The sequence below is a fragment of the Tiliqua scincoides genome, chromosome 4 (assembly GCF_035046505.1).
Source record: "Tiliqua scincoides isolate rTilSci1 chromosome 4, rTilSci1.hap2, whole genome shotgun sequence".
NCBI classification, from domain to species: Eukaryota; Metazoa; Chordata; class Lepidosauria; order Squamata; family Scincidae; genus Tiliqua; species Tiliqua scincoides.
In genome coordinates, this window is record NC_089824.1 from 38,841,328 (window position 1) to 38,985,506 (window position 144,179).

Here is a 144,179-nt window from a genome sequence, read left to right on the forward strand (position 1 = left end):
TAGTTCAGGAGAAAATAGATATCATTTCTCCACTATAAAATAATGAACCTTCTTTACTCTGACAAATGCTGTCCTGGTGCTAGTACTACTGAATTAATTGTCTCTCTAGCATGATAAATATTTCAGATAGTTTGAAATAACTGCATGTGCTTACCTTCTGAAATTCTTACCAAGTGCACATAGTTGTTGGCAGGTGGATGTACTCCTGCTTCACATGTTGGTTGCTTGCCTGAAGTAGTACAAAATTTAAACCAGTATATAAGCAAGATGTTACAAACCTCCTTATCCTAGAAGAGCTCAGTGGTTGTGAACTAATGAATTGCAATCTGTATGGCCTTGGGGTCCCTTCTGTAGAAGGGTTGTAACTGTGGAAATGCGTTGGGATGCAGTTCTGCTAAGCAAATGCTACAAAGTGCAGTTTCTAGGGTTGTGTGGTACCTGTTGACTGGACACAAGCATATATGGGCATGTAGATTTCTTCTAGGTGTGTCCTCATGCACCATTTGGTCAGGTAATGCTGGTTGAATGTGGTGACCCTCTGTAGATACAGACCACAGCTTTGAGTTGTAAACATTAAAAGGTAAATACTCTCTTATTCTTGCAGAAGAGAACAGATGTATGCTTGAGTCAGCATACTGGAGACACGATATACTTTTGTGTGAGAGGAAAACAAAATTGTAGGGGTGAAGGAAACAAATATTAAGAAATATGCAATTTTGAATCACTGCTACCTTATTTTTTTTACTGGTGTCCTGTTTCACACTCCCACTGAAACAAAGTACCTTTTCATAGATTTCTATGAAAGTGTGGTACACTGTGTATCGTTTTCAAAATACAATGCCTGAAGGAAAAAGAATTATAGTATTACAGTAAGGGCATGCTAGGAATAAATCGTGTTGAGAGTGTGGAAAGAGATGGTGTTTTATCTGTTGTGCCTGCATTAACAAAAATGCTGATTTGATGGATTTGTTTGGCATACAGGAGGTACCTTTAGGGAAAATTTTTACTGACACTTGTTTCTCAGTGGAACAAAAAACAATTTTTTAAAGAACTTGTGTTGAAGATCATGTAAAATACAACTGTATGCACAAGATTTGCTGTAAACATCTGTTTGCAAGTAAACCCTTGAAATACTTGATATTTTGAAATAAAAATGGTTTCTCCAGTGTCGTCTTTTGTAGCAAAAAAAATAATTCTCGGGGGGGGGGGCACATCCCTACTACTGTATATTGCATAAAAATTGAACAAGTTAATACAGAGCGTATTGATAGTAGTTTTGCTATTCGTGGGATTGAATGCAGTAAGTGATGTTACATTGCCATCCAGTGGCTAACCTTTGTATGCCATGTGTGTGAAAAGCAACTTCTGCTTGACATTTTGAAGCTTTAAGACTTTGGACATCATTGTTTACTTGGCTATTCTTGCATATTTTCAGTGTACTCACTATGACCCACTGTCCACAGTGGGAACAGATTTTACTACCTCTACAACTAGCTATTTTCATTGCTGCGTTCATCGAATGTTCCACTGATTCATCCTTTCCTGCAACCAAAATTCTTTGGGAAAGTACTTGAAACCCTGCCTTTTGCACACAGCTTAAATCTTACAGAATGAGAAAATACATGCCATTTTGCCTTCAGAATTATTTAATCATGGAAGCAAAATTTTTGGCATGGATGCAACACTGTATCCTTACACTCAGGTGAAATAGCAGATATTGTGTACAATGAAGCTTCATAGTGTGAGGATTTTTATGGTTATCCCTCCCTATACATTCACTCAACCAGTGAATGTTTACCCCAAAGTGAAACTCATTGTGTTCCACTGGGGCTTACGCCCAGGAAAGTAGGCATAGAGTTGCAGCGAATAGTAGTTCTAATCTGGCCTCCCATCCACGTGATGAACAAAATCACCATACTCTTAGCATCAGTATTACTACCACACTAGATGCCATTAGCCTATTTGGTTCAATGTAGACTTTACATATAAATTAATTACCTTAAAGCTGAAATATCAGGTAGCATAATCCAGAACTTGGCTTAATTTATTGCAGCAGGTAATGTCAGGTTTACTTTGTTTCTTTAAAGCAGTAGCCCCTTTTAACTGGAAGTTTAAAGTTGTCCCGCCTCCAAACACTTTCTCCCCCAAAGCTACAAAGTTTTCCATAATTGAGCAAATGGCTTTAGAAGTAGGAGGCCAGTTTGGGGAAATAACAAAGGGATAACTCTCAACTTTGCCAGCAGTGCAGTCTTAATACGAATTGCTGCCCATTTTGGATGATTGTGAGTGGAAAGCAACAGGAAACTCAGTTTAGCACAGTGCTTTTCAACAGTGATAACCTACTGCTTCACAGGTGGTACTTGGGCTGGGATGGTGATGGACCAGCGTGCAAGACAAATCTGTGCACCTGCCTGATCCATCACAATACATGGTTTGAGAAAGGGTCAAGAAAACCCCCCCCCCCAGGCCAGGCAAGCTACACACAGCTGCCATTTTCTGATCAAAGTGGCAGCGTGCTCACTGTAACGCAAGGATGAGGAGCTCTGGTTTAGGTCTCAGTTTTTTTGATGCCACTAGGATTTTTTTATCCCAGTTCTTCAAGTGAACTAAACTTTGAATTACTCAATAGTTCAAGTGAACTAATCTTCGAATTACTCAATAGTTTTGGCATGGATAGTAGTAACTGAGCAGCCACAAGCTTTGCACTTTCAGCTGCTTTCAGTTATAACCACACTTCAAATTTCATCCACATGCTTTCCTTTCATCCAAATTGCATGTGTTAAATAGTTCGTTATTTACATTTTTCACTGGTCAAAACAAATTTGCAAGCTAAATACGGCTATGCCAGAGCTTCCCAATCTTACCTGGCTGGCTACACTTCCATCAAGCTGCAGACCCAGAAGCAAGTGCCGATGATGAGCTGATGTGATTACATCAGCAACACTTTCTTCTGGGTCATGCCAAAAAAGCCTTTTAAAAATAGCGCAAAATGGACAGTGGGTGAGCCGTTGTGAAGCTCCACAGATAGTTCAGCCCACCACTCTATCTCCATGTAGCACACCTACATGTCACGCTTGTATTTCCAAGCAGCTGGGCCAGCAACACCCATAGGACACCCTGGGGCATTGCAGTGACCCAGAACCTCTGGGCTATGCTTGAACATTCATTCATTTTTGACTTTCTTCCCTGGTCCAGTCCCTAACCAGACAAAAGTACTTATGTAAACACTCTTAGAACACTTCTTACTATAGTATCAGAAACATTTGTTTTCATTTCATGTAATTGCTTCAGAATTTTTCCTGTATCAATTATAAATTTTTTATTTTAATTAGAATTTTTCCTATGAAAATCTTGCAGATTTCTGTGAAACACATACAGTCATTCTTTATTTCAAGAAATATTGCTTCTAGACTTTCCTGAAGTCAGAATTGTTCTATAAAAAGTATTGCAGAATATTTTACAAGAACAGTTTATAACCTAATATTGTAAAATCTATATACAAACAGCATCAATCGTGCTCATAAATAAGGTTGTTCTGTCATTCAGTCCATGACACATACATGATTAAAACCTAGTTAATTTTAACAAAACGTTTACAGAGTCCATCTCAAGCTTTTCCTGAAAATTTTAAAAAACCTACAGAGAACATGGAACAAACTGGTTATGTTTTAAACTGCATTGTTTAAACACTTTTTTTGAAACATGCCATCTGTAGCATGCATGTCCTGTACTTATCTATTACTCAGATACTAGAGAAATAGTATTTTGAGATTATTCAATTCACTGTATTTTACTCTGATGCTGAAATTTAAAAAAAACACCCTAAAACACATTCTGCAAAGATGAGCAACCCACTTTGAAAGACATCCTACTAAAACAGAATGCTTTGTAACACTGACTACTTTTTGTATTGCAAACGTAAATTTTATGCAATCTTGCCATCCCCCCACCAACTGCTCTGTTCCCAAAGTATTCCAGTATACCAGCTGGTACAAACTTCAGTGATTTGGAAGGTATGAAAGGCTTTCCTCTGCTGAAATGAGTGGAGATGCCCTTGGGCACAAAGAAGCTCTGTGCATACCTTGGAAAACTCCAGGTGTGCATGGAGTCTCTTCATTGAAATGCATGTACAAGCCACTATTCCATATAACCAGTATTAAGAAACACAGCTATAAGTCTTGCACTAAACTGTGTTTAATTTATCTCATCAACGCACAACTTTTCAGAAAATGATTTGGCATGTATATCTATAATTATACTTAGGAATGGTGGTCATATTTTAAATATTTCTTGGGTTTAATACTGATCTGAGTATTTTCTGAGCACCTCAAAGCTATCCCTTAACTAATGGTAATTAAATTTCCTTTTCATCCTGAAGGATTAAAAAAATGTAGCGCCTCAACTATTTATACCTTTGGACACTGAAATCTGAAGTCAATTACCTCATTTACTATCAGTCTTTCATTAGTTATAATTTTCTGAGAAAAAAAAATTTTCCATAAATCAATCTGAAAATAAAGTCTAACTTTAAAAAATGACTTTCTACTCATTGTTTGGATAATTGTTTATCACAATTTCCCTGCTCTATACCACTCTTCTGCTGACCTATTTTATTATTCAGCAATTACACACCATTATGAAGAAAAATATGTGAAGTACCAGGTTAATAAAGGGTATGGCACACTGATTATAAAAGTGCAATATAACTTTACTTTGACAGTAAGAAATTTCAGTGGTTAAAGTTATCAAAAATGAATTATTCGAAAAGCTTAGGTGGACAGAAACATTCTTTTGTAATGAGCCATTTTGTGAACAGAGAAAAACAAATGACTTCAGACTCATTTGAGGAAAGCTTTATAGTAGCTTGAAAAACAAGGGGTACTGCAAAAATGAATTAATGTGTTCTTTTTTAAACACTGGGAAACTCATTCTTTCAGATACATAAATGAACTCTGTCATACCAAATGTGGCATACACACTGAAGGACTCATTATTTTGCTATAACAATGTATCAATAATAAATTTGGAATGTCAGTTGTCAGGGCTACTTCTATTTGTCAACTAATCAATAAGAAAAATGTTTGTGGTTTATATGACCTAATCAGAGGAGTGAAGATGAGGCACTGCCTTCTGTACTTAGAAGCTGTGAAGATTCTTCCAGAAAATGTTCCCTTTTTTTCAACACCATTTCAGTTTTGTGTTCCACAACAACTGTGTTTAAAGCACGATGAATTTTTAGTTCAGCTGAGTTCATTGGAAGATAGATCTGCTTCTCAAAAATATCTTCTACAGAGTCACTGTCTAGGACAGAACCTTTCTGAAGAATGTTAACTGGCTGTAAGATGAAGTTATGTCTGGACTCCAGCTCCGTCAAATCATTCCCACTGAAATTGGTTTCAAAACCAACTGTTTCTTCAGCATCCAGATATGCTTCAGCTTGGTGATTATTCCAGTGTGTGGGATTCAAATTCCCTTTTTCAGGAATATCATTGCTTAATTCAAGTTTGCTCTCCTGGTTTAACATAACTGGGCTTAAAGCCAGGGTCCCAAAATCTGTTGGCATGATAGGCTGTGCCTCTTGGGCTGTCAACCCACTCGAACCTTCATCTGATTCAGCAGAGCTCATTTCCAGCAAGGCAAATGGTGTGGATGATTCATCCAAGTACCCATCAGGTTGAACAGGCTGGGCCTTTGTTCTTCCATTTTGCTCAGAGTAACTGATCAGCAGTGCAAAGATTCTATCTATATCCTTCAAGTAATCTGTCCAGTCATCAGGACTAAGTCTGTAGTCACTTCTGGGTTCATATAAACTTTCATTCACGCTGTACAACTCTTCCAGGCCTTGCCAGTTGACATTTTCAGTGAAGTTCGACAACTTAGCCTTCCCATCCATGCCATAACTGTCCTCTGTTTAAAAAGGAGAGCAAGAAAAACAAAAGCTGTAGGTAGTCAATAGTTCACTTTTAATCATCTTTGTGAAAATAACTTTGTCTCAATTCAGTAGCTAAGAGTTAACAGAACTCCTAACATGTTGAAACTCCTTTTCACAACCCAGTGTACTTACTTGTTATGAAAAAAAAACCTGTATTTGTTATGTTAACTATTTTTTTTTTATGGAAAAAAGAGATTAAGAGAAAAATGTGTGTGTGTTTTTTTTGAGGAACATGTGTGATGACCAACCACAATGAAACAGACTGCATGTGTGATTTGATTGCAGATGGAAACACACCCACACAAATTACAGTTCAGTCTTTTACCCTGACCTTTTTTCCCCTTCAAAGTAGCCTTGGAAGGATGCAGCCCAAGGTAGATGTGCACTGATACATCAGAAAAAGTAAAACACAACTGTTCCTTTCTCCCATTTTCTCACCAGCACTGATTTTCTTCTGTCAAGACGGATAAGTAGTGGTAGAGCTAAAAGGAATGGAAGATCACTTGAGATCCTTGTGATGGCACAATCACATAGGAGCCAATGGAAGAAGTCACACTGCTTCCCTGCCAGGCACTTTTCCCATCAGGAAATAGGAGGTCATTTGCTATGGGCAAGCTAGCTGCAAAAGATGGGAGTAAAATCTAGAGCAGCGGTTCAAACTGTGGGTCTGGAACCCAACAGTGGGTCATGACCCAGTTTTTGGTGGTTTGTGAAACTGATAGGGCAGGCTGTGTGCACCAAGGGTTAAACAAGCTGCTACTTGAGGGAAGCACTGCTGCCCAATCACCATGACAGCCACACTGCTTGGCATGTATAAATCAGACAGCAGTCTCTAGAGCAGCAATTTCCAACCTTTTTCATCTCAGAGCACACTGACAAGGTGCTAAACTTAGGTGAAGGCACACCATCAGCTTTTTTGACAACTGACAAGACGCAATGTGCTGTTGCTGTGTGGCTTAATATCTCTCAATGGCGCTACTAATAAATGGCTTCCACCAAACTCCCGTGGCACACCTATGGACCATTTGCAGCACACCAATGTGCCACAGCACACTGGTTGAAAATCACTGCTCTACGGTCTCTAAAGTTTGGGAACCACTGACTTAGAGTATTTGCTTACTGTGAAAGTGCATTGTAACCACTGAAACAGTTTTTTCTTAGACAGCAGGGGCAACAGAATCCGTGGTAATACGATTATGCATAATAGCTAAAGACTGCTTTTCCTAACATGAAATATGTAAACATTGAAGAAAAAGTGCGAGATCCATCCTAGAAGGGTCCCAGCAAAAGTTTCTATGGAAGGATCCAACACTAGAGAAAGCATTCAGAACACAGTTCAAGCTTATGAGATGTGCCAAGCACAAAAATCTTTGTGTCTCACCAATTTTCAAGAAAGACCTGTAATTCCAGGTGCATGATTTGTCCGATTACCAAGTGTAATGGAAAAGTGCTCCACGCAACATTAAGATGCACTATTCTTTTATTACTTAGATACTCCTCCGAGTGGCAATTCTGATGCTCAATGGGAAAATAGAGAGGGAAGTTTTGGCCATGTTCATATTCTTGTATGGATTTAAATGCATACATATAATCAGAACTCAGGTTCCTGCGCAGAACTGTAGTCAGTTTTACAGCTTTATGGATTTGAGTCAACAAGGTCCACATTCTTACTTCAGATTTTTATGGTTATTTCTCTCTGTAAATTCCCTCAAATGGCAGTAGTATTTGGAGGTGACCTATCCAGGCAAAGATCAGGTCCCACCATCCACTTAGCTTCAACTTTACAACTGCATTGGGCACAGCTCAGACCATTCTGCTCAATGTAAACATTTTTTTTGAATTACTGCTACCCCTAGTGGGTTTTGAGCTTTTCCACTGTTGTGTCCCTTCTGCACAGGACAGGTGTAAATGCTGGCAGACTTACTGCAGGACCCGCAATTCAGGGAACCTGGCAGAGTTCAGCCCAACCGCCATGCTAGCATTTTCATAATTGGTGGCCTCTGTTCTGATGGCTCCCCTGAACTTGAACAATATGATTGAAAGTTTGCCAAGAGCCATGAGCACCTTTCCAATGGTCTTGATGAGCTGAGAAAGTCTTCCCAAGCTACCTACCTTTAAGTGATGAGAAAGTACTGACCACTATTACAATCTGAGCTAGAGTCTGGATAGTTATATGTCTGACCAGTTCACTCCTCTTTGAATCATAACTCAGGCTTAGTCTTCATCTTTGTCCACCCAAGTTTTCCCTTTTACCCCCTTCTCAGATAACTTTCTTGACTCTTTTAAAGGACCACAGAGAATCACTTCATCTTCCTGAACCTGCCTTTCTCCCTTTTGCTAAGCTTTCTGCAACTGTGAAGGCTCTGCCACTTGTTGGATCACTAAAAGCATATCACTGACAGACCTTCAAGTCTTTGTCCCTTCCTTCTACTGGGAGAGAATGGGGCTCTGAAGAGAACACTGAGGTTTTCCTTGTAAACTTGTTTGGTCCAAAAGGACCTGGAAGTTTAGCTTAGGCTTGCCCAGGAAATGGAAGCCTAGGCTTTCTAGGTGCTGAGGCAGTTAGCAATTGTATAAAATCTGGAAAAAGACAGCACAATGGCTGAAGACTGTTGGCCCAAGGAAACTTGCTTTCCTGCACGTCAGGAACTGCCAGCTAAGTAGCAACATCCTGACTCTGGCAGTACTGTACAGGTGTACACATGCCAGGAAATCACATGCCAGGGAAAACACAGATGGAGCTGCCCACCAGTAACACATCCTGCATTATGCAAGATTCCTCCCAGCCAGGGACCAGTATCCAGGGCAATGGGGGATGTCAAATTCAGGTACACAGAGAGGAGGAAATAATCACAGGTCTGTGGAGCCTGCAGCACTGGGTTTAAAAACCTCAGACAGAGTTCCAGTGAAGAGAGGAGTGGATGCAAACCTGGGGGCCCTGCTGGTCAGTGGACTACCTCAGATCCAGGGAAACTGCAAGGAGAGGAGACAGAGGATACTGCTGTATACATTTCAACCCCTTTCCCTCCTTCCAACATATCTGAGGTATGGGGGGGGGGGGGAAGAGAAGAGGCAACAGACCAGAGACTTATGCTGTGCTACATCCCTTTAGGACAGGGGTCTCTGAACTTTTTGGCCGAAGGGCCACATCAAATATCTGGCACGGTGTCGAGGGCCGGAAAAAAAATTAAATATAAAATTTAAATAAATACATTAGAGATGGAACTTAGATGAAAGACTGAAATGAATGAATGAATGAATGAATGAATGAATGAATGAATGGGCTAAAATGTCCAGGATTTCTCCAAGTACCAACACAGCCCAAGAAATAAAGCACACACACTTAAATGGACCCCCATTTCCCCACCCCACAAGCACAACTCTGATTGTGTTTGGTCAACTGGGACATAGGCTCTCAGGGGATCAGAGGCTGGTCGAGAAGCTCTCCGCAGGCTGCATCTGGCCCCCGGGCCTGGGTTTGGAGACCCCTGCTTTAGGTCTCCAGCCCAGACCTGAAATGATTTCCCTCACTTTTATAACTAGGTGATAAAACCAAAGCAGATTGTGAAGAGTTCCAAAACACCTCTGCAAACAGGATCAAAGGGTAACCCAGTGGCAAATACAGTTAAATGTCAATACATGTCAAATGATGTCCATTGGGGCCAAAAAATCCCAATTTTACAAATGGGATCTGATGGGATCAGAGCGATAGATGCAGAAGACGACAACCAAAGTGATCAGAGGGCTGGAGCACCTTCATCATGAGTCCAGGTTATAAGATTTTGAGCTTTTGGGAACAACATGACTGAGACTTATAAAATTATGCAGGCAAAATTATATTAAAAAAGCAGGGTTAGCCCATCCACAAGGCTGACTGCAGTGGTTGTCTCAGGCAGAAGACTGTCCACTTCACTGCTGCTCCTTCTCCACCCACTCCAAAGAGAGTCCAGAAATGTTATAGTCCTCCATTCTCATTTCCTCCATACTTTCTCTTCCACTATATTCCCCTGCCAAAGGCCCACCTAGCCCAGCATCCCATTTCCCAGTGGCCCACCAGCTGCCTTTGGAAAGCCCTCAAGCAGGAGGGCTTTATTTCTTTGCAGCTGGTATTCCAGGCCATGCTTCCTTTTTGAATCAAGGGAATAGAGAAGAACCTCAGTTCTGGTGCATTGCTAGGTAAAGGGGAAGGGCAGCATTTGCCATATCACCTCAGGCACCAAGAAGCCTTAGGTTGGCCCTGATCGAGAGACAGGCCAGACAGAAGTTTTCTTTCTCTCTCACAATATTAGGACAAGGGTCATCCAATTGAAAGGATGGGATGGGAGATTTAGGAGAGACTAAAAGAAGTTTACTTCTTTAAGCGGCATATAATTAGTCTGTGGAATTCAGATAAAACAAGATTATGGTGACGTCAGCTGGGATAACTTAAAAGGGGTTTATATACATTTACGGAAACCTGCTGACAGACCTCGCAAAATCACAGTGAGAGGGTATGGATGGATAACATCTTGATAACTGAAGAAGGGTGAACTGTGCTGCTGTGAGAGCTTGAACAGTGCAGAGCACAGCCAGGATGACTGCTGCACTTGGATGGAAACATCAGGTTTGTTGAGGGTTCTGTGAATTCTCACAAAAAAAAAAAATACTTGTAAAAACACCATTTAAAAGAAAATGGAGTTTATGAATAGCCTGCCTGTGTAAACCACATTGAGTTCCATATAGAAGCAGAGAAAGGCAGTATATAAATACTGAATTAAGTAAAATTTATGGCGGTCAGGTCTATCAGTGGTTATTTGTCAAGATGGCTATATGCTACCTCCAGGTTCAATGACAGTATGCCCCTGCCTATCAGATGTAGGGGAGCAATCAAGAGAGACAGCCTCTCCTTTCTGATCATGAGCTTCCCAGAGGCAGTTGGTGGGCCACTGCAGGAGACAGGATGCTAGACTAAACCAGCATTTGGCCTGATTCAGATGGACTTTTCTTATGTTCATAACAGGGATAGTCCCCTCAAAGGTCACCCTGAGCTTCACTTTTCTATTTCCTAGTTTCAAGCCTAGCCTCAGTCAAGCATTCCCCTTCTGGAAAACGATATGCTGTACATATGTGCCACCATCTCTCTTTCACTTTCCCTTGACCTCTTCCACACCCCACTGGTTCCCCCCCCCCCCGCAATTCCCCCATTGAACTGTCAATATTTCTGCACTGAAGCCAACCAGACTGGCTGAACTGTGTAACTCTTCCACCACCATGGCCATCCATACACCCAATACCAATTGTCTGTGTATATAAATTCTCGTGTCATTTTCCTCTCACCCTTACCACAAGTATTATTGCCCTCAAAAATCTCTTCCTTGTTCAGTACTTTGAACATGAAGCCTTTTACCAGCCCTCTTCTCTTTCCTGGTGCCAGTCTGTAGAACGCTTGCACCAAAAAAAAAAAAAAAAATGCATGTTGGGGAGAGTACCTGTATACCTGTGTTCCCCAGAGCATGTGTCCCCAGTTAAGAGATGCAGAAAATGTAGAACATGTTGAATATGTCATTATTATTATTAATTAACAGTATTTATATACCGCTTTTCAACTAAAAGTTCACATATTATTACATTATTACACATGGAAATGGTCCTAAAAATGTCCAAATATCCTGTGTCAGGTTCACTTCTTGCAATTCAAGGATCTGTACAAATCACAATTTTAAACACCAACTCATACAGGATGTCAACTGTTATGCAGTGGGTTGTATGAGAGATGACATGCAGTGCTAAAGTATATTTTTCACTGCCCTATCAGTTAGATTAGTTGCCACCGACTATAGCAACATGGTATTTTTGCGAGCACACTTGTAATGCAAGATATTGGAAATAATCTGCAAGACTGACCAACCAACAAAAACAGCCTTCTACCTTTGTAGGCATGAACATTTTAAGGAGGCAGTCACAAAAGCCACCTATGTTTCAGAAGAGTGTACCATGCCTTCCCATCCCACTCCTCCCCCACCCAGCAGATGGTGAATGAAATGCCTAAAGCAGGACTAATGTAAAATGAGCCACATGAGGTCTCCATGTGGGCAAAGTTAAATGCAAAGTAGCAAATGCAAAGACCAGTGGCCAGATGAAGAGCACTGTTACGCTTGCATGCAGCAAAAGCGAGGCAATGTGCAATAGGCAGGACACAGACATTAGTCAAAATGGGCTGGTTCATGCAATTATTTGGAGAGAAGCTGCTGAGGAGAATAATAAAGTGTGGATACCTGTGTGGATCATAGCCTCCGCCATCTTTATTTCCTGATATAGGAAAATACAAGAGTAACTTTTGTTAGTGTTTAGATTTGGTAAAATCATTCACAATGTAGCTTTCCATGCACAGCATCTAATTCCTAAAAAGAAATTTATTGGGTTATAATTAGGGTAAAGCAGCAGTCCCAACAAAGAAACCCAGTAAACAGTAAAGTGCTAAATTACAAAAGAGAAGAATGTTTATTGATTCACTGCTGCAAAAGTGGAAAGAGGGATTTTCCAGGCAACACCACCCACAACATACATACTGGATTTCTATAATCTACTGAAATTAAATTTGACATGCTTCAGTCCACAGATAATCATCAGTCCACAGGGGAGGAGGGAGAGGGCAGAAAGATGAGAGCTAAATATGGATTCATAATAATATTCAAATAAGCCCTTCTGTGGGATGGAGCCCATAACCAGGGCAAGTTCTCCATTTCTCCTATAGGCAAAGCAGGCCTCTATTTCTCACACATACACAAAAGAAGATGGCCTCAGCCTTGTCCAGCCTTGAAGGGCATTTACACCATGCAAATGAACAGGAAGAATTAACAGAACATTAAGGTCTCACAGCTGGGTCTCCTAACAATTTCTAAAATGAGAAGAACCTGAGCTCAAGCCTGCGTAGAAGTCACATACTCTTATTCCAATTTCCAGATGCATTCTGGGAAGCAAACGGAGTTATTCAATGCTGGGGAAGTGTACTTTGCATGGTTCAAAAGCAAACTCTTTGCCTCTTTTTCCAGTGCAACAAGCATATGAACCAACAACACACTACGCTCTGTTGAAGTCTAGTTCAAACGAAGCCTGACAGAAAGTGAAAAATTGAGTTGTATCTTGTTCTTCTGCTCATGCACATGGGGAAGGGGGCAATCTCCAACCCCACTTTTCTGCTGCAGCCCCCAATGCCATTCTAATCTAGATGGTCTCCCCAACCCTCAGGAGCCACTTTTCATGGAGCACTAGATGGAAGGGGGGCAGGGATTATCGAAAATCCCTAGCTGGTACGATGGAAGTGCCATTTGCTGAACAACTTAGGATACAAACTCCTGTACATATGAAGCAAGGGCACAAAGTCAAACTCATCTATGTCACAATTACAAAAGCAAACAGATCCTTGAACAGCAAGCAACATGTCTTCTATATTCACTGGGTGCCAAACAGCACATGCTGGTTAAGCTTGCAGCACAATTTTTTATCCTAGAAATAATAAGGGAGGGGAGAGAATAACTTTCAAGAAACTAAAAAATAATGCTTTTTGTTACCTGTGTGAAATCCTTTAGCTCTTGGATTGCATTGCTTATAACCTTGACAACTTCGCAACTCCATTAGCTGTACATGTAACCAATTCAAAATGCCTCGTTCAACTGTGTGCACTGTATTTGTAAGCTGGGCACAGAAAGAAAGAAAAGATGTTCTACAAGCTCACATGTGACAACTCTTAGTTGTTGCTGGCTACAGAACATGTTGTAGCAATGGCAATTTCCTTTCAAAATATGTAAAACAAGGATAGAAGCATAGGATATTGTCTTCTACCGAGTCAGTTGCCTTACACTCTTGGTCCATCTAGCTCAAAATTGATTACTGTGACAGTGGCTCTCCTGGGTCTTATAATCTCTGGATAGGACTCATATGAGTGTTAAACTGTGGACCTTCTACACGCAAATCAAGTTATCCGTTACTGAGCTACAGCTTCACCACCAATCCTACAAAGCACACATTACAATTTAAAATGGGCAAGTTAATTTATTCATGCATGCAGTCTTCCAAGCTGATACAAGCTCTCGTATACTTTGTACTTGGTCATAAGAATCAAAGTATAAAATGTCACATGGTCAAGAGATCAAATAATGGCACCTGATCTCATGTGCAAGTGCAATCACTCAACTTGCAGATGGTACCCCATTCTGAAGAGTTTTCACAACAGATTTACCTGGTAGGGATCAGTGTTCATGTCAAAATATTCCAAGAATCCTGTAGCAAACTCACAGAAGAGGAAATTGTGTGTTTCGTTTACTGTTCGCAAACACCAGTAAGTGTTGTTGTTTGAACTTGTACAAGCACAGAACGACCCCACTGTTGAGAGGAAGGGGGGAAAAAGATAATCTTAACCAAGCAGTAGTAGAATATATATGTTGTCCCTAGTCCAGAAAAGGCAATTCATGTATAACACTGGTTCCCAACCTATGATCCGTGGATCACAGGGGGTTCACACGACCCTGAGAAGGCATCTAGGAGATCTCAGGAACAAAAATAGCCGTTGATCACTTCTAGCATCTTGCTTAGTGAGCACTCTCTCACAGACCACCAGAGAGGGTGAAGAATGGACTACCCGCAGCCGGCATTGAAGTGTTGGCTGTGGCTGGTCCATTTTCCTTCCACTCTGGTATTTTGCAGAAAGCACAAAGCTTGGAAGATGCTTCCCCACGGGCGAAAAGAGAGGAGGATGGACCACCCACAGTTGGCAACAAAAGCAGCAACCAACCAACATCTATTAAAAAATCCTAATAAATCTCTAATACATCTCTATTACAAATTTAATTGCATTTGCAGGTGGTGGGGGGTTGCATGTGGTCCATGACAATGCCAATTTTTGTATTACTGTTCCACAGGCTCCTAAAGTTTGGGAACCACTGATATATGCTTCCATATGTAAACTGTTCTGCCTTAGGTCTCTCATGCATTAAATGATGCATTTTAAGGAAAAACATTTTTGCACATCCAGTACCTGGAAGTGCACAGTGTGCTTCTTTCTACATCTCATCTGAATAGATGGTGGGTACTGTTAAGGTTGACAGTGCTGTTTCCACCTGGGATTCTAGGCATCTTTACCCCTCCCCTAAAGTGATGATCAGCACATTTTAACCTGATGGCACCAACAGGAGATATCTTTGCATGCAGTCCAATGTTTCTGAACAGAAGATTTTTCCGTCAGTACCATTAATTTTAATCAGTTTTCACAGCTCTCTATGAAAAAGTATACAAAACTAGTATATAAAACTATACTACATATCCTTACGTACAATGTGGTGGATTTTATGCTTGTTTTTTTTTGAGACAAAATAAGTTAAAAATGAGATTGGATCTTTATTTAAATGTTTCTTTATAGTCCACTAGGAACACTATCCAGCAATTAGAGCAGAAGTTCCCGAACATTCCCTGTTCACAGTGCCCCTACAGTTCCCAGTAATTTTTTCACTGCACCCTTCCTTTGCTGTGTTTTCCTTTAAAATCTAAATAACCCACTGCGCTCCTGTGAGTTCACTGTAGCATTCTGGGGCACCACGGCATAGAAACTGGGAACCACAGGTCTTTCCTGTAGACAACCAAATGCATAAACCTTTCCCATTAAAATCAATGGAGTTTAAAGTGCTTAGCTTTCCCTGGATCAAGTATTTCCCCTGTTTATCTAGATTCTGTCTGGGGTAGGCAAACACAACAGAAGAATATCCTCCATGGTCTACTGTGTCATTACTACTGTTGACAAGCTAGTGTCAGTGTAGGTTTTAACACAACTGCATTAAATTTTAGTCTCATGTTATGAAATTAACAGCTTCTTAAAAACTTAAATTCAAATTTGATTTTAAAAAACACCACTGATTTTGATACGATGCAAACCATATTTAGTGGCCTGTACGTTTTCCAGCCCAAATATGGTCCAAAACAAATTAGACAAATGCTTTCCAGCCCAATATATGAGCATAGCTCCTCCTACTCCCATGAACATGTCATCTGCTACAAATGGTTCTCACAATTCCAGAATGGTGCAGTCTGCCAGTGATTGTTATCATGGGTAAAGCAGGTGAGTCCAGGAAGGCTGCATTCATCTCCTTTCTTCTGGCGCTTTTTCCCTTTCCTTTCTTTCTTCCTCCTGCGGTTCTCTTTGAAGAGCTGAACCTTACCATCCACCTCTTGGGCTGCTTCCCTAGTTAAAAAGGCAAGAATATTTAATAAGCCAGGGCATAACCATAACTATTTCCATCTAGTCCCCAAATAAACTCCTGCTACCAGCAAATCTACATGCTGCTGGAGGCACAGGAGAACTGATTTTTTTCAGGGCTGAACTAGACCCATCTGTGCTCGCTGCTGGAATCAGGCTCTATAATGCTGGAATGTGAAGACTCTATACCTGCGCTTCCCAAACTTAACGCTGTTATGACATCCTCCGTTCTGCAAATGAAACACTCGGAACCCAAAAGTAAGTGGCAGTGACAAGATGACATCATCGCCAGTCAGAGACCACTGAGTGACCCTGACAACAGCAGTAAGAAGCTCAGGGCAGACAGGAGGGCCCTTCCAGCAGTGAAAAACCTATGCACAGAGCATGCCACACCAACCTTCTGTGGTCTTTCAGGTCACAGCGTAGTTGTGCTGCCAGACAGTGAGCAGCCCATGACACCCCTGTGCACTCGTCGAGATACCCCAGGGCATAACCACACACACTTTGGAAACCTTGCCTCTATATCTTCAGATACACTTACTGTGAATATCAGGGTAAGTGTCACTTTCTGCAGTGTAGATCGCCAGAAGGGATAAGATTGGCTTTCAAGGTTTTGTGTAGGCTAGAAGGGAAAGCCACAACTTTCCAACTGAAAACACTAATTTCAATTACAGAGTTTGAAACATTGGAGTAAAGACTCTGCGGCTATAAGACCATCAGGGGGCATATACACCAGGATAGCAGCGAACACAGAGTGAGTCTGCTTGGGTTGTCCTCAATCTCTTCTAATTAAGATGAGTTTTCAAGAGGAAAAAGTCAAGATGACCTGCTATTTTCCCATTGCAATGTGTTCCTGTGAGCACATTATAGACTTATATTTAACTTTAAACTGAGAATTGAATAGAATTTTTCTTCAGGAAGGAGTGGATTTTCACAAAGTGTTATTGATCAAAACTTGGATGAACATGATTTATCAGCTGATGGGAGGAGCCGAGAGCCCACAAATCCCAGTGAAGCATAAGACATAATAAGTTGCCTTAGGTGGAATGAGACCATTGGTCTATCTAGCTCAGTATTGTCTATGCTGACTGGCAACGGCCTTTGCCAGCCCTACTTGAAGATGCCAGGGGGCTGAACCTGGAACCTTCTACATGCAAAGCAGATGCTTTGCCACTGAACTATGGTCCTTCCTCCTAAGTAGTACGGAATTTGGGGATATTAGCACAAGAGAGCCCATACAGGCTCTGAACCCATACTGAACATAAACCACAACATTTCATTCTAGAAATAGATTCCACATCATTAAATGAAAGTTTTGTGGTTAACAACCATCAGCATGAGTGCCATCCAGGCTGTCTGTAGTGGTCATGGGGTTTATGCCGGGATGGGGACATGTTGCAATGAGGTGAAAGAACTACAGGGCTTACTTGAATGGATGAAGGTGACTCGTCTTGAGCTTTTCTGCAGCCTTCACCCCTTTTTCTTTGCTGTAATAGCTGCAAATAAATGTTGTGACAAAATAAGCTTTTCATAAACTCACCACTTAAAATAGAAACGTGGCTTTCACTTTTAATTCCTGAAATTGTATCACTATTCTCATAAGAAACAGATACATCTCTATACCAAATATGAAGGAATTCAGGGTGAACAAATCAATGGTTAAATTACACAGGCCAACACACATGTTGCTTCCTTAAACATTACACCAATTCCTGGGTATATTTGGGGTGCCGATTCCAAAAATGGCATCTGTTTTTCCCTATCGTGTCTAGTTTTGGAGACATGGCATAGTCTCTTTAGCGAATGGTTCAAGCAGCTACCTCATGAGGAAGCCTACACCATTGCTTCCTCATGAGGAAGCTGCTTGAACCATTCACTAATGAGGCTATACTATATCTCCAAAACTAGACGTGATAGGGCAAAACGGATGCCATTTTTTGAATCGGCACCCCAAATTCATATCAAACCACTATAAAGTTTGGGAAAAACTTTTCTAACTCTCAATTTTGTAGGCCTGTGTTATCACATACAGCAAGGTGAAATACACACGGTCCGGGATTCTGTTTCCCACCCCCTTCCAATCCCACATTCTACCTACAGCTATCAGGATCACTTTTTTCAAGTTTACTAAGAAACATATTACTATTGCATGCAGAATTCTAAACAGCAGCAACCTAATAGAAAAAGGAAGTAGAACAAAAGTATACTTCAAGTTTGGTAAAAGTTATAACTTCTGTTTTTAAGCCACACAGTCACTTTCAATCAAGAAACTAGACTTATAAATATTATTGATTGGGAGTACTTATTGAGGTAACCACAAACACTTTCCAGTGGGACATATGAATATATGAAGATGCTCTTACAGTAAGTCAGACCATTGGTCTACCAAGCTGAGCATTGGCGAGACTGGCTGGAAGTAGCATCTCAAATATTTCAGAGGAGTCTTCTCCAGCCCTATGTAGAGATGCCTGGGATTGAACCTGGTACCCTCTACATGCAAAGCATATGTTCAACAACTCAGCTACACACACTACCCAAACTTGAACTCCAGGTTCACATTTGTCACAGCTTTAGCAATGGTTGAAGGATCATTGGTTTGTTGAGCTTCGGAGGCCTAATTTTTGACACTGCTTATGGGTTGGCAGCTCTGCTGTTTCTGAGAATTACATTAATCTAGTTGCTGCTGTTGCTGTGGGAACTTTGATTGCTGCCATTTCTCACTGATTTTTTGAGTTGTTTTGAGTTGTTAAAAAAAAGACAAAATATGTTAGCTGCCTTGAGTGCCTTCCTATCAGGAGTGGAAAGATGGGATATAAATATTTTAAGAGATCTTTGGGCCCAATCCTATGGGCTGGAGCGCCAGCAGTACTCATGCATCACCAGCTCTGGGTGTTGCATACATGTTTTAAAGCACATTTGCTGCACCTGGGGAGCAGGCACCAGGCCTCAGCGCCATGGGGACGATGCAGGGAATGACCAGTGGTAAGCTTCATCTTCAGTGAACAGTGTAGCTTTTTGGGATGGGGGAGGGCAAACTGAGCGGGGAGGGGAGTGGAGCAGCAACAGACTCCTGTGCATCTTCCCTGGCTGGGAACCCCAACATGAGCCTCCTTGAGTCTGCATCTGCTTAAAAGTGGGAGTGGATCTGGGGAGATCCATTGCCGCCAGCTGCATTCTACCCGGGGTATAATGCAGCTGGGTAAGAGTGCAAACTCTCCCTTACCCCAAGGAGACTCCAGCAGCTGCCTTTGTGTCCATAGGATACAGTGGCAGTCATTGTGGTGCCACTGTTCCTCTGGGCATTGAGGCCCCTTAGGATGGGCTGTTAGTAAATTTAAAAGATAATTTTCTTTACCTCTTTTTGCTACAGTCACATTCATCAGGTTTTCTTCTTTTTAGATGTCCCCTCACTTCTCTTAGATTCTTAATTTTATCTTGGAGAGCCTCAATCTGCAAAAAGTGACAAAAAGCAAGTTTAATAATGTTCTTTCATACTTTTAAAAGCAATTTGTTTTTGTACATTGCAACAAATCTTGTGGTCATTTCCTTGATTCAACAATATATATTAATGCCTTATAGATGACCAACTGAGATCAAGAGATAATTATTTGTCCAAGACTACTAGTGCATTTAAGGCTAAAAAGGAATTTCAACCAAGGTCTTCTGAGTCCTGTTACCCACTGATAACAGTCACTAGGTTACAGGAAGATATTAGTACAAATTCTTCATGAAGGACAACATCTTCTCACCTCTTTGTCTATGTAGGCTTTGTGGTCTTTCCAGGCTCTGGCTGACTGGTATAATTCTCTCTCACAATGAATGGAGTCATTTGGAAGAATAAAACACCTATGGGACAATACAAGGATCAGAAACTAAGGATGAAATGCCTGAAATATCTTGAATAGATGAGTCATTACAGCTGGTCCCTATCAAATTAATAAGGGTAAATACACCTTATTAGATGCCGAAATTGAAGCAATAACACAACCAACTGGGGCAAGACCTATTCTAAAACTCTTAACTTCAGAGAAAAGAAAAGCAATATTGATATATGGGGTTATTGCCTATTAGGCACTTTTTAAAGTGGTGCCTTTTAAAAGAATACCAGAGATCCGAGAGAGGTATCAGACTGGCTCTCAGCATGAGGGCAATTGTTCAACCACTTGCATGATCTGTGGGACGTGGGCTCCCTCCACTGCTTGCTGTTTCATAGCTGTGATGTGACAGTGAAGGAAAGGTTGGCTTTGCTTTGTGCAAGGCCTTTTATAGGCTTTGAGCTATTGCAAGACCTTCATTCATTCATATAAGTTCCATCCTTAATATATTCATTTATGTAAATTTATGTAAATTTATTCAAATTTGAAATGTGAATTAGTTTTTTCCCAGCCCCCAACACAGTGTCAGAAAGATGATGTGGCCCTCCTGCCCAAAAGTTTGGACACCCCTGCATTAGATCATTGATTCAGTCAAGTTTATTTGGGAGGGCTGAACAATGCAAAAGTACTGATTTCCAATGGTAGAGCATCACTGCTTGCAAACAGACTATTTTAAATAATTCACCTCTCCTGTTGTTCAGATCATGCAATGCCCTTTCTAAAATCACTGCACTGGCCTCCTATCACCTTTCCACATCCAGCACAAAATCACCTTGAACATTTTCAATGGGTATGTCGCCTTTTCTGCTCTTATACCCCAATATACTCCTGCCACAATACTTTGGTCCGCCAACTCTACTCTCAGCTGCCAGAAGTTGTCCCTTAAACCACTTGATTCATTTTCCCTCATACCAAGAACTTCCTTGTGAAAATGCAGACACTGCACTGCACCACTTTTTCTGCTCTTGAAACCACGACCCAAAAATACTTCATGATTTCTCTGGCTCCACCCCTAAAGTAGCATCCTTAACCAAGACAAAGTTCAAGCATCTGCAACCTTATTTGCTCACATTCATCCCACTGTTTTCGGTCCTCCCTCTCCTTTCTGCCTGCTGTCACTATCAAAGTTTATACTGCAACATAAAGGCAGGGACCTTGTATTTGCTTATGTGTCTCTGTGAAGTACCATATACATAGATGGTGCCACATTAAGTAGCAGCAGCAGCAAAAGCATTCCTACTTGTGTGTCACTCTGACAGAGTCAGACTGCCCAACAGTGTTGGCTCCATCAGCTAGCATTTCTTCAGCATCCTCTGAAGGCTCCTCTTCTTCACTGTAGCTTCCATGTCGCTTGACAACACTTTTGGGCTGCAGAACATGCAGTTCTTCCTCTTCCAGGTTTATATCATATATTTCCCCTTCAAATTCCACAGACAAGGAACGAGTCTGGCGAGTGTGAACAAACCGGGGTTTGTATTCTACATTGTAAAAAAAACCACACAGCCACATAATTAGATGACTGAATAATATAGTAGTTCAAGAGACAAGAACCCAGGACCTAGGCCTAACACAGCATGATACCTGGTAGTAGTCATGCTGATTTCGCTACAAGCCCTCTGAATCAGATCAGACAGAAGACCTTATCCTCTCCAGTCCTGCACTGATCATTTCTCTGACCCCTAAAAGCTAGCACATATGAACAGGACTTTTGAAAGTTGCTCCAAACTGGTCTACACATGCAGCAGAATGATTTGGTATAGAGATTTTAGGTGAGGGATGCAGTTTTTCCTATATCCCCCCCATGTTAAAAATTCCTTGCAAGTAAAAAAAAACCAAAGCAGGGAGGGAAAAGTTAGCCAGACAGAGAGGGGAGGGGACAGAAACGTGAATGTGGCAATCTGATTTGGCACCACTCATTTTACTACCCTAGATTTCTACCATCTCATTTTAATGCATACATAGACCAGACCACAGCCAATGATGAGTTTCCAAACGGAAAGAGTTCTTTAGCTGTGTAGAAGATCATGGAAATGTCTCTGTATTACTCTGTGACTGCACAGCAAATCTGTACTTCAGAAGCATTCACATAGGGGAGTTGCAAGCATGAACTGGTCCTGTGATGCCCTGCCGAGAGAGGATAATTTTACCACTCTTCTGCTTTCCTGGATTTTTCATCAAGTGTTGATGCACTGTAAAAATCCCCCTGCCCGGCAGGAAATTACAGGCTCTCTCAGTAGTTTCATGCACACCATTATAAGCTGCCATTTGATAAATAGTAGTCTGCATTTCACCCTCTGACTCTCTAATACTAGAAGTATATGCTTTTCTTCAGTTTGAGAATTGGTTCATGACAGAATCAACCTGAGGGCACCACAGAAATACATTTCTATCAACTACCCTAGTAGAAATTTCCCTGAGACAGAATTCACTGTGACATGTTAAGATGCAACAAGGCAAAGAATGTCCTTGCATACAGCTGAACAACAATTTAAGCTGTATTTAGAGCCTGAAAGCAATGTGGGCCAGAAGTCTGTCATAGCCATGCTGATTTAAGTAGTTTACTCTGCAGATTTTATGTCCACTCTGCATTACCAGCAGCCAATGACCATTAATGCAAGAACTGGCCAATACAAATATGGCTCCTTACCCTGTTATAAATTTATAAAGCAGCAGGTACTTGGCATTACAGATACATTCATTAAATATAAGTATCCTAATATAAAATAACTATTGTGTAGGAAAAGAACACAGAGCAAAATAATTAGATATTTATCATTAGATCAACAAGCCTGTTCACACACACCAGAAATAAGCTTTTGAGGAACACAAACATCTTTATGTATAAGTGTTCAACAGTGATGCGAACCCGGCTGGGCTCAGCATTCTCTAAAACAGAAGAACCCCCAGAAGCATATTACTCTTTTAACTATGAGCAGGCAGGGTGCACAGCCATGCCACAGTGCAAAGTCAACCTTAACACCAATATCTCAGGAGCCCCCGTCCATCCCCCTGCCATTACAGTCTGACTTCTCACATTGTTACCATTCTGCCAATGCTGGATAAAGCTTATAACGTATCATTTGATTAACTGATCACTAACATATCAATTCATTTGATGAATTTACTAGAATTCACATCATATTTGCATAATTCGTATTGTTATAACTGTTGCTGCTCAAAGTGAACTTGCAGAATTTGCCTTTCCAGACTGCAGAGTTTTGGTATTTAAATTTGAAGCAGATCATGGTCCAAAAGTCTCTGATCTACTGTCACCTACTTTGCACACTGGGGTTTCTTATATAGGGTCTTTGATTTTTTCTTTGAGTCCTACTGCTCCGATAATCAGCCTCTCCACAGTCACAATCATTTTCTTTACTGCTGTATCCCTGGGAATGTACGCTTCGTGTTCTCTTTCTGATGGCGAGAATGTCACTAGATCCTTTACACTTGTGAATGCGAAGTTTTCCAGATGCATCTTCAATACACTGCCACTTCTACAAAAAAAATCAAAATGAACTGTTCAAATCCACCTTCAGTCTAACTAAATCAAATTCTTTTGGGGAAGAAAATATAGCACAGGATTCCTTCCTAGAGAGAAACTCAAATTCTTCAAATGTTCTTTTCATTCTAGAATATACTTTCATTCTAACTACACTAAAATTTGTATGAAATAGGATTAAAACTTTTATGTTGCCTTTCTGTCCAAAGCAGGTAATCAAGAGGGCTTACACTAAAACAGAGTTCTCTAAATTATGGTCCATGGGCCAGATCCAACGTTTGGAGATAGTCCTCCCTCCCCATGTGAGCAGCACTTAAGGTTCCACCACACTTCTCCACTGCTCCTGGTCCCCAATCTTGACAGAGGGACACTCTGGGCAGTTGCATCTACCCAGACATCCTGTCGCAAAGCCTGCTGGGTTGATGGGCAACAGATGCAACTACCTAGAGTGTCCCTATGTCAAGATAGAGTGCCAGGAGCATTTTTCCCTTTCACTCATTTACTCTTGCTATGCGCCAATGTAATCACACAGCCCAAACTGCTCAAGCTGAAATCTTAATTTTAGTTAATTCAATGAAAAGTGTTTTTTAAATCTTCCATGATGTGTACCTGAATTACCTAGAATAGCTGTTTTTACCTGAGAAGTTTGGCACTGCACTGTTCTCCTGTCACCAAAAGGGGGCTGCAGAGCTTTGGCAACAACATAATACCCTGAAACATATTCCCACTTCTCTCTTCTGGCTCCAAGCAAGGTGCTCCTTACAAGCACTGGTAAAAAGAAAATTCAGTCCCTACAGGGGCTAGCTGCCACTATAATGTTTATACTCACTAGGAAGCAATCTGTCCATGAAATACAGTTAATTATTACATTACTCAGCCACAGAGTTGGTCCACCTATTAGGTTCAAAACATCAAAACCAGTGAATTAAGCCTGCAACGTTGCCTGTCTTGTAAAACACTGTGAACATAAGAACAGCCCCACTGGATCAGGCCATAGGCCCATCTAGTCCAGCTTCCTGTATCTCACAGCGGCCTCACCAAATGCCCAGGGAGCACACCTGATAACAAGAGACCTGCATCCTGGTGCCCTCCCTTGCATCTGACATAGCCCATTTCTAAAATCAGAAGGTTGCACATACACATCATGGCTTGTAACCCGTAATGGATTTTTCCTCCAGAAATCTGTCCAAGCCCCTTTTAAAGGCATCCAGGCCAGATACCGTCACCACATCCTGTGGCAAGGAGTTCCACAGACCCACCACATGCTGAGTAAAGAAATATTTTCTTTTCTCTGTCCTAACTCTCCCAACACTCAATTTTAGTGGATGTCCCCTGGTTCTGGTGTTATGTGAGAGTGTAAAGAGCATCTCTCTATCCACTTTATCCTTCCCATGCAGAATTTTGTATGTCTCAATCATGCTCCGCCTCAGACGTCTCTTTTCTAGGCTGAAGAGGCCCAAACACCATAGCCTTTCTTCTCATAAGGAAGGTGCCCCAGCCCAGCAATCATCTTAGTTGCTCTCTTTTGCACCTTTTCCATTTCCACTATATCCTTTTTGAGATGTGGCAACCAGAACTGGACACAATACACCAGGTGTGGCCTTACCATCAATTTGTACAACGGCATTATAATATTAGCTGTTTTGTTCTCAATACCTTTTCTAATGATCCCAAGCATAGAATTGGCCTTCTTTACTGCCGCCGCACATTGAGTCGACGCTTTCATCGACTTGTCCACCACCACCCCAAGATCTCTCTCCTGATCTGTCACAGACAGCTCAGAACCCATTAGCCTACATATGAAGTTTTGATTTTTTGCCCCAATGTGCATGACTTTACACTTACTGACATTGAAACGCATCTGCCATTTTGCTGCCCATTCTGCCAGTCTGGAGAGATCCTTCTGGAGCTCCTCACAATCACTTCTGGTCTTCACCACTCGGAAAAGTTTGGTGTCGTCTGCAAACCTAGCCACCTCACTGCTCAACCCTGTTTCCAGGTCGTTTATGAAGAGGTTGAAGAGCACCGGTCCCAGGACAGATCCTTGGGGCACACTCCTTTTCACCTCTCTCCATTGTGAAAATTGCCCATTGACACCCACTCTGTGTTTCCTGGTCTTCAACCAGGTCTCAGTCTAGGAGAGGACCTGTCCTCTAATTCCCTGACTGTGGAGTTTTTTCAGTAGCCTTTGGTGAGGGACCGTGTCGAATGCCTTCTGAAAGTCCAGATATATAATGTCCACGGGTTCTCCCACATCCATGTGCCTGCTGATCTTTTCAAAGAATTCTATAAGGTTCGTGAGGCAAGACTTACCCTTACAGAAGCCATGCTGATTCTCCCTCAGCAAGGCTTCTTCGTCTATGTGTTTTGAGACTCTATCTTTGATGAGGCATTCCACCATCTTACCCGGTATAGATGTTAGACTGACCGGCCTAGAGTTTCATGGGTCCGCCCCTCTTTCCCTTTTTAAAGATCAGCGTGACATTTGCTATCCTCCAATCCTCTGGCAGTGTGGCCATTTCGAGGGACAAGTTGCATATTTTAGTCAAGAGATCAGCAACTTCATTCTTCAATTCCTTAATAACTCTTGGGTGGATGCCATCAGGGCCTGGTGACTTACTGATCTTTAATTTATCAATGAGGTCTGAAACATCTTCTCTTTTAACCTCTATCTGACTTAATTCCTTGGTCAGGAGGGGCCATTCAGGCAGCGGTATCTGCCCAAGGTCTTCTGCCGTGAAGACAGATGCAAAGAACTCATTTAATTTCTCTGCCATCTCTAAGTCTCCTTTTATCTCCCCTTTCCCTCCCTCACCATCCAGACGGCCAACTGCTTCTCTGGCGGGTTTCCTGCTTCTAACATATTTGAAGAAGCTTTTATTATTCCCCTTAATGCTGCTGGCCATGCGTTCCTCATAGTCTCTCTTGGCCTCCCATATCACCTTCTTGCATTTCTTTTGCCACAATTTAAGTTCCTTTTTATTCTCCTCATTAAGGGAAGACTTCCAGTCCCATGATTGTCATGAAGTCCTTAGTTACCCCTAATTCTGAGACCAGTTCAGACAGGAAAGCTGCAAGACCCTGCAAGCAGAAAGTAATCTTTCTGTGCTAAACACTCTCAGCTAAACACTCTCAGCAATCCAGTTAAAGTAGGAACGCTTAAACACAACTGTTTGTTTGGTATGCCGATCACGCAATGTAAGCAGGGACTTTGTTCGGCCCACCCAGGAACACAAGAGTATTCTCTCCTGAAAGGGGATTGGAGGGGGGCTGGGAGTTGGGCAGGCCCAGAGGGTTCTTAAGGCATCAGCACCGAGCCCTCTTTCTCCTTTGCACGTGGGATAAGCTGCACCGCCTGTAATGGGGCCAGGCTTGGAGTTGGGTGCACGCCCAGCCCAGGGGACAGATACAATTCTGGCGCCTTCCGGGGGTCCAGACTCCGCATCACAGGTGCTTCGCTGCCACAGCATCTGCAGGTCTCTCTGCCTCTTTTCTGTATTATCTTACTTGTTAAACAAGTGGCCCTTTCTCCCAACTCAGTTATCTCGAATGTTCATTGGGGGGTGCACAAACAAACTATAATTATTTGCTATTAAGACAAAAAAAAAAAAGACTTGAGCAAATGCACAGAATATTCTGAAAGAATATGACTGATTCATCACGAGTTCTACATCACAAACAATTTCCTCTTATTTTACTCAGAAGTAAGCCCATTGTGTTCAGTAAGAGGCTGTAATCCTATCTTACTGCAAACAAAGACTTCTACTTGTAGTTTCTGCTAAGGCTTCATGTAATACTGGAAACACGGCACTCCATCAGTAACCCATCTCTTAACAAATAGGAGTACAACTACATGCTGCCTCTGGCTTCTGTAGTCAGCGCACCTCTGAATAGCGGTTGCAAGGAAGCAATAGCAGGAGTGGGGTGTACCCTCATCTCCTCCTTTTGGGGTTCCTAGGGAGATCTGGTTGGCCACTGTGGAAAACAGGACTAGAGAAGCAGGATGTTGAACAGATGGGCCTTTGGCCTGATTCAGTAGATTATTTTTCTGTTTAGACTTAGGACCTCCCAGACCCAGTAACTGTTCCCATCCTCATACAACATTTCAGGCTGCATTGTGTGAAATTATTTACACAAATCTAGCAAATGAACTCAAATAGTCATCCAAGACAGACATAGTATCCTGCAAAGACTTGCAAATAAATCTTGAGAGGTAGAATATTACAAAACCACTATGTGGTCAGAGTATTAATACAACTTTACATTCAAAGTAATTAAAGAGCAATAAAGGTCCCATTTTAGCATTTAAAATGAACACCGTTTACTTAATATGTTGTGACAGCTTCAGGCGACTGCCAAAGTCTTTCATGTAATGAGGAACTTAATTACACAGTTTACGAAAGATGCCTCGACAGTAGGTATGCTCAGAGGTTACAAAATCCCTGGTAGCTGACAATTTAAGTTTTAAATGTGTTGACAAAGCTGCCAAGGCATAAAAAGTGCATCCATGAGTTAACAACTCATTCATTTGAGTTCAGTGAGATTTAGGATTGCTCAGCTTTCGCAGTGTGGTTCTCAATGACTTGAAAAACTCAACAACTAATGCAGCAGTGGCTCTCAGGAGTGCCATTCCAGATATTAAAATCTTGAGGAACTTTGAGAAGGGGACTGTGACCCCTGTAGATTAGAAGAACACATGCTTTACACACAGAAGGCCCAGCCCCTGGCATATCTAGGAAGGGTGGGGCAGATCCTCATTTGGCACTCTAGAGAGAACTGCCAGTCACTGTAGACAATACTGACCCCATACAGGGTATCTTATATGAAGATGCATCTCTGGACATCTTCAGGGGAAGCTTTAGTTCTGATTTCTCAACATTTGAATTTAGTCCAAAGACTAATGGTCTTTCCTAGATGCTTCATCAAAGCTCTACAGCGATTCCCAAACTTTTTTGATTTGTGGCTCCCTGGTCCTACTGGACCATTGGCCATGCTTTCCCATTAGGGCTACAATCCTATACTATACATTGTATAGGGCAGCGGATTCTTTGCAAGGATTCCATGGCTCCCCTGGCTAGTTTCCGTGGCTCCCTGTGAAGCCATGGCTCACGGTTTGGGAACCATTGCTCTACATTATAAGTTTCTTAAAACCTGTATGTTCAAACTTACATTTCTGTAAGTTAGTAGGAAGAAATATTAACATTTCAAGAAACCCTTTAAACCTTTATCATTTTATGAATTTTTGGGAGGGGGAGGAAAAGCAGATTAGAAAATAACCCAATAATAATGCTGGTTGAATGTTGCAGCAAGAAGCAAAACCTTCATGGCCATCCCTTCAAAGCCTCTCAAAAAGGTTCACACTGTTTCATCTTTACTGCCTTTGTCAAAAGGCTTATGATTGCTGAATCTTAACAAGGACATTGCAGTTGCTGCAAACCGCCCTGAAAAGACATACAGGAGACAGAGCATCCTGTTACGTTTCACGGATCTCCATTTCTAATTGTGGGTTTTGGTTTTCATTATCACTGTGAGCCACCGCAAACCACAGAAAAAAACATTTCGAAACAAACAAGCAAACAAACCATGCAGGGAGGTGCTGACTACATTCAGTCAGCTTGCCATGTGGAGGTGGGCCAATGGAGGTTGCCACCTACGCAGCTGGCTGCAGCAGGGGTGAATCAAACTTTAGTCTGATCTCCAAACAAGTGTGAGCAGAAAAGGAGGAAAGGCTTTCCCACCCTGGGGCTTCACAGAAGAAAACCTAAGTTTAGCATAACAAATGTTGACCTTCATCTCAGTATTGGAACACTGTTAGTGCTCTTCAAACAAGTAGTTGGCATTTTGTTTGATTTACAAGGAGGGAGCTTAAGTCACTGGAATGCTGTCCTCTGAAAAGATGGGCTATGTCATCACATCATCTCTTAAAGCGGGACATTTTGCAAGTGCACAAGGAGAAATGGTAATCACCTGCAACTTACCTGTCCTGCCTGCTCACAAGCTGTCTGGTACCTTGCTTGTTGACACAACTCTTTCACTCTCTCATATTTCGGCAAGTGATTAGACTGCTGCACATTTTTGCTAGGTTCTTCCTTCTTGCGCAGAAATTTACTTTATTAAAAAAACAAGAGGAAGAAGCCATGCTTTGAGTCTTTTGTAGACAGTACATGTGAACAAAACAGAAAAGCTCTCCTTGCTGCAGGGGGACGTCACAGAAATCCTTCCCCCCCCCCCCCGTGGTCAGTTAATGGATAACTCAACACCCTTCAAAGTTCAAGTTGGATAATCTTTGTCAAACTAAAACCTGGGGTGGGGGGAGTTCAAATATCAGTCTTTACAGCACTGATCTTCACCTTGTCAAGAGCTGGGACCCACTTTCAAGAGACCAGTGGATTAGAGGGTTGGATTAACTAAAAACCGCAGCTGCTGTTCTTTTCCCACCCAGTGGTGACCCATCATCACGTACTGCTATAAGCATGTAACCCTGCTCCTTCTTTCAGGCCAATTGGAAGGAGGAGGAGGAGGAATAGGGAGCGGCATGGCAACAGTATGAACTCAATTTTGAAAAGAAGAGAGAGAGAGAAAAGGAAGGGAGGTGATGCAAGGCATGGAAAAGAAATGTCATGAAGAGATCAGGTAGATTAGTAAGAAACTGTTGGTGACTTTCTGAAGATTAGGAGACAGGGCCAAAGCAATTCCTCCAAACCCAACTACTCCATCGGGATTTACGCTAATCTACAGCTCCTAACCCTGGATTCTATTGAAATTGTGCAGACCCAATTCTAAGAACTGAATGGCGGCAACAGCACTGCTGCAACCCACCTTTCAGTCCTGAGTTACCTGGGGAATTATAGGATTTAACTATTACAGCCAAATTAGTACTAGATCCTTAATTACTAAGGAAAGTCTGATTAAACACACACACACACACACACACACACACACACACACTCTATTCTTAGAACTCTGCCAATGGTGACTCATTACTAATGGGAAAGTTCTCTGCACATGCTCAGAGGCACACACATCTTCATTATTATTGCTTCAGATATTTCGAAATTGAGCTCTGGCAACAAGAACAGATTCTGTGCCTGAACCCTGGCCATATATTAAACCACAAGTTAGAGACCACTGCAGAACTAAGGACTCGGCGACATTCTGAAGTCTGCCACATGGTTAAGCACAGTGATTAAATGACAAGCTGAAAAACAGGAAAGCAACAGGTCTAGAAAATTGCTGAGAAGCTATCTGAGGCAAGAAATGAGCCTCACAGCTTGCACTGTTAGTGGCAGTGAACAAATTGGCCACTTTACGAAAGAGAAGGAAAGAAGCTGGCTCTGTGAGTCTGCACAAAATTTATTGCTTTGCTGTCCATTCAAACACAAACACATGCAGTTGACCACTAGGCAGTTTTCCCAGAACTCTCTCACTCCAATATTTACCCTCTTTCCACTAGAAATGTATCACGCCAAACTTTGGTTTTCTTGTTTGTTCGAAACCTGAAATCAAAACAATAATATTTAGTGTTGGCATCCCTGACTAAGTTTGCCTAGGCAATTAACAGGTGAACAATTTATTTTCCCTTCTTGCCCATTATCTGCTCATGCATTCCCACAGCTTTACAAGTATGCCATTTAAAAAATTCTTTTTTAATTTTAGGCTCTGGGAAGAGGAGGCCTCTTGTTTTTCAACAGCTCATTTTTGTCTGCTTATTGATTTGCTCAGACATTTGCCAACTTTCCAGAAAGAGCCTTAACTTACCTGTTTCCTGGTTTCTCAAGGTCCAGGAGTTTTAGAATAGATTTGCCATCCATGTCTGGAGGCGTGTCAAGTCCTGCAATATCCAGAACAGTTGGAGCAAGGTCAATATTCAGCACTAGCTGAGATATTCTGCAAATTAACGGAAAAGGTCAGAATTGTATTAGGAGCATGAGACATCACCTTTCACATGCTTGCAGAATTTGAACGGTCATTTATACGGCTGTGGTACTTGGCTGCAAAAATCTATAATATCATAGTGACTAATCCAGCTCCCCTTGCATGATTGTGTGGTTATGAAAAATATGCTACTATTGTTTCTTTAAGAGAAACTAAGTAAAGCAGGGCGGAAAGGCATCCATGCTTCTCTCACTAGCAGACTTACAAGATTATATTTATCTACACTGTGAAATCACAATGAGTAAAAAATATCCTCACATGACCCCATTAACTCTTTCAACTAACAATATGTACACATACACACACACTTTTGTTCTAAGCCATTGCTTTGCAATAATCATGATGAAAGAAAACCAGCCATTTAGAATGACAATCAAATGTGCTTACAAATATTTTACATTAGGTACAACAGCTGTGCTGCAGACATAGGAGAACGTACACTGATCCCGGCTCTACACTTGGACCACGAATAAAGAAAGGAACGCGGATATCAAAATCATATGGCATTGACTTCCCCTTGACCAGTCCAAACTGCCCAATATGGTATCCGTGGTCAGCAGTATAAATAACGTAGGTATTCTCCAGTTCTCCAGTCTCCACGAGCATCTGATATAACTGAAAAACAGTATAGGGGGGAAATGCTATTAAAAAACAAACACACACACACACAAACTGTGCAGGCACTCACATTAATCAATCCCACAGTTCGAAATTTCTCTCGTCACACTACTAAAGCCAGTAGTCACATAAAGAGTTTGACTAAATGCAGCTCAGTAGCATGACAACAACTTTTCATAATTTATGGAAAGTTTATGAAAACTACTCAATAACATATTCAAACTGAAATATGCTATGCACTAAGGAATCATATTCCAGAGTTTGAAAGTTGGTGGACTCTGAAAAAACAAAATACTATCAAAATAGTAAAAAGGGTAACTATAAGTCACCATTGAGGAGATGGGCAGAACAGCCATTACATTTTTTTGGCTCCTGAGAGGTCTTTGCTGTCTACAGTTATGGACCCACATGGGCATCAGGAACTGTTTTATACAGAATCAAGTAGCAAAGAGCTATTTTCTCATAGACCAGGGGTGCCCAAACCCTGGCTGGGGGGCCGCTTGCGGCCCTCAGTGTCTCCCAATCAAGCCTTTGGGGAGCCCTCAGTCTCCAATGAGATTCTGGCCTTCCAGAGACTTGCTGGAGCCCATGCTGGTCTGATGCAACTGCTTTCAGTGTGAGGACAAGTGTTCGACCTTTCACGTGAGCTGTGGGATGAGGGCTCCCTCCACTACTTGCTGTTTCACGTCTGTGATGCAGCAGTGGCAGTGAAGGAATGGCTGGCCTTGCTTTGTGTAAGGCCTTTGATAGGCCTTGAGCCATTGCAAGACCTTCATTCATTCCTATAAGTTCCATCTCTTATATATTAATTTATGCAATTTTATGTAAATTTATTCAAATTTGAAAAGTAAATTAATTCTCTTTTTTTCCTGGCCCCCGACACAGAGTCAGAGAGATAATGTGGCCCTCCTGCCGAAAAGTTTGGACACCCCTGTCATAGACTGTTAAACAGAGACTAGGAATTGAACCTGGGACCTTTTATATGGAAGGCATGTGTTCTTCAACAACAGCAACAAGCAGAGTGTGTGTACCACACAAATAGTGTCTAGAACAGGGGTGTCAAACATAACGCCTGGGGGCCAGATGCGGCCCGCAGAAGCTTTTTATCCAGCCCTCAGGCTCTCAGCTGCTGAGCAGTGCTGAAGTGTTACTGCTGAAAGGGCAGCCCACACAAAAATTGGGCTCTCCCATATCTTGAAATATGATAAAGATTTATGTATTTTCTCTTCTGTCATTTGCAGCTAATGAATTCTTAAGTGAGAAAAAGTGCTTATTTTTGGTTGTGAGTTATTTAATGACAATACTTTCTGCCTAACGACATCACTTCCCGCCCTCAGCAGGCATCATGAACACCATTCGGCCCTCAGTATGAAACGAGTTTGACACCCCTGGTCTAGAACTTAAGGAAGGCCTTGTCCAGCAAGGTTAAAGGCCCATCTAGTCCAGCTTCCTGTATCTTACACTGGCCCATCAGATACCTTTGAGAGAACACAAGACAAAAGGATACTTGTATTCTGTTGCCGCTCCCTTGCACCTGGCATTCAGAAATAGGCAGGCTATCACTAAAACCCTGAGGTCACATACAGTCATCATGACTTGTAACATGTGATGAACTTTTTCCTCCATAAACTTCTCCAATCCCCTTTTAAAGGCGTCTAGGTCAGGTGCTACCACCATATCCTGTGGTAAAGTGTTCCACAGATTAATTATGCTCTGGGTAAAGAAATACTTCCTTTTGTCTGTTGTAACTCTCCTGCCAATTTTAGTTGACGTCCCTTTGTCCTGGTGTTGTGCAAAAGGGCCCACTGTACTACATGACTTTATAGCCTCTGTTACCTAAACTGACATCTAATATTTTCAACAGGAACATGGAATTGCTTTGCGCCCTACGCAACAGCCTTCTCTTGCAATAGTTACAGAGGACCCATAATTCAAATATTTATTTAAGGCGCTTGGGCTAGCAACTAATTCTGTATTCAAAGACTTCTCACTATTTAGAAGCTGTAAATCAGGAGCATTTCTACTCAAGACAAGTTTCTCACCACAAGAAGAAACAAATTTACAGAACGCATATTAGAATGTGGTGTAAACCTAGCAAATTGTGGGTAGATTTTCCTGGATCCTGTTGCTTTTTTGGTATTTTGCGTTGGTGTTAGGCAGAATACCACGACGTGTCCTCATACAAAGGGCATTAGGTCTCTGATGATGGGAGATGGCAGTACACCTCTTATTCCACTGGACCATACAGATCATCCCAGTGTTACCAGTTCTGACTGGCAACAGCTCCCCTCAAGGCTTCAGTCAGAAAACTTTCCCAGCTTTACTGATATTTAATACATGTGCACATTTTCTACAACAGTGTTTCCCAACTGGTGGCACTCAAGGTGGTGTCTGGTGGCACTCACAGGACCTCCAGACCCCTGCCAGTGAGACCAGCGACACAACCTGACAAGTAGCAGTAGGAGGCTTGGCTCCCGTGTGCATTTTTCGCGTATTCAAAAATTCCCTCCCATCTGCCTTGAGCCTTTTACTGGTGTTTGTCACATCACGTCTAGCCTCCCAATCTGTAAGTAACTGGTGATGACATCATTACCAGTTACTTCCGATGGTACTTCCAATCGGCGGACCATGCATGGTGGTATGGCAGGGGACAAACTTTGAGAAATGCTGTCCTACATGACAGGAAAACAGTATCCCTTGGGCGAGAGGAAAAAAATGACCAGCACAAAGCTATGGATCTCTCTAGGACCAGCATTTGTGGTAAATATAGGAAAACTCTGGGACAAGTAACCCTTCTCCTACTAACAGAAATTAAGGGGTCAGGCAGTCGAAATAAACAGAATGGAAAGTTATGCTAAAGAATTGTTTTCAGCATTTTGATTGGCTCACCCTTTCCATGGAATCATCAACTGACAGCAGTGTCTGAAGTCTTTTGCGTTGCAAAACATTTGTAAATTCCATGTGAATAGGAAGCATTGGGCCTGTGTACTGCATTATCCAATGCTTGTCCATATTCGGTGCATAGTTATAGCTGGGAGTTCTGTGGGGAAGAAAGATCAACATTTCAAAAGCTTGCATCTTCAGTGTCACTCTAGTTATCATCTGCACCATTCAAAATGAAAGTGGTTCAGTTCCGATAATCAGGAGTTAAGCAACAGCAAATAAGTAAAACCAGGCTGTGTATCTAATGCAAATCTTATGACTTCAGTTCTTGTTATGCTAAATCCCACTGAGGTGTTCTTAAGTCCTGAATAGCAATAATGTTTCGTCTAGGATAAGTCACACATGGTGGTATAGTTAAGGAGGGGCAGTGGGGACATTACCCTGGGTACCATGCCTTGAGGGGGTGCGAACCCCACCTGTGGAACTGAGATGAAAAAAAACAGTCTTCTGAGGCTTGGATTGGCCACATGTGGCCTCCACATGCCTCAGATCACCTCCTGGTCATGCCATGGGGGGGGGGGTTAAATTTTTTTGTGTTAAAATGTTTTGTGCCCCCAGGTGCCAGATGACTTAGCTACACCACTGGTCACACATGCTGTCTGCTCTCTTTTAATCCAAAAACACTGTCTTAAAAAATACATAGTTGTGCCTCCTACAGTGTTATTATGTCTGAATTTTTTCTGTAAACAAAACTGCATATATATATAAGCGGAGCAGCAAAGTTACAGAACACTCCCATGCCGACACTGCACAATGCTCACAAACTCCAAAGATATTGCACTAATGCCCACAAAATGGTCCTCGTACTGTCATAGTATGGTCCTCATCTGTACATAGGCAGATGTTATTTGGTCTCTCTTGTGGTCCTAGGAAATATATGGTAGTATTCAAGAGGAGGAGGGGAGGTTTTGGCATAGCACTGCATATCAACAAATGGTTGTATCATAAAAGGGACTACTACAGCTCCATGTATGAATTGTGAGTTCTGGACAATTGGCCTATGAGGTTCAGGTCTTAGCTGTGAACCAGAAGAGTGTGAGCATGTGCAAGAAAATAACCAAGTAGCATATTTTATCACTACTGCTGTCATAGCTTTTCCAACCTTTATTATACTGAATTGCTTTCACCTCATCTCTTATACTAAAACTTAAACTCATGATCAGAAAATTTTAGGGGCACACTCAAAGGCCTGAATGCATCTTGTAGGACTTAGACATATTTTCTTTGTCATGTAGCATGAAGTGGGGGTTGGTCTACTGTTCAAAACTACATTTTGAACGTATTCTTGACATTTCTCTCAATTTCAAAAGGATTTTGTCACAGTTATTGTTGGTGGGGGAGCACCATTCAAGGGTCATTTCAAGTCTGTCCTCTTGTAACAAAACTACCAAACCAGTATTTCCTTTAACTAGCACATTTCGTTGGCAACCTTCAGTCTCGAAAGACTCTGGTATCGCGCTCTGAAAGGTGGTTCTGGCACAGCGTCTAGTGTGGCTGAAAAGGCCGATTCGGGAGTGACAATCCCCTCCACACCGGGAGCAAGTGCAGTCTGTCCCTGGTCTGTCTCCCTGGCTATGGGCCTTCCTTCTTTCCCTCTTAGCCTCAGACTGTTGGCCAAGTGTCTCTTCAAACTGGGAAAGGCCATGCTGCACAGCCTGCCTCCAAGCGGGCCGCTCAGAGGCCAGGGTTTCCCACTTGTTGAGGTCCACTCCTAAGGCCTTCAGGGAACAACGACAGCCACTCTTTATAGCACATTTCCAGGACTGTGAAATATCAAGCTGAATTCAGTAATAATAAAAATGTCTAACAGTTTTCATCGGCAACACAAATTGAAGTGATTATAAAACACTGTGTGTGGGGGAGGCATTTCCCATTGGAAAAAAACAACAGCACAATGGCCTAGTTCCAATGGAATGACAAGCCACCGTATGCAATTATTTAACATACTGCTTTGTTTTAACTAACTACAGTTTCCCAAGTTCAGCTATAACAGGAAACTGTGTCTAGTTTAAAAATGAAAGTTATCAGACTTTTTCTCTTACACATGTAGGGGGGATGGGAAATATATTAGCCTGAGGATCATCCTCTTAATGATAAAATATGGGCTGCAACTGTCTGTTCTCTGTTTTTTTTTATTGTTTAAACTTATCTTTAACATTTGTTTTATTAATATTTTATTATTTTATTATTGTCATGTTTTTAACCATCGTAAACTGCCTTTTGTACGCTTTCTGGGAGAAAAGTGGGGTATAAATACATTAAATAAAGCAAACAGCTTTATTTAATGAACTAGCTTGAAATATGGCTGGCTTGATACATTTATATTTAAATGGCCACCTTCCATTTCGTATTAATTTTCACAAACAATTCATTCTACATTAAGAAACACTCCTAGTGTCAGTAATAAAATCAACCTAATGAGAGTCTGTTGGGATCACGAAAAGCAGTTAATTGTACAATTTCACAGAGTTCCCAAAAACACCAAGGGACTGAGATTGAAAGTAATTACTCTAAGAGGTTTCCATTACTGCATGTGAACATTTAAAAATTCCCTAAGAGACACAAAAAATGGGAAAACAAGCGTTTTCCCTTTCTGATTAAGTCCTTTCAAATAATATTAAGCTAGATATTAAAAGTTGCCTCAAACCAATAATAGTCTATCCAGCCCAATCCCCTGTCTACCAATAAGAAGCAAAGGATCTCCAGAGTCTCATGCAGAGGTCTTTTCCAGACCTCACCAGAGATCTTTTAATTTACAAGATGAAAGAGTAAACCTAGGACTGCATATCTGCAAAGTAGATTATCAAACTACTCTTTTCACTGACCAGCCATAAGCCACCCCAAATCACAGAAAGGGCAATAATTCTCATTGTTACCTAATTTGATTTTTTTTTAAAATGCAAAACCAGGGGTGCTCACACTTTTTTGGCTCGAGAGCTACTTTGAAACCCAGCAAGGCCCGGAGATCTACCAGAGTTTTTTTTACAATGTTCGCGCCATCATAACATATAACATTTATGTGTACAATGTATGTTGGTGTACCTTGAGCCCCACTGAGTATAACAGGACTTACTCCTGAGTAGACATGCCTAGGATTAGGCTGTGAGGCTGCAATCCTAGCCACACTTACCTGGGAGTAAGCCCCATTGAGTACAATGGGCCTTACTCCCGGCATTTCCTCCCAGAGGCACCTGAAAGGGGGGGGTCGGAACTCCGCGATCTACTCATTTTGCCTCGCGATCTACCAGTAGATCACGATCCACCTATTGAGCACCCCTGTGCAAAACAAATCCAAAAGTACAATTTGGCAGTCAATTGCAATTTTCAAAATAAGTTGTAGCCTAGACTTGAACTTGCTTTCTGAAGGGAATTTATAGGTCTGGGATGCAATGAGGAGATCCAAGAGCACTTGTTCTGGCAGGTCTCACTGCTTTCAACAGAACTAAGTCAACAAACACTCCACTTGGGACTGCAGCCAGAATGCACATTATGTTAGTGAATTCTTTTCTGGTCTCTCTCTCTCTCTCTCATACTTGCACTCGCATCTATTTCATGGTGCACATTTTCACTTCGTTATCTTCGAAACATTACCTCAGTATAACAAAAAAAGAACAAAAAAAATGGTTGGCTAAAAAGAATCCTGAACCAAATATAACCAGATGCATTTTTCACGTTACAAACATTGACAGAATCGGGTGATACTTTTATTAGTCTAAATGCGCATTGAAACTATTGCTCACATTTCATACACAGAAAATTTCTAAGCTGACACACGTACACCTGAAATAGTGGAAGAAAGAGCACCAGGTTTTATCCCCACAAAAACTGAAAGCACACTCAATAAATCAAGCAGCTATTTTTGGCAACAGGCAAATTGCACAGATAAAGATCAAAAGTAATGAACCACACTCCCTTCCATCAGTAAGCTGTTCAAGATGCTGTGACAATAACTATTTTTCTTTTCAGGCACAGAAAGGATTTTTGACACTGAAACAACATTTGCCATTTGGTATTTGATAAGATATATGGAAGCATATATATTTGTTCTCAAAATAAGTAACTTATTGTACATTTACTGTGACATCCCAATGGGGCTGGGTGGGTTAAAAGCTTACAACACAATAACAGCGGTTCCTAAAGTCTCTTCAGACGGTGGAAACATGCTAAATGTTGACAGGGGCAGGGCCTGGGGCTAGGGGTGTGTGTCCCGATAGCACTGCAGTGATCATGGTGCTGCAGAGACCCAGAGGTTTTCCCCCTTACCTGGAAGGTCACCCTGCCACTGGGAAGGGTCTGGGAAGCCTGCAGCCCCCTCTGATGCTTGAAGTCACTCCAATCAGCAATCAAAATGTACTTTCGGTTTTCATGCGGAAACCTGAAGTGTGCTCTGATCACTGACTGGAGTTATTTCAAACACTGGGGAGGCCTGCAGAGTAGGCTGCAGGCCTCCCAGACTCTCCCCAAGGCCAGTGCAACCCTCCAGGTAAAACCCCTGGGTTCCCACAGTGCTGTGATCGCCGTGGTGCCGTTGGGACACCCATTACTGGGCCACTCCCCTTAAGGGGGAATGGCCTACTTCCTGTTCCCATAGTGGGTCACAATGTAGGCTTGGTGTAGGCTTCCTCATGAGGAAGCTGCTTGAACAAGTCACTAAAGAGGCTATGCCGTGTCTCCAAAACTAGACGCGATAGGGCAAAACAGATGCCATTTTTGGAATCAGTACCCCAAATATACCCAGGAATTGGTGTAACATTTAAGGAAGCAAAATGTGTGTTGGCCTGTGTTATCAAAAAAACAGATTGTGTGCCTTGACAATTTTAATGCCTAGTCAGTGTGCTGTGAGATGAAAAAGATGGAAATCGTTGCATTAGTCCAGTGATTTTCAACCTTTTTCATCACTGACAAGGCGCTAAAATTGTCAAGGCACACCATCAGGTTTTTGATAATTGCCAAGGCATACCATGCTACCAGTGGGGGGCTCACATCCCCATTGGCCCTACTAATAAATGTCCTTCTCCCAAATTCCTGTGGCACACCTGTGGACCACTCGTGGCACACCGATGTGCCACGGCACAGTGGTTGAAAAAGGCTGCATTAGTCACTTATTTCTGACTTTATCCTGCTCTATTTTTATGGGTGAATCTATATAAAAATGGAACAAAAAAATCTCCATAACCAAAATATAAAGTATGATTCTAGGTTATCCTACACTTATCTCCAGTAATTAAAAGCCAGAATAGAGCATTCTTGAAAATAAAAAACCTTCTGTCACTTTTCAAACACATACCAGCTTAAATAGGCTTTGTTTTACTGTAAAGAAGCCCCACAGATCTAGGGTAACCATCAAGCATAGCTCAATGCACACTTATTTTGAATTTAGCAGACAGATGGTACAACATATTTGCTTTCTATCTGTGGTACTTTCTATTCAATTTCTTCCCTTCGCTGCAACAAGGAGTAACCTTTGTTGTTTCTATTAAGTTATTGGAAAAGTGAAGGAAATTTAAAACAAAAAGAGGAACAGACTTTACATTTTGCATTTGTTGCATTTTGCAAATACGAACTCAAAATAATCCATTTTTTAAAAGAAGGATTTAAATGCACTTGGATTAAGAGGCAAATTTGGACTCTCACTAGAATGTTATAATTTAGAGACACATTCAGGGTAATGCTTAATTAAAAGGAACTCTGCTTACAAGTGGCTAATAGAAGATCCTAATTCCTCAATAGTAGTCATAACCTTACACATGCATTTACAAAGCCAATAAACAGCTTTTACCCTAATTTTCTTTCATTGTTGGAGGTAAATGCTACAGTTACATGATATCACAACTTGTGCATTTTTGAAAACAAAACCCAAAAGGTCAGATAGCTCTAACCCAACTTTAGAAAAAAAAAACTGATCCAAATGATACTTGACCACCAAGGGAGAAAACCCAAGAGTTAAACGTTCAAATTACACCACCTCTCACAGGAGGGATTAGGTTGCTGCCTGCCCTGTTTTCAAGGGGTGTGCCAAAAATTTTCATGAGACATTGGGTTTCTTTTCATCCTCTGGTCATGACAAGCTGGCAATGTTTCTTGCTATAGAAACCAGCCCTTTAGCAACTTCATTCACCCAGGCTGGCAGCTTGTCTTCGATTTGTCTCGCTCCTTCCAACTGATGCTTTCCACGGTACAGCTTTCCAGAGTCAACACAAAATAAGCCACGTAGGGCCATCTCTTGCAGTAGCCACTGAAGAAATGCTTCATCACAAGACACCAAGAACAAAAGACAACTAGGCAAGTATTTTCCTACATCCCAAATATTCAGTTTAAAGGCAAGCTGCCCAAAGTTTCATGTTTGTCTGAAAACACAAACCCTCTTCATGTGTTCTTTCTCTGTGAAGAGGAAATGTGTGGTGTTCTTACCCCATGGAGAAGAAATGTGTGCATAGCAGGATCACACTGAAAAACCCCACCCTCACCACCACAGTCAAATGTCCCACTTCTCCACTTACCAAACTTACAGCAATTGTGTACACACTAGTGCTGTAGTTGGGGAGAGATCTTTCCTTTTATTAGGGATGCTGAACTTCACACTAGAAAGCTGCAGGGGGGCTCCCGTATCCACAGAATCATTTATCCACAGATGCAGGAGGCCCCCTCCCATGCTCCACCCCTTGGAACAGTGATTTTCAACCTTTTTCATCTCGTGGCACACTGATGTCACTAAAATTGTCAAAGCACACCATCAGGTTTTTGGCAACTGTCAAGGCACACCCTACTGCCAGTGGGGGGCTCACATCCCCATTGGCCCTACTAATAAATGATCTTCCCCCAAATTCCTGTGGCACACCTGTGGACCACAGCCACAGCACAGTGGTTGGAAATGGCTGCTCTGGAGGCAAGGGATGGTAAGCTCTCCTTGCTTCCAGAGGCTCTTCTAAGCCCAGCAGAGGCTGCAACCATTTGCCCGCGGCCTCTGCTGAGCTTAGAACAACTGAATGTAGCAAAAACCGCTACTTCCAGTTTTCCATGAAAACCAAAAGTGACATTTTTAATGCTTTATAAGGCATTGGGAGGCCTGGGGAAGTCCCGGATAGTGGGGGGGTGCCCCCTGTATCAGTGGATTCATGTATCCACGCGGGAGGGGTTCCCAAACGGAGCCTCCATGGATATGGGGGCACGTCTGTATTTGTCTACAGCAGGTGCCTCAGGTAATATTCCAAATGACTAACACAAATGAGCTAGTCAGAACATAAGGAAATTTAAGGTCCATTATTTTCAGTAGTAGCACGTGCTTAATTCTTCCCATTGAAAACATATGAGCAGAAGTGCTCAGTTTTGGTTAACTTTTACTGAAATGGTTAATCCAACCATGCTAACATAAGCCTCAACCACACAAGGAGCCACACATTATTCCAGGCCAGATCTCTTGATCAAGCACCTCCACATTCACACCTATGGAAATCAGTGTTAGAAGACACTTTCTTCCCCAACACTGAATTATAACAAAATTTGAGTGTTATACTTCTCCGTTTCAAGCTAAACACACTTTCTTATGGAGAATTACATCCTTTTGTGTTCAGAGCTAGATCAAGTGGCTCACAGATGCATTCTAAGAGTTGCTAGAACTGTAAGCTTTTGAATAAGTTTTTGAGTACATAATGAAATAGTTTCAACATGCAGCCCACCAAGATGCAAGTCCTATGCAATAGCCCCATGAATGTTAGCAATGAAATTTCATGAAAACTGTTTGAAGACTTTAAAAAAAAAAATAGCAGATGTACTCAAACTTCTAACTCCCTGAAACATCAGGCCTCAACATAGCATTGTTCAATATCTAATAAATTAAGACAGGGATATACTGGTGGTTAACACACTTTAATCATTATATGGATTACTACCTGACCACATCCCACATTACTACACTTTGTTGAAGGCTCACATTATCCTGCTAGGCAAATTTATTCTGCAATATCCTGTCCTGCACAGATTTTAAAACCAAGATGGCATGTGGTTCATTTGGTTACATTTCTTGTAGAAAAACAAAATTCCCTTTAACAGGTTATCAATAGTCCAAAATGCACCTCCACAACTGCAGTGGAGATGGCAGGTCATACATTTCCACACTTATAAGGAGAGGCAGCGGAACTCTGAAGAATGACTACTCTAGCACCTCAACTAACACAACATTAACACGGCATCTCCCAAAGGCAAAATGTAGGGAGTGTAATTGACGAGCATAAGAAATAAAAGGTGTGTCAGTGGGTAAGTAAATGGGGATAATATTGTCCCCATAATCTTGAATACCTCAAGACAGCTTTCATTTATAGTCAGAAGGATACATTAGAATTACTTTATCCAAAAGATGAACCCTCTATAAAGATGATCTCTAAAGAAAGATTCATATGATGTTAATGCTAAGTTAGGCAGCAGAAGATAACTTTGAGAGAGAAAAAATTCAGTCTAAGTAACAATGTCAGGTTCTATGCAGGACTGATTCAAGAAGCAGCACAAAGCATCGCCACAGTCATAATGCAAAATTAAACTTACATGTGCTGGGAAGCATTTGGATAGAATTCCGAGAACTGTGGTGCTGAGTCTTCAGGCCCATGGGGGGCAGCGTGGCTGATCACCATCATTACAGGTCTATGGGGATATATCCTCTTAGACATTTTGAAATAATTAATGCTGTCATTAGTGATTAAGTCTGTGAAATAATCCTGAAACAAACATTCAACACAAAACAAAATTTGCCATACGCATCACATACCAACAGAATCCTACTACTTTATTCTGCTAAAGTAAGTCATGAACAAAGGCAGTGTCTATCAGGCCTTGGTTTCAGGGTTTGGGCTGCAGAGTAGGCAGTTACAGGTATAGTTCAGAATTGTGACCCTCTTCCAAATCAAGTCTTTGCCCAGAGGAATAGCAGTGTTCTGAGAAGAACGGGCCAGAACAGGACAGCAAGGCAAAAGAAAAACAAGGGGCATTAAGGTAGAGCAAAACCAAAAGTAGGTAAGAACAAACGGACATGAATCATTACAACAACCTTGTGGGCACTATGATTCCCACTGAGAAACAGTCTGAGAAAATAGAATTTCCAAGAGTAGTAGAAGTCAGGGTTGAAGAGAAATTTGAACACAAGTCTTTTGATTCTAGCTCAATTTCATATTTAGTTCATCAAATCATAACATACAATAAACCTTCAAGGTTAATTTTTGACCCTGAAAAACATGGTTTACTGAAAAAAGAAAACATATAGCCAACCCCTGATTCAATATGGTTTGTCCAAAAAACATAACTCTATTTGTGTGTTTAGTACAGATAAAATCTGATGGTGTATCTGAGAGGGTTGTGGCAGAACACTCTAGAGCAGTGGTTCCCAACTTAGGGTACGAGTACCCCCAGCAGTACTTGCCAGGACCTTTAGGGGTACTTGAAAAAGAAATGAATAATGGTGGAAAAAGGCAGGTCTGTATTAGAATGCCTTGTGGGGCTAATATGAGGGGTACAATTTATGAAAATGGGCTGCCAAGGGCTGCAAGTCAAAAAATGTTGGGAACCACTGCTCTAGAGCACTGTTTCTCACATGTGGGTTGGGACCCACTAGGCGGGTTGTGAGCCAGTTTCATGTGGGTCTGCATTCATTTCAATATCTATTTTTAATATATTAGACTTGATGCTACTATGGTATGTGACTGCATTTGGGGAAAAGTTACAGTTCTGTACTTCTTACAGGATACTATCTATACGCTTTTAACATTGATAGTAATGGGGCTTACTCCTGGGTAAGTGTGGATAGGATTACAGCCTTTGGGATATTTAGGGAATTTTTAAAAAACAGATTCACAACTGTTTGGGCGGGTTAGAAGGGTTTTTCTTTATTTTAAATAAATTTTTAAACTTGTAAACTTTTATTTTACTAACTTGATTTGATTTTGTTGTATGGGGGTGCTAAAAGTTTTCCGGCTTGATGATGTCACTTCTGGCCATGACATCACTTCCAGGTTGGGCCCTTACATTCTAAAAAGTGGGTACTGGTGCTAAAATGTTTGAGAACCACTGCTTTAGAGAAAATTGAACATCCAATGCATCCAAACATCACAGTCAGTACTTTTTTTGAACTGCATAGTTTAAAACACTGCAGCTGCTTATGACAAAGTGGTGTCCTGCCAATAAACTGGCTTAATGTAGAGCCACGGTAGTAAACTGAAGTTTGCAAAGAGATTAGAGGAAAATTTCTTTCCTGAAAGAGGAAAAAAAGAGATGAAAATGCAAGATTAAACCACCTGCCACCTCTAAGCATTTGTTTTTGGTCCCAAGAACTGGTGTGAACGCCACTGAAGAGTTCCAAGACAATCTGTGCCATTTCCAAACACTTCAGGGCATGACTAATCAATCACATAAGGCAGATACTCGGCCCTAAACAGCTGCAAAAGCAATGCTGAAAAGGAGGTAGGGTTGGTTTTGCACATCAGAGTTTGGCTTGTTCTAACTGTGACCCATCCTTCCACCTCATCCGAAAAACCCTGTTGATTTTCTGTCCCCACTGAATGTCCAACACTATTCTTCAAACTCTCTTAATTGTAAAAGCAGTCTGAGAATGGTTATAAGGAATTCAAGAAGATTTCATGTTGATTGTGCCCCAGCCTTATCCCTAGGTCTCGCTTTACACTTTTCTAACACTAAATCTTCAGAATTGCTTTTTGAACTCAGTGGAAACTGATATTTGGTTGGGGGTTCCCTAGAGGAACTCTAGGCACATGCATGGCATGAGTCCTTCTGATGGTCCGCAGCTTACTACACTATAAATTTGGTCTGTAGCATATTAGAAACATACTGCAAACCAAAGAGTCACAAATCCTATAGACAACCTGAAGTTTTTGCCACGTCTTTCAAGAAAAAATTAAACCTAACTACTTCTCATATGCACACCTAATTTTCAGGCCAAGCTAGACAACTGGCCCATCGAGTAGCAAAATAAAATGAGACAAGCCACCAAACTTGAAACAATTCAGGCAAGAACAAACCAAGAGAAAAACCCACAAGGACATTAGCAAAATTATGTCAGGGAGAGTAGAGTGACGATTAGCAAAATTAAGTCAGGGAGAGTAGAGTGACGATTCCGATGGTTCACTGTAGTAAATATTTGTGGGGCACTTTGAGGTGTTCCAGTTAATTAGCAACAAAGCTTAACATTATTATGTTGCTGGATTACTGCCTACTCCCTTGAATATAGGCATACAATGCTTACATTTTCTCCAGCATTTGCTATTGAACTGTGTTTTATAAACATGACTTGTTTCAACTTATGGAAAGCCTTTGAGACAAGATTCTCTGCTTTTTACAGCATGTATACAAGAAACTAGAGAATCACAATCTTTGTCGGCACAGAAGTGTTAACATTACTTGTACACTATATTAAAATATAATGGTTTGCAAACCAGCAAAATTGTATAATTTTAACAGTTAGGGGGAAAGCATGAACTATTGCAAGCTGCCTGTTACACATTACTTGGGACAAAATCTCCAGCTGTAACACGTATAGCATGATTAATATAAGGAGGGTTCAAACACCACCTAAAGTGGTTTGGAAGGCTCAGGATTTGAAACACTAGAGCAGGGGTGCTCACACTTTTTTTGGCTCGAGAGCTACTTTGAAACCCAGCAAGGCCCGGAGATCTACCAGAGTTTTTTTTACAATGTTTGCGCCATCATAACATATAACATTTATGTGTACAATGTATGTTGGTGTACCTTGAGCCCCACTGAGTATAACAGGACTTACTCCTGACTAGACATGCCTAGGATTAGGCTGTGAGGCTGCAATCCTAGCCACACTTACCTGGGAGTAAGCCCCATTGAGTACAATGGGCCTTACTCCCGGCATAAGAACATAAGAACATAAGAACAGCCCCACTGGATCAGGCCATAGGCCCATCTAGTCCAGCTTCCTGTATCTCACAGCGGCCCACCAAATGCCCCAGGGAGCACACCAGATAACAAGAGACCTCGTCCTGGTGCTCTCCCCTACATCTGGCATTCTGACTTAACCCATTCCTAAAATCAGGAGGTTGCGCATACTCATCATGGCTTGTACCCCATAATGGATTTTTCCTCCAGAAACTCGTCCAATCCCCTTTTAAAGGCGTCTAGGCTAGACGCCAGCACCACATCCTGTGGCAAGGAGTTCCACAGACTGACCACGCGCTGAGTAAAGAAATATTTTCTTTTGTCTGTCCTAACCCGCCCAACACTCAATTTTAGTGGATGTCCCCTGGTTCTGGTATTATGTGAGAGTGTAAAGAGCATCTCCCTATCCACTCTGTCCATCCCCTGCATAATTTTGTATGTCTCAATCATGTCCCCCCTCAAGCGTCTCTTTTCTAGGCTGAAGAGGCCCAAACGCCGTAGCCTTTCCTCATAAGGAAGGTGCCCCAGCCCCGTAATCAGCTTAGTCGCTCTCTTTTGCACCTTTTCCATTTCCACTATGTCTTTTTTGAGATGCGGCGACCAGAACTGGACACAATACTCCAGGTGTGGCCTTACCATCGATTTGTACAACGGCATTATAATATTAGCCGTTTTGTTCTCAATACCCTTCCTAATGATCCCAAGCATAGAATTGGCCTTCTTCACTGCCGCCGCACATTGGGTCGACACTTTCATCGACCTGTCCACCACCACCCCAAGATCTCTCTCCTGATCTGTCACAGACAGCTCAGAACCCGTCAGCCTATATCTAAAGTTTTGATTTTTTGCCCCAATGTGCATGACTTTACACTTACTGACATTGAAGCGCATCTGCCATTTTGCTGCCCATTCTGCCAGTCTGGAGAGATCCTTCTGGAGCTCCTCACAATCACTTCTGGTCTTTACCACTCGGAAAAGTTTGGTGTCGTCTGCAAACTTAGCCACTTCACTGCTCAACCCTGTCTCCAGGTCATTTATGAAGAGGTTGAAAAGCACCGGTCCCAGGACAGATCCTTGGGGCACACCGCTTTTCACCTCTCTCCATTGTGAAAATTGCCCATTGACACCCACTCTCTGCTTCCTGGCCTCCAACCAGTTCTCAATCCACGAGAGGACCTGTCCTCTAATTCCCTGACTGTGGAGTTTTTTCAGTAGCCTTTGGTGAGGGACCGTGTCAAATGCCTTCTGAAAGTCCAGATATATAATGTCCACGGGTTCTCCCGCATCCACATGCCTGTTGACCTTTTCAAAGAATTCTATAAGGTTCGTGAGGCAAGACTTACCCTTACAGAAGCCATGCTGACTCTCCCTCAGCAAGGCCTGTTCGTCTATGTGTTTTGAGATCCTATCTTTGATGAGGCATTCCACCATCTTACCCGGTATGGATGTTAGGCTGACCGGCCTATAGTTTCCCGGGTCCCCCCTCTTTCCCTTTTTAAAAATAGGCGTGACATTTGCTATCCTCCAATCTTCTGGTACCGTGGCCGTTTTGAGGGACAAGTTGCATACGCGTGTGGCCTCTGGGAACCAAGTGCCTCTGGGAACTAAGTGCCAGGTAAGGCACAAGAGTTTAGCATCTGGGCGAGGAGAAGGCAAGGAGACCTCTGAGTTTTGGAGAAGGAGAGGAGGAGGAGCAGGAGGAGGAGGTAAGTGTACTCATTCTAACGCTTTGTCTTTCTAACTCCCTGTCTTCTAACCTTAATCTTACCTTTAAAGCAACCTTAAATCAAAATTGAAAGTTAGCACCTAAGGGAGGTACATAGGGCTACTCGTGAGCAGGAGCAGAGTCCTACTCGTGAGTAGGAGCTGAGTCCTACTCGTGAGTAAGAGCCCAAGGGTCAGGCATTTAAATCAAAGTTGAAAGTTAGCTGCACCTAAGGTAGCACTTAATCGAAGGAAGGGAGGAGGATAAAGTGGAAAGCAGGTTTTTCTACTTGTTTAAATTAAACCTATACTTAACCCAGGTTAAACCTAATCTAAGTTAGAACATAACCTAAACAGGTCAGTAAATTGGGACACAGGATCTAGAGAGCAATAAATAATTAAACAAACCCAAATAAAAACTAGCTTGAGGTTACAAAAACAGTCCAGCCTAAGAGAACAGAACTAGGAGGGCGTTTCCTCCCAGAGGCACCTGAAGGGGGGGTCGGCACTCCGCGATCTACTCATTTTGCCTCGCGATCTACCGGTAGATCGCGATCCACCTATTGAGCACCCCTGCACTAGAGACTACTATGGGCATGTCTCTTGGGTTATATGCCACACTGTGGCCAGAGGGCCACTAAATTCTGATAATTCCATACAAAAGGGTTGGAATGCATTTATTTGTCTTCCCAGTTCCAAGGTCTGACACTCCAGATATAATATGATATGATATATGCCATGACAAGTAATAACAGAAGATAGCACTTGCTAAAATGCTTAAACTTTCAACTACATCACATTTGATAAGGTATGAACTACACATTGTATGCAAATGTGTACTTTAGAGCCCTAAGCTCCCCTCCTTTTTTTAAAAGCAACATCGGCTTCAGAGGGGATTGTTGAGAAGAAAAGCAATGCTTACTTCCTTTACGCATCCATCGTTCTCCCCCCTCCCCATGTACACATGGCATCCCTGCTTACATGGCTTCTCCACTCTCAACTGTCACCTTCAAAAATTCTTTTCTTAAGAAGCAATTTTGCAGAATGACAAAAATGTGCAAATCTGCAAGTGAGGTATAATTTAGCCCCTAGAAACAGGGATAGTGTCAGGGACCAGACAGACCAAGTACTGACCAATGGCCCACACCCATCAGGTGCTCCAGCCACTTGGACCTCTGAACTCTTAAGTACCAGTTGCCGTGGTAGAGTCCAACACACCATCAGAGGCAGACAGGGCACATCTTAGGGAGCCCAGCACAGGACTCCCAGCAACTCAGTGCTGACACTACCTAAAAGGGACTGCTTACATCATTATTAAGAGTATTTATATACCATTTTACAACAAAAAAGTTCACAAAACAGTTTACAGAAAAAAAAAAATCAAATAAATGATGTTTAGTTAATATTAAAAAAATCAAATAACTAAATTTAAAGCTAAATGTAGACGGCAAGAAAGCCAACTGTGACTAATTCAGAAAAATTAAAAAATACACACAGTTAAAAAAAAAGCAATTCCTAATGGTGGTAGGGAAATTTCTGACGTTTACAGACTAAACCAAACCAGAGGAAGGAAAGTAGATAGAACTAGAAGTGTCAGCAGGTCCATCCAGGAGATACGGAAGATTTAGGAGCCTGGAGAGGAGAGGCAGCAGTGAAATTTCTGAGGAGAGGTGTTGGGAATGGAGAAGCAGCGACAAGTGTGGTTAGAGGAGCTCTTCTGCAGAGACTGTTTTTGGTGTTAATACCCTGGCTTAAGTTTTTGTTCACTTTGGTTTCATAAGTAGTGATCCGACAGCATTAATTACAAATTTGCCTTTTCTGCACAAACCCACTTTTCCCCCAAAACTTTATTTGCAAATATTTATACTCAGTTTCCCCCTCCAACAGGAGGTGTTGAAGGCAATTTACAACAAACTTCCAATCAGTTCTAAATGTACAAACCAAAACACAAGATTTAATGTCCTAGCTAAAGCGAAATGAACTTATACTGATTTCGCTAATTCTGATGAAGTACAGATTGAATGAGTTTTACATATTGTATCCCAACATCAAAGAAATGTACCTTTGAGTATTCAAATCCATGTTTTTCTTTGAGACCATTTCGACAAACAGTGTAATTATAGAAACGGGAGTTCTTGATTAAGCCAACCCATTCTCGCCAACCAGGAGGGATGTAGCTGCCATTGTATTCGTTGAGGTATTTTCCAAAAAAAGCTGTGTAAAGGAAAAGGGCAAAAGCTTAGGTTGTTATGTTCTTTGTTCCAGAACTGTTCTTTGCTTTCTATGCATTCAGACATGTAGTTGCTGAGGGGTGAAGGACAAAATGGACACTAAGAAACAGATTCAACAGGTCACAACAATGAAGGAACACAACATACAAGAATCAGCTAAGATTCATGTGAAGGGGTATTTCCAGCCCTTCCTTACGAAGGTGTTATAGAAGACTGGCATGGATAGCTAATAGTAATGTCTTCTGTGCATACTGTCCGAGCTATACCAAATGGATTGTAACCCATTCCCCTTGCAGGAAGAGGAAGTTGTGGAAGTAACAGCCCAATTCTATCAAAATCCCCTCCTGCTGATGCAACTGTGCCACCAGAGCATGCGCTGCATCCTGTGAGGGGCGGGCAGATCAGAGGTCTCCTCCAGGTAAACCTCCACTGCCCAAATGTGTCTACTCAGACCTGTGCCAGTGATTTTTGCTGGTGCAAATCTGAATGTACCTGGGTAGGTTAATCAAGCCTGGGAAGTGTGATGGGATATCAGCAGAGCTGCTGCCACTGCTAATCACCCCCTTCCCATCCTTGACACCCACCCATTCCCACCGCCAGTCCCCACCCTGTTCCGCCCATTTCCAGCCCCAACTTACCAGTGCCAGGGCTCCCGCAAAGGCTGCTGTCACCTGCCTCACCATTTGTGGCCAGAACTGCACTCTATGATGTGTCATGTTTTGCGACAGCCATAAAGTATGCTGTGCTGCCAGAATGCACATTCTGGATTGGGCGGTAAGGACTGGGCTCATCTCTGTGGTGAGGAGTCCCTCAGGTGCTGCCAGCATTGTTTAGCTTACAGCTTGAACAGAAAGCAGGGTTTTAATACATGGTGTTCCCGCCTCTCTTCACTCTTGGACTTCACTCAAAGACCTGGACTTCACTCAAAGACTTGAGTGTAATGATGGAAGAAAGGTCGAATACAGTCAGGAAAGAAAGACTGGCTCAATAGCCAACGGAAAGATAGAGAAGTTAGACCCATCTCTAATCCAGAGCCCCCATGTGTACCTGGAGTTACACAAGTGTGGATAACCATTTGTCTTAACAGGTACAGATGACCCTTGAGAGCAGCAATGTGCATCTTCATCCAGATGAATAAATGCAGTTGTGGTATGCTTTCAACTCCATATAAAAACCCATATTTTGCACTGCTGCTTTTTAACCTTATTTAGTTTAGCCTTTTTGTTGCAACTTTATTGTATTGGATGTTTTATGGTTGTTTTGATTTATGTCACCTTTGGGATCCACATATGTGGAGTAAAGGCAAAGTAAAAATAACAAACTTAACTGAGGAGGAAGCCTCTGGATCATGTTTATGAGAGAGAGAGAGCACATGCATGCTATTTTTCTGAGCAAGTTCAAAGCCTCTTGGTGCTTACCAGTCCATCAATTCCTTAACTTACTGATGAGAAATAATATGAGACACAGACACACTATCAAACCAATGCTGCAAAGACAGTCAGGCTTCTACTTTGATAGCCAAGTGGTCAACCACTTTTTCTACTTGGCAACCTAAGAACTACTGGAAGACTGGAAAACAAATCATCTCAAAGCTCAAACATACAGGGCTGGCTTCTTGCCAAGAAGAGTCATGCCAAAAATGCTGTTACACATGTGGGGTGAGCTTGTACTTCAATCTTGTACTTCAGGGAAATAGGATATAGGGCAGTATCCAGTGTCTTTCGTGCAGCAAAATAATGCATGCAGTTTAGGTGGTCTAACTAACATCCTTTGCACATTTTCCCAAGTTCTATAATCCAATTGTTTATCTCCAGTTCTTCCTTATTTTGCTCATATAATTGATCTACATGTTCCTACTGGAAGCAATTGTAAAGTTCTATTCACAATGGCCCCAGGCAATGTACATATTCAGGAACAGAAGCAAGGAGAATTAGCAAGTCATTCCTGTTTGTATAATTAATAAAATATCAAGTACAGCTGAACAGATAAAAAATCTCATTAAAAAGTAATACCATTTTAGGGAACATCTTTTCATTATTGTATTGAATGGTGCCCACAGGGATAATGGCAAAGATAAATGTAGATTTCTGTGTCTTAATGAGACAGATTTTATCTGCATTCTGGCAGTTTTGCTAACTGTCCCCAGGACACCAAGCCATTGTTTAACCACATGCAGCATACTTTTGCTTCATCAAACTAATGGCAGCCTCTGAATATGCCCAATTAAGCTTGAGTAAACAACAGTATTTAGCAAGGTGAATAGTCATTCACTTGATATCCACAAAATTAGAAAGCATTTCATGACAAACAAGAAGGCAGGCAGGGAAGAAATACACTGCACTCCCTTGAAACAGCAATTGGTTTTACTTGGATTTTCTAAATAGCTGACAGAGGAGACTCATACCACAGAATAAATAAGGTGGCATAACACAGTAACATAACATCCCTTCCAACATTTCAATGAAGAAGAACACGACATGCTTGTAACACCCATTCTATTCCCAAGGACACTCCCCAAGCTGCATCCCAGTATTACACTGCAGAAGGCTTCACTTTGCCTTCTATACATTTTGTTCATCGAAATACCAACAGCATCTATCTGCCTCCCAATAGTTTAAAAAGCCTAAATGGCCATTTTCTTTTTTTACTGATACTGGAAAACATTATCGGCCCAATCCTATGCAGTACAGCAGTGTTATTCAAACTGTGAGGTGTGGCTCCTTAGGGAGGCGCCAGGAACTCAAAGGGGAGGTGTGGGGTGTCCTCTCCCAGCGATACAATCACACCCCTGGGCAAAATACGAGCCTGTCTTCTGTGCTTTTTTTAAAAGCAGAAGAAATGGGAGTTGCTCAGCTGCTCCCTCCGAGAGGGACTTCGAGAGCGGCTGCTGCTACCCCGCCCTCTTCTCCCTCCACTCCAAGGCTGCCGCCTTCTGTGTTTGCTGCATGTTGTTTCCAAAGCTCTTCAACTCCAAGCCCCATCTGGCAAGTACCAAGCATGCTCATTTTGCAGTCCTTGCCCTTGCTGACAGTCAAAAAGAAACGCTCCTTGATCCTTGTCTGGTTGGTTCTTAGTTCCCAGCCTGGGATCGCTTCTCATCAAAGTGAAATCTCTCTTTTCAACCCCCTCCCTCTTCCACTCTCCCCTTTCAATCTCCAAACCTTCCCGCTTTCCTCCCCTCCCCAAATAAAACACTTCCTATTTTACCAGTCACCAGGGCGCTTAAAGTTGTTTCCATGCAGTTGGCAAAGGGGCGGGGGGGAGAGAAGCACACACTTTACTTGGCCAGGAGCAGAAAAAGGGTTCTGTTTTTGAAGTGATTTATTAATCTTGTTGTTTGATTGAAGAGGAGAGGCTGTATTTTTAAAGTGATGAATCTTGCTATTTGAAGGGAATACTTATCAGCAGGGCTTTTTTTCTAATGGAACGCGGGGGGACGGAGTTCCGGCACCTTTTTGCAGGGGCCCCTCCCCTTCAGAGGCATTCCAGGAGGGGGGGGAGCAAAACAGAGGCAGAGTAGACAGGCACAGGATTGGACTCTAAGGCTGCCATCCTATCCACAGTAAGCCCCATTCACTAAAGTGGACTTCTGAGTAGACATGCATAGGATTGGGCTCTTAGGCTGCAATCCTAGGCACTTTCCTGGGAGTAAGCTCCATTGACTAGAACAAGACTTACTTCAGAGTAGATATACCTAGAATTGGGCTCTTAATCCTGGCAGAGATATATATCTGCACCCGTTTTCACATGCTAAGGGCAGGTGAAAAGGAATTCTACGTGTGTACAACATGCTGTCCAGCCTTGCCAGAGGTCCTCCTCATCCTTCCCCCACAAGCATGCCCTCCGCCAGCCAGAGTTTGCAGCTCCTCTCCAGCAATGCACAGCAGCTGCTCAGGGCAGCAGAGAACATACAATTGCATGCCAAGCGCCTTCCCAAAGATACAGAGTATTCTGATACCTGAATTAAACCATATTTAATTGCTTGTTTGCAAAAGTAGCTGTTTCTATGTGCACCTAAGGACTCCTCTCGTGTAAGAATTTCTTTTTTGTTCTTACTCCCACAGTTACTTAGAGTAATTTTACTACATGGAACTCATGTAAGCCATTTTTCAGAATCCATTCACTGCTTCCTCTCCTCGAAGTAGTGCCACACTACCTACTACACGCTACAAGTGCACCTGTATAGTATTTTTCCCCATGTGTAGAAAAAATAGTTAGGGGGAAGGGGATGTGGAGATTGACAGCCCAATCCTATGCATGTCTACTCAGAAGTAAGTTCATCTTTAGGGGGAAGCACATAAAAAATATTTTATTTCTCCAATAAAAAATGTTTCAGAAATAAATAAATAAATAAATAAAAGATTAACAAGTTTGAGTTCTTGCACCTTTTTTTCCACAAAAAAAGCACTGCTTATCAGCCATTGATGAAGTGATTGCCAGCCCAATCCTATCCACACTTTCCTGAGAGTAAGCCCAATTGACTCTAATGGGACTTACTTCTGAGTAGGCATGCGTAGGATTGGGCTGTGCATCTCCTAGTCAGCTTCCTAACCAAACCCTTATCAGCTCTGATATATTTTCATGGTCTATTTTTCTTTTCCCCACCAGCTGCTGGAAAAAATTTAATTTAATTAATAAAGGGTTCAATCCTATCCAAGGAGAATGGAAGAGATGACTAGTTGGATTGGGGTCCACAGGGGTGGGTGTGTGTCATGTTGGTCGGACTGGTTGTTCACAAAGTTCATTTGATAAAACAATTCTATTGGTATGCTTACAAAGTTAAAAAAATGAGTCCTCCTGGACCAGACAAAATCTACCTACTCCAGCATCCTGTCTCCAACAGTGATCAGCAGCTGATCATTTATAAAGCATGTATATTGCTGTGTATTAATAATATATTTTTAAGATCTGCATTTAATTAATGATATGACTAATATAATTAATATTAATATACTTAATATTTCTGGGCACTTCCTGTTTAATGATGTCACTTCTAACCCTCAGGAACATGATGGGGAGTCATGGCCAACAGCCACGGGGGGGGGGGTTCAAGGGAGCCACTGGCCGGAAAAGTCTGAGTACCACTGCAGTACAGGATCAACAGCTCCAAACGGCTCCTGGCCTGGATCCAAGCAGGCTGGTGGTCTCCTCTGGGGAAGGGGACATTCATTCACCTACCCCAAGCACAGCCACAGCCACAGCCTGCTTCTTGAGTCTGTGCCGGGTAAGAGGAGAGGCTCCCTGCTGGCTTTCAAGCCTGACACAGAGTGGATCGGATTCAGAGGAGGTGGTCTGTGTGGGTACCACTCCCCTCCAGGGCCTGTCTCTCCCCCTGTTCCACCCTCTCTCTGACCTTCCCAAACCAAAATGCCTCCCCCCACAATCCCGCCACGCTCCCCACACCCGCATGCTGCTTGATGCTTATCTGGGCTCCATGCTTATACTGGAGGCTGGGGCTCCCACTGTGGCGTTGACAGGGCAGTGCAGGCCTCCTGGGTGATGCCAGCAAAAGTAAAAAGCAAATTCTTCAGCAAAACTGGAAGTCGTTTTTTTTTTCCTTCCTTTTAACAGGTGACGCACATGGGGGGTGACCCCACTACTGGCCAAAATTTTTAAAACCTTGGAATTTTTGAATATACCATCCATCATGTTATATATCAATTGATGTGTAATTTCATGCAGAATGCAATGAAACAAACCGCACTGAAATCTCTATTCTATCAAAAGTCATAACCAAAAAACCAGTGGGGGTGGGGCAATGGTGCCCAGGGTGCTGCCCGTCCACTGCATGGGAGGAGGTCCATCACAGGGGTGACATGCTAGCCTCCCACACCAGGTGACACAAATCCTAGTGATGCCACTGTTAGTGGGTACTTTTCACACAGGACAGAGTTTGTGTGGAAGAGCTCTCACAGGACTTAGAACAAATTTTGACCACACAAGCAATCGTTATCCAAGAAAAGACGGTTCTTTTAGCATGCTCAAAACCAGACTGAATAATTAAGTAGCTATTAATTTGGAAATAGCTTCCCAGATTGAAAGCTTCTGGATGATTTGGTTTCTCAGTGGCAGTCTAATTATCAATATAGTACAGGGTGAGCCTACTTATCCATGGATTTTTGATCCGCAGATTTGGTTGAACACAAGTCCTCTGGACCTCCACTGAGCCACATTCGTCCCAACCAGAAGCCTCCGGAGGCTTTTCTGAGGGCTGTAGAGTTGCACGCAGCCTCCATGGGCCTCAGAAAGGCTCCTCAAAAGCATCAGATGGCAAAACCAGAAGTCGCTTTCCAACGCTTTGGGGGTCCTCAGAACAGCTCCAGCTTTGTTCGGAGCAAGGCTCTGGTCGCATTCAGAGCTCAGTGGACCCTGAAATCTGTGTAATTTGATATCACGCAGAATTTGGTATCCATGAGGGCTCCAGGAACGAAACCCCCACAGATAACAAGGGTCTACCTTTATGCTAAACAGGCCTCCACTACAATCGTTTGTCCAACATTACAGCTTTTATGAAATACTGGAATGCTCCCATATAGTCACAAATTTGAGCATCAAGCAAGAAAGAATGAAACTGACTCGGAAGAAGATATAAATATTCAATCCCATGCCACAAAAGAGGAAAGCAAAGCAAATGATAGTCAAAAAGGAACTTATCAAATTCATTCAGGACATGTATATTTCAGCTTATACAGGAGTCTTCATAGAATAAGGATAGCTTCAAAATTGTGGTATTAGGGCTTTTTCCATTCCCACAATTTAGCCACTGACAGAAATTCCAATACTCTGACAAAGCAGTGAGTAAACTAGGTCCTTCTGACCTATACTAGTTACAAGGACAATGCTGTTTTAGTCATAATACAGCAGACAAGTGATGGTGACAGTGTGGTCGAGACATGGAACAGTTTAAAACCATGAATCAGCCACAAGGGTATGAAGAAAAAACAAAAAAGGATAAATGTTGTCTGACCTTTTCACATTTTGGAAATGCTGATTGTAATTGCATTTTTGTTCTCTGTCTGTGAGAGCACAAGAGGACCCTTGACAGATCAGAGCTAAAGCATTCTGATTCTGAAAAGTGGCTATCCAGATCCCTCTAGCATGTTTATGAACAAGTGCATGAATCCCAAGCCTTCCCACTGCATTTGAGACAGTGCTGAGCCACAGCACCTATCCATCCCCCACCCTACAGATTTTCCTCCCCAACAGCTCTTCCCCCACAGTACTCTCCCCTCTCATTCCCACCCTTCTTCTTGTACCACTGTCATTGATTCTCTACTTTTTTCTAGACTAGACAGAGCCTGAGAGACTCTCTAGGCCACCACTCTTCTGTTATTTTTAAAATGAAAAGTAGAAAGCGGAGAAGGAAGAGGGGGGCAGCAAATATTGACACAGGGTAACACAGGTGGTGGGGCAAGTAGGTGCATGAGACCTGCTGCCTCCTGTCAATTTGCTGCTTGAAGCAGCTGCTTCACCCATCCTCATCAACAGGCCAGCCCTCAGTAGTACTCCCTGTTGTATAAATCTGTTACCCAAAGAAAACCTGCTTCTGAATATGGACATTCTATCTAGCTGTCATGGCTGATGTCTACTGATAGATTTGTCCCCTTAAGACAGTGGTTCCCAAACCTTCTCAACTGGTGGCTGTGCCTCCCCTTTAGGACTACAATCCAATACACTGTATACGGTGATAGGCTTTCTGTGAGGATTGTGAGGCTCTCCAGGGAGCCACAGCTCAGGAACCACTTCCTTAAGAGTTTGTCTAATCTTTCTTTTTAAAACCAGTGCTTCTTATCCTTTCTTGAGTCATTGACCCCTTTGAGAATCTGATGAAAGCTATGGATTCAATCCCTGGAAAAATGAATAAAAACACACTTTTTTACACGATTCACATGCCTCTTGAAGCTCATCCATGGACCCCCAGGTAAACCAACCCACTTTTAGATTGTAATTGTTCGCTTTCTATTACACCAGTCTCCAACGCAATACAAAGAAGGGCATCAGAAGATTTACACACACACAGCTTCTCATCAGAGTTAAAAGACAGGTATGATCTTACCAGTCCTATACCCAGTGTTGTTCAGATACACTGCAAAGGTACGTGGTTCATGTGTTGCCTGCCAGGAAGGAGAAGAGCAATTCTCATTGTTGGTGTAGACATTGTGGTTGTGAACGTATTTTCCTGTTAACATTGAGGAACGAGATGGACAGCACATAGGGGTGGTTACAAAAGCATTGATGAAAGTAGCTCCTCCAGTCTCCATTATCCTCCTGGTTTTGTTCATGACTTGCAAAGAACCTGAAATCAAACAACAGCTGTATTGATAATTAACGAACGTCAACAAAGCCAGACAGAACTCACTGTATGCCAAGTCTACATGTAGCATACCTTTAATGAGAGTATATAGCTATGTGGATCTCTTGTCTGTTATTTAAAAGATCTGTTTTAAAATTTAGAACAATCAGCTATTTGTTTTCCAATTTTTAAAATGTAGATCAAACAGAAATGGCAATTTAAAATCAACTCAGATATAGTTCTGCCATCTCCTGAAAAATGAAAATACTTTTCTGCTCAATATTTGCTTTCAACTATAGAACTGGGACTACGAGATGCCATACTGTGGTACTTGCAAGGCAACTCTTACAGTAATGAATAAAGTATTAGGTTCAGGCTTTTTGAACCTTGCAATCAGTAGCTACTTAATTACATATATGCCAAGTACTAGGCAAAGCATGAAGTTAATTTTTTAAAAGTGCATGCACAACAGCTTGAAGACAAGATAGTCTAGCACACTGGATCATCTTGGGTGACTCACACTTGGGTCCTATGGTCAAAAATCAGCCTTAACATACCACAGGTCTGATACAACCAAATAAAAGTTCACAGCCCCATTGTTAGGTGGCACTTAGCACCAACTGTGTTACCTACTCTCCACAGTAAAACAAGTACACAGCTATACATAGTTCAAAGGCAACAGCCAGAGCACCTTTGAAGTTGAAAACCAAAATTAAATTTACAGCTTTAAAAAACCCCAGCAACGAGTTTTAAGACAGTAGAAAAGACAGTAGTGTCTAATCTGCACCAACTTTCAGGTGAACTTTTAACATTTGAGTTATGTGCTGCAAGTACTTTCCAACCTCCAAAACAACTTTTCCAAGGAGGAGTTATCCAACAAACCAGCACTCTGCAGTCACAGATCACGTTTATGAATGCCTGAACGTTTATGAATGCCATGTCAAGTTTTAAAGGGATTTTAGAATTTAAGCAACTTTGTGTAATAAGTTATATACTGTCTAATATTATATACACACATTCAATTTAATACTTGCATGTATGTTATTTCTCAGAGCAAGAATGTCAGCTCAAAATTATGAAATATACAGTTGTAAGACCACAGACTTAGCACAGTGCCCAGCACAAACGCAAAAGTATTGTTTGCTATTTTTGAAAATTATCAGGACTTTAAGATGACAATTTGTTTCTGATTTGCTGAGTTGCACAGAGATTAGAAATGTCACAGTAAATCCTCAATACCAGCATGTTCTTGAGTAGCAGAGTTTTGTAATCTTTTTTAACCAGGAGAACAAAGCAGCGCCACAAAGCATGTCCCCTACAGGGAAGCTGCTGGAAACAGTCTTTGCACAGTGGCTGCAATAAGAAGAGCAGCTTACTAGGTGCCATCCTGTGGTGCCATTTCCACCCACTGCCAGATGTCTCTGAGGACTGCTGGCAGGAGGAGATTCTTCATGCAGTGACACCCACACATTGTGTTAAGTAGCTGTACACATTACAGCTACTATGCACAAGCTTCCACAGTCTTCACATCACATGGTAATGTGAAGGCTAGCCCTGAAATACACCGGTTTAAGAATTCTGCCCCTTCTTAGCAACAATTGCATTTTTCACCAGGGTATGCTAGTGCGGTATAGTGCTGTTGGGAAAATGAAAACTGTTAATATGGTTATTAATATTGATATAACGACTAACTTATGAGACTATACAGGGGGGATATCTGCAGATCCCATGAAGTCCTCAGTGGCTTCCCCGGAGCTCACAATGCCTTTTAATAAAAATGTCACTTTGATTCTTCAGCAAAACCGGAAGTCATATTTTTTTCCTTTTAACAGTCATTCTGAGCCCCGCAGAGGCTGCTGGTGGGTGTCCACATGCCTCTGCGAGGCTCAGAAGAGCCTCCACAGGCAAGGGGAGCTGTTCTCCCCTCACCTCCAGAGGGTCCAGGGCCCAGAGGGGCGTCTGTGGTTTCCAGTATCCGCGGGCAGTTCCGGAATGGATACCATGGATACCAGAGTACCCATGTATAAAACAGGACAGAACAGTAAACAGAAATCTGAATACCCAAGAGAATATACGCCAGCTGTTTCAAAAGTTCAAAAGTATAGAAAAATGGGCCACTATTAGCAAAATTAACTGCTGTCAACAGGTAGCTTCCAGCTTTTCACAACAGGTCTTGCCTGCCCGCATTTAAAAAAAACAAAACAACTTCATTTAATCAGTAGCTGTACAGTAACATATATCGATTTTGCAGTGTAACCAAATGAGAATCCATTAAGGCATATCAACAGCAGCAAGAAAATGGCTGTGAGTTCTTCTTCCCCAACCCCCCACCCCTGAACAGGATTTCCAAATCTGTCAAGTACACATAATAATGTACAGGAAAGGCAAGCTTGCTAAGGATCATTTACAGAGCAGAAAGTAATGTTAAGAAAGCAACAACAATTGAGTGAAATTATGCTGCAAATCATTATAATGACTCACCTAGCTCCACATCTTGGTCATCTGTGAGTACAAGTATAATGTTTGGTCTAATGTTCTTTCGCTCCTGCTGCACACGTCCTCTGAACCTTGGAGATTTGATAGTAGTGCTGAGACTCCTTAGCAATTCAGTGCCAAGAACAATCCACATAAGTGCAATGCAATAATGATTCATTGTATCCTTCCAATACCGCTGTTAAACCCTTGTGCAAATGTTTCTGTGCTTTAATTTTTAAGCTCTGTAGGAAGGAAAGCAAAAGAAATCTAGTTTAAAAACTCAATGCTTAGCCAAAGTAGCTGTGCATCTGCAAGAAAAAAAAAAAACACAAATGGAAAAAAGAATATGTAAATTCAGGTCCAATATGGCAAAGGCTCTTAGGTCTAGGTTTACTTAATTAGCAGTAAGTCCTATTGAACCCAGTGGGATTTATATGTATATTATTTTTACTTAAATAATAGCAAGGTACTCCGCAATCTGAAGTTATCATTTTAAAATAAAATGGACATTCTTCCACTACAATGCTTTTACTTTTTCCTACCCAAGTTTTAGCACCAGCTGTGTTTCATATTTGGTCTTTAACTGGCTCCAGGAGATACTTTAGCTTTGTTTACAGCACAAGTTTTTACTTATTCACATACACACACTCACACAAAGAGAGAGAGAGATTTTGACAGAATAAATTAGTTGTTCTGCTGAAATGGTATTTTAAACCTCTTTAGAATAAAACCTCTAACAGGGTGAGCAAGCTTTAACCTCTCAGCTTTCCTTACGTTAAAAAAAAAAGCCTTTTGTGCAGAACACTGAAAATCCTTTCCTCTGGCAGTATTGAAAGAGAGAAGTCAATTAAAACTTGCTCTACTTATTTACTGAATTTAACTGAGCACATGGTCTCATTGTTGGCAAGACTAAGATTTTCCTAAGAAATCACCAAAGTTTATTTGCTATTCTCACTTTCAAAAGTGTGAGCCTACTTCTACAAACCTTTAAAAAGAATGAGTGCCTATTTGCACCTGCCAACAGCAAAGCTCTTTTAGGTAAACTCACCTGTGCTTCTTCTGAATCAGAAAGGATAGCACAGCTGTCAGTTGTAATCAGCACTGTAACATTTGCTGCTACTCTCTTTCTATTTTGCAACTTAACAGAGAGCTCATATTAAGTGACAGTTCAGATGATCTTACCCAACACTCTCTGAAAGCCCATATACCTATTCCTCATCAATCAGCAGTGGGACAGAGCACATCATTTATAATGCACAGCAACTCTAAGCAAGTCCTTGTCCCCAATTCTCCATTTCCAGATTCGGCTCACTGAGCTTATGAGAACCCATTTCTCAGCGCTTGTCAGTCAAACAGCCTTCCTATTGTAAGCCCTAATGCAACCTCAGGAGGGGTCTCCAAGCTGTGGCAGGCTTAAACCCACAACAGAAAGTGATCGATTGGCCTTGTGACACAAAAGGTTAGCCACTTGCACTTCAGCATTTTTTACTCTGTTAATGGAAAACATGCAATGATGCCAACTTAAAATTTAGAGCTTAAACAGCTGTATCTTTTTTTTTTTAAGTGGGTCATAGACCAAATTACAGGAGGTTCATTTCTTGGGAAAGTGCTTTGAAAAGGACTTGACAGCAACTTTAATGAGAATGGAACACGACTCATCAGACAATCTATACTCCCACACCTGAGACTTCATATTTAGACATGCAACATTAACTAAGAGGAGATAAATCAGAACTAATTAAATGGAATCATAACAGAGAAAAAGGGGGGTAGGTCCCATCACTCATCTACAAAATACAACAGAGGAGGGGCTGCAATTCCTGGAAGAGAAACTTGATGTGGACCACCAGGATCACAGACAAATTTTAAGACACAAAGATTCTGCATTTTTTTCCACCCACCCACTGCTTTATGCCTCATAATATATCCTAGCATATTTTCCTGCCCCTCACTCTTCAGGCGATAGCTGCACCAGGAAATCTCAAAGACATTTTAAAACAAAAACCCAAGAGTCTGTAAGCAAAGAAATCTCAGCTCCATTGTCTGTGCACAAACATTCCAACCTTTGATTGACACTGTGGCAATCTAAACGCAGAATGCCAGAGGAATCAGCATTTTAAGTTAAATGCCATTGCCCCAACTACATGACATTCAGATAAGAAGACTGGAAGCCAGCAATTAGTCGGAGTTGACTTTTCTTTTTACTTCTTAAGACATCTTTGGTTTACAGCCATTTGCTCTAGAATAGATCATGTAACATAGATGACAGTCGAGAACACAATTATTGATCAAATAAGTATTTTCTGTCAGAAGCAGTCTCACCACCACCACCTGGAAGGAAAAAAAAAAGCTAAACAGAAATTTCTTCCAGGGCTTCTCTTTAAACAAACCCCTTACTCGGAAGTCAGAAAAAAGGGCATGTGGATGATTGGGCATTTCCTGAAAAGCGTTTCAGGGAAGAAGAAAAAGTGATTCTAAATACAAATACACTGGCACCACATACACTGGCACCACCACAGTTGAACAATCTCTTCCCAGTACGAATGGCTACTTAAGGCATTCCTAATTAAGGGATTAGGAATTTTCTGCACCAGGGTATTTACTGTGCTAAAAAAGTGATTTTGAAACAGTTCAGACAATTTAGCATCTCTCTTATTGAGGGAGTTTTAGCAGGACAGAATACCTCATCTGGAGAGGAACTGAATCTTCCTAGCACTCAGTTAAATGTGAAATTCCTTTTCCTGCTAGCACAGCCACTGTAATTGTGAGTACAGTGGTTCCCTCTTATCCACAGCCTTGGCATCTGTAGATCTCAATATCCATGGATGCTGAGCCCGCAGCCGGAGGACCTTGGAGGACCTCTCAGATGCAACCATAAGTGCTTTCCAGTCACATCTGGGAGGCTTCTGAAGAGGCCAGGAGGCCACCTAGCCAAGTGTGATCTCTAGAGGGCTAGGCAGGGCCACTAGGTAAGAAATTGCAACAGTGAGCAGGCAACATGCAGATTTCATTATCTGCAGAATTCGGTGTCCACAGAGGTTCCTGAAACAGTTCCCCCACGAATATCAAGGGCCCATTGTGCTGTGATTTGCAGGTCACAGGCCCCTAAGGGATGGTGATGCAATTGGTGATCAGATACAGATTCTTTTCCCACAGCCTTACCCATCCTTTCTGAAATCTTTCTACTCTAGAAAGATTCCATGCATAAGTTATGTCTTGTTAAGCTGGAGGCACACCAAGGCAGCTTCCCTTCCAGAAGATAGGCAAAAAAACAAAACTTCACATCTAGGCTAATGGGTTCTGAGCTGTCTGTGATGGATCAGGAGAGGGATGTTGGAATGCTAGCAGACACTCGACGAAAGTGTCGACTCAATGCCGAGCAGCAGTGAAGAAAGCAAATTCTATGCTTGGAATCATTAGAAAAGATATTGAGAATATAATGGCTAATATTATAATGCCATTGTACAAATCAATGGTAAGGCCCCACCTAGAGTATTGCGTCCACTTCTGGTTGCCACATCTCAAAAAGGATATAGTGGAAATGGAAAAGGTGCAGAAGAGAGCGAGCAAAATGATTCCTGGGCTGGGGCACCTCCCTTATGAGGAAAGACTACAGTGTTTGGGGCTCTTCAGTCTAGAAAAGAGGTGCCTGAAGGGGAACACGATTGAGACATACAAAATTATGCAGGGGATGGACAGAGTGGATAGTGAGATGCTCTTTACATTCTCACATAACACCAGAACCAGGGGACAGCCGCTAAAACTGAGTGTTAGGAGAGTTAGGACAGACAAAAGAAAATATTTCTTTACTCAGCATGTAGTTAGTGTGTGGAACTCCTTGCCACAGGAGGAGGTGATGGCATAGATGCCTAGATGCCTTTAAAAGGAGCTGTGGGCAAATTTCTGGAGGAAAAGTCCACTGTGGGTTACAAGCCATTATGTGCAACCTCTGGATTGTAGGTTACCTCAGAATGCCAGATGCAAGGAATAGCACCAGGATGCTGGTCTCTTGTTGACTTGTGTGCTCCCTGAGGCATTTGGTGGGACACTGAGAGATACAGGAAGCTGAACTCAGTGGGCCTATAGCATGATCCAGTGGGGCTGTTCTTATGTTCTTAAGGTACTGTATAGCTACTATGAGGACAGAGAGATTTTTGTTGGGACCACAGCACAAAGGGAAAGAGATAAACCATCTCTCCCCATCTCATTGGGGTCCCTCCAGCTGCTATTACACCACATGGAAGGGCAAACAATATGCTTAAAGTCACACCTACTTTGGCCCATGCTGCATTTTTTAAATTAAAAAACACAATACGGAATGCTTACACATATTCACTACACAGGTAATTGGCCCTGGTAGTTAACAGAAGTTAATCCTGTTCACCTCATTTCTGAAGAGCCCCTCAGAAACTACCATTATTTACACCAGTGGTCTCCAACAATTCTAGCTAGTCTCTATTGAGACTTTTTCAAAATTCTTTCTTATAAGGTCTCCCTCTGTCAAGCAGCAAAAGATCTGTGCCTCCCCCAAGGGAAAAGAGAGGCAAAACAATGACAATTCGACCCAAGCATGAGGCTAAGCTAATTAATGGAAATGGAATGGAGAACAATGTGCTTTCAAGCTGCCAAGAAAGAATTCAAACCGAAATCCTGGCCCGCCCTCCCAAAAAGAGGGAATGAATTTTGTATTGGTCCCAAGCACATCAATCAAAGCAGTAATTAAGAGGCAAACTGCTGATTACAACATTGAGAGAGGGCGGAGTAGGGATCAGGAGCCTCAGACTTCTGACATAATCAACTCAAACCCTGGGGTTGAGGTGGATCAAAAGAGGTCTCTCCTAGCAACCACTTCTATCATGCTTTGAGAATCTAGGCTGCATCTTGTCCCATGGGAGTTTGGAGGTCTCCTCTGCCTTCAAAATGGCTAATTGTTTCAATTTCATTTATTTGAAGAAAAATCAAAATTGAGTTTCAACGCGTAAATTCCCTTCTCTTGTTGAGGGGAACAATGTGCTGGATCTCAAAGCCCAGGAGGCAGGCAACTGCTTTAAAGATAAGGAGATGGAACTTCAGCTTCCTATGGTGTACTCACTTATTTCCTGTTTCATTGACACTTCTGATCAAAACATTGCTTCATTCTCACCTCCCTGCCATGCATAGGACTGAACATCTGCAGTGCTGAGGGGACAGGATTATACTTGCTGATCCAAGCCCCCACCCTAATAAGTACATGGCAGACAGCAAGAATAGAGCTCTAGGCACACACAATCATCTATGCAATTGGGAATCCAGCCCAATCACAGTTCATAATTGCACAGCTATATGCATAGAGAGCCCCCAGCTGCATTCCCTCCTCTATGCGTTCAGGCACTGCATGGAAGGAAGCTGAGAAAAGGGTTACTGAAGCAGCACAAAAGGCAACACAATCTATCTACCAGAAGTAAAAGTGAATGAGCATGTCACAAACACAGCCACCATCTTGGAATGTTCACACGAAGGGACCAGCCTCTAGGTGGGAAATTCTTAGCCTCTCATTGTTCTTGAAGTTTGCCCTTCTGCAGTAAAGGCCAATTGGTCAAGAGTTGGCAATTTTAGCTAAAGAAAACAGATGAGGGAAATAGGAAAGGACAAATATATTTGGTCTATATTCCTTCTAACAAGTATTGCTATAAAGCTTAAACTCATTTCACTGAATTCTCACCCGTTTGAATAAAACCATTAAAAAAAATTTCACACTTAGCCCCTGTTTTCCCTTATTATTATAACCTTGGTGGGAGGGAAGTGAAGAGTGGGAGAGGAATAGGGCACAGTGAGATTTTGGTTTTTTATGAACTTTTTTCAATGAACATTTTCTAAGCTACCTTGGGCATTTGCTTTGGTGAGGGAAAGGTGGAATAAATTCTTTAAATAATAAATTCTTATCTCTGCTTAAATTCTCCCTGCACCCCACTTCTTGGTAACACCATCAGGTAGGATGCAGTTGGATGTAATGGGGGGTAATCCTATACTGTAACTAAAAGTGAGAATTATAATCACATTTGTTACAGAGTGTGTGTCCTGTTCAGTACTTATTTTACTTAATTTTGAGACTGCTTTTCCAAGACACCCAAGCAGTTCGCAAAACACTGATGAGAACAATCATAAACAAATCAAAAACAAAAGAATAACTGCAAAGTTAGGAAGACTTTGCCACATAAAAACAGATTTAGCTTCTTCCTAAAAACCTGAATTGCAGAACCCATATGGGTCTCTTTGGAAAGGGTGTTACAATAGCAGGGCTACCAATGAAGTCACCTAGGCTTCCATGACTGCCAACTAGATCTCTGTCCAAGGCATAGCAGAGAACAAGGTCTCTGATGAAGATCTCAGGGACTGGGCAGGCTGATATGAGAGCATGTAGTCCTTCAGGTACCTGAAGTAGCAATCTCACTTTAGACAAACCTTACAATGGGTCCAGACTGTAAATGAACAAGTTTCATTTTAAAAGCCTTTATTTCAAGATTAGACCTCACACAGTCTGACTATTCCAGCAACTCAGTCCACCGACATGCTATGTCCCTTTTGCAAGGGTGTCTTTATTTCCAAGTGACCTTTCAAAAACCAGTCACTCTTACACAGCCTGGCCTCTAACTCCTGAAGGAAATGAAGCAAAGAAGAATCCCAGCAAAAACGGAGGGCTTTATAAGGGAGACAAGAAGGTACTGTAGTGTTTGTGTTGGCTTTTTTGCACCAGTCTTCAGGTGTCCTCAGAGACATTGCAATTTGTCTTGAGAAACTGTCAAAAGTAGAAAAATTAAAGAAAGCCCTTTTTCTTCATACACGGCAAGAAAACGTAAGGCATTGTGAAGCATCCAGGAATCAGGAGGATACTATAAGTCGCTTTTCTTCCCTACAGTAAATGAAAACACACAAGTACCACTGAAAAATATGTTATGTGGAAAATAAATACTTTTTGGTATAGGCATGTACATGTCAGTAGCTCTCCTATGGCATCCAAGCAGATGAATTTTGAAGCATTCAGCCAAGAACTACCCCTTTTCCATCTTCAAGAAATTGGCTTTGAAGCAAAGAAGTTGATTTCAACACACTGACTTGCAAGTAAATGTATCCAACTCTAAAAGCCAAATAAATTCATTTTTGTTACAGAAAAATGTCAAGAGAGTTCGGCCTGCTCCATTTCATGATCTGTTGCAGTCTGCCCCCATCCTGAAAAGGCAGCATCTCACTCAAGAGGCAGAAACACGTGGACATGCTTGGTCTAGGTCAGGGGTATCCAAAGTTTTTAGCAGGAAGGCCACATCATCTCTCTGACACTGTGTTGGGGGCCAGGGGAAAAAATTAATTTACATTTAAAATTTGAATAAATTTACATAAGTTTACATAAATGAATATATTAAAGATGAACTTAAATGAATGAATGAAGGTCTTGCAATAGTTCAAGGCCTATAAAAGGCCTTGCAAAAAGCAAGGCTGGCCTTTCCTTTGCTGCTGCTACTGCATCACAGATGTGAAATAGCAAGCAGTGGAGGAGGTCAGCTCATGACAGCTCATGCGAGAGGTCAAACAGTCACCCTCACACTGAGAGCAGTTGCGTCAGGCCAGTGTGGGCTCCAACAAATCTCCGGAAGGCCAGAGGCTCATTTTAGACTAGGGGCTCCCTGAGGGCCTCATTGAGAGGCCTTGAGGGCTGGGGTTTGGGCAACCCTGGTCTAGGTCAATGATGCCTGATCCCCTAAGCAGGAGGTGAGTGTTCCAGAAATGTTGCCCTATAACATCATTGTAACCTCTAGAAGCTTGATCAGGGAAGATCCATCCTGTCACCAGCTAAAGAATTTGGCAGGCACATCTCCCAAAACACTATCATGTGGTGTATCTCGTAGAAACATCTGGAACACTTTGCATAACAATGCATGTCAAAATTGGAAACTGGCTACATGGTGCCTCCTGTATTTTGGCCTAGAAAGGCAACTCCCCAAATGACTTTGCTTTGGAAGCACCACTGCCAACCCAGAAATTCTACACTGGTTAATCCATAAGGGAAGATCACAGAGAAATGTGTGCTTTATTACCATCTGTTGATATGGGTAACTCCAAGCACGTACTTCAAAAGACCCTCATACAAGTGATCAAAACATTCACATGGGTTGCAACCCCAACATAAGAGAACAAAAATTCCACATGGAGCAAAGTAAGGGAATTTTTGTACATTGGCATAGCTGCATTGGCTATGGAAAGTTGGACAGGATTGGACTGTCAGTCAGAGCAGATTCAAGCAACCTAATACAGGCATTCCACCATATCCACAGTCCCCGTAACTGCAGCTTCATTTACCTGTGGTTCTCAAATCCTCCAGTGGCACTAATGTCTCTCTTTGCTTACACACCCTGTGCAAAAAGCGGCATTTTCTCCCTTTTGCTTTGGGATAGAAAGCAAACAGCGAGAACCTAAACTCATACACTGCATAGCTGCAATTGCTATAGGGAGCAATTGTAAGAATGCGGGCAGAAAGTGAATTTCTTGTTGGCTTTCTCACAATCACCCCCTGTAGCAAACTGAGTTTATGTAGTGTATGAGACTAGGTCATTGGTGTCCAAAGCGGAGACCACTGCGCCACTGGTATAGGCATCCCCAGCATGGACGGAGCTTGCCGTTCCGCCCAGGGGCTGTCTTTTTGCACTGCAGATTGCCCCCAACCTTCATGCTGGCCGGCTGCTTCTGGGGTCTGCCACCCCAGGAAGCTTTGCACCCGGATTTCCAGGCACACGCAGCTGGCCGACATGAAGATTGGGAGCGATCTGCAGCCAAAATGGAAGCCCCTAGGTGGAACAGTATGCTCCGTTTACCTGGGGAAAGGATAGTGGCGGGCGTTGGATCCGGCGCACTGCTTGGCATCTGCTGGTCTAGGTTCTCGCTGTTTGCTTCCTATACCAAAGTGAAAGGGAGAAAATGCTGTCTTTTGCACAGGGTTTGCAAGCAAAGAGAAGCGAGTTATTAGGGGGGATTTGAGTAGGGTTTGCTATTTTCCATGGTTTCAGGTAACCATGGTAACAGCAGGAACTTATCCCCTGCAGATATGGGAGGAAGCCTGTACGTGCAATTGTAGTCCACTGTGACATCACAAGATAATGCATAATCCTGAATTTCAAAAGTACAGCCATGCTCTCAGGTAGAATGCGCAAGAGGGGAACTGGTTCCTTTAATCTGAAGTCTGCTTCACATATCACAAGAAGGAATATAAAAAGATTTGGAGCGCATGTGCCTTTTGATTTCTACTGCTCCTCTGAATGCAAAAAAGGCAGCATCTTTCATGCAAGGAAACCACCTGACCTCAGCCCACACATCTCCCAAGTTCTCTTTTCACAGATTGGCAATTGCAGAAAGCAGATGTGCAAGAACTTTTCAGTGCTTCTATAAGTGTGCCAAATGGCCCTAAATCTTTAACCCCGCTTGTTATAGGGGTATCCAAACCTTTTGGTAGGAGGCCACATCATCTCTCTGACACTGTGTCGGCAGCTGGGAAAAAAGAATTTATGTTTCAAATTTGAATAAATTTACATAAAAGAGTATATTAGAGATGGAACTTATATGAATGAATGAAGGTCTCACAATGGCGCAAGGTCTATAAAAGGCCTTGGGCAAAGCAAGACCGGCCTTTTCTTTGCTGCCACTGCTGCTTCACAGGCATGAAACAGCAAGCAGTGGAGGGAGCCCTTGGCCCGTGCAAGAGGTCAAATAGTCGGCTCACGCACTGAGAGTAGTCGCATCAGGCCAGCACAGGCTCCAGCAAGTCTCCGAGAGGTAGAGGCTCATTGAAGACTGGGGGCTCTCCATGGGCCAAACTGGGGGTCCCTAAGGGCCATAAATGGCCCCTGGGCTGGGTTTTGGACACTCCTGGACTACAGCAAACCATCATAATCATATGTAGATCATAGGATTTTATGGTAATATACCAAAATTAGAGTTGAAACTGCCTTCAAAGCAAATTAAAAAACATGCTGCTTATGGGTGAGAATTTTGACTTGTTATGCTGGATTGTGTCTAATGGGTAAAATATCGATTTTGCCAAGTTTTCACATAGGCAATGGTCACTTTGCCCAGGTTAAACAGTCTAGTAGTCATTTATTTGTGACCTTCTGTGGGTGACGGTGACTGTTTCAGACATTCTCAAACAGGCTGCCAATTCTTTTAAGTGAAGTTCTCCAGATCCTTCATCACCTTTGCAGCTAAAGAAAGATTAGCAAGCCTTGAACTTGTCAATTAGTACAATGGTAATTTAGAAAGCCATAAAAATGTCAGCTTGACCAAAGCTTAAAGTGAAAGGAAACGACTGACAGGTATTTAGATGTCCTTTCCTGTCAAATTTTATGGCTGATGACCTGCCTTCGGAGGTCAGTCTATCTGAATCATTCATTTCCATTCTAACACAAGACTAGTGAGAATTTCACAAAGATCTGGTCACTACATTTTTTATCTTTTGTAGTATTGATCCTTTAAGGCTAAAATACTCACTTTATAATTATTAGGATCAAGTGATCAATCATCTGTATTTTAACCAATCAACTAAATTTAGCAAGTTAGATGACCCAGATAGGGATCACGTTAAGATACAGGTTGAGCACCCCTGATCCAGAATTCCAAAACATGAAACTTTTTTGAGTACCAACATGACTTCTTTTTTTTTACTTTTTTGCCTAAGGCTGTATTTCTCAAACTGTGGGTCGGGACCCACTAAGTGGGTCCCCATTCATTTTAATCTTTTATTTTAATATACTAGACCTGATGTTACCATATGTGACTGCACTGGAGGAAATGTCACAGACCTGTACTCTTAACAAGCTAACTATGTAAATTCTTCTAGCAATGATAGTCAATGGAACTTACTCCTGGTTAAGTCTGGGCAGGATGGCAGCCTAGGATTGTTAAAAATTTTCCTGCATGATGATGTCACTTCCAGTCATGAAATCACTTCCGGTGGGTTCTGGTATTAAATGTGTAAGAACCACCGGCCTAAAGAAACAGAATCACAACTGTGTTTCATGCACAAATCTTGTTTCATGAACAAAAGTACTAAAAATATTGTATAAAATTACCTTCAGGCTATAAGGGATATATGAATTTTATTTTTAGAATTGGGCCTCATTCCTAAGATCTCATTAGGTATATGAAAGTATTCCAAAATATGGAAAAAATCAGATAACCAAAATGCTTCTGATCCCAAGCACTTCACTTCAATCACTTCAGTAATGTTTGACATGTACAGAACAAAAGAGGCACGATAGCTTACAATGGCATACATAATATGGCACTCTTCAGTTTTTCCTTTGGGAACAAAAATAACCTAATATGCAAGAAATGTGGATTTAACTCACATCTCCACTGATTTATGGATGGAAGCCAATTTGAAGTTTCCTAAATCTTTGACTAATGTACAGATTAAAGTCTAATAATTATCATATCCAGTTAAGTGTGTATAAAAAGGATTTTGAAATTCCTTGTACTGAATAGATAACTGATGGAAGACCCTTAGTGACTTACACATTCTAAAGATTTTGGACAAATGTGGGGGGAGGCTGAAGGAAAATCTAATTTTCTTGCTCAGCTCACATGCATAGTTTTCACTGATTTAAAAAAAATGCATCAAGGAGAATTGAAACTCCATGTTATTTGAACAGGTGCACTCTTAGGGAGTTGGGCTAGCAATTAGCAACCCAGAAAGCAGATGATTACATAATAATCACATTTTTTTCTACTGAAATTTTGGACATATCAAAGGCCAAGTTCAGTGTTTTGTTTTTGAAACACATTGCAGTTTTGCTCAGCCAGAAAAGAAACACTAATATGTCAGAGTTGTCTTAGAACACCTGAAAAAAAAACAGAATGAAAAAGCAACAACACTTTTCCAATCTTGCACTTGCATTGTATCTTTAGAAAGCAAGCATAAAACCTACTTAAGGTTGACAGGAATAACTGGGTAAAATTGCAGTTCAATTTCCTGTGGGATATCTAGCTCCTTGCCGTGGAAAATGCATTTATAGTACAGCAAATCAAGGAACAGCAGGATATACTGCCTCTTCTTAAAGGTTAATCCATTAATCTTGGTTGTAAAGCACTGGATTTATACCAAACACAAAAAAATCTAGGCCTAGCATTTATCTGTCTGATCTACAACATATTAACCAGTCAATCAGAATTATTTGTTCACTTCCAAAATATAATCTGCCTGCAATTATGATGTTTAACCCATGCCTGGGGATACATTAATATACCCACCATCTATAATTTAGTTTGACTGCAGGCACAGAGATTTGTAACCTCATAATAAGTACATCGTAATTTCACAAACAACTACAAACAGAGAATTGCCACAAACTCTTCTGAAAATAAAAATTCCTGCGCAGACATGAATGTGTTTTGATCCACCACAAGAATAGGATACATGCTCAAGAGCATCCTTACAAGGCAAAAACGTTAAAGCTGTTTTCCCTCAGCAGCCAAGATGTTTGACACACTTTCTATAAACTTTGGGCTGGTTCAGAACATTTTGCTTGCATACTCAGCCCAAGCTATTCTCAGGACACATTCACATGAACAAATGGAAGTATCAACATGTAGAGCATGAAGGTGCTGGGCCTGGATACATCAAACAATCCCATGATTCACAGCTGTACTTTTGCTTGTAACTGTTCACCTGGAATTTCCTGTAAATATATCTATGGTGTGCAGGGTTCATGCATTACTTTGTCCTGGGGCATGCACACCAATGAACAAATTAGAACTGCCTATTTGGCACTACAGGTGCAGCCTTTTTATCTGCGGATTTGGGACCCATGGATTCAACTCACTGCGGGTTCCAAACCCATGGTGGAGGGCCAGCCTGAGCTCCTAGATGTGACCAAAAGTGTTCTCCACATGTGTCCGAAAGCCTTTTCCAGTCTGGAGGGGTCCAGGAACGGATCCCCCATGGATACCAAAGTCCAATTGCATATATAAACACTCCTTGAGAATCCAGCCGTAAGCACAGCAGTAAGTCCAGAACAAAAAACATTTCATTGTGTATATAGCACACATAGTAATATAGACCAACATTTCATATTAAACAGGGTCATAGTTAAAATTGGAAAACTACAGCATTGGCAAATGGTATGAAAGGTGACATGAAAATTATGAGTGGGTTCAGAACCACAAACAATTTTATGTCACAATTAGTCAGAAGTGGTGTTGCACTTCTCCTTTGTCTCTCTCCTGTAACAGGTTTTTAAAAAAAATACATTTGTAAAGCGCTACACATATAATATGCTTCTCATTATAGTAACTGTGATGCAAGTGAATGTTATTTTCTCAATATTGTAGCCCGGGGAGGGGGGAGGCATTGAGAGGAAGTTGCTTGTCCAAGGTCACCTAAGAGTTCGTGAGAGAGGTGAGATTCAAATCAGGGATCTGAATTTCAGATTTCACTACTGCACAACACCTCTTCTTTCTTTTACACTCTTACCCAGTGTGGCAGGTGATTCCAGCTGCCTATGAGTTTTTGCCTCTTTTCTTTCCTTTGGTTGTGTGGGCAGCCTCTTTATAGTTATTTCATTAGCTTTATTTTTTTTAAAAAAATGCTGATAAATCCCTTAGGGCAGTGGTTCTCACACATTTAGCACTGGGACCCACTTATTAGAATGAGAATCTGTCAGGACCCACTGGAAGTCATGTCATGACTGGAAGTAACATCATCAAGCAGGAAAATTTTTAACAATCCTATACTGCAATCCTACCCACACTTACCCAGGAGTAAGTCCCATTTACTATCATTGTTAAAAGAATATACATAGTAGCTTGTTAAAAGTACAGATCTGTAACATTCCCAAAAATGCAGCACATACCATGATAGCATCAAGCCTAAAATATTAAAAATAAAAGATGGGGACCCACCTGAAATTGGCTCGCAACCCACCTAATGGGTCCCAACCCACAGTTTGAGAAACACTGCCTTAGAAAGAGATGTTGTTGAAAGTTATTCTATTTTTTTAAACTTTTATTAAAAGGGTAAGAATGTTCTACAATTTCTAAACACTCTTGTCAAAATCTCACTGAGAAATCAAATCTATACAGAGTCACACATCAGAGCAAATAAATGCTCAATGGTTATGTTGGGAAGAAAAATGATCCTCTGTAGCAGTTAGCTACAAATCTATCAAAAGTTAAATATATATCTAGCTTTAGATTTGGACTAACCCTATGCCACAAGAAACAATCCAAGACAAGCTATGTATATAATGTCTTTCAGCAGAAAAGGAGAGCTTCTACAAACAACTGTGGCCTGTGCTTTTAACACTCTCTCAACTTTGTTTTGTCACTGTCTAATTTGCTTTGTTTTGAAGCATCATATTTCAACTCACTTAGAATTGCACTTGTCACACAAAGGGATGTTGATATAATTAAGCCAGAAGACGAAACTCACAAGTAAAACCAACCATTCATGAAAGCTAGTCACCAGAGGCCATTTCAAACAATGCATATTTCAGGGTAATCTAAAGTAATCCCTTCTCTCCGCTGATTTGGTTTCCAGGCAATCTTAAGCACATGTGTGCAGCAAACAGGAGGCTTATTAAAACCTGATGTTATATTGGAGATTATAAGGCAGCGGGCTCATGATTGAGTTCAGCTTCTAAGACTCTTCAAAGCAAAATATGGGTTATAGATATGCTTATTAAACGAAGACCTGTCATGATACCCCCACCAAAATTTGCCAGCTCATTAGGAAAATTAGCTGAGTATTCCGTCTTTGAACTTCTTGAAAAGTTTATCATAACCCGATTTTAGCAGCGACAAGGAAATATGTGACAAAACTTTCCAGATCTTTTTCAGCCATAAACAATGACCCTTGTGTTTACAGGAATTTAGGCTATTGTAACATTCTCTTTATAAAGCATACATCTTTCCTGTTCTTCTGCTGTGCTCAGCAGTGTAAAGCAATGACTATTAAAACTCTGTAGAATTACCTACCTAGGATTTAGTGAGGCGGTAAAAACAGTCAGGATATCAAAGCGTCACAGTTTTTATATTTATACAGAATTTTAGAAATTGTGGAAGAAATTATAAAGATGGCCTGAGAAGATTTTATAGACTTTTAAAAATCATAAGCATTTTATGAAGATTCTCTTTTAAAAATCAAATTAGTTCATTTTTTCACTCCAATGGACTTCATTCCCACTGTGCTGAATTTCATTATAAAGTTTTACAGTACAAACTTGATGGACAAATAAAAATAATGTATAATTTATAAACCATGTGAGATAAAATAGAATCCAAGGAATGTGGGTCACAATTTACATTATTTTAAACATCTGTAATGGATCTTATGTAACACCCAAGGCAAGTTTTCATCTTATCGCATTAGGAGGGACTTTCACAATTTGCCTTGTAACTATCGCACATGTGTCCCGAAATAGTGATTTTCTAAATTTTTCAGGATGTGCTGTTGCAGTTTCACTACACAAGGGACTATTCATAAAAATTGCATGGAGTACACAGTGGGAATGGATTCATGTCATGGCAGCTCTCTCACCTAAAAAAAAAATGGGAGTGAAAATTGGTCCCAAGAGGGAAATGATTGCTCCCTCATCCCTGATTGGTTGGCTCTAAAAAGTCAACACAGATACGCCTCTCCTCCTCATCGGTTTCTGGAGATCTCAGAAGGTCACTGCCAATATCCTAGGCTTGGAAAGTCAAGGACTGTATACTTGCAATATTGAAACTATCTTCTACCACTTGGAGATCCAGAGAGGGTAATGCTAAATTTCAAGATACTTTAAAGACATTTTAAGAATTGGATTCTCCCCTTTTAAAAGCTGAAATGTAAATTCATATTTGAATTATTTGCATATGTATGCTAATATTTCAAGATATTGATCACTAACTTCCAAATCTCCAATTCTGCCACACCTGTCACTTGCCGTTAAATTTATATATGAAACTGATGTAGATATTTGAAAGAATTATGGACAGGCACAGAAAGACATAAGTAATAAGATTTAGGTGATAAGTAGTTGCCTTGGGCCAGCCCACAACCCGTGTGTTTCTTTTAAAGATTGGGAGAAAGGAATATACCAAGTCCAAGTCAAGTGCAGAGATTTTTTTTTTATTCCCAGTGTGCAAAGTAAATAGGCATAAAGTACACAAATAAAATAGACAAAGTAAATTGAAACTTACAGATTTTGAGAAATGGCATGGGGGCATGCAGAAGGTTGAGGGTCGAGCCAATGTTGGGAGGTTATATTGGGGGTGTGGAGTGCTAACTGGCCAAGTCATTCACTAATGGAGGAGCACTCCTGGGCTGTTGCTGAAGTTCATAGCTGGTGGTAATCAGGCTGGGAGAGAAATACTTTCTCCACTAATGATCACTGCAGAGGCTGCATAATTGGGGTGGCAGAAGATAGGCCTAGTCTTTGTGTAATCTTGTGTCCAAGTTCTTGCTGTGGAGGGCAAGTGCTGGCCTTGATCGTTACAGTAGTCATGCCAGACAACACCCTATTTTTAGTATAGGGACATGATCATGCTGTCAATGTTTGGAACTTGGTAACAGTAGTCACCATAGTTATAAGAGAGCCAGGGTGTTGTAGTGGTTTGGGAGGTAGACTTAGACCTGGATGATCCAGGTTCAAATCCCCCCTCAGCCACAAAGCTTCCAGGGTGACCTTGGGCCAGTCACTTTCTCTCAGCCTCACCTACCTCACAAGGTTGTTGTGAGGACAAGAAAGAGGGGAAGAGCAGCTGTGTAAACCGCCCTAAGCTCTTTGGGAGACGGGCGGTATAAAAATGTGAAAAAAATAAAATAATAAAAAGATAGAAGACTCACTTTTTAAAAGCTGAAGCCATTAAAACAGTTTGGCCATTTACATAAAATAAAAGAGGATATCTAGAGAAAATGTCTGATGATCACAACAAAGGCTTTCCCTACTCTTTCTTGCAGGAGTTGCTAAACTCACGAAGCCTGTGGGCACTTCTGAAATTCGCAGAAGGAATGGTGAGCTCCTCTGCAAAATGGTCACTAAGGGGGTGGAGGCCATTCACAAATTATGTGATGTACATTACTTATGCACTGCACACAAGTTTTGATCAAAGTTAAACAAGCAGCATATTTAGCAGAGGAGGAAAAGACGGGGCTATTTAGTTATTGGTCATGATGCCTAAATAGAAACTCCACTGCAGAGGCAGTGGTGTAGCTAGCTGGGGGTGGGGGGCGGTCCGCCCTGGGTACCACCCTTGGGGGGTGACATCACAAATGCCCTAACATCACTAACATCGTGAAGGTTACAAGTAACCCCATCATGTTATATATTGTTGGATGAGGAAGTTCCAGCAGAATGCAATGCAAGAAACCAGATTGAAATATCTCCTTTCCATCAAAAGTTATGGCCAAAAAAACGGAATCAAAAAAATGCATGGAACTCTATGGAAAATGAAACAGCCATATCACATGTTTACTCGTGAGTAGGCAAACATGCCATAGTTTGTCGGAAAGGGCAGGCTGAGAGGAATCCAATGACACTGGATTGGTTCCTATCCAATGAAAGCAGCCCCCAAAAAACACCCATGAATGAAGTCCCTCCCACCACACAGACGAATGTATTCAGCCCTATGGAAAGTGAAAGTAAGCCACACAGTCGCGTTTACTCGCAAGTAAGCAAATGTGCCTTGGTTCCTGGTCAAGTCAGGCAAAGGGGAGCTCAACAAATGCTCCAGAAGGCAGCTCCCCCAAAGGATAAACCAGAGGCTTGAGCTGGTAAGGTGGACACTGGGGAGGGCTGAAAATCTCACTGATTTTTGTGTGTGTGTGTGTGTGTGGGGGTGTTATTGCAGGCAGGCTACAGAGAAAATTCACTTGGTGAAACAGGGTTGGCTTCCCTTTATCTGTTTTTCTTTAATTTAATTCTTTATAATTATTTTATTTTGCTTGATGATGTCACTTCTAGCCATGACATCACTTCGCGTGGGTCGTGCACAGATTGTCATTCTAAAAAGTGGGTCCCAGTGTTAAAAGTTTGAGAACCACTGCCTTAATTTAGGCCAATGAGACATCTGGGGGGGGTGACACCCTAGTAACCAAAATTCTGGAAATTGTGGCTTTTGGGAATAATTCCATCATGTTATATACCATTTGATGCAGAATTTCATCCATTGGTTGTGGGGAAATATCTACTGCATTTATTTTCTGGCCATTATTATTATTAATTTCACGTCATGACTATTACTATCTCTCTCTCACCTACCTCACAGGGTTGTTGTGAGGACAAAATAAGGGAAGGAACCATGTACACCACCCTGAGCTGCTTAGAGGAAGGGTGGTATAAAAAGTTAATTAATTATGTCGTATGGGGTGACAAAAATTTATGGGTCCTGGGTGTCAAATGACCCAGCTACACCTCTGTGCAGAGGCAGTATACCCATGAATAGAATGAGGGAGGGCTGCTGACTGGTAACACTGTTGATCAAAGTTAAATATGTATGTATCCTTTAATATAAGTGCATAGTTTTGTACACAGGGGTGGAATTTTCAGAAATACCTCTTGTCAATTTCCACTGACCATTTTATAAGAACTGTCTAAATCTCCACATAATTGGTATAGAAGGTTGTAATCCTAAGCAAACCCCATGTGGGATAAAGCCCCCTCTGAAAAATCTAGGACTTACTTCCAAGTAAACATACTTAGGATTACACTATAAGATGTTTGAAATTAAAAATTGGTATGTCTTCAGGAAGACACACATTTGTGAAACCATTTAGACAATCACTTGAGAACAGAGACCCCATTCTTCAAAATCTCTCATGCACCCAGTCATAATAATTAGATGTATTATTAAGCATGTCCAAGGCTTTTTAGAAAATGTTTTAGGGAGAAAAGTTAAGCAAGAACTTTAATCAAATACGCTGAAATATACTGAGCTTTAATCTGTATTAAATCAACCACGGTAGGTAGGCAAGTATTAGATTTTTTTTCACTAACATATGCACTGTACATTTTCTTAGTTTAGAAATACATTCCACATAATTAAACCCTGTGTCATCAAATGAAATCTTTGCATACATTAGGGATGTGGACACCCCTCCCAAAAAATTCACTTAGGGAAAAGAGATGTTCCAATATCCTATTCCATAAGTGATTTTAACTTGAGGAACAATAGTCAGTTGTGTTCCCTTGTTTGGTAAACACTTTCTTTCTTGTTGTCCATACAATAGTGTTTTTATCCCACCCTTCCCAGTCAGCACCCAATCAGTAAACACCCAAAGCAGCTTGCAGTCCATTTAAAGTCATTTCTGCCCAATGTTGCATATATGCAACAGGGACCAAATGTGTACACCTGTGAGTCGGACAAAAATCGGTTAAGCAGAAGGCTAGATTAAAAAAATACAAAACGCAGTAGTCCCCAATTTTAAAAAGATTATAGCTGCTTAGTGAATATAGATAGTCGTCCTCCCCCCAAAAAACCTGTACTTAACTAGAATTAATACACACACCCCTACCTCAAAAGAAACTAAGCCCCAAACACAACCTTAAAAAAGTGGATTTTCAGCTGGCATCAGAATGACAGAACACAGAGAGAGAGAGAGAGAGAGAGAGAGCCATCCTGATAATCACTGATAGGAAGTTCCAAAATTCAAAATGACACTACAAAGGCAGACTTCTCCCTTTTCACCACTAGCCAAACTTACACTGGTGGTGAAATGCAGAGGAGAGGCTGTCCAGCACACTTCAAGGGATGGGCAATTTCACATGGGAGATATAGAACTTTAGGATATGTTGGCCCTAAGATGCCTAGGGCTGTAAATGGTAATGATCAGCACCTTGAACTACACCCAAAAACAAACCAGCAGCCAGTGTAATTGATGCAACAGTAGAGTGACATGAACATATTGCTTGGCACCAGTCAGAATCATGTAGCAGTGGTGTTGTTCATACAGTAGTCACAAATCAAATGTCACTCCCAGCTTTATTCATCCTCACAATATTCCACTTCCCGCCCATCACCAAAACAATATTCCCATTATCTTATTACACTATTATAAAAGGTGTTTTTTTTAAACACACACACACCACTTACCATTTTATGGACATAACAGTCCATCAAATGCTTGGGAGGAGACTTCTAGTGACCTGTAATTGACCTGCTACAATGAAACCAAGAATGCTGTCTCCACAATACTTATGGTCCAGTGCCAGAAGAAATAGCAGCATTCCAGAATCTGCATACCAGAATAATCATACCAGGTGAAAAAACAGCTTGTCCATTATTTAAAATGCCCCCTAAGATACAGCTGATAAATACAGGTACCTTAAAACCAGATACCTTACCTTACATCTGGGACCCAATTCTGCTAGAATGTGGACAAAATAGTCACCTGCAAGTGCTGCCCATTCCAAAGAGATGGAAGCTGTTTCAACGTGAGCAGTTTGTCATTGATTGCAACTATTTAATCCCAAGACTCTGAGGCAGGAAACGAATAGTTAGGTTGAAAGTTATGCCACACCAGCGTAAACTGGTTTTGCCATTGTGTTACTAGCACACATATTTGGAGTTGCATAATTTTATTACTTGGGGATCATACACCAACTATAGCCCTTTTTATGCGCTTGCTTCCCTGTGAAGATGAATGCATAGTTGGGGGGGATGGACAGTGATGGCACACCAGTACAGCCTGCCATTGCACTAAAACACTCCTGAAGTCCCACTCAAATATACAGTATGTGTGTATACACAGGTAAGCACTGTAGTTACTTCAGAAAAAGGCTTGCTTATGACAAGGGGGGGGGGCGTTCTGGGAACCACATTGGTGCAGACACTCCCTCACTGCTCCCTTCAATTATTAGTTTGGATTGAACCTAGAACCTTCTGCACAAAATGCACGTGCTCTACTTGTCTCTGGTCCTCCCCCTTGTGATATTTATTCACTACAGCATAAAACATCAGTACTGGAGGTGTTGTCTACAAAATATGTTCTATTCTGCATATAAGAAACCCTAAGCAGGGATGGCAAAAGTCAAGAGCTCACACCTATTAGAGGGCTCATTTTGCCAGCTGATTCCTGAACCTTCAGTACCAGTACACCTGGTGCACAATCCAAGAGGAGACAGGGCACCACAGGGCTTTGCCCCAGGACCACAAGCATCCAGGCACTGGCACTGCTTCTATTAAATGGATTAGAAGACTGGTTTAGAAGACACAAGGAAAACTCCTTTCCCCAGCAGATATTTTTCAGGGTTTCAAGTAACATTCTTGTCTACATATACTATAAAATGGATACAGAAAGAAAGAGAAATATTGCGTGATTTATATACAAACAAGAAATGAGGCACTTTTTGGATATGTACCATTGTCTGAATCATGATCGAAATTTCTACAGTAACACTGTACTTGGGTAGAAAAAGCGTAAGAGTTGCACTTTTTTTCTGGTTCAGTCTCTCAGACCCCCCACCTCCCCAATAAAGAATCTTGAGTATCAGAAATGGCAAAAACCTCTGCTGAAATGCCATAACCCATCAGGACAGCAAGTACTGACTTGAACAGGATAACTATTGGACAACTTTTATATCTTTTCCTACCTATGCTCAGCTCATTGAAGTTCTAACTAAGACTTGGGGCACAATCCTAACCCACTTTCCAACACCACCATAAGGGCAATGCAGCTCCTAGGTAAGGAAACAAACATTCCCTTACTTTGAGGAGGACTCAGAGAGTGCCCCCCAACTGCAGGATGCAGTCCACGTTCCATTGGCACAGCTATGTCAATGCTGGAAAGTGGGTTAGGATTTAGGCCTTACAGTATTACATGTTCCTAGTAACATTTATTTCTGCAAGAAATACATTCCCCATGACATGCCAAGAAAGCTCACATATGCCATGCCAAGGGTAGTCATGGCTCTTTGCTTCCTTCAAATTCATTTACTTTATTTCTCTTAAATTCATTACACAGATTGGCTAATACGCTGCAAGAACGTTTTCATTCACATAGTAACATTTGCACTATTGCAGACTTTCTAAAACTATATATTTTATGAAATGACCATGAACTTGGGATCTAAGAGAAACCAAGCATCTTGCCAATTGGCAATCTAGGGTATTTACTTTTATGCTCTATGAACTATTTTAATGTGAGTGATGATAGAACAATGTGGACTGTGGCATGCTACACTGCTTGCCAATTATGCATGACATCAGTTGTAGCAAGTACAGCACACTGACCTCCAAAGAACTGTAGAATTAGTACAATTGCATTTGCATATCAGATTGCTGAAGCTGCATTTGGTTCTATTACTACCCTGGCTTTTTGTTTGCAAGGCTTCTAAAGGGAAAAAGTCATCATGGATAAAAGGACTCTTCAGGGCTCCAAAACAGGACTCGGTTGGTTGGCACAGAAAAGCTCTACCAGCATTTCCCACCTGTCAAGTCACTGATACAGAACAGATGCATGCAAAAGCTAAAGGCAGTGGACAAGAAGAAGGCTGATTTGGTGAGTAGTTATAGGATGCTTTTTGCCCAACACATGTTTTCAGAAAACTTTTTGAATGTGGCACATGGATGAGGAACAGCCATTTTAATTCAAACAATAATCCGATCATTTGAATGCCATGAGAATGTCTTAAGACACATGCATTTTCTCCTGCTTGCATTATGTACTCACTATTCTATTTTAGAGCATTATCAGCACTGTTTCTTCTTTACCACAGAGAAGTGCACCATCTGACCCATTGTCCTCCTGGACTGTGGTTTCTTCATGCTCGAAAATGGTCAGTGCAATATTTCCACAAGTTGAAAAGATTAACGTTTCAACATCCATAATGCAAATCAGTGAGGTGCCATTGCACAGACGTAATTGATTATGACCTCCATATATAGATCTACAAATGCCTTCGAATACCGGTTATACCAGGGGTGTCAAACTCGTTTCATGCAGAAGGCCGAAGTTAGCATTAATGGTGCCTGCTGGGGGCCAGAAGTGATATCATTAAGCAGAAAGTGACATAATTAAGCAGATGATGGCCAGAAATAAGCACTTTTTTCTACTGAGAAACTCATTGGCTGTAAGTGACAGAAGAGAAAATGTGCAAATCTTGTTCATATTTTTAAGATATGAGAGATCCCTATTATCAGACTGGAAGAGCCCAATTATAACAGGGGCCAGATGTATTGCTTCTGGGGGCCAAAGTAAGCCCAAGGGCCTTATGTTTAACATCCCTGGGTTATACTGTGCCCATTTCCTTACATATATACTGTCCTCCAGCTGGTCAAGTCAAATGCCCTGCCTGCATGAAAGAAAGAAAAGAGGGGTCTTACATGAGAGGGGTCCTTAGGTGCACATAGAAACAGCTACGTTTGCAAACAAGCGATTAAATATGGTTTAATTCAGGTATCAGAATACTCTGAGTCTTTGGGAAGGCGCTTGGCATGCAGTTGTATGTTCTCTGCTGCCCTGAGCAGCTGCTGTGCATTGCTGGAGAGGAGCTGCAAACGCTGGCTGGCGGAGGGCATGCTTGTGGGGGAAGGACGAGGAGGATCTCTGGCAAGGCTGGACAGCACGTTGTACACATGTAGAATCCCTTTTCACCTGCCCTTAGCATGTGAAAACGGGTGCAGATATGTATCTCTGCCAGGTCTCATTCAAGTCAATGGAGCTTACTCCCACGAAAGTGCCTAGGATTGCAGCCTAAGACCCCAATCCTATGCATGTCTACTCATAAGTCCACTTTAGTGAACGGGGCTTACTGTGGATAGGATGGCAGCCTCAGAGTCAAAGCCCTACTGTCTACTCAGAAGTCAGTCCCAGTAGAGGCAGTGGGGCTTCCTCCCAGGAAAGTGTGGACAGGACTGCAGCCTCAGAGCCCCTCCTGTGCCTGTCTACTCAGGCTGCAAGGCTATGACACTTTCCCAGGAGTAAGCCCCATTGAACACAATGGAACTTACTTCTGAGTAGACATGCATAGGCTTGGGCTCTCAGGCTGCAAGGCTAAGCACCCTTTCCCAGGAGTAAGCCCCATTGAGCACAATGAGACTTACTTCTGAGTAGACATGCCTAGGCTTGTGCTGCAGATTGGCACAGGGGCTGCACCAGCCAGCTTCCTTCCCCCCCTCCTCCACCAAGCCAGTACCTGGGTGTTCTGTGGGTGCCTCAGCCTGTCTCCCTGGCTGGCTGGCTGTCCGTCCATCCTCCTCCTCGGCGTCAGTGTGTGTCCCCCGTGCCCTCCACCGGCTTAGAAGCTGCATGGGGAAGCAGAGCGTGGGGGGAGGGGAGGCGGGCTGGGCTCAGGCAAGAGCTTGGAGATGGGGCAGGAGGGGGTTGTTGTGCGGCCAGGCACCCGCCCACCCTGCACCCCCCAGCATCCACCCAGCGAATGCCTCTGTTTTGCTCCCCCCCTCCTGGAATGCCTCCAAAGGGGAGGGGCCCCTGCAAAAAGGTGCCGGAACGCCGTTCCCCCGCGTTCCATTAGAAAAAAGCCCTGGTTAAATGTTTCTATGCATATGAACAATGCTAAACACACTATTGTACATCACTATCACTAGTCAGAAGACATTGACAAAAAGTGTATGTTGCAGAACCTCACTGTAATGTTTCTAAAGCCCTCTCCAGTCCAAGGGCATAATGAGCCTATAGAATTTGTTGCCACAAGATGTGGTGGTGGCCACTAGTCTGGATGGCTTTAAAAGGGGACTGGACAGATTCACGGAAGACAGGTCAATCAATGGCTACTAGTCATAATGCTACACATTGTTTCAAGGGTTTAATGGCAGGCTACCAGTTGCAGGGGAGCAATGGCAGGAGAGAAGTACAGATAATCCTGAGTTATGGGCATTCAATTTAAGGATGTCTCAACTATTGCTATGCTGATACAGTCAGTCTGGCCTTGTGCTTTCATGCCTGCACAATAGTGCTGCTCCAGCTTCTATCTGTTCCAATTTCCAGACAAATGTCTGGAATGGAAACTAGACATAAGCCAGGGACTACATGTACATCTTTCCCTGATGCTTGTAGGCTTCCTTATGGTAGCTTGTGGGCTACTGTGAGAGACAGGATGCTGAACTAGATGGGTCCTTGGCTTGGTCCAGCAGAGCTTTTCTTTACATTCACACATTATGAAAGACTATAGGTCCTACTGACAGGCTCACAGTCATAAAGCAAAGGACCTAAACCACCCAAAGCCTGTAATGCTCCATCGCTGCCCTCGTCCTCCCTATCCGTTATGATTCTTTGTAATGTATTTACAGAAAGTCTACAGAATCCTGTCATTGTCCCCTTCAGCTCTAAGAAACTTAAAACTCTTCCAACATTAATCATTTGTTATGGATGCTACTTTTGAAATGGATCCTACTTAAAACTTGGACAGCTAGTGGTTTTATAAATATAAAAATACCTTATTTGCATCACTCACAAGAGCTTTCTGAAGTCAGCCATTTTTATGTGATGCTTGGCAATAAGACATTTAATGCCACCTGCTTCCTTCCCCTAACAAAAGCACATCACACCAGCAAATTCACAGCCTTCCTCAATAAGAAGTGTGTTTTAACAACTGAAAGTCCGTGGCGGTGTTCTATCTGCTTATGAACTCTACTGCTAAGGCAATAAGGAGGGCAGCTTCTTAGATGTGAAATTGCTTTCCTTTGTCCCTTATTGCTGATGTAGTAAAAATAATTGTAGGATTAGGAAGGAAGCAATCTAGCTGTCCACTGATTTTCAGTCTTCATGTAATGTCTTTGAAGTTTAACCTCCTGCAGTAAGAAGGTGGCTTTGATAGACAATTAGTCGCATTCTGACTCTGATAAAAGCAGCTACACCTGAATTCTATCCCTACTTTTTGCTTCCACCACCATTTATTTAGTTATATCAACTGTGTGCAACAGATTCTCAGCGCACCTATTACATATCACCTATACTGTTATGGCAAAATGAAGCATTCTCCTTGCTGTAAATTAAAGGAATTGTCCTCTGGAAAAAAGATCTCCTTCAGAGAGAGATTCACCCAGTAGCTTTAACCCATTTCTGCCCAGCCCACAGGTGTACACATTTAATCCATTACGTATATGTAACGATGGGTAGAAATGGCTTGTCATAAAATAAATTTTATTTTATACACATATAACATAACATATAACATAATAGCTTATAATTCTAATGAGTTATAATTCTAATGAGTTCCTTCATTTGTGCAGTGCCCGTAAATCAAATCAGAAGTCCTGCTGTTCTGGGTTTGGAAGAAACTGTATGAGAAGCATGCTAAGGAGGCTGGTAATCTATCTTCAACCTGATTTTTGTGGGTCAAAAGCGTTGAAGACATCCTGAGTCTGCCATCCTCTCACCCTCCTGTAATCCATGCTGATGCAAGCTGCATCACCTTGCACAACGGATCATCCCCACTGCTAATCCACTGGCATAGCAGACCCCTCTGGTACCCAGGGGCAGTGACTCTTGATGTCACCCCTGGGCATGGTCAGCAGCTCAGAGCAGTGTGTAACCACTGTGAGTGCCTGTTGGGGGGGGGTGGCTTGACACCCCCTGAACTGTAGTAACTGGGGCCCTGTACGTTCTGGCACCACCTTAGCTATGCCACTGGTCTAATCAGAGCATTGATCGTCTGATCCAGGAGATAGAGCAAGTGGCTTTACTTTACTAGGTATTTATATACCGCCTTTCTGGTCATCAGATTACTCCTCTGACTTTATTCAAGGCAGTTTACATAGGCAGGCATTTCTAAATCCCTCAAAGGAATTTTTACAATCATAGAGGTTCTCTCTTTCAAGAACCAACATTTCAGAATGGATCTTCCTGGTTTGGTCTCACTTCTGGCCTCCAGTTCTCCAGTTCTTATTGGCTTGTGCCAATGTCATCATAGCACTTATCCAAGACAGGTTTTTTCCTTGATACACTGTCTGTTGCAATACCTTTAAAGGTTACTATAATGTACTAAGCATTTTTGTGATAGTGCTGGTTTAATGATCATTGCTCTGACAGATGACACCTATGCCATCCTGCACGTTTTCCACCATGTATATTCTTCACCAAATTCTATGCTCCACAACAGCTTTGCAAGCTCTGCAACACATTAACTGGCAATGGTGATAGTGAAAGTCAAACACCAGCATAACACTTCCTAACATCCATCATAGCATCTAAATAGTTATTTGTCAGAACAAATGAATGTGTAATTTCACAGTATGCCTGCAACATATTTAACACATATTAATTATTATTATTTATATACCGCTTTTCAACAAAAGTTCACAAAGCGGTTAACAGAAAAAAATCAACTAATGGCTCCCTGTCCCAAAAGGGTTCACAATCTAAAAGATGCAAAACACCAGCAGACAGCCACTAGAAAAGACACTGCTGGGGTGAGGAGGGCCAGTTACTCTCCCCCTGCTAAATAAAAGAGGAGCAGCCACTTGAAAAAGTGCCTCTTAACCAATTAGCAAGGGTCATATTACAACTGAACGACTGTTATCTTATTAATCCCCCAACCCACTTCAGTCAACTTAATAATAACAACTTTATTTTTACCCCGCCTTTCTCCCCAAAGGGACTCAAGGCAGCTTACAACAGGTTAAAACAGATTAAAAACATAATTTAAAACAAATAAAAACATATTAACACATGTCATAAAAACAGCAGTCAGATAAAAAATAGTCCGGTAAAAGAGCATAGAGCAGCAGCAAATCATAAAAGAATCAGGCCTGTAAAAAATATAAAAGATGTTAAAAAGATGTTAAAAAGGCCAAGAACTCAGAAGGCTTGTTTAAACAGAAGGGTTTTCAGGCCTTGCCGAAAAGTCTCAAGAGAGGGAACCTTAAGTCAAGGGGAAGGGAGTTCCATAGCATTGGTGCCACTACTGAGAAGGCCCTATTTCTTGCTGCCGCCCCATGCCTCCCTAGGTGGCAGCACTTGTAAAAAGGCCTTCTCTGATGATCTAAGAGGACGAGCCGGATTGTATGGGAGTAGGCGATCTCTAAGATACCCTGGCCCAGAGAAGTATAGGGCTTTAAAGGTCAAAACCAGCACCTTGAATTGGGCCCGGAAACGAATGGGCAGCCAATGCAGCCGCTGGAGAAGCAGACTGACAGGGTCGAACCGCCTACCTCCGGTAACCACAAGGGCCGCCGCATTCTGCACTAGTTGCAGTTTCCGAACCATCTTCAAGGGCAGCCCCACATAGAGCGCGTTACAGTAATCTAACCTCGATGTCACCGAGGCATGGATCACCATGGCCAGGTCTGCACGATCCAAGTATGGCTGCAGCTGGCACACCAGCCAAAGCTGAGTGAAGGCCCCCCTAGCCACAGCCGCCACCTGGGAATCCAGGAGCAGCTGCGAGTCCAGGTGGACCCCCAAGCTATGGACCTGCTCCTTCAGGGGGAGTGCAACCCCATTCAGCGCAAGCCGATAGTCCAGCACCTGCATTGAGGATTTCCGAACCAGGAGAGCCTCTGTCTTATCCGGATTTAATTTCAGCTTGTTAGACCCCATCCAGATCCTGACTGCCTCCAGACAGCGCTCCAGGCCCTCAACCGCCATCCTGGAGTCTGGAGGAAAGGAGAGATAGAGCTGGGTGTCATCGGCATATTGATGGCACCCCACTCCAAACCCCTGGATGACCTGTCCCAGCAGTTTCATGTAGATGTTAAATAGCATGGGGGACAGAATTGAGCCCTGTGGCACCCCGCACCTCAAGGGCCAGGGTGTCGAACAGGCATCCCCCAGCACCACCATCTGGGACCGATCCTCCAAGTAGGAGTGGAACCACCGCAAAACAGTGCCTCCAACTCCCAACTCGGCCTATCAGCCCAGAAGGATACCATGGTCGATGGTATCAAAAGCAGCTGAGAGGTCCAGCAGGACCAACAGGGACACACTACCCCTGTCCAGTCCCTTGATAACTTGTGTTATCTGACCACAAATTTTTGCGGCCTAAATGCTTAAGCATGTCAATTTTAATATGCATCCAACTGTAGAAATGATGAAATCAAGCACTGAAAACATATTAGATAATGATTTCCATATTTATTGGACCTAGAAGCAACTACTCTTGATAAAGTATAGCTAAGATTGCACATTAGCAGTATTAACATCTTAGAAAAATTCCCAACTGAGGGGCACTTTAACACTCCCAAGCCAGAGTGGAGTACAGTCTGTCCAAACCCAATGCGAGCCATGCTAGAAACCAACTCACGTCCAACAAGAATCTTTTTGTATGTGGAAAGCATACACTATTTGCTTCTTAGTAACTGTTCTGTTAACCATAAAAGTGGACAATCATTACTAGAGATGTTCGTTGAATAGAGTGAGTAAGACAGGATTACAGCCTAAGTCTTATTGAACACAATGAGCTTACTTCTGAGTAAATAACACAATTTTCAAACACCTCTAATTAATACACATTCATGGAAATGTGTTAGAATACATACTGTGAAAATAAGGTAACATGGCACAGAATCTTTATACACATACTGTACAGAGAAGAATGCTTATATTTTTGTGTTTCCATGAACCAACACCGCACTGGGAAAGTTAGCCACTTAACTTCCAGAGCATCTGTATGAAGAAATTTATACATATTCCTACTCCTACCCAATGCCTAGCACTTCATATGCAAACTTCTCTTTCAGAATCCTGGGAAAAAATAAATCAGTAATTGTCTTCTCAAAGGTTTATTGGCCACTGAAATGGCAGTCCTCAGTCCACCACTGGCAGCTTCAAACTTTGCCAAATCAGGCCAACAATTTTCTTTCCTTCCTATGACGCTTGTTGGTTTTATTTAATCAGCTTAGGAGACCTACCCCAGTTTCCCTGTGATGAAATACACTACACTAAACATCAAAAAAAGCTTCTCTACCGCTGTTTTGTTTATAAAGGGGAAATAAAAGAATAGCCGTTTAATCATGCTGTGCAATAGCTCCAGTTTGAGAGTCTTAAGAGCCATAATCCCTTTCCCCTCAACGTTCCCAGAAGAATGCTTTAAATTATAAACACATGAGCCCCATTCCGCCCCATTGAAACTAGCAGGGAAACGCTGATTGTTTTCAACAGGAACCTTAAAGAATTACAGTAATCACAGCAAATACAAGTCTTGGATTTTTATGGTTCTGAAATAACAAAGCTCAGGGAACTCAAAAGAGTGAGAATGTTTAAGCATTTCCTTAACACAACCTGACCCACAGGCAGAATTGTCATCACAGGACCAACTTCAATTACTTATATCACAAAACTAAAAAATTGGTTTAAAGTCTGACAACTGTATAATTAGTCATTCATATAGACCGCAGTTCTAAGCTATGCTTGTAAGCAGGTCCCATCAATGTCAACGGAACACATTTCCCTACAAGTATACATAGGATTACAGTCCTAGGATTTCACTTTAGTAGTTAATTGTGAGCACCTTACTTCCCCGCCCCCCACTACACACTTCTGAGTAAAAGCTAGAGATCATGAACCCTACAGAACAAAGTATTAATTTAGGAATTTCAAAATGAAATTGTTGCAGGTTTTAAGATATTTGACCATTTCTCAGTTTTATTTTTTCCAAAAGCTGGAAAAAGAGTTAACCTACATAAATACATATTTTTATACAGCCAACTGCTTCAAGCTTCATGTTGCAATATCCACAGTGCTCGCCTCTGAGCAGTAACTCTATTTTGTTTGGTGAAGATTGCTTCTTTCAGCAAGAGCTGGTCCACACTTCCTACTGCAGGCTAGAGTGGCCTTCTTAAACTAACGCCACAGCTGTCAGTCAACAACTTCATCCTCTGAGCCCTAGAGGCAAGTGCTAGAAGTCAAGCCAAGACACACAGAAATACAGTCAAAATGGCTGTTCTGTTTGTACCTCTATAATCCTCTGAGACCTGCTCTGGCCAAAAGAGTTCAGAGCAATGTATTCCTAGACAACTTACACCCCACATTTTGAAGGCTACCTGGTCCATATCAAATCTGTTTTAAATTAGGTAAATGTATGCAGCTGCTAGGAAGGGGAGGTCTTGCACCTTGGTAGAGATGGAAGGGGACTTCTGTTCCCAGAACGACTTTGCTAACTGTTTCTGTTAGTCAAGACTGTCATCAAAAAGACATCCTACAAATACATGTAGGATGAAGTAGCAAGCTGGTTCTCTTTGCAGAAGTGTGATAGTAGGAAAAGCATCTTCATTTATTACAAACAGTTCAAGTGCAGGGGTGCCAGCAAATCAACAAAGTCCAGTATCTGGTGCTAATATGAATATACAACTTCAACATTTCATTCAGCACACCAAAATCTTTAGCGGCCAGTCCTGCACACATTTTACAGGAAATCCAAAGAGTCCCGATTCACTTTTCTGCAAAAGATATCTCTCATTTTATTTTATGACCAGTAAGAAGCCAAATACTTAGGCAGTTAAAATAAGCTCAAAAATTCCTCACTGTCTAGCTAAAAGGCACATAAATTCCTTCGGGGGTTCAAGCTAAATGAAGCTATAGATTGCAGTCTAGTATAGGTTTTGCAATTCCCTCAGCTGCCTACTCACAGGCACACAGTCTGTCCTTTCAGGCAGACGCTCGGGCATGCCAGCTTCATTGAATGCACACTTAAAGACCCTGACCCACTCAGACACAGAAATGACTTGTCCTTACTTGCACTCGCTATATCTAAAAACATGCAACCTTTGCTGCTGATGAACAAAACCATCTAGCCCAAAGGTATGTCAAATTAGCCTCCTTCAGATTGGTTGTTTAACCCTAACATTCATCTGTGGCTTGTTAATTAGCCAACATAACCATTTCCTACTAACCCCACACATTCAAATTTTTTAATAAAGGAAGAAAATCCTCAGCCACTTAGATACTGATCCAACTCATTAATCCCATCTTGATCCCATCCCATGTTCCCTCTGTAGTTTGGATCAGGGCACATTATGCTGAACTTCATGAAACTTCCTTGCAACTTTATTAGCAGTAGAGAAAATGAGGAATTGTAAAGGCCAATAATGGGTGGGTGAAAAATTTGCTCAGAGCATTCAGTCTGTATACCACTTCAGACCACTTCCAGTGACTCAAAGAACTATGGAAAGTTCACACATAAACAGCATCCCTGTTGCATAAATATGACTTGAGTTTAGTGGATGCCAAACTCCAACTAGTAAGTAAGTTGCTATAATTATTTGTGTCACCTCCACTAAGAACAATAAAAGGCAGCTCTTAAGACGTTTTGCGGGTGTTAACTTTATTGCAGCAATCCTAAGTGTAAGGTCGACCTTCCTAGGATGTCATGGACAGCTTGCAGGAGGCCACAAATTCCATTGTGTCATTGTGCCCTGTCCCATTTTCCTGAATAGGCCACAGTACAGTATGGGTGTTCCTTTGTATACTAAAAGATATTAGAAAAACCCACTGAAGAAATAATCTTGCTTACTTCACCCAGTGGCGTAGCTAGTGGGGGGCAGGGGCGGTCCACCCTGGGTACCACCCTTGGGGGGCTGACAACACAAATGCCCCAACATCACTAACATCGTGAAGGTTCGGAATAACCCCATCATGGTATATACAGTTGGATGTGGAATTTCCAGCAGAGTGCAATGCAAAACACCAGATTGAAATATCTCCTTTCCATCAAAAGTTATGGCCAAAAAACCAGAAACAAAAAATCTATGGAACCAAATGGAAATGCATGGAACTATGAAAAAATGCATAGAACTATGGAAAATGAAACCAAGCAATATTGTGCATGTACTCATGAGTAGGCGAACGTGCCATAGTTCTTCGGAAAGGGCAGGCTGAGAGGAATTCAACGACACCAGAATGGCTCCTATCCAATGAAAGCAGCCCCCAAAAAACACCCAAGCAGGAAGTCCCTCCCTCCAAGCAGACAAATGTATTGAGATCTATGGAAAGCGAAAGTCAGTCACACAGTCTGCTCGCTAGTAAGCAAACGTGCCTTGGCTCCTGGTCGAGTCAGGCAAAGGGGAATGCAAGGCTAGTTGCATGGTCCCAATCTGATGAAAGCGGAGCTCAACAAATGCTCCAGAAGGCAGCATCCCCCAAAGAATAAAACAGAGGCTTCAGCTGGTAAGGTCCATTTTTATTTGTTTTTAGACTTGTAAAGCCAGGTGGGTCCTGATAGTGCTATGCTTGAAATATAAGAATTTACACTGAACTGGGCACTGGGGAAGGCTGAAAATCTCAGATATTTGTGTGTGTGTGTGTGGGGGGGGTGTTCTTGCAAGCAGGCTGCAGAGAAAAATTCACTTGGTGGAACAGGGCTGGCTTCCCCTTATTTAATTGTTTTTCTTTAATTTAATTATTTATAATTATTTTGCTGTGCTTGATGATGTTACTTCCAGCCATGACATCACTTCTGGTGGGTTTAAAAGTGTTAAAAATTTGAGAACCACTGCTTAACTCAAAACAGGTCAATTAGACATTCTTGGGGGGGGGGGTGACACCCTAGTGGCCAAAATTCTGGAAACCATTCCTTTTAGGAATAATACTATCATGTTATATACCATTTGATGCAGAATTTCATCCATTGCTTTGGGGAAATATTCACTGCATTTATTCTCTGGCCATTATTATTATTCATTTCAAATCCTGAGCTGCTTAGAGGAAGGGCAGTATAAAAATGTGAATGAATTCATAATTAAATAATTGATTATGTTATATGGGGTGACAAAAATTTATGGGCCCCGGATGTCAAATGACCTAGCTACGCCACTGACTTCACCAACATCTAGCAAAGCACTTCCAAGTTCCTCCTTCTAGAACAGGGGTGTTCAAAGTTTTTGGCAGGAGGGCCACATCATCTCTTTGACACTGTGTTGGGAGCCAGGGGGAAAATTAATTTACATTTAAAATTTGAATAAATTTACATAAGTTTACATAAATGAATATATTAAAGATGAACTTATATGAATGAATAAAGGTCTTGCAATAGCTCAAGGCCTATAAAAGGGCCTTGTACAAAGCAAGACTGGCCTTTCCTTTGCTGCTGCTACTGCATCACAGATGTGAAACAGCAAACAGTGGAGGAAGCCCTCATCCCACAGCTCATGCGAGAGGTCAAACAGTTGCCATGCTGAGATCAGTTGCATCGGGCCAGTGCGAGCGCCAACAAATCTCTGGAGGGCCAGAGGCTCATTGGAGACTGGGGGCTCCCTGAGGGCCACACTGAGAGGCCTTGAGAGCCGCAAGTGGGGTTTGGGCACCCCTATTCTAGAGTGCACTTTGGTTTGTTTTTAGTTCAGCATAAACCTTGTGACAGACTAGCTTCCTGAGTCAAGGTTCATTGGAACACTGGTTAGAAATAGAACTAGGTCAGAAATAGAAATGTTTGAAAACTGTTATTTATTTTACTCAAAAGTCAGTAAAACTTAGGCTGTAATCCTATCTTACTCACCAGAAACGAACACTTCTAGAAATAGATCCAGCATAAACACTACCAATAAGTCCTCTCTGACTTTCATATTGGGAAAATTTTGATTTTCCTCCTTATTATCAAATCCATTTTGATTCTCCTCCTTTGTTTCTCTGGAGCTTCTCTGTCTGGGTTGATATGGCCCATTTCCTTTGATCCACGAAGGATGAAGTGACAAGCATATACAATGGGAGTAGCTGCTTGCACTCACTATTTCTAACTCAACTTTATTATTATTTTATCAACTTTGAAAATCTCACCATGACAATCTGAAAATCCCTTACTTTACAGAGCCTAAAAAAAAAAATGGAATTTAGGGGCTCAATAATCAAAGCTTTGCTCCCACAAATATATCATAGACATGCCAGTTTCCTTATAGTTGCAGATGTTATTTTTGCAGATCCAAACAGTTTCCTAGATGCATACTATCATAGTTCCCTCCCAACACTTTTCAGGTATTCAAGAGTTTCAGACGTCCTTTAATGCTGCCAGCATCTGCTCAGCTGCATAGCCCTTCCCCATAGGGCACAAATGGGTTTGCAATGGTCCACATCTTGATTGACTGAGAATGACTGCTGCAGAATTGCTCAGACTATGCAGATTTCACATCTGGACTCCTGCTGTCAGACAGGGTCTGCAAGAAACAAATAGGTACCTATTTGCCTTATATTTTTTGCTTTTCCAGATCACCAAACAGTGAGATCACCGTGGAACTCCTTACCACAGAATGTGGGGATGGCACCCGACCTAAATGCCTTTAAAAGTAGATTGGACAGGTTTATGGAGTTAAAGTTACAAGCCATGATGGCTTTATGCAACCTCCAGTGGTAGCATATCTCTGAATGCTAGATGCAGGGGAATGGTAACAGGATGTGGGTATCTTGTTGCCTTACATCCTTCTAAGGGCATCTGGTGGGCCACTATGACATACAGGAAGCTGGACTAAATGGACTGATCTAGCAAGGCACTTCTTACGTTCTTAACAAAGAATCTAGATAGCTGCTAGGAGATGAAGTGCATCTTTCAATCCAGAAATTGGCTGCCCAGTCCTGTGATTTTTCAACAATTCAGGCCTGATTCAAATGTTAATAGAAAAATACAGATCTCACATATCTAAATTCCTAAGGTCCTCTCTGCCTTTGAAGATGAGATGGGTGTTGATGACAGAAATGGCATGTACCCATGTATGTGTGAAAATGGGGAGGGGCAGAATTTGGGCACTACTATAGCTCAGGCCTGGCCTGGCTGCACAGAATGCTATGGGTCAAAAGCAGGCCTTTATCTTCTACATTTACATGCTCTGTCCCTTGCCCTGGCAGTGAGCCCCTTTTCAGGACTTTCTGCATATGTATTGCTCTAACATCCCCCCACTCATCTGACATACTGTCTTCTCCATTAACATTGAGATAGGGTTGTAGCTCAGTGCTAGAGCATAGGCTTTATGCTGAGAAGATCCTGGATGGAACCCCTTGTACTTGGGATAGGAAAAGACCCTTGTTTGAAATCCCAGAGAGGCAATTCCAGTCAGTGCAGATAATACTGGATTTGTGATTGGTGAACATGCAAGACTGCTTTATACGTTCAAACACAATTATTCCCAAACATTATTTAAAAAAAAAACCTGAAATAGTGCAGCTGAAGCCAGTTCGGACAACTAAGTATATTTCTGATCATGATCCTGCATTATTCTTTCACAGAGAATATGAATGGGTTTTTCTCACTGCAGATTTTTAATGCAATCACTCTCATGGTGGTTGAAAAAACTTGCAAGGAGACTAAGCATATAAATCAATCCATTCAGGAAGGAGTTATCACCACCAATATCAGCAGGACACAAGTCCTAAGCCTTTACCTGCTTGATTATGCAATAGCCTGAAATGGAGCCGCATTCCAAACAATGTAGTCCGCACAGAAATGTTAGTGTATAGCCATTTAATCCTTTCCATCCCATTCACAATAATGAACATTACTTGCATTCTGAACCCTTAAATCCCAGCATCACTAGTTTGCCAATGTAGGAGCTGCATTGTTTGGTTTGATAACTATGTGGTTGATTATTTTAATTCTGGGTTTAAGCCAGGAAAGGGATTTCATTCTTAGGATTTTTTCCATGCCCTGAATACATAGCTATAATCCTAATGATGCTATAGGGTTCCCTCCATATTAGACTGCTTGAAATACAATAGTCCACACTGCGATCAGGTTACTGCTAGTAGGAGCATGCGGTTGACCAAAATACATTCTTGATCATGGCTTCAGGTGTTTCAGGAGATAAAAACCATGTGATCATCTTGCAAAATACCATGTTTTAAGGAGCAATCTGGAAAAACAAATGTTTGAAAAGGTCTGCATCTGATGATTAGGTAACCCTAACAATTCACTTTTAAAGCACAATGAGACAGCTGATACAGGCTGGTCAGAAAGGTACTCTGCTAATGTGAAAATAGCAGTCTGAATACAGGAAAAGATTTTTGAAATGCTTCCAAAGATCCAATTTGTAGACACATTTGCCTTGAGGCAGTGAGAAAGTTCTTCAATATGGTCAGAAGTTCCATCAATCAGTGTATTACTATCTCATAGGCTCACATCACCTATCCACTACTGTTACACTCCAGTCCAGGGAAATTCAATTATTAACACTATTTATACACTATAACACTTTTCAGAAGGAGTAGTTCACAAAGCAGTTTTATATAGCAAGTCAATAAATGAAATCACAACAGTTCAGAGGCCTAGACTCATTCAAGGTTCTAAATCTGCCTTGAGTTTGCTTTTTCCCTACTTTTCCCAGAGTTCCACTTGGTTTCTCTTAAGGGGCAAAAACATATTAACAATTAATAAACAGCAAAGTTTAGAGCAAGCTCTCAACTAACAGAAGATTAAGGTAGACCAATAACATGTCACACTACCAGCTGAATTCTGCTAATGTGCAAGGGGAGTGAGGGGGAAAAAGGTTACATTGCTGGCCTCTGCAAATGTGGCAAAGAGGAGGCACTTTTAACAGGTAGTTCTCTAATATTCTTTTACAGCTGCATCCCAAATGGGAAGGGAAAGGTGAGATATTACTATTTTAAAATAAAAAATATTTAACAAATCGAGGCCAACACAATAACAAAAGTTTAATCTGTTTCACTGTTTTTTCCTTCAACATCCCCCTCTTTAAAAGTTTGTTGGGGATCCCATTATCTACTTTCCTCATTACTTCCCCCAGAGCAAGAGAGATTGGCTACCAACCTCTGCAAGAGGCAAGGGTGATTATTTCCCTGAAATCATTTAGGTAATTTAGCTAATTGTATAAACATTTACTGGTCCATCAGCAGGTTTCTCAGTTGGATGTGGAGAACTTAAATTTTTGACAGGATGGAAATAGTCTCAAGAAGATTTACTACTGCTTAATTATTGATCCAGTTCTTATTCAAGTAATGTGTGTCATGCCAATTGCATATTTGGTCTAAATTAATTACCCAACCTAATGCTTCGGTGCCTTTGAAGTGGTTCTACAGCTAGCATGTCTCTGCTAATTTTCACAGCAGTGGGAGAAGTCAACATGTCCAGTGGGAATGCTATACACAAAAGGGAAGGAGAAAGAATAGGCGTTACTGTTTTATAACAGTTACATTTGCAGTTCTATACCCTTACACCAACACCCAGCCCTAGATATATGATAAAAAAAATTGTTTTTCCATGCAGCTAGTTATATAAGAATTTGGAACAAATTTTAACCGCATCCTACTGAAAGCAAAGCAGTGCAGATATACATCTGTATTTTGTATACAACATTGTAAATTGGATATGCATTGGGATATACACTTGCGGTTCCAAATTCAGCAAGCTAGAAGGGCATGGAAGCAGGTTTATAGGTATACTACTCCTTTGCCATACTGGAGTACTGAAGTAATAAACTCCTTCAATTATCAAGCCCCCCCCCGCCCCCCCAAATCATCTAGACACCTATAATAGCACACAGATTTTAAAATGCAGAAAAGGCTCAGAGTAATGCCAAGTTGGTGTGTAGTGGTTGAGAAATTGTACTTACTCAGATGATGCAGGTTCAAATCCCCATTCAGCCATGAAGCTTTCTGGGTGAACTTAGGCCAACCACTCTCTCTCAGCCTAACCTACCTTACAGGGTTGTTGTGAGGACAAAAGGAGGGAAGGAACTAAATATACAACCCTGAGTTCCTTGGAGGAAGGGCGATATAAAAATCTGTAAATAAATAACTCTCTTCAGGTTTTACATGGAGTTGTCTGCACATCCCTGGTATAAATGGGTCTGCCTACAATGCTAGCATAAATCAGTTTTGCAATGCAGCCCCCAACTCTGCTTGTGTGTCTCTGGTAAGAAATATTATTCTAACAAGCTGCTTGGTTGTTTTCCTTGGATAAAGACTTTATTTCTGCAAATATAAAATGGCACAATTATAACAGTGCTTACTGCCGGCACACACTGTTGCAAATGTGCTGTAAGGCCCGTTTGCGGGCCCTACCGCCAAGCGAGCGCCGGTCCTAGCCCAGTGCTGGGCTGACTGGGCTAGTGCCAGGCAGTCACCAGAGCACCGCCACTCGTTGGTCATGCAGGCTGCTGAGCAGCGGAGAGGTAAGTGGGAGCGTGGGGGATGAGGGAGGCAGGCGGAGGGCAGGGAGAAGGTGGGCAGGAGATGTTCAGGGAAGGGGAGAGGCGGGGAGGAGGGAGTAGGGAGGAAGGGGGGTTGGACCCGTGGAGCAAAGCTGTACTGGATCCAGAGCCTCCGTGACAGGCTTACTGCCCGACATGGAGGCTCTTGATTATCTGCCGACCTTTGGGTTGGCAAGTTTACTCAGGGGAAGGGGACGAAAGTCCCTTCTCCTAAGGAGCTGCCGGTGGCTGCCTGGAGTGCACAGGATGTGGCAGCAGCTAATGTCGGTGCCACTGCAGCCCCGCGCATCTCAGGATTGGGCTGTGAGAAACATCTTAGTCATGAGGTGCAATTAAATATTCCATGCATAAAGAAAATCAAAAAAGGGAGGCAGACAGAAGTCATTACCATTACTTTAGGTAATTGTACAAATCCCTTTTTTCATGAGGCTTCTCTCACTAGTTCTGCCCTTTAGACTTTAATAAGCATCTAAGGCAGCCAATGCTCAATTTCCCTGACCATATAACTCAGGGCTTTTCCTACTGGGACCTCGCGGTGCCCCAGCCTGTGGGCCCTGGACTCTGCCCCCTTAAGGGGTTGGGGCAGCCAGGAGGCAGCAGCGCGATCCCCAGGAACACGCTGCTCAGGAGACTGCAGGGGCTTGGGTGCACTTACTAGAGCCTCCTGCAGCCTCCTGGCGGTGCAGAAAGCCCTGCGAGACCTTCTGCAGGGCTCCCCGCAACTTTGAATGTGAAACTGGAGCAGTTTTGCGGCGGTAGAGCGCTATCACTCCACTTTCACTTTCGAAGTGGCGGGGAGCCCTGCAGAAGGTCACGCAGGGCTTCCCACACCCCCGGAAGGCTGCAAGAGGCTCTGGTAAGTGCACCCAAGCCCCTGCAGTCTCCTGAGCGGCAAGATCCTGAGGATCACCTTGCTGCCTTCTCCCAGCCCCTGCTGCCTCCCCCCACCCCTGCAAGGACTTAGAGCATTTTTCAAACTCCTGGAGAGTTTGAAAACCGCTGGACTACAGTAACAAGCTGTTCAAGGCCATTAACTACAGGACTGAGTCATGAGAACCAAAATGGTTAAGAGCACATTATGTGTGTACCAAATCTGACGGTAGGGTATGGTACATTGATATTTGGGCAGAGTTCCTTCAGTATGGAACACTGGGAAGAAAAGATGTTTGGGAAGACGTGGTTTTATTTGTGATTTTAGTTGCACAAAAACATTTATCATGCAAGCAGACCCATTAATTCTACAAAGCTAACATGGCCAAGCATTGACTGCAGTATAAGAATATCCCTGTGCCCGTAAAAGACTGAAGTCCTTGGGGCAGTTCTTATTACAGGCGTGCATCACTTAACAACATTCTACTTAATGATAGTGGTCAAAGCACAACAGAGGCTCTTAATGAGGCAGTCAGGTCTCCCACAGCCTGCAACAGTGTCTGTTTATACAACAAAGAAGCTCTTAATGCAAATAAGAGGCAATCAGCCTCAGCCAGAGAGTGTCCGGCAGGCAGTGTTTGTTTACACAACAAAGGCACTAGATTGGACTGAATGTTCACTTAATGACCTAATCAAATAACAACAGGGATTGCATAATGTGCCCCAGTTAAGTGATGCATAACTGTACTCCAATTTTTAGAAGCAATTCTATTTTTACCCTATGAATACACTCAGAAATTACTCCTTGCAAACTCAAGTCATACAGACATTTGTATTGTAGTTTTTAAATGTCTTTGCTCTGTAAATGTGGGCAAATGATGTCACAATTTGCATTTCAAGGGAGATATGTTACACTACTGTGGATCCACCACCATCCAATTTAAAAGCATGAAGTTAAGTTTTAACATGCAAAATGAGACACACAGCAAAGGAGTGGTGTCACCTTGAGGCATGATTTGATAGCGGCTAATGAGCCCAAAAATGTGTTTATGTGTGCTAAAACATCAGCATTTTTCTCAGTTGCCGTCTTGTGTTTCTGGCAGATTTGTTTTTTTCCCCCCCCCAGCAGACAATTAGCCTTCATCTTACAAAATGACACTAACTAGAAGCAATGACACTTCTACAAGTTTACTTTCTAATATTTCAGCATAAACTTAAAAAAAGTTAAAATTAAGGGATTTGCCAATTAGCTACTTTATATTCACACCTGCCTTCCAAACAAAATCTTAATTCACAGTCATTTTAAAAATTAGTATTTCAAAGAGTATAACAAGGAACAGTGCATAAGCAATATAAAATCTATAACTGACAGGAACACAATCGAAAGGCTAACTTGCCTATCAAATTGAGGAGGAGACCTTATGACCTATATTAGAAATCTCTTGTAATGATATTTACATGCAAGGTAAAAAATGAGTATTCTATTTTCTGTGGGACTAAAGAAAATGGGACTCACGAGAAGTCACCCCAAATCACACATTTTCATGACTCAAGTCTGAATTACTGTCTTGAGTTCCCAACCCTGGGAGAACCTATTTCAGCGGTCACCAGAAGTGGCACATGGATAGTTTGTTGAGAACTATGCCCCCACCCCTTGATTACTGAAGATAGTTCAAGTATATATTTTGCACTTTATTTAATAACTTCTATACTGCTTTTCTAAATAAAATTTACAATGTGTATGTATGTTCAGCGAAGGACCTAGTATACAGCTTATACTTGTCTGGGGACCATACAGACAATTGGTATAAATGTGTAGGTCAGGGGGTAGCACTTTTCACCATAATCCAATTCCCTCCCCTGTTCACTGTACACATGATGATCGTGTGGATTGTTACAGACAATTCAGTGAAAGTAAGAGATAAATTTCTCCCTAATGATTTGTTTCAGATTGCACATTAAAAGCAACTGTAAACATCCCTGTTTTACATAATGAGTTTTCAAAGTTTCTTCTGAAATTGAAAACATGTTAGAAACTAACTTCCTTCATTCAATTATTTAGATTAGTTAAGACTGCTGCTTTTATGCCAACACAATTCAGTGGACTGTCTGCAGTGTATTTCTTGAGGTCTAAACACTAGAATTCATGTGCGGATGGTGGAGGCCTCAAGCAAATGTCTTAATAACCAGTTGTTATTTAGTACAGAATAAGGAGCTTAAGATGGTAATTAGATACATGTTTTAGAGACTTAATTTAATGAATTGCACCACAAATATTTCCTTAAATCCCAAACATGGGCTTTTTTCCAGCGTAGTTTAAACTCTTACAGACACTGGAAGCTAAATGAGGAAGAGGAATCGAATACATCAGAATTCAGAGATGGGACACATTGTGCATCCAAGTTACAACATGACAGCATTCCAGCAGCATCCCACAAATATCAAGTGCCACCGTTTTACCAGGGAAGGTTTCGCCTCACCAGAGGAGAGGAATTCCCTAAAAAAAAGTTATGTGTCTTCTTAGGTCACCCAAGATTAAGGGTGCTGAAATTTTGTTCCTTACCTTATTACAGCACAATAGCCAAAGCACCTCTCATATTAACAGAAACCTCTTCTCCCAAAACATGCTCAATCACAGCTACTCCCAACTACTGAAGAGTAGCATGATTCACTAAATATGCTGCTCAAGGATTTTGAAACCATATCCTTTTCCTATTTTATCTACAGCAATTTCTTAAACTCTGAAGGCTAGTGAATTTGCAGTTTTTTAAATATTGTTGATTCTGATTAAGTTATAGCTGGACAATAAGGAAAACATTTCTCCTATCCCCACTGGTCTATACTAGTAGTTCCCAAGCTTACTGCACTAAGGGCACCCTGCAGTCACAGAGCCCTGTCATGGCAATGCTCTTGTCTGGATCTCCTGGGTGCCACCATCTTGAATCGTACAAGATGTTGTGCAATTCAGGATGGTGGCACCTAGGACAGCCAGTAAGAACAGGCAGCCTAGGACATCCTGCAGTACTCTTGTAAGCCATGATGCCCTTGGGCACCACAATGCACAGTTTGGGAACTACTGAAAGCTGTGGGAGTTACTTAGCTCCAAAGAGTACTAAAGGAATGGCCAAAAAATAAAGCTGGTTTCACAATGCATCACTTCATCCAAATCCAGGTTGCCTCCGATTGTCATCTTGATAAGAGGCAAATCGTTTATTTTGTCAAGTCTAAAAGAAATGTCAGAAATGTTTCCTGCAGCACATGGACAGCTCTTGGGAGAAGTGGGCCACCCAATCCTAACTTGCACTGGAAACAGGCAGGCTGATGCGCCTGTGCTGTATCCAGTGCAAGTTTGGGGCCAAAAGCAGTGCAGCTCAAGGCAAGAGGAATCACTTCCCCTTACCCCGTGTTGCGCTGCAGTGGCCCCAATGGGTCTATACGGATCTGCGCCACCTTAGGAGGTGGTGCAGATCCAAGCAGAACAGAGCAGCCAGAAGCTGCTCTGAGCCACCCAGAAATGGGGGTCAGGATCTGGCATAACCGCTGGGCCCTGGCCCTGCCTCCCACTCCCCACCTGCCCTTCCCCCGCCCTGGAACACCTCCCACCCGCCTCCTCCCCATCCTTCCCATGATCCCCCCAGATGCCCTGCACCGGCCACAAGGAGGCTGAAGTGCAAGGTGCACTTCAGAGTGGCGCAAAAGTGCTTTACAGCACCTTCTGCAACACTCTTGGGCCAGTGCAAGGCACTTGCACTGGCCCAACTCCCCCACAGGATTGCGCCCAAATTGCCCAATGAGTAAATGATTCTGTATTTTTTTAAATACATTTGTTTCCATTCAGAACACTTTTTAAGGTTTATAAGAAGACAGCACAGGCATAGCTGAAATTTAAGAGACTATGTCAAAGGCTGAATTTCAATATGGGACATCAGGATCAATTTCAGCCTCGTGCATGAACTTGTAAGAAAGCTACAGGCAATTAGCTTCATCTGAGTCTCGGCATCTATCTGAGCTACCATGCGAGTCAATTTAAAGAGCTGTTTAGACAGTGGAATAAAGAATCAGATTACATAAATGGCAAACTTGGAGCCCACAAGCTTCATTTAGCACCAGATCCTTGCAAGCACTGAGATCTGGAGTATCTTCCCTCACACCTACTCCCAGGATTGATGGGGGCCAGGTGTCTAGCCATATGCACAGAGCTGGGGCTGGGCACATCTCAAACGAACTCTAAGCAGGCAACATTTCAGCAGCCACACATACACACACTAGGACCCTTTAAGCATGCAGTCCTCTAGGCTGCAATATCAAGTTGAGCATGGTCACCTGAGACCTTGGCGCAATGAGGATGCATTAGCACCTATAAAAACCTCTTGTAATCTGGTCTCTTGTTATCTTGTGTGCTCCCTGGGGCATTTGGTGAGCCACTGTGAGAAGCTGTGAAGCTGGACTAGTCCGGGAAGCTGGACTAGATGGGCCGATGGCCTGATCCAGCGGGGCTGTTCTTATGTTCTTGTTTCCAGGTCAGTCCATTGATTTGAGCAATCCGAGTAGCAACATAGCAAAACCTTGACTACCGTAGTACAGGTCCACAAGTTCAGCTCTAACTGCATCTTCTATCTCTGGCCCCTCTACTCTGTATGCATCATTCAACCCTGTCCCATCCCTGACCACGCCTCCTGTCTCTATTTCTCATTGCCTTGATGTGGTATTCAGCTTGGCTCATCCATGCCAGGACCTCCTGACCTTCATGCTTCACTCACCCATACTCAAACTCAATCACTCCACTGCAGCCTGCCTAGCACTTTGCCAAGGCATTACATGCTATTACTTCATACAGACTGCCCAAAGAGTTGACAATGAAGCTACTCATAGGTAAGATACTGGTTCACATTCACTGGGCATACCCATGCAAAGCAAAAAAAGATGAATCTAGAGATTTTGGCAGTCCTACCAAGACCTATCTACCTACCACTTTGTCTTTTTATGCGTGGTACCCACTAAACAGGATGCAGTACTCTGCTTGGAACTTGCAATGGGTGAGGTACCACTTACAACTCAGCAAATGTACCAACAATTTTACTCAACAGATTCTTCCTGGCAACAGTGGCTTCATGGCTGAGGTCTCAAGCAATTTGGCTAGGGAAGTTCTGTTCCCCCGCCAATATTAGATAAGTTGACCTAGTCAGGCCTTTATGTGTACTATACTGTTTTCTCTAGTCAACAGATTTACCTTTTTAAAATTAAATGTAGATAAGATTATTAGTGAGTAGTAATAGTGAGCAATAATTAAAACAGGGATTAAACATGTTGACATGTTCTCAAAATTGCTGTGCCTCACCAGACCCTGGAGCTACCTGCCATCATATGACAAGTGTCAGATATACAAAAAAAGGCGAGCCCCAGTATCTGTGGGGGTTCCATCCGGCCCCACCCCCCTCCCAGATATGGAAACAGCAGATATGGGGGGACACCTGCATAGATAGTGCCCCCCATGTGTACCCCGTCACGCCTATCTTTGTTTTACTGTAGAAGCGCTTGCAGCCCAGGTGCTTTTGTTTAACAATCTTGCTTAACTGAAGAGCCAACTGATGTAGGCAGCTAGCCTGCACACTACTACAGAAAGGCTAACAGGAAAAGGAACTCCTGCTTTATTCAAAACCTGAATGGAATCCCACTTGGTGGAAATGAGACTTTCACAAGTAAGGATAATGGAAATGACCAGGCTGTACACAATTTCTTTATGTTTTGTACTTACCAAGGAATAAACTAAAGCCTCCCAGATCATTCCCCTTGATTTATAATTTCGAGCAAAGGTTACAGGTGGGGACCCATTACAAAGTGTTGCAGCGTATCCCAAACCCCTAATACTACAGTGGTTTTCAACCATTTTCATCTCATGGCACACTGACAACGCACCAAAATTGTCAAGGCACACCAGTAGCAGAGCCAAAAGGAGGCCCGTAATATGTCCCTGTTTGGGGGCAAAAGCAATGCTGAGGAGATGCCTCTGCACTGCTTTCACTCCTCAGAATGGCCCTGAGAGCGAGGGGTAGGGACAGCTTACTTGGGGAGTTTTGGAGCCATGCAGGACAGCTCTGCCCCCTGGCTCCACTACTAAGGCATTCCATCAGTTTTTCTGAGAATTGACAATACACACTGCACTGCTGGCAGGGGGAAGGGGGCTCAGGTCTGCCAATGACCCTACTAATATGACTCTTCCCCAAATTCCCGAGGCACATCTGCAGACCATTCATGGCATACCAGTGCGCAGCAGCACAATGCTTAAAATCACTGCCCTAATAATGCTCCTGTTCATGGCTCTAGTCCATCTAGCCCATTTCATCCCAACTCTTGGAACTGGTTCCAATTAACACAAATTGAAAAATAGAATTAAAACACATCCAGATAAATACAGAAGGTATATTAGAGTGCTAGTCTACATACACTTACTCAGAAGTTAGTCTTACCCTGTTCAGGAAGACTCGTTCCCTGGGCACATGAGAGGGCAGGGGTTAAATTGTACCCAGACCTAGAGTCAATAAGGGAGCCAGGAGCCAAAGGAGGGGAACGCTGGTCTCAGGTGATTCTCAGTTTACCTCCTATTGAGCCTGATGCTTCTCCTTGGCTGAAGTCTGGTGGCTGAGCTGTCGCCTTGCGTGAAAAAGCTAAACAGGATCAGCTCGGGTCTTGCCTTGGATGGGTGACAAGAAGCCACTGGCTAGAGACAAAGGAACATGCGAAGTGTGGCAGAGTTAATTGGCAATAAATGGATAATATCCCAAGAACCTGTGGAAGGATGGCTGCCTCTGAACATGGATACCCTATTCAGCTTTCAGGCTATAATTAGTACCATCTGCCAGGAGTCTGACAAACTACCTTTTAAAGCCAAGTAAGCCAGTATCTGCATCTCATAGCAGTGATGGCCATTTCAGAGTGCTCTTTTGGACATGGAAAAATCACTAGGACAGTTCCCCTATGTTTTTCATGCAGAATGTATGTGTTAAACCAAGAGTGTCACACATAAGGCCCCACAGGCCAAATGTGACTCCCAGAAGCAATTTTTCTGCCCCCCACCATTATAATTGGACTCTCTCACATCCTGAAATTATTAAGAAAATTTGCACATTTTCTCTTCTATCATATGCAGCTAATGAGTTTCTATGTGAGAACAAAGTGCTTATTTGTGGCCATCATTTGCTTAATGATGTCAATTCCGGCCCTCAGCAGGCACAATGAATGCTAACTTCAGCCCTCTGTATGAAATGAGTTTGACATCCCTGTGCTAGACTATGCCTTGAGGACCACAGAAATTGTACTGGAAAGACTATAAGCAGCAAGTGAAGACCCTGGTGCATGTCCATGATGTCTTCCTCATTCCCCAGTCCTGTCAGAAGGGAAGTTGACATGTATATAAGTTACAGTTCCCAAGAGTTTTTCTTGGGTTCATGCAAAACTTGCTATAGCCATCATGCCTTAACTACCACACTTTCATAAACTTCCAGTCAAAGAGCTGCAAGGTTCTGGGAGGAAAGTCAGAACTTACTCAGCATCTGAAGGTGGTGAAAATAACTCAAAGGGACACCTTTAAACTTGACTTTCCTGGCATTATATTGGAGCACCCCAGAGCTCAAAACCAAGTCAAATAAGGAAGCTCTCACTCTGTAATAAGATACAGTATATACTGAATGGGGTGGGACAAAAGAGACATCAACAGAGTACCCTGAAATCATATACTCTGTAACTTCAAACATAAGCTGGATCACAGCTATCAGAAACCTCTTCATTCTTCTGCAAACTTTTTACCAGAAGGTTTTCTCCACTATAATGCTTTCTGAAGTAAATTGCAAACCATTACATCAAAAGTTTCCTAAGTGAGGATAATTGTCCAAATTTATCAACCACATGGATTTTCCAAGAAAGATTCATGAACAGGAATCTGGTGTCTTGTGCATTATTCTTGTCTCCTGAAAAACCTACACAGAAGTTCTTTTAATGCTAAGCTCTTGCTAAATGATCAACACATGCCATAAGGCTACATGCTTATCTTACTCTGCTCATACATGGACCCTGTATGAGCTCTTTAGCTGGTGTAAGTCCAGGTAGAGACATGGGGGCACTTTGGGGGCAAAATGGAGCAAAGGATATCACTGGAGCCATTGCTATTATATCCACCCTCTGCATCTGCCACTCTCCACCCCAACTGAGGCCCCATTCCCTGCCCTGTTCTGCCACCTTCTTGAATTCTCTATTAATTCAATGCAATGCCACCTCCTTGGTCAGCTGTTCATTTATGGAGTAGCAAATCAGAACTCTGGTAGTGTTTCACCTTGGAACAGCCTTAAATATGCAACAGTCAACTTAGGTAACATACACAAGGTCAATGGCCACTGATCAGTCATACCTGGGCACACTGATTATTTGTTTCTACTTTCAGGGTTGGAAAAATGTACTCTCTCTTAGTTTCAATTAATATTCATTTGGTAAAATGAGGATTCTGATCTGTGTTGGAAAGTAGGAGTACTGTATTGTTGGCATCCTTCAGTCTTGGAAGACTATGGTGTCAAGCTCTGAATGGTGGTTCTGGAACAGAGTGTCCTCTCCAGTGCGCGAAGCCTGGGTAAAGTAGGTATGGAGGATAGGCTGTTACCCATGCAGCAAATCCCCCCTCTCCACGTCGCTGAAATGGTCCAATGGAAAGGCAAAGGCCAATACGGTTGGTTCCAGCGGCGTCGCAGGAGTTGCCAGAACGTGACTGTGTTCAGCCATGAACTGCCTCAGGGACTCCGGCTCCAGATTTTGCCTTGAGGTGGACTCCTGAAGCCTTTTCCATAACTGGATGTAGCCACAAGGCAGTGGAGGTTTGGGATCAGAGTTTTCCTTCTCTCAGATGAGCTGCCTTCCCAAGCTGACGAGTCCCATCTACCAGGTGGCTGTTTAGTCGCCTCTTACGACAAGTACAGCCAAACTGAGGGCCTATTCTTATCCCCAGCCCCCAGGGGAAGTACTGGAGTACTGTATATAGAATCACATAATCGTTATTCACAGAATGGTTATTCACAGAATCATAATTGCAATTACTCTAGTGTGTAAAAACAGTGTGCTCATACATTAACATTACAATCCTTTGTACTCTTACCTGGAAGTAGGCCTTACTTCTGAGCAGACATAGGATTGCACATCATGTTAGGCAAGTCACTGTGTGCTTTCTGGCACTGAGTGCAAAATATAATGACACTAAGGGCCCAATGCTATCCAATTTTCCAGTGCTGATGCAGGCATGCCAAGAGGGTGTGTGCTCCATCCTGCTGAGGGAGGGGCAGTCACTGAGGCCTCCTCAAGATAAGGGAATTTTTGTTTCCTTATCTTGTGGCTGTATTGTAGCTGCATCAGCACTGAAAAATTGGATAAGATTTGGCCCCCAGACAAGCTAATGCACTCTGGTATACCATCCTTGGGTAACAAATCTGATTTACAATTGGGAATTAGTTACCTATAACACAACTTCAACAGCCCTTTCATCTCATTAAAAAATGTTAAGGATAAGAAAAGAATAGGTAAACAAAAGTTATCATTCATGTTTTGAAGATTAGATTTGAAGCAACCTACATATACTGCATTGGGAAAGAAAGTCATTTCCTCCCTGGAGAGGAAAAGTTAACACCCTTGAAAAGCAAAAAATAATGCCTGGATTCAGACCTGTGTAGTGAAATAAATAGGGAATAGAAGAAAAAAGTCATGAGAAAAATCTATCACTTGGTAAGCTTATCAGGCCCATCTACAGCTCTTTTCAAAAATTAAGGTTATAAACCACATGCACAATTGTGCTGACTTAAATCCAACACAAATCGATTGAATTTTGATTATGAAAGCATTTTACAATTACTGCAATTTCTCCTTCTCCATGCAAACTCTTTATAGTTATGTGGGTACACAGAGTTTCAATAAAAAGAGAAAATATGATACAGAGAAGTGATGGTATCTGCAGCAGTATTAACCACCACTGGACATTCACACCATGTCACTGAGGCTCCCTCTGAGCAAGATTATGTAACAATTCAATTAACATAACACAAGCCACTCTACATTAGTGCCTCACTCTTTGCCTTTATTGATGGCTATAGATTTGGAGATAATGGAATCAGCTCTGAACCTTTACATAAAGTCTCTCTTTTGGTTTTTGTCTGAAAGGTATGGCAACACAAGACCCTCCTTGCTGTTAGGGTTGTGCAACTCTCTAGGCATACAGTGAGGTTTGCAAGGCTGCTAGCAATAAATCCATCCATCTCCACATGTACAAATACCTGGATGTCAAAAAGTCATTTTTATATTTTCAAAGCCTTGAAAAAAATCACAACCAAGAGTCTAGATTCATATGGTTGTAATAAGCCCTGTCAATACATAGAAACACTGCAAAAAGAGTCTGATATGCCTAGACAGCAATACGATTCAGTTACTGTGTTCAGCTCCAAACCTTGACAATAAACCCTCCAAACTCCTTTGCAGTAAGTGACCTAGTCAGAATAGTATTTGAAAATCAGTCAAAAAAATCATTCTTTCCACAGATGCCTAACTTCCTGCAAGAGCGTTGGTGTATAACGCCTTCCATATTTGGAAATGCTGTTCCACACCATCACAGTATATTCTACTATCTGTTTTCACTGGTTACTGCTCAGAACAAAAAATCACAATTAGATGTAACTATTATGCCAGTTCCTGCTTAAAATGCAAAGTAGAGAAGGGCCCAAATATTGTTCTCTCCAGGGTGAGCATGGGAACAAGCAAAATGAGGCAAGGCCAGGTGCAACACTTTCAAGAGCTGCTCCGTTACATTCACCTATTCTGCCTTTAAAAAAAAAATAATGAACGTTATCCTGACAAATGGCAGTTTTACACATTGGCTCTGCAAGATTTACATAAACCCAAAGGAGGACAAATCTGAAGAACAAGCAATATGCTCTCGTCTTGCATATTATGAATTGAACAAGTTCGCCTACCTTGCCTATGAAGTGCCAAAAGGAGGAAGCCCCTGCCAAGTAATAAACTAACACACAATTAAGCCAATCTACATCAAAGTATGTTCAGCCTCAAACAAGTTATTGCATTCCTTGCCATTTGCCAGATTAAAAAAAGAAAGAAAAAAGAACTAGGTTACAGAAAATAATGCTACTTGGTTCAATGAAATTACATTTCTTTGAGTGCTGGTGAAAAAATGGTTAGGAGAGAGAGAAAAAAATTCACATAAATAGCCCTGCACATGTGATCCTTCAAATTCAGTTCTTCCTAAGCATCAACTCTTTGAGAGACGTCTGCACCATCTCTCTGAACCTTTAAGGAATGTATCCTCATAATAACCCTGCAAGGTAGGGAGGGCAACCCGTCCAAAACCAACTATGACACAGCAAGCAACACTTTTGAATGTTCTCTGATTTAAGTCCAGGGCTACATTGCCTCTTAATCCACCTGAACATAAGAAGAGCCCTGTTGGATCAGGACAAAGGCCCAACTAGTCCAGCTTCCTGTATCTCAGTGGCCCACCAAATGCTTCAGGGAACACACAAGACAATAAGACAGAATCTGGTGCCCTTCCCTGCAGCTGGCACTCTGAGGTAGCCTACTTCTAAAACCAGGAGCGTGCACATACTTATCATGATTTGTAACCCATGATGGACTTTTCCTTGAGAAATTTGTCCAGTTCCCTCTTAAAGGCATTTAGGCAAGATGCCAACACTACTTCCTGTGGCAAGGAGTTCCACAGATTAATTACATGCTGGTTAAAGAAATATTTTCTTTTGTCTGTCCTAACTCTCCCAACACTTAATTTTAGTGGTATGGCATGGTATGCATTCCACAAAGGTAATACTAGGAACAGGGAAGAAAAAGGAGGGGTATAAAAGCACCTCACACAAATAGGATGATCTGCCTGCATATTAGCAGATCTGTTGGGGGGCCATCATGTTCCTTCACATCCCTCAGGTCTCTTTCCTTGTCCTTCAGTTACTCTCACTATGCAACATCCTTTGAGCAATGAACAGTTTTACAGCTGTTGAGCTGCTAATGGGAACTTCATGTGTGTACACCCAGCACAAGTGCTGTCAGGAAGAAACCAAATGTCAACCTGAGGTATGCAGTAGCCATAAATATGTCTTTGAACATTTACCATCTGGAACTATAGATTACTGCTTGACAAAAAATTGGATGAGCTCGAGGGCATTGTCTTTTCTTCCTTTAAGAAAAAAAAAGACAGTCCCATCAAGTCAAAGGACTGGTGACCATTATTTCACCCCCCACCCCAGTCTGTGTATCATCGCCCCCCCCCCCCGGTCCCTGCCACATCTTGTAACACTTGTAAACATGGACACTTGGGTTTTTCTGAACTTTTCAAGAATGTTCAAGTCCCTATGGCTGCAATCCTAAGCATACCTGCACAAGAGTAAATCCCACTGAACACAGTGGGACTACTTCTAAGTAAACATGCATCCATGTGGGTTGTAGGTCAGCTGCCTAGAATCCAGCTACAGAGCAGGCGGCAGCCTAGTCACAGCACTGTTTGTGTGTTTACATTCTTGACGCCACTGCACCTTGCCTGGGTTATAAGATTACCAAATCCAAGAGCTGCGCAGAGACAAGCTGGCTGAGAGAACCTGCCGGAAGATTTTTTTTTTTGCTGCTGATGCAAAGAAGGAGTGCAAACTGGAGTCCTTGAGCCCTTGTAACATGTATCACGTTCAACAGGAGTCTCCTTTTCTGCCTTCAAATTTCTGGGAAAGTTTCCACCTCTCTTTAGGAGCGTGGAGTGGAAAATCAAAATACTTCAGTCATTTAACTCCCAGCTCAATTAGCTGTTTGCTAACACAGTACTCTTATTTGAGATACTGCTGGAGGGCTTATTTATAAAGATGCATTCTGACAGAGAGGCACACTTGAAAATACAAGCCAAGCATAATCTATATAGCAGTCAAATGGGGCGGGGATAGATGCATATGTTTAACCCATTTCTGCCCAGCCCACAGGTGTATACATTTGATCCCTGTTGCGTATATGCAAAGTTGGGCAGAAATGGCTTAACTTGAAGCACAGTTTTATGGGTACTGGTTTTTGGTGGTGGTCAAGCGCCAGAAGCCCAGAACACCCATCATAAATCTTGGTGTGCTACCTGCTCAGATCTTATTTCAGAAAGGGTTAAGTAGAGCATCATTCTCAGCTGAAAGAGGGGGAGGACAAGGCTAAACTCCCCTTCACCCCTTGGGAGATGCTAATCCTGTGCCCCCATGTTCAAGGTGAGCTGCTTTGAATGGGGGCATCAGCCAGTCCCTTGCAGCAGTGGCAGATTTCACAACAGCATCCAGGAGCCTTCGATACGTGCATACCAAAGCGATGAGCCCATCTGAGCTCTAAGATACCTCATCAGACCAGCGATCAGCAGCTCTCTCCATCCTTCCCAACAGGGCAACAAAAAGGCAGAGCGCTTCCTCCAGAGCGCACGCCTTCCACTTCTCCGGCGTTTCCTCCCGAGTCAGCAGCCGGGCTGTAAGGCTGGACCGGGCGGGAATCCCCACTGTGGGGCTTCCTTCGGAGACACGCAGCTCCAGCAGCTGGACTTCCACGCTCCGTGATGGGGGCGCGACGGAGTTTTCGGCCCCTCGTCAAACTTTCCCACACGGACAGCCCTGCCAGTGAGCGACCTCCACCTGCTCCGCCGCAGCTGCGAAGGGCGAGGCTGGCGCCCCCGCCTCTCTCCCCCCAAGCTCACCGCACACCCCGATCTGCCTCTCCCGGAAGAGCCTTCCGCAGTCCGCACTCCTCGGGCGCCCTGCCCTGCCCGGTCACCACTCCACTCCACACCACCGATCCCCCACCACGGCCTCGTGGACGTGGACCCCGATGGCACCGACTGGACTCGCTCCTCCCCAGGCAGGTTTACCTTCCAGTCAGCCAGAGCAGCCAACCGAACCAGGAAGGTCTCCCGAGGGCATCCAAGTCCCAGGCAGCGTCCTGGGAAGCTTTCGCAGCAGCCCCAAGCGAGCAGTGCGGGGGGGTGGGTAGCAGAGAGAGAGAGACTTCCACGCCTGGCCCCCGCCCTCTCCCGGGGGCTTTCCTGATTCCCCCCCCCCCGGACCTGAACCTGCCTCCTGAGCTGGAGGAGGAGGACAGTCAGGCAAGGCGATGCCTCCTGATAATCTGTCAGCAATACAATAGCAGCATTGAGAAGGCAGCCCGGCCAAGGGCTCCGAGGAGTGTGCGGGTCTGCAGCACTCCAGCCCAGCCTGAGGAGTGAGGAGAGGAAGGGGGCGCCCCTTTACCTGCACCATCTGCCGCCCTGGCTCAGTGACTGGGGGGGGGGGCTGCTCAAGTGGCACCTCCCCCCGGTTTTGGGTTTGGTCAACTTGGGCACCGAGAGGGGGATCGGAGAGCGCCCCGGAGACGCAGCCCCCCCCCCCGGCTGGCCCGCTGCTCCCAGCTCGGAGCAGGCGAGGAGTTGCACACACTAACCCCGACCATCTGTTGCGGCGGCAGCGGCAGCGCGTCGTCCAGCAGCGGGCGCGGGGTCGAGCCGGGCTGCGCAGTCCTGCAGGCGAGAGCCGGAGACGCACGGCGAGCTCTGCGCCCCGCTCGCGCTTCGCCCAAGTAACCTGAGATTTGCTGGAGGGAAAGGGGCGGCTGCGAAGAAAAGCGGGGGGCCGGAGGGGGCGGGGCGGGGAAGGTGGAGGGCCGGAGGGAGGGAGGGAGGTGGGCGAGTGTTTATGGCTTCTCACAACTCCCTGCATTCCCAAAGGACCCGCCGAGGGAAAGGAGGAGGAGCGCGCCCTGCTTGGAGAGGTCCTGGATGCGTCTCCTCGCAGCGGGCAAAGGGAACTCGCCTCCAGGGAAGGCTTCCCAGCTGCTGCGCAGGGAGTTCACACCAGCCCGCCCCAGAAGCCAAGGCTAGGCTGGTCTACTCTGAACTAAGTCCCATTACAGCCAATGGTGCTTACTCCCAGGAAAGTGTGGCGAGGATTGTACAGCTTCTGGTCGCCTGGTCTGAAACCGGCACGTGCATGGAGATCCCCAGGCTGACCAGATGTTCTCTTTTTCCAGGACGTGTCCTCTTTTTTAGCCTCCTGCCCTGGAAAAGAACTTCGGTGTCCTCCTTTTCCCCCACGAGCCTTCTTGGAATTAATAAACTATAGATAACAAATTACATGCCATATAGCTTTAAATTTAATAATAAGGAATACAGTGTTTAAATTAATCACATGATATCAATATATGAGTTTTTAGCTTTTATTTTGCCACGCCCTACATTTTCCTTGGATGTCCTACATTTTGGGATGCTTTGTCCTCCTTTGCAGTTATGACATCTGGTCACCCTGTGTGGGGAGAGCCCCAGAAGACCCACCTTCCTCGGGGACCACGCAGTATCAGGCTGCTTCAAGCACTGGAAAGCTTCGATGAGAGAAGTAAACCAACTTTGACTTTGCAGCTGGGCTCAGCAAGGCAGCAGACGCCCCCCAAGTGGCACTTCTCAGAAAACCCACCCAGCGCTCACATCTTCTGTAGTGCTCCACATTCACTTGCTGATATTGGTTGATACTTGGTGGGCTGCTGTGAGATACAGGAAGCTGGACTAGATGGGCCTATGGCCTGATCCAGTGGGGCTGTTCTTATGTTCTTATGTTCAAAAGCTCCATCCTAAGCCCAGCTGGAAGAAGCCCCATGGCCCTGCTCACAGGGAAACAGGCATAGATTCTGCTTCACTTATCAGAGGAGAGAAAGTGGTGGTTAACTTATTCTTTGACCAGCTCTGGATCAAATTGCTCTCTTTCTGTAAAAACATATTTCTTGCACTTCTATCACACCCTTCCTCCCAGGTCTCAGGCTGGCATAAATGGTTTTCTCCCACCAATCTCACAATCATTCTGCTAGGTAAGATTAGCTGAGAGAGCTACTGACCCAAGTCACTCACTTGCCTAACTGGAGATCTGAATGGGGGGGGGGCAGTGTAGGAGAAACTGTATTGTGTGCTTTATGCAAAATATATGCAAATCCATAGGTCTATTGGGATCAGAATGCCTATTTTCTAAGTTTCACCCCCTTGCTCCATCTGTATGACCCTGTACCTCAGTGTCCTGTTTGTAAAATCATTGTTGCAAGGATGACACCCCCACAAAAATGAGTAACTGCTAAAGTCAATAAACAGAATCCTCCTTGCTGCAATAAGCAAGTGTGGAAAGAAGAGTAAAAACAAAAAAGGCTGTAGATTTTAAAAATTCATTCCAAAGTGTCTGACTTGACACTTGTGTTAACTCTGCATTTCACATGAGGACAGATGTGAAGTTTCTTTGAACTGAGAAGGGAAATTCTAAAAGGGGAACTGTCATAAAAGTTAAAGTGCAAAGATCTAAACTGGAGAAAGGCTTGTAAATGGGTTCTGTTTTAAGTGATCCCAGTACCTAGAAACAGTTGATTTGGTTTGTTTGCTTGCTTGCTTTTAACCAATGTGTGTTACTGGAAAGCATTTCAGACTCACCAGTGGCATTTCAAAAAACATTAATTAAGGGAGGTATAGTTTCTACCCAGTGAGTAAATGACCTGCAAATGGGGAAAAATGAATAGTTCCTGATTTGATGTGTTTCAGGTTCTTCCAAGAAGTGATTATATGGTGTCTGATTCAACCTATTAAACTGCAACTGTTTTCATGATGAGCGTTCACTAAAACACAAATTCCCTAATCTTCTAAATCCAGATAAACAAGCAACAGGGCAATATTTTTAATAATGGTAAATGCTAAGGCCAGGATGAAACTATTATCCCTTGGGTACCATAACATTTTAAACTGTGCCAATTAATGCTACAGGCCAGGCTTTGTTTTTCTTGATTTCTGTTTCTTCCAGACTGTGGTCTGGAAAGACTCTAAATAACCTCATGGATTTGGAAAACCCTGGAGGCATTCTTAAAACTAGTTTGCTTTACATTCTCTTTAACTGTACGCAAAGTACTAAAGGAAAACTTAAGAAGCTGTGAAAGCGCAGACTTAACAGTTTCACCCGTATTGTGTCACTATCACCTCATCAGAAGTGCACACCACTTAGAGACACGGGAAATCCAAAATATTATAAACAGCTGGTGGACTGGAGAGCTAGCTTTGAAATCAACTGACAAGAGCAGGTGAAAAAAGGTTGCCATTATTTGCATAATCAAATCATTCAGATGTGTTAAGTTTTCCTTAAATAAATTGCAATCAGCTTGTGAGCCCTTTGGGGATAGTTCTCAACACTGTTGATGGTGCCATAAATTGCCCTGAGTCCCATGGGATAAAAACATGTCACAGAACTGTCACAGAAGTCTGGTGGCAATATTGGTTCTTTAGTTGCCATGGCATATAGAGACTATGACTATTATTCATCAGGCCATTAAAAATGATGCCATTTTTTTCTTTTTAGATCTTGTTTTAGGTCGGTTTTAATTGCAGTATAAATTCAAGCATGCACTCCTGCAAGCATTAGTGAAATACTAGTAAACCCTCCATCAGAGTAAAAATGTATATGAAACATGGCTGACAAATGAGTAATTCCCTGCATAATGAACAGAATCATTCTCCACCTCTACCTCTTTTGCTATCTGTGGTTCTTGAACCACATTGGTCAAAGTGATTGTTTACATCCCATCACAGCCTCCATGATTGTAGCCAATCCCCTATATTTTACTCCAACTATAGTTTCATGGACCCCACAGTGCTTTCAAAGTGTCTGCCCCCCTCTCTACACAAGGCATAGAGACATCTTTACTTAGTTCCTTGGTCACACACATATACATACCTGTTGTTTCCCAAAATAGGAGTAAGGACAACAACAGCTTACATTAGACCAGGGGTGCTCAATAGGTGGATTGCGATCTACCAGTAGATCACGAGGCAAAATGAGTAGATCGTGGAGTGCCGACCCCCCTTCAGGTGCCTCTGGGAGGAAACGCCGGGAGTAAGGCCCATTGTACTCAATGGGGCTTACTCCCAGGTAAGTGTGGCTAGGATTGCAGCCTCACAGCCTAATCCTAGGCATGTCTACTCAGGAGTAAGTCCTGTTATACTCAGTGGGGCTCAAGGTACACCAACATACATTGTACACATAAATGTTATATGTTATGATGGCGCGAACATTGTAAAAAAAACTCTGGTAGATCTCCGGGCCTTGCTGGGTTTCAAAGTAGCTCTCGAGCCAAAAAAGTGTGAGCACCCCTGCATTAGACTCTCTCCCTCCCTTTCCCTTTAGTAAACTGATTAAATATTTCAGCTATCCTTTTTGAATGTCTTCTAGGCATAGGAACTGATGACTTGCAGATTTAGATAGAAACCAGGTCTCTGACTTTTCCGATTGCACACATGCCAATCTTTGTTCTTTCAGGCCTGTGACAGTCTATTTCCTTCCCATCCATTCAGCTTTGAGATACTGTTTTTCCCACCCACACTGATAAACTGATTTTGGAAGGAGAAGACAGGCGTACAAACATGAGTACAGCAATGTTTTAAAATTAATGATTGGAGCAAGACAGTATGTATGCCAATATCATGAAAAGGGTAACCCATAAAAAAAGAGTTAACATCAAAAATCAAGACCTGCAAAAGTATCTGCAGGCTGCAAACCAATACACATTTACCTGAGAGTAAGCACTGTTGAGCTCAGTGGGCCTTACCTCTGTAAGGCAAGTCTGTAAAGTGCTCTAAGTCTGTTTTCAGGTGAGAAATTAGTGAGATGGTATGTAGGTACTATAATCCCAACCCAAGTTATCTCAAGCAATCTTGTGCCTTTGCTATAGGACAGTCTCCTCATGTTTGCAGTTTAACCCAATACTGTTCTTTCCAATCTTGCCTAACTCCCTTTGATAAACAAAGTTCGGCTGGAAAGAACCCAATCTTGCTATCCACTTTTATCCCTCATGCTTTTCAGAGCAACTGTCTAATGGACTTAGTTTGAAATGGCAGCTACACTATTTACTTCTAGGGCTCAGCCAGACACCATTTGAAAAAAAAAATGTAAGGAAGGTCACAAGTACATTAAATTGAATCAGAGTTCTTCTACTGACAACTACATAATCTCACTCTTCACATATTCTTGTATGCAGAGGCATCACTAGGGTTGGTGTCACCCCCCATGGGCCAGCCCCACCCCCTTCGGGCCATGCCAGTAACTTCTAGAGAGCTGTGTTGTTTTTTTATTTGCTTTTTGACACCAGGTACCAGGGGAAAGCACAAACACAGTCCTCACTAGCACAAGTTATGCAGTTGAATTTTCTACATTTGGAGAAATCTCAGGGGTAAATACACCCGCAGTGCAATGGATGAGCTGAGAAAGTCTCCTTCAAGATGTCTCCCCTGCCAGATAAGTAAGCTTTCCAGTGCCCACACCGCCCGCTGCCCCCCAGGCCATGGTGGACTATGGACAGCAGTCCCCCAACTCTCATACCTCCACTCACTCCAGGACAGCCATTGGCACAATTGGTGATCTTGGTCCTGGTACCACCCAGGACCATGACCACAAGGTGCTGCCACACACACACCCCACCGGCCAGGCTGCCACCCCCCTGCCTCCCCCAGCCCTTTGAAGTCCTCGTAAAGCCCTCAGAGGGCTGAAAAGCATCACTGCCAGTTTCATGGAGGAAACCAGAAGCGATGTTTTTAAGCCCTTAGAAGGCACCAACCCCTCCAAGCCTGGTGCCTGGAGCATTTGTCCCCTTTGCCCCCCTTCAGGTACACCACAGACTGGCACACTCCCATGGTCGCACTGCAATGATGGTAAGCACAATCATGAGCAGAGGCCCACCCAGTTGCGTCAAGACAGTTGGCAGCATTCCACTAGTGCCCAGCGGACCAGCATTGGTATCCCACCAATGGTGTCACCTGGTGCGGACTACACCCCCGACACACACACACACACACACACACACACACACACACACACACGTACCTAGTGACGCACTAGAAAAGAAAAAGAAGTCTGAGAAGCTTGAAAGTTTGCATCAAATGAAGACACATTAACACATTGTACCCTAACTATATTTGTCCACCTCAAAGCATAAACAAAATGTTGTTTGAGAATTTGACTGTGCTCCACTAATTTACCACCAACAGACTATTTTAAAACACAAGGAAAATGGAAGTCTTGCTCAGGTCAAAATGACCTCACTCAGATAAGATTTAAAACAAAATATATAATACAGTGCTGGAAACGAACTCAAGACAATCCTACTATTCAAGATTAATTGTCGATAAACACTATTTTGTACAATCTTTCCATTGCGTTCCCACAATTAACGTGTGCCTTTAACTTACTAGGTTTATATGGTAAACAACAAATCTTTGGAAGCATCTGTTCTACAATTTACTACTCACCTTGATTAAGAACTGAATTTCCCGCCACCATTCCTCCTATGTACAATAGTACAGGCGTAGGTTGCCAGGTGCTGTGTAGGCACAACTTGAATCTGTTAATTAATTAAAGGTTCTGAGAGTAAGAAGTACTGAACTCACAGCAGATAGACACAGATTTACAGTGCAACCCTATGCATGTTTATGTGGAAGTCAGTCCTCTGTGTTCAATGTTGCAGACTCCCAGGAAAGCATGGCTGTCCTAAGATATCTAGCAGTTGGATTGTAGGAAGCTGCCTTATCATCTCAGAAATAAACCCCACTGAGTTAAACTGGATTTACTCCCAGGTAAGTGGATGCAAGATTATAGCTTTATACAGAGTCAGACTATTGGTCCAACTAGTTCAGGATTACCTACAGCAGTGATTTTCAACCTTTTTCATCTCATGGCACACTGATAAGACACTAAAATGGTCAAGGCACACCACCAGGTTTTTGTCAGTTGACAAAGCACACCATGCTGCCAGTGGGGGCTCACATCTCCCATTGGCCCTATTAATAAATGACCTTCCCCCAAATTCCTGTGGCACACCAGTGTGCCACGGCACAGTGGTTGAAAATGGCTCACCTACAGACTGGCGGTGGTTTTCCAGGGTTTCAGGCTCAGGGATAGTTTCCAGCCCTACGTGGAGATGCTAGGGATTGAACCTAGAACCTTCTAGGTCTGCTCAGAAGTACTTCTTCCTGTGCTCAAGGGGCCTTCCTTCCCAGCACTGCTACTCTAGCCCTGCAAGCTACACAGAAGGCAATGTAAGTCTTACGAATCTGTGAAACTAGATGTGGATTGGATGCAGAACCAGAACATACAGAGAAACTTTATAGAACTGCCTGTAAAGAACCATGTCAGGATTTCTAAAGCAAACCTTTGGTTATGAAAACAGGACGGTGATAATGTCTAACAATGTAAATGATTATTTCTAGGACAACTTATTTAATTTTCCCTCATACTCAAAAACATAGTTTATTACATGCAGCTACGAATTATTCTGAGGAATCCCAATACTAACCAGATCTCCAGAGTGAGAGCAGTCAAAAGGTCAAGGGTCACAATACATGGCATTTATCACAAGTCTGTAGTTGTCACCATTTCCACCTACATAGAACCTAGTGAGAAGGTCAAAGGAGAATGGCAATGGCTGTCAATCTATTTTTGTTTTGCTTCTTAAACACTATCACAAGCACACATTACTCTTTTGCTTCAGCTTTTGCTAGGTAATTACCGGTAGCAGTTTATTGCCCAAGGCCGATTCATAAGGCACAGGACACCATAGCCTTGCTGAAAAAAGAAGCAGGTCTTGGTCTGGCCACTGCCTAGATGGGAACTCTTTGGACATTGCTTTGAATTCCCTGGTGGAAAAGCAGGAAATCGGTCCATTGTTTGCAAATGCTATGCAAATATAATAGTAACTTTTCCAGCCTTAACATGAAACATTATAGCTACAAGGTAAAATGGTAAAATAAAACAAAAGTAGAGTTTAAAAGTTGTCAGAGAACTGTGAAAGTTTTAAGGAGAAAAAGAAGAAAACATAAATCAAAAGCACCACCCTCTTTATTCTTCAGCATACATGGTATTTGTAGAAAAAGGCAACCAGTCACATTTGGTTTTTATAAAACAATTGGTTCAGAGTTCTCAAATATAAAGTGATTTATGGCGCATTATGTGGTCAGGGTGTGTGTGTATGCAAGGAAATACCTTCCCTTTAGGTTCTTTCCAAATCCATGACAGAGTCACCTGAGCTTTTAATAGCTCTATAGAAAGGAATTTTTAAAAAAAATACAGAATGATGCACCTACTATTAATATAGCATTGCAGTAGTAGGAGAAGCAGTGCTTGCTGATTTCCTCCCTGCCACATAGCTATCAAAGCACAAAAGCCCTGTTCTATTTGGAATGTGGCAACCACATGCATTGCTCTAGAACAGGACACTCAAACTAGTGAGCACTATGAGAAATGGAGCAGCATGTGTGTGTTTACACACATGGTAAGCAACCATGCCACGATCTGAAGGGTACGCTGAGGGGAACATAACACTACCAGAATGGTCCCAATCTGATGTACGTACATAGGCACCAAAAAACTAGAGAAGGAATTCCCCCCAGCTGTATTGAGCCCTATGGAAAGTGAAACTGAGCCACACATACATGCTTACTCACAGGTAGGCAAATGTGCCTCCACTCTTATCGAAGGCCTCTGGCAGGCCTTCTGAGGCCATGGCACCCTTCAAAATTTATGACGACACATTGTGGAGTTATTGTAGTATGAGATTTACCAGGCATCAAAGAAGGCTAAACAATTGCTACATGAGTGTTCTAGTTCCCTGTGTACAGTTTTACAATGCAATTCTGGACATGTTTACACAGAAGAAAGCGCCATGGACTTGAATGGACCTTATTTAAGAAAGTGAAGATAGGACTGAAGCCATGCATTCCTACACATGTCTACTCAGAGGTCAGTTCCAGTGAGCTCAATGGGACTGTCTCCCAGGTAAGTGTGTTCAGGATTGCAACCTTAATCTACAGATCTCAGTTGGGATCTGAAAGGCCCTCCTCCACCAACTCCCAGATTTTATGTTATTCCCCTTTCTCTGGGTTATCAGTAGGTGACTATCAGTTACAATAAAATCACTTGAAAGTTTCAACAAAACAAATGCAAAAAGGAACTGGAAAGAGCAGATGGTGCAAGCTTGTTTTGCATTTTGTGTATATCTCAAGCTACTTTTTGCCCTCTGGAGGAAAGAAAAAAAAAAAAAAGATATGGACACCTGAACTGAATTTCCCTTAAGTCTATTCATTTCCTACAAGATGCTTAGGGTGAAAATAGAGATGGCAAAAGTTGTTTGAACACACATTGGCTGTATTTGTTTTCAAGGCACAGAATGTGTGTTAAAAAAATTTCATCAGTCTCTGAATTCACCTCTCCTTTAAAGGACTGAGCCTCAGATTCCCATGCATTTATTTTCTGTTTTCCTATTTCTAAGTATCAAATTAACTTCATTCAAGTCAAAATCTGGGACTAAGCCATCCCAAACATGGCAAAACCTGCTCTATACAATCATTGGTTTAGGAGCCAAAAGGACTTAGGAGTTCTAAGTGTTAAATGTGAGCAAATGACAAACAAATGATCAGAATTAAATCTCTCACTTTAGCCAGATCTCCCCATCTTCCCAGCTCAGCCCGACACAAACCTGGCTCCAAAAAGTGATAGACATGAGAGATATGAGAAATCCAAAAGCGTCTATATAAATTTTCCTTATCAACATTCAGCCTTAACATTTTCCCCTGAGCTTGCTTCTATTATTACACAGTGCTGAGGTACCACTTTCCTAAGAAAACAGTAAGGAGGGCAACATTTCTCAGAACAGAGCGTGGGAATGCACACAGTTTAATGTACCAATTCATTTTTTCATAGCAGTTAGAGGAAATGAACACTATTCACAGTGACAACTGATCATTTAAATCCCCATAACACTTCAGAAAGGTAGTGTGAGTAACCCTTAGAGTGCCGTCTACAAGAAGTTTGTAGGGAGCATAAGAATACATGGTGTACTAGAAATTTATTCTCCATTAGATTGCTCAGCTGCCTAAATGATCAATGCAGAAATGAATGGATTTCAGGAATACTTAAAATGCTCACTCCTTCTGCTGGATGCTACATAAGAGATTCATGATTGGAATCTGATGTGTGTGTTTTTAACTGAAGTAGTTCCATGAGGATGTTTTGAATATCAGGAAAGCAGGTCCCTCCCTTGCTCTTTTCATGATTGAAAATAATACTTCCCCTCTAACTGCATTTAAATGTAAATCATCCATTTACTAAACATACTATTCATTCAAAATATAATAAACTCAGAAAATGTTAGTTTAAGGCAAGATATCTGGGCCTAACCTGTTGACTTTCATTGCCCTGTCAACTATTTATGAGCATTCATTGGAAAGGAGGAGGCTTGGGTGGGGTATGTGGGAATGTAAATGATGTACCTGCCTTCTAATTTCCAACAAACTTTGTAGTTGGGGCCCTTAAGGCCCATCTGTGAATGTTGAATCTTTGGCATTTACTCCACCATGAGTGTGGGTACAGGATTACAGCCTTGGGGATTTTAGAGTGGCTTTCTTTTTCTACAGAGATGCATGCTATGCCTTCATTTCATATGCAGATCTTAAACAGACAATATCTTGCCACATGATAGGAATCTCTACCAAGCATTTATAGTTAACTGTCTTTAGTCAAGACTTAAAATATAGATGAATGCAGAGGACTAACCCAATAGCTTTTCCATAATTAGGAGATGGCTGCTATCTTTTCCTGAACTGGTGACTTTAAAAGCATCCTGACTGAGGGCCCAATCCTATGCAATTTTCCAGTTCAGGTGCAGCCATGCCAATGGGGCATGCACTGCATCCTTTTGTGGTGGGGCATTCATAGAGGCCACCTCAAGGTACGGAAACATTTGTTCCCTTATCTTGGGGCTGCATTGCTGCTGCACTGGTGCTGGAAAGTTGGATAGGATTGGGCCCTCCAACACTGACTAACTGAAACTTTTCATCTGTTAATGTTCTGTGCATCATTCTCCTGACAAAGGCATAGAAGCAGAAATAATAAAACATAAACAAAAAACAGTGGCAAGTCTCATCACTGGTTGGCCTTTTTTATTTTTAAAAAGCCAGATTTGCACAGATGAGATCCACCATGCCCTGGGATTGTGGGTTAATAAGAACTGATGAAAGCAGAAAAATAACATACAATATAAGATTGTGTATGCTAGTTATTTTGCACCAGGCTAGTCTCTGTCCTGGTGATGTTAGCCTGATACAGAAAACACCACAAATGGTTTTTCCAAAGCATTTTTTTCCCTGAAATCCAGGGGCAAACTGTGCTAGGGATGACCCTTTGAACTGTCCTTTCTTTGCAGGGAAAAGAAGCACAATGCCACTACTGCATACGGCCCTATTGCAATACATGTCCAAATTAAAGATCTGTGAGAAGCAGATGGAAAGCAGCTGCATGAATGCACTCACTGATCCTGTAACCCTGTTAAACAATATTAGATATTCTTGCTTAATACAATCATGGAAAAAAAAATCTCTTAAGCATATAGAAGACTTCTGACAACTGCAGAAACTTTTCTTTTTGTAATGAAGGCAAGTGTGACTTCAGTAAATGGAATAAACTATTTCTACAGGCCAAAGTCTTTTCATAAAAATACCCAATGCAGCATCCAACAGCATTGGGCTAAGCTGCAAAGTCTCTAATGGGGGGAGGGGGATGGGGGACAACGCCAATCAGTTCTGATCAAAAAGCAACAGGGATGAGACCAGTTACAACTGCAACAACCCATCCCTTTAAGGGCTCATAAGTCCAAAAAGCTGCAAACCTAAATGCACTCACATGGAAATAAAAGTTCCATTGAACCACTGTATGATGTTCACAGAAGGAGGAGAGCTTTTACCTTTTCTCATCAAACTGCTGCAGTAGCCACAGTGTAGCTACTCATAGAAACTTTCTATCCATGGCAGACTTAAAAGTTCTAGAAAAGTCCTCTTAGAGTTTGGACCCTGCACACAGTACCAGTGCCAACATGCAGCTTTGGAATAAGTGACAAGAGTGCTTCTGATCTTGCACAGAGTTTCTTTCCCACCCCACTAGATAGCCATGGTTAGCCACACATCTGGGAGTGTGAGTTTTGGCAGCTCAGCTGCACCCCACCCACTCTCTTTTTTCAAATCAAGTGATCTAGACTGGATTTTTAAAATTAATACCCAGGACCCAGTAAATTCCAGGAATTTTGCTGAGAAGAAATCAGTGAATTTGGTTGTTGTTTTTTTCTTTTTCTTCTTCAGAACATAGTCAATTGCATCCATCTAATACCAACAGCACTTTTCTTTTCTGGCCAGTATTATGATGATGTAAATTGGGGCAGTCACCTCAAGTGACAGTGTCTGATTGCCACCCCATCTGCTGCCTTTCTATCTTCCCACTGCTGCTGCCTTGCTTAGATTTGGGGGGAAAAAAAGAAGGGAGACAAGCAGGGAAGAGGAAATGGAGGAAGTAAGAGTGGTGGGGATGTGCTCTGGCCATGATTCTCCTCCACTTCAACTGCTGTTCCTTCACCTTTCTTTTCAAACTCAGGCAAGATGGCAGCAGTGGGCAGATGAGCTAGGCATTCTTGTGTTGCAGAGTCAAAAGACAATGGTGGGGCTAGGTGGAATCTGACACTCCACCTCAGGTGTCTGAATATATTGGACTGTTGCAACTGTTCAGTGGCATCATTGTCTTGTTGGCATTCCCCATGAAGTCCTAATCCATTACTCGGATATTACAGCTTTCTATGGACGATCCTGTAAAGGCTATTGACTCACAAAATTAGCACCAAAGCACTGTCAAGTTAGCTGTCTCACAGTAATTATACCATTATTATACCAGCTTAATTCATGACAATTACGCATAGCAGATTAGCAAAACAGTTCTACAAATCCTCCTGCCAAGCATTCAAATCTAGTCTCAGCACAAATCACAGGAAGGGACATAAGATCCTGCTCAAATCTGATGTGCCACTGCAGCAGACCTGGGGAAGCAGAACAGTTTCTGCCCAGGCTACTGTACAGTCAAGCAGTCTTGCAATAGACCACAGGATTATCCAAAAACTGAGACACAAGTAATTTTGCTGTTTGAATGAACCTAATAAGGAAGACCAACTAGTCACAAAACACTTTCCCATCTGAGTAAGGGCCAAATCCTATAGGACAAGTGGAATAGCTGCCACTTCGTGTCTCTTTGCTTGTATTCATCTTCACATGGAGCACAAAAAATGGTGGGATGTGATGCCGTCACATAGTGCAACTTCCTCCAAGGAGATACCCAGCATGATAACTTTGCATAATGCACCTTTTGTATTAGACTTTAGGAGGGAGATTAAAGCAAAGAGGCATAGAATTGTGTATCTCAGTGTTTCTCAAACTAGGTCAGGACTCACTAGGTGGGTTGCGAGCCAATTCCAGGTGAGTCCCTATTCGTTTCAATATTCTATTTTAATATATCAGACTTGATGCTTCCATGTGACTGCATTTGGGGAAATGTTACAGATCTGTACTTTTAACAGGCTACTCTGTACATGCTTTTAACAATGATAGTAAATGGGACTTATTCCTCAGTAAGTGTGGATAGGATTGCAGTTTAGGATTGTTAAAAATTTTCCTGCTTGATGATGTCACTTCCAGGCATGACCGATTCTGGTGGGTCCAGACAGATTTTCATTCTAAAAAGTAGGTTCCGGTGCTAAATGTTTGAGAACCACTGGTGTATCTCTTAAAGGCCACCTGACTTTTAGGGCTATTAATATAACTACAGTAGGAGTGTGTTTTCCCACTTGAAGCATACACATTCTCTATATACTATATACTAAAAAGCCTATTAAAAATGCTGTTGGCAAAAAAAGGAAAATTGTAATAGACCTCTCAAGACCAGGGTCCCTTCTGGAAAGTACAACCAAAGCAGCCAGTATTAATTCTTTCTTATGCTAAAGAGCCTGTGTTAGTTTAAGGGAACAAAAGCTCTGATTGTAAGTGTAAATACACGTGAAAATACAGAGTCAGTGGCTTGTTCTGAATAATTTGCTTCAGTGCAGATTTCCAAATAGACACTTAATTGCATCTTACTTGCTGCAATTATAATATCAAAGCAGTGGATTTTTTTTTAAAGAACAGACAGTTCATACACAATGACTATTTTGCAATGTGGTTTGAAAACAGGCTAAATGAAATTATAATGAGCAATCCTTCAAAGCGGCTTAAAGGACAGCAACACAGCAGTCTGTGGCTGTAACAGACAAAGTCAGAGTGATCTTATCATCTGTATTTTGCTTCTGTGAACATCTGTGGAAAAGGAAACAGAAGGCCAAAACAAGTGTGGGCCTTGAAATGAGTGCAACAATTAAAGCCTTTCAAGTATTCAGGTCCAAGCATTTCAGACCTTACAGATATGTGGGGAATAAAGTGGCTGGCCAAAATATGGGCGATTCCCAGAGACTAATGAGCAAGACTGACATTTACATATAGAGGAAACAAAGCCAGTTGCTTTATTCTCTAGTAATCTAGTTCTTTTTGATCCTTTATAATGTCTTTTAAGCAAATTGAGAGTGTAATAAGATGGTGTAGTGAGTCAATCCATGCAAACACAGTTGGGCAATGTTAGCAGCATAGTGATGCTTATATATATATATAAAACAATTGCCATGAACAATGATCACACTTTGCAGCAATACATGACATAAATTGCAACTTATTTGAGGATTTACAGGCACTTTCAGCAGCAGCCTTTATGGCACCCTGATTAGAAAGGAAAAAAAGAATATTTAATGTTGTTCTCAGGTTAAACAGGAGATCTATGGAACTTTTCCCAAAACAGACAGATGGAAACTGGAATCCAGTGATAAAAGGTTGATGATGATGAGTCCGCTCAATCCATTTTCATGTTCCAAGTTCCCAATTTGTGTGGTGCTGGGTTATTTTATTTCTAGAACAGGGACAATTAGTCTCAAACAGGACCAGAAGAGACAGTTTACTTAGAGGTTTGGAAAACATTCAAGAATGAAAGCTGCAGGTCACTTTCTGCCTCGTTTAAGGGAGAGAAGGAAAATTTCTTTAAAGTCTTGAAAATGGGGAGGGGGGACTCTCATAACACAGACATACGTATGGTGGTAGTCAAGGCTGAGCCCTAGTTGCTTACTAAGTAAAGGTGTATGACACCTCTCTGATACAAGTTGTTCATATGTGAGCAGAACTAGTTATAATGCTTGCATCAGAATTGCCATCCAAATGGCAGCCCTGGGCTGAGTTCTTTCCCTTCTTCCCTGTGATATTTGGGAAGAATGCACACTCTCCTGAGAGTAAGCCCCATTGAGGACAATGGGACTTACTTCTGAGTAGACAAGCAAAGCATTGTGCTGTCAGGCAGCTGTGATCACATCACGCTACTATCTCACTCTATGACCCCACTCCATATCATCGGAGTGGATATGAAAAGGCAAGAAAATACGTTTGGTAAGTCTGTCATTTTCCATGGCAGTCTCATACCAAGCTCAGTATCAACTTTCTACTCTGAGACAGACCAGGGACACACTACACTTGCTCCCAGTGTGGAAGGGACTGTCACTCCCGAATTGGCCTTTTCAGTCACACTAGACACTATTCCAGAACCACCTTTCAGAGCGCGATACCATAGTCTTTCGAGACTGAAGGTTGCCAACAGTTCTTGAAGTTCCTACAGATTTGTTTAACTGGGCAGGACACTGCATTATCCTCAACTTTCTTGGGCAATATTCTGTGGAACTCAGTGTTATGTATTAGAGGGCACCAAATGTTTAATAAAAAAAGGTTATTTGGCATGTGTAAATACTGTATATTGTTAACATTATGGAAATGTATATAAGAAAGACATTCTGTGGCAGTAAGAGACAGTAAGGCAATAAAAGCAGCTGCCATCAGTTACCCATTAAAAAATCATAGTAGACAATAAAAAGAGGTATTGACCTCAAGTCTAAATTGTAAAAGAGATTGTGCTAGTTGAACTTGTGTGGCGAGTGCTTTGTAGGAGGGAGGAGCTACCAGTGAAAAAATCTACTCACCTAATCTGAGGTGGGGGTACTCTGAGGAGGGTCTTGGAGCTCAGCCCCAGCGTAAATTATGCCCACTTCCCTGAGGACTGAGCAGTTCAAGGAAATGTGCACCACTTAGGTTCTAGTTTCTTTGAGAAGATAAATCACTGGAGGCGAATACTGTCTTTGCAATATTTGCTTTATTGACAATATACAGGTGTGGAAAATTGGATGGAGTTAGATATACTACTGCGAGTTGCATCAAGACATATTCCTTCCTGACTTTGCACCCCAAACAGGACCTTGGCTTTTGGCTGATTCTCTCCCTCTCTCTTACTGTTATTAATAGCTTCCACTGTATTCGGTACTAGATAAATTCCTGATTTTCTCTGTCTCTTACAGAATCTGTCTCTTACATGCTATCTTTATTTTACTCCCTCTGGAAAGGAGAAGGGGAAAAACAACTTTCATCTTAGCCCCTACTCTCAGTACCTCCTTAGGCTTATAGAGGGTTCCCATTCAAGGAGGTTCTAAGGTCATTAACATTTATCAATTCTCTTTTGCCCATTCCAGGCAAATGGACTAAGCATTGCCACAGGGTCTAGCTCCAGGGCTGTGCTCATTCATACCAAATTTCAGTATCACAACATTATTCTTGACCAAAGGGTAAGGCTTTTGCACCTACCACAGCTATTTGGGCTTCTCCAGGACTTACAGGAATGAAATAAATTATGCAAAAGCAAGCAAATAATGCAAATTTAGCATAATTTACACTAGGGGGTTGCTTTTCTTTCCCTCCCATATTCTGCTGTCATAAGAACATAAGAACAGCCCCAGTGGATCAGGCCATAGGCCCATCTAGTCCAGCTTCCTGTATCTCACAGCGGCCCACCAAATGCCCCAGGGAGCACACCAGATAACAAGAGACCTCATCCTGGTGCCCTCCCTTGCATCTGGCCTTCTGACATAGCCCATTTCTAAAATCAGGAGGTTGCGCATACACATCATGGCTTGTACCCCGTAATGGATTTTTCCTCCAGAAACTTGTCCAATCCCCTTTTAAAGGCGTCCAGGCGAGTCGCCATCACCACATCCTGTGGCAAGGAGTTCCACAGACCGACCACACGCTGAGTAAAGAAATATTTTCTCTTGTCTGTAGGGTATGGGAATCAGAGAAGATCTGCCCTACTCCTCAAGATCCAAAATGCACAGAACCACCAGGATAAGAATCTTTGAGCTGAACCCACACTCGATATGTGATTTGCGTGGAGGTTACTTCATAGATGTCACAACCATTGTAGAATGCTTACACCCTTTCTGTAAAACCTGCATCATTCATTACCTGGAGACTGACAAACATTGCCCATATGTGAGATTCATGTGCATAAGGCTAGGCATCTCCTCAGCATCAAACCAGATAAAAATTTTTTTTTTTAACAAATTCTTTTATTTCTTTTATTTCTACTTCTATTATTCTTTTAATAAATTCAGATAAACAATTCTGGAGGAAAAATCCATTATGGGGTACAAGCCATGATGTGTATGTGCAACCTCCTGATTTTAGAATTTTAGAAATGGGTTATGTCAGAATGCCAGATGCAAGGGAGGGCATCAGGATGCAGGTCTCTTGTTAGCTGGTGTGCTCCCTGGGGCATTTGGTGGGCCGCTGTGAGATACAGGAAGCTGGACTAGATGGGCCTATGGCCTGATCCAGTGGGGCTGTTCTTATGTTCTTATGTTCTTAAAACTCTACAAGATATAGTGTACAAGCTGGTGCCAGAACTTTTCAAAGATGAAATGAAGAAGCAACATGATTTCTATGCAGCAAACCCTACAGCTGACATTCTAAATGGATCTAATGCAGGTGAGGGAAGTAAAAGAGAACCTGACAGATGATGAAATTGTCAGCTTATCCATCAAGTTCTGTGAAGGAATCAGAGAAGAATACAAAGGGACTGTTGAAAACAGGTCCCTGGACAATGACAAGAAGAACAGCATGAGGTTCCTCCCTTGTCCTGCTGCCATGATTATCATGCACCTTGCCAAATTCCTTCACAAGAAGGTGGATGTTTCCAGAAAATACAAAGTGGAAGTCCTCTATGAAGATGAGCCTTTGAAGGAATATTACACCCTCATGGACATAACATCTATCCCTGGCAATATAAGGGACCTTTCCCTTTGAAGTACTATTGGCAGCCAGCTTGCAAGAGTTTGTAACTCTCCTCCCAGCCAACCAACTTGGAGTGTGAATATGTCTGTGACAAGGCAAACAGCCTGGATGCTTTGCCAGCCACCATCTTTTTTTTCTCCCTGCCAAGCCTCACTAGCCCTTTGAATGGATCTCCTAGCAACAACACCACCACCATGAACATTCCCATCAACTCTGCCTCTGGTACCATCTCAGTGGAACCTCAAACTGCCACCAGATGCAGCCCTGGGCCAGCAGGGGGCACAAAGCCATGGTGAATGGTGGTCAGCTTTGACTTAAAGGAAGGAACACCTCTTTTTCCTTTATATGAGTAGCAGAATCCAGCTTTTTATCATACAGAATGTTGACTTATTTTAATTTGAGGTATACACAACCCTGTTTTCTCATGGTGTGGTCAAATGTTTGAAGACATTTAGATCACTTAGAGAAGTGATCTCATTATTTATGTTATGAAAAATTTTGACAAGAGAGAGTAGGAGCCCCCAACAGATAAACAATAAAAAAATGCTGTCAAATTTCAGTAGCATTTTTCAACATGCACCTGCCATTACTGCCTTGTTAATCTCCAACAACCTGCTCCCCAAACTCTGGGGATGGCATATATTGTATGCAAACATTTGAAGAAGGTAATATCTTTTAATTACCCTCTTACGATAAGCATTTGGTGATGTAATAGGTATTTGTTATGTAATAGGTAATCAAATTAAAATCCTTCAGACATGATGACTAATTTAAACCACCACCACAAAAGCCTCATCAAGTATTCCATCAGAAAATTAAAGGATTAGAAAACAGAAATAAAGAGGAATAACACATAGAACACATACAAGATAGCATCTAATAGCATCTAATGGTATAAAATCTAATAGCATTAAAATGTCATGATTCAGAATTTTTTTACAGGCATTTTGACTTTTGATTTTGTTAGCTGCCTTGACTATTCTAAATAGAGTGTTGGGATAAATATAGTTTTTAAATATACATAAGAAAAGCCCTGCTGGATTAGGCTAAACGCCCATCTACTCTAGTATGCTGTTGCCCATGGTTGTCTGCCAGCTGTCTCTGGGAAAACCTCAAGAAGAAAGGCATATTTTAATTACTTTACTTTTACTTACAAATTTATATCCTGCTTTATCTCCCTATAGGGCATTCAAAGCGGCATATCATGCTCCCTCCCTTGCTCCTCTGCAACTAGGCATACTGCTGCCGAACCTGAAGAGAGCACATAGTCTTCAGGACTAGTAGCCATCGTCAGACCTGACCTCCATAATTTGTCCAATCCCCTTTTACAACCCATCCAAGCAAGAGGCCATTACAATGTTGCCATTGTGGTAACCAATTCCCAGCTAAATACATTTTGTTATGGGACATGGAAGAAAAATATGAAGGCAAAGGGACAGAAATAATGAAATCTAAGCTGTGAACTTTTTCACTAGCTATATACTGCGTCAACTGTATTAATTAAAAAATGATTGAATTGCTTAAAAACCATTTTTGTTAAATAAAAAGTGAGCTCACTGAGGAGTTTCCTAAGGGGGAAAATGTTGATCATTCATCTTCTCAATAACAAATGTGCTTATATAAGTTTGCCAGAACCTACCAATAGACTCTTTTATTGTTGCCATGCCTGTAGTATAAACATGGAGTAGCCACGCTATTTTATATCCCTCTTTTGTCCCTCAAACTACCAATGACCCACCTGCTCTGGCAGGACGTCTACAAGCCACTGTTGCATGCATGGGGCCTCATGCCGTTTGCCCTGACAGTGTTGGTCAACAGGACAGCAGCACCGCTTTTGAGTCCTTGAGTCAAGATCCACTACTGTAAGCCCAGAATAGGATTGGGCTGCCATTCATGTTTCATCTCCTGTCAGGATCCGGGGGGGGGGGGTAAGACCCCTTAGTAACAACCCCACTGCCACCAGACCAAGAACCAGGATTACTAGAGGGATTACCTGGGCTAAATTCCTCTTTCTTATTACATACACTAATTAATAGGGTTTCTTTAATTCCCCTCTTTTACTCCCTATAAGGGAAGAGAGTAATGACTCCCAGATACCTCAATGAAATCCAAACAAAAAAAAGCACAAGAAACACAGTGTTTATTAAGATCCATTAATTATTACAACTAACAAAAAAGGCTTCTGCACAATCCAGATGCAATTGGCTAAAAGTACAGTATTTATAGAAGACTCCCAAGCCTGCAGGACTCCTCCAAGGCAGAACCCTATTGTGAATCTGCTGAAAACTACAAAGAAAAGATAAAAACCTAATGCGATCTAACTCTTTTACTGACTAATCAGAATTAATTTAACTTCTCTCATTTACTTGCATCACCAGAGTGCAGCTAACTCTCCCTTAGACCTCATCCACCAAGAAAACAACACGGTTCCTTTCTGTAAAGGTTTTTATCCTCTTCTCTAATGAACCCAACCATTCTCACCTGAACCTTTCATGCCCAAGAAGCCCCAGCTACTCAAACACCAATGTAAAAAAAAAGAACCCACATGAAACAGTTTCATGACATCTCCCCTCCAACTTTTTGATGATAGCCACAATCTGCTGACAGCTGCCATAAGATCAATCATGTCACTCCACAAATGCCTTTCAGGATTTCATCATACAAGGTTTACTGCTGGCACACTGTTCTTCAAGACACGGTTTCAAGCCCCAGACTCACGAAGTTGATAGGCTAGAACTCAGCCTTACTTTACTTGTTATATTTTATCCTGCTCTTTCTTCAAGGACATCAGGGTTGTGTACGTAGGTCTCCCCTTTTAATTTTACAACTCTTTGAAGTAGGTTAAGCTAATGAAGTAGGTTAAGATGGTTACTGGACAAATGTCACACACAGCATTATCCTAAAGGCGGCACTTCCGCCAGGTGCAGGGGCACCAAAGCAGCTACTGCTGCATCATGCAGCTTCATGGCATCCACCAGAGATCTCCTCAGGGGAAGGGGATCTTTGTTCCCTTCCCACGGGGAAAGCCCCAAGCCCTGCAATGGGGCTTCTCAAATCTGCACTGGCTATTTTGCTGGTGCAGACTTGAGACTCTGTTAGGCCTTCCAGCCCAACTCGGAGCTCTGCTCCTCTGGTCCCATCCCCTCCCATCCTGGTTCTTTCCTCCTCCCCCTGTCCTGGAATGCAACTTCCCCACTCCTGAGGTCCTCACTGCCACCCAGATCTCTTAGCTAGCTCCAGCCAGTAACTGAGTGGCACTGGGCTCAGCACTGACTGGCGCTGGGCCAGACCTGGTGCTGACTTTGTGTAGAATGTCACTTGTACCGCCAGCACTGAAAAGCTCAGGATTGGGCTCCCAGTGAACTTCATGGCTGAGCAGGGATTTCAACCCAATCTCCCTGATCCTAGTCAAACACTTGAATCACGACATCATCTTACTTAGCTTACTTACTTAGGCTGATTTAGGCTACAGTCCTATGCATATTACTTTGAAGGAAGCTCTACTGAAATCACGAGATTTCAGATCAAACACCCAAGTCTGTTTCTAAGACCTACTTATGTCTCAAAGAAGGATGTTGGGAACAGACAGAAAAAGACCTCAGATGTTGCAGTCTGTGCACACTTTCCAGGGAGTAAGTGCCACTGAACAAAGTGGAACGTAAAACTTTCCAGTCAAGATGCACAGAATTCTGATGTAATTCACATGTCTTTGAAATATCCAATGCATGCTTCCAAACTTAAACTGGCAGGCTGCAAACATTCGGACTTGTACATACCCTTGAGATATTACAAAGGTGTGTCTTGCTCAGTTCTTTCCCTCCACTCTTTACTTTAAGATGCAAGCAAGGAAACTAATTTTAGAAGCAGCCTCTAGACTGAATGGAAGAAATCTCAGAAGGGATAAAATACTAAACTGTTTAATCTGCATACTAATATTTCTCCTCCAGATTTGTTGTCCATATTTATAGCTGTTCTTAATTGTACCCTGTCTTCTCTCTCAGCTCTTATCAGGAAAAGTGTGCCCACCTGCCTTTCTCTGATTACTAAACAACTCAATCAAAGAAAAGGGAAATTATAGTAATTGGGCACTTAAATATCTTTGCTCATAATTAACTGAAGATGCTTATTTAATAGGTAATCACTTTCCACTTATTCCAAGGGCAAGATTTTTATATTATGTTTCCAGAGCCATGCATGGAGCAAAACTCCTTGTTTGCATTAATCCATGGGGGGGGGGGGGAGTGTTTCAATGAATGACCTTAAATAGAAGTTAAGTAATGGTAATGGATATAGCACATTATCAGCATGACAGATCTTGTATACCTGCACATAGAATGTTAGAGTAGGCTTGGACTGGTTGGTTCATGACTATTGGTGGAGTCACTTCAAAAGAGTTACGTTTTTCTGACCTTTCTCAGAGAATTTTCAGAAAAAGCTCAAATTTTTCCATACTGAAATGCAAGGGAAATTGCCCCCCCCCCCCCATTTGTTTCCAATCCTTCCAACAAACTTGTTCTTGGTAAGAGGTTGGTGAGAACAGCAGTCAGAGTTTATTACTACCAGAAGAGGTCCACCTGCTCTATATCTTCCACCACACTCTACCCTTTGGCTGATTCCACTACTCCTTCATAGGGGAGAGATTGCTTGAGCTGAGAGGTACCCGATACTTAACTTTGTGAATTTCAAAAGCTTGCAAACCTTAGTTCACAGAACAGGGCCTAGGAGAGGGGGTAAAGGGGGTAATTTGTATTCGGGCCCAGGGTCAGAAAGGGGGCCCAGGAGCCAAATGAGGGGCTCAGAAAGTTCCTGGGTACTTACATTTTCCAATCTCATCCAGACTCACTGTCCACAAGGGATGCACATGGTGGTGACTATTGCCGGAAGCCACATGCACCAGGTCCAGGAATGCATACATTCCTTAACAGTGTCACATATGGGAGGAAGTTGGCCTGCTCCAGGAGCTCTTTGGCTTGTGGATCTGCTTACCGTGAAGGAGTGGATAGGAGCTCAGGGACACAGCTGCGGGGCTACAGCTGCTGCAGAAGTGCTGCCCCCCCACTGCCCCCCACTCTGTTTCACCCCCTCCCTCTTTGGGAAGGGGCCCCAAAGAAACTTTGTACCCCCAACAGAATTCCTCTTGGAGGCCCTGTCACAGAACATGAACCAGTAACGATCTTTACTTTCTGTGTTATGCTATAGGACAAATGTAGCAACACCAGCTCCATGGCAATTTATGCATCAGAAAAGGCTTAGAAATAGTTTGTTTGTTTTTTAAAGCAGAAACATGAATACAGCATGAGCAACTTCATGGAACAGAGCAAATCAGTACAAGAAATATCATTTAGTATAGCTAGTACTGGAAATTACACAGTGAAATTCTATGTGCTCGAAAAAGCCACGTTAAAGCCACTTAAACAACCACTTTGATTAGTCTGAATGAGACTAAACATTTTTGCTATATTCTGGGAGTGCCTGCCTTTTGATTAAAACATGTTTATATGAAAGTTCAACAGTCTAATTAAACTATTGCCTGCCCCCTCCAAAAGTGACAGCAAAGTGAAACAGCTACATCTGTAGTAGAATTGGAAGAGCTACCTACAATATTTGCAGCACACATAAGCAAGTCTTTGCACCAATAATTCATTTCCTGCCCTTTAAAATGAGACCTTCTTTCTCCTTGTCAATTTAACACATCCCCTCGAGACATTCAGAACTGGTGGCCCACATTTCCCCACCATTGTAATCACTGTTCTCTCTGCAAGCTTCCATACCCTTGCATTCTCTAACCTTTGCCCTTTCAGTTGATCCGAGCCAAAACGCTACCTTTAGAAAACTAATGTACCAGAGAGAATGGAAGTATGTGGCTATGTATCCCAATATGCCCTTATCCGTCCATTCTACTTCTGACTAAACCTTATTTATTTGGAGCCAATTTTGTCAGCTTTGAAGAAGTAGTTCAAAGTTTTACAGCTCAACTTTATTTGCCACACGGAACCCAAACTGGAGGCTCAGTTCCCACTTTAGCACCACAACCTTTTTTAAAGTTGGCATGACATTTTTGATTGAAGATAATATGGCAACAAAAGCACTTTACATCACCTAGAGTTTCCTGATAGCTCCTCACAGCTCCCTGGGAATGTCGTTTCTGTCAACCTTCTGCCTGACACGAGAGCGTCACCTTCTTTTTGATCCCACAAGTGAAACCATGTGGAAATGATTGAGAGTGATGTCACACATTCAGCATTATGATTTAAATTCAAGATTGAACAGGAAAAGGAGAGGAGAGGATTTTTTTTCTCCGGTGGTGTTGGATAAGTTTTGCTATGAAACATAACTATTGATGTTTGGTCACAGCAATGACAAGGCAAATTCTGAACACTTGCAGAAACACTGCATGCTTTCAGTTTATGGCTGGCTAATTTATTAAGCATCAAAAATGGAATTATCTGTTTGTGAGCATGAAAGGTGAATACATTTTTCAAACTAATAGATCACAGGTGAACCAAGTACAGAACTTCACCAGAGCCACAGCTAACCAGAATTGAACCCTAGAGCCTGTTTTCAGTGATAGCAAATGTGACTTAGTATTAATAAAGATTATTTGTTTATTGTTATCTCATCTGCCAATAAAATATTGTCAAGGTACCTTACAACATATGTTTAAAACAGCAATAAAAATACCAAACTCTTTACTTTTAACTGCTGCTACTTTTGTCACCATTGGAACACTCCTGTCTTGTGTAGATTTCCTTTTGTCAGTCTCTGACTGGTAGTTATCATGTATTTCCCACAATCCAGGTGATGCTACGTCATCACAAGATGTGTAACTGCATGGACCCCAATTTGTACACCAGAAATATCTGTACATATTCTTTACTTGGTACATAGTGCTACGTACCTTACCTTCCTATTTCTATGTCTTTTGGAACATGAGTAAAATCTATGCCTTAATTTTCACCTTAGACTTTTTCTATTTTTGTTTTTTATATGTTCAGGAGACATTAGTGCAGCAACTCAGGGCTTCCAAATAAAAACTGGTCTATTTGGACTCATGCTTCCATAATACTGGTTTGGAGAACTTGCATTGCTTTTATACATCAATGCCTTTTTAAATTCATTGTTGTCAAATTACATTAAATTGTATTTAGATAGCAGCAGGCTAATATGTTGAAAGCGTCTTTTATTGGGGTCTGTTTTCCTTCTTCAGTTACAGTCATACAAGATTATTCTCCACATTTTAAAAAAAACATTGGGAGAACAGGTTCAACACATTCAAAACTATCAACCATCTGGGAAGAAAATGTGCCTGATATGAAATCATCTTATTATCAAGTGAAATAGATAAATGGTAACAGAAAGAAAGGAGTATCAGAAGAATATTGGTTGCATCAACTCAATGAATATTATGACAACATTTGAATAGTCATCTCCACAAATGTGTATACTTTTGGTTTTTGCAGGGCATTGGTGCCTCTTCAAATTAGTCCAGTAACTCAGCTATATAAAGATAATATCTGGTGGCATCTATGCCAATTCTCAGATGCTTTCAGCATAGGTATCACATTTTACTCCAACTCAAGATGGATCTGTCATATAGTCATAGCCAAGTCATTAAATTAAAAGATCAATTCCAAGCATATCAAAATGAACTGGAGAGTTTTGCTTTTTCCTTCATTCAGTGATAACTAACGATCCAGGCCTTAAAGTGAACACTGAAGACTTCCCTATACAATAAAACTTCTAACAAAACAAAACAAAAAAACACAACAAAAACTGTCATGGTTAATTTTAAAAATTAAAAACATTCATTAAAATGCTTGTGCTTTTATTGACATCAATCCCATAAATTAAGAGGGGTTGCAGTTGGGAAGTAGAGCCAGTGTTCTCTCTAAGGGGTCTGTGAGGGTACATCGACACCACTTGGAATTGTGTGGCATCACAATGAGTTGCGATACTGCCTTCAGACATTTAGCAATGACGACATCACCAAACTTCTGGGTTACTGAGCTCCATGATGCATGGAGCTCAGCTGAAAGATGCACAGTCATTTGGCTTTGCACCTCAGAGGGAACAATGAGTGGACATCTAGTATTTCTCCTGCAACAGGAGTAATGATATCTTTTGGTACAATCCTATTGCTGGCCTGTGGCAGTGGAGTGTGCACTCCACTAGCAGACACTGTTGCAGAGGTGCCCTAAAATGTCCGCATTCACCAGAACAAGTCTGCGCAGTGTAGCACAGGGACAGGGAGGAATGGGACAGAAGGAGGGCTGCAACAGGAGCGGAGGGGACTGAATTGGGCCCAGGAGAGGTGGGATTGGTGGCACCAGTGCACACCATATCCCACCGCCCGCTTCCCAGGCCTGAACCGCCACCATGGATCAATGCAAACTTGCACCAACAATATTGTTGGTGCAGATCCAAGCTGACCTGTTGTGAGGCTGGCGCTTACCCTAGGGCAGGGGTGTCCAAAGTCTTTGGCAGGATGGCCACATCAACTGTCTGACACTGTGTCGGGGGCGGGGGCAAAATTAATTTACATTTAAAATTTGAATAAATTTACATAAGCTTACATAAATGAATATACTAAAGATGAACTTATATGAACGAATGAAGGTCTTGCAATAGCTCAGTGCCTATAAAAGGCCTTGCACAAAGCAAGGCTGGCCTCTCCTTTGCTGCCGCTGCTGCATCACAGTTGTGAAAGAGCAGGCAGTGGAGGGAGCCCTTATCCCACAGTTCACACGAGAGGTCAAACAGTTGCCCTCACGCTGAGAGAAGTTGCATTGGGCCAGTGCGGGCTTCAACAAATCTCTGGGGGGCCAGAGGCTCACTGGAGACTGGGGGCTCCCTGAGGGCCACATTGAGAGGCCTCAAGGGCCTCAAGTGGCCCCAGGGCCGGGGTTTGGGCACCCCTGCCCTAGGGCAAGGGGATAAATGCCCCTTTATCCCAAGGAAACTTTCCACCTGCTAAACTCCCCCACAGGATGCAGCATAGCCTATCCTGGTGCCACTGTTTTGGCACAGGGAAGTTTTGGTGGGATTGGGCTACCTGAAACTTGTTTCAAAGAATCTTAACTGAGAAGAAGCATCAGACTCACCAGGAGGCAACCTGAGAAAGTTGCCAAGGGCATCTAGACTTTAACCCTCCTCAATACTGAGAAAGGGTATGGAGGTCATGTTATCTTAAGGCTACAATCATATATCAACTTTCTACTGAACACAGTGAGACTTACAGCAGTAAGCATTCAAATATACAAGTTACACTATTGCACTCTAAATTATAAGTTTGATATTTTTCTAATATATTTTTAAATCCCATTTTTCATTTTTACATTTGTTTTAAATTATTGCAACTGAGTTTAGGAAGAAATCAGCTGGATCTTTAAATGATACAGAACAAGTTTCAAAGCAGAAATAAATGGCAAGAAGACAAAACACTCCGATGAAGAAATTTAAAGGCTAACATAACCTGCACATTGCTGACATCTATACAGTGAATATTATTAATAGGCGAATGTGTGAATTGACTATTGAAAAGTATTATGTTCAAAGTGATATGACAATTCTGTCTGGGGTATACCATCTGTGATAGCCACTGTTCCCTAAGGGGTCGGTGCTGGTGCGCAGACTACTTCAGGAGCTGTGCAGCATCGCAATGACTTGCAATGCCGCCTCTGGGTATTCGTTGATGACGTCATCATCTCATTGCTGAACTTCTGGGTTGCCAAGCTCTGCACTACTTAAAGCTTGGGTGGGAGGTGTATAGACACAGTGCCACACACCTTAGAGCAGTGATTTTCACACTTTTAGCACGGGGACTCACTTTTTAGAATGAGAATCTGTCGGGACCCACCAGAAGTAATGTCATGACCGGAAGTGACATCATCAAGCAGGAAAATTTTTAACAATCCTATGCTGCAATCCTACCCAAACTTACCCAGGAGTAAGTCTCATTTACTATCATTGTTAAAAGCATATACATAGTAGCCTGTTAAAAGTGCAGATCTGTAACATTTCTCCAAATACAGTCACATATGGTAGAATCAAGTCTAATATATTAAAAATAAAATATTGAAATGAATGGGGACCCACCTGAAATTGGCTTGTGACCCACCTAGTGTGTCCCGACCCACAGTTTGAGAAACACTGCCTTAGAGGGAATACTGGGTTGCTCATTCATTCATGTGATTTTGTCATTTGATGCTGTATCAATCAAGCAGTGATGTAAGTAGAGGGGAGTCAAAATGCTAAGTTTTTTAGTTGCCTGAACACCTGTGTAAAGCACCCCTCCCTCTTGCCTTCACAGCTATTTGGGGCAGCGAGAGCAATGTGGAGATGCCTCCACATTGCTCTTGCTGCCTGGTATGGCTCAGGCGGCGAAGGGGAAGGGATGCTTTGCACAGGTGTTCAGGCATCTGAAAAGCATAGCATTGTGACCCCCCTCTAGCTATACCGCTGCAGTCAAGCAGTGAGCA

At 42.3% G+C, this 144,179-nt stretch overlaps 1 protein-coding gene and 2 pseudogenes across 3 annotated transcripts; 1 reads left to right on the top strand and 2 right to left on the bottom strand.

The window, feature by feature from the left end:
* Positions 1 to 3,304: 3,304 nt before the first annotated feature.
* On the bottom strand, positions 3,305 to 116,164 carry SULF1 (sulfatase 1). 3 transcript variants are annotated; one of them, XM_066623514.1, is made up of 20 exons: positions 116,034 to 116,164; positions 61,638 to 61,873; positions 58,920 to 59,159; positions 50,695 to 50,846; positions 43,566 to 43,735; positions 34,974 to 35,124; positions 31,906 to 32,081; positions 31,290 to 31,418; positions 30,971 to 31,027; positions 29,510 to 29,639; positions 23,310 to 23,526; positions 21,273 to 21,510; positions 19,907 to 20,003; positions 19,513 to 19,607; positions 17,585 to 17,653; positions 15,970 to 16,142; positions 14,151 to 14,293; positions 13,483 to 13,606; positions 12,187 to 12,220; positions 5,777 to 5,907 (listed from the first exon to the last, which is right to left on the bottom strand). In XM_066623514.1, the coding sequence occupies exons 2-20, from the start codon at positions 61,807 to 61,809 to the stop codon at positions 5,877 to 5,879; spliced, it is 2,598 nt and encodes an 865-aa protein (XP_066479611.1). In that variant the 5' UTR covers positions 61,810 to 61,873; positions 116,034 to 116,164; the 3' UTR covers positions 5,777 to 5,876. The 3 variants fall into 3 exon arrangements, with proteins under 3 accessions (XP_066479613.1, XP_066479611.1, XP_066479612.1); XM_066623515.1 differs by lacking the exon at positions 116,034 to 116,164 and adding an exon at positions 109,945 to 109,990; XM_066623516.1 differs by lacking the exon at positions 12,187 to 12,220 and having other exon boundaries at positions 3,305 to 5,907.
* A 4,590-nt stretch (positions 116,165 to 120,754) lies between these two features.
* Positions 120,755 to 120,903, bottom strand: LOC136650617 (U1 spliceosomal RNA; annotated as a pseudogene).
* An 11,832-nt stretch (positions 120,904 to 132,735) lies between these two features.
* On the top strand, positions 132,736 to 133,748 carry LOC136648293 (polycomb group RING finger protein 2-like; annotated as a pseudogene).
* Positions 133,749 to 144,179: the final 10,431 nt, after the last annotated feature.

What these genes read in the sequence shown, in the direction of transcription:
- SULF1 (XM_066623516.1), bottom strand. Translation starts at nt 61,809, where the DNA reads ATGAATCATTATTGCATTGCACTTATGTGGATTGTTCTTGGCACTGAA. An exon ending in CCAAATGCTTCCCAGCACAT is followed by an intron (nt 35,125 to 43,565) that starts GTAAGTTTAATT and finishes TCTTCCCCACAG; the next exon opens with AACTCCCAGCTATAACTATG. An exon ending in CTTGTGAGCAGGCAGGACAG is followed by an intron (nt 23,527 to 29,509) that starts GTAAGTTGCAGG and finishes TTTTTTTTGTAG; the next exon opens with AAGTGGCAGTGTATTGAAGA.